The 110858-nt window shown below is 42.0% G+C and overlaps 2 protein-coding genes across 2 annotated transcripts; both read left to right on the forward strand.

The window, feature by feature from the left end:
* The first annotated feature begins 4536 nt into the window (after nt 1-4536).
* Nucleotides 4537-5805, forward strand: LOC144526539 (gastrotropin-like). The gene is given in 6 exon segments (XM_078264077.1): nt 4537-4575; nt 4577-4651; nt 4654-4738; nt 4837-5012; nt 5188-5277; nt 5755-5805. Coding segments are annotated over 6 exon segments (516 nt in total).
* A 35739-nt stretch (nt 5806-41544) lies between these two features.
* zswim5 (zinc finger, SWIM-type containing 5) lies at nt 41545-106552 on the forward strand. Its single transcript, XM_078264794.1, has 16 exons — nt 41545-42157; nt 86011-86198; nt 86389-86557; nt 88198-88346; nt 89871-90021; nt 92476-92652; nt 92809-92985; nt 93677-93823; nt 94006-94143; nt 97420-97571; nt 98260-98362; nt 98491-98626; nt 99079-99236; nt 99338-99501; nt 100172-100253; nt 101036-106552. Exons 1-16 carry the CDS (start codon nt 41632-41634, stop codon nt 101896-101898), a joined length of 3480 nt encoding a protein of 1159 aa, XP_078120920.1. The 5' UTR covers nt 41545-41631; the 3' UTR covers nt 101899-106552.
* The last annotated feature ends 4306 nt before the right edge of the window (nt 106553-110858 follow it).

The raw sequence follows: 110858 nt of genomic DNA on the forward strand, positions 1-110858 counted from the left end.
AGGTGCTGGTCATATAATTAGAATATCATGAAAAAGTTGATTTATTTCAGTAATTCCATTCAAAAAGTGAAACTTGTATAATGTGTACATTCATTCCACACAGACTGATATATTTCAAGTGTTTATTCCTTTTAATTTTGATGATTATAACTGACAACTAATGAAAACCCCAAATTCAGTATCTCAAAAAATTACAATATTACTTAAGACCAATACAAAAAAAGGATTTTTAGAAATGTTGGCCAACTAAACAGTATGAACATGAAAAGTATGAGCATGTACAGCACTCAATACTTAGTTGGGGCTCCTTTTGCCTGAATTACTGCAGCAATGCGGCGTGGCATGGAGTCGATCAGTCTGTGGCACTGCTCAGGTGTTATGAGAGCCCAGGTTGCTCTGATAGTGGCCTTCAGCTCTTCTGCATTGTTGGGTCTGGCGTATCGCATCATCCTCTTCACAATACCCCATAGATTTTCTAAAGGGTTAAGGTCAGGCAAGTTTGCTGGCCAATTAAGAACAGGGATACCATGGTCCTTAAACCAGGTACTGGTAGCTTTGGCACTGTGTGCAGGTGCCAAGTCCTATTGGAAAATGAAATCTGCATCTCCATAAAGTTGGTCAGCAGCAGGAAGCATGAAGTGCTCTAAAACTTCCTGGTAGACGGCTGCGTTGACCCTGGACCTCAGAAAACACAGTGGACCAACACCAGCAGATGACATGGCACCCCAAACCATCACTGACTGTGGAAACTTTACACTGGACTTCAAGCAACGTGGATTCTGTGCCTCTCCTCTCTTCCTCCAGACTCTGGGACAATGCAAAATTTACTTTCATCAGAGAACATAACTTTGGACCACTCAGCAGCAGTCCAGTCCTTTTTGTCTTTAGCCCAGGCGAGACACTTCTGATGCTGTGTCTTGTTCAGAAATGGCTTGACACAAGGAATGCGACAGCTGAAACCCATGTCTTGCATACGTCTGTGCGTGGTGGTTTTTGAAGCACTGACTCCAGCTGCAGTCCACTCTTTGTGAATCCCCCCCACATTTTTTAATGGGTTTTGTTTCAGCATCCTCTCCAGGGTGCGGTTATCCCTATTGCTTGTACACTTTTTTCTACCACATCTTTTCCTTCCCTTCGCCTCTCTATTAATGTGCTTGGACACAGAGCTCTGTGAACAGCCAGCCTCTTTAGCAATGACCTTTTGTGTCTTGTCCTCCTTGTGCAAGGTGTCAATGGCCGTCTTTTGGACAGCTGTCCAGTCAGCAGTCTTCCCCATGATTGTGTAGCCTACAGAACTAGACTGAGAGACCATTTAAAGGCCTTTGCATGTGTTTTGAGTTAATTAGCTGATTAGAGTGTGGCACCATGTGTCTTCAATATTGAACCTTGTCACAATGTTCTAATTTTCTGAGATACTGAATTTGGGGTTTTCATTAGTTGTCAGTTATGATCATCAAAAGTAAAAGAAATAAACACTGGAAATATATCAGTCTGTGTGGAATGAATGTATACATTATACAAGTTTCACTTTTTGAATGGAATTACTGAAATAAATCAACTTTTTCATGATATTCTAATTATATGACCAGCACCTGTACATTCTTGCCTCCAAAGTGTAGTGGAATAGAAGTACAAAGAAGCAGAAAAGTAAAATACAAGTAAGTCAAGATTTTACTTAAGTACAGTACTTGATTAACTGTACTTAGTTCACATTCCACCACTTCACTTCAGAGTCTGTAGATGCTGTGTTTATTGTTATGAAAACTATTATTTTTCAACCAGGGACAAGACAAAGGAAAATGTAATAGAACATCAACCGTGGAAGTGCCAAGAAAGAAAAAATGTGCCTTACAAATTCATACAGTAGCTTGAAAAATGAATTATGCTGTAAATGTTGCATCATGAAGAATATTCTGGAAGGTCAAATGCAAGCATGTTAAAGGCCAACCTGAGCCCAATGTCATGTCATGTCATGTCATGTTGCAGAACACAATTCAGCTTTAAAAAAAATATAACGATGCTGCAGTTGGGGGGGATAGCATATTTAATGTGATGAGAAGTGGGGGTTTTAAACTGCACTTGTGCACTTCAGCACACTGACCTCTTGTGTAAGTGAGAATGAGACAGTAAAAAGAGAGCTAGTGGTTTGTCTTTTATAGGATGTTGGCCAGTATGATGTTTTATGTATCTATAAAGAGCTCCAAGGCCATGCTGACTTTTCATGGTTTAGAAACACTGTTGACAGAAATACAGGATAATGTTGCTTGAACACAATAGCAGCAGAAATTTGTCCATTAAGGTGTCTACTTGACTGAAGCACGTCTGGCTTTCAATTCTGTGTGACAAAGTGTAAATAGGTAAAAGCTATTGATGCTGCACTTAACTTCGATCTCACACAAAACAGCTATTTTCACAGACTACCATGTGCTGTGTTTTTCCTTAAAGGTAGATTAAAAAAGTGCTTGTTTTTTGTCTCTAGTTTGCTTCAACTCTCTAGTTTTTATTCAACTAGTACAGTGCCTGTTCAAAAACATGCCTGTTCTGAACAGGCAGATTGCTTGGCCCATGGTATTGTTGCTTGCAGCTTTCTCCAGAACCGCTTATGAAAGCATCTTTATTTTCAACACTGCACTTCCTTGGGTCCTGAGTAATACACCTGTTATGACATTTTGTATTGTTCACACAGAATGGCAGAACATTGAATGTAAATGAAAACTATGGCTACTAGATAAAAGGAATCAAAATATGAAATCAAAAACATAGATATCAGTTTAATTTCATAAAATTAACTAATGTAGTATATAAACACATTCACTAATCATGAGTGGAATACCATATTTGGGGGCTCTGGGGCAAAAATATTCTGTTGAGCCCCACACACCCACAGACATAATGTTAGTTACGGCAGAGCACTGAGGCTGCACTTGCATTAGTTGATCGGCATTAGCTGCTTCATTCAAGCATTAAACAAAAAAAATCATTCAATCTTATTTTCATTTGTCACACTATGGCAGTAAAATATGTTACGTGAGCCTTCAGAGACTTCTGTAGGTTGAACTGGACTAACTAAACACTTTTAGGAGCTGACTAACTCTAAAAGACTAATTAAACACAGACTTGAAGATACTCGCTAGCCTAGCAACTTCACAGGCTACAAACAACCCATAATGCAACACTCTGTAGGAGACACAATTCAGAACAAATGCGTGATGTTGTAAATGAAACATAGTTGTCAAGTCTTCAACAACTTCCTTTTTTAAATGTCATTTCCAGAATAAAATGTTGTCTTATATTTGGGCAATGTGCTATCTAACACAGTGCACTATAAAAGGCAGCTTCATTGTACGTGTTAATAAATCCCATAAGAAGACCAAAACCAACAATAAATGGATCCTATGACACATATTGACTGTATAGCCAAAGCCTGATTTATCTTATTCCTCTGTGCCCTAGAGCTAAAAACACAGTTATAGGCCACATCGTTGCACTAGGAGACATGTTCCTTTACCGTGATGAACGTGGGCACTGTAGTTCAGTCTATTCCACATACAGCGTCTTGGTGCCCTAAATACTTATAAGTGAGCCGAATGTGCTACAAATAGTCCTCAACAAATGCACTACTTATTCCCGTTTGAGAAACATTGGCTAAAAGCTGCAATGCCCAGCTGTTTTGGGACAACAAAATGAAAGTATATATTTAAAGATTTATGTCTTCGGTAGGAACAAATGGGCAAGGGGCTGAGTGCCACAGACAGGGTAAGTCAGAAAGAATTTAGAGTGAGGCATTGGTGGTTTGGACTTTTTTGTGGTATTTGATATCAAATTAAAATATAGAATATAACCACGATTGTCTTTAGGATTACATACCATCTGAGCACAACACACTTAAATAATTAAGTTTTTGAAACTAGATTGTGTCAGCAGGCCCCTCTGACAGACAGGGCAACAAGATTCAATTATAATGCAGAACTTGATAATGTGCTTTAATGGTGCAAATTTGGACTTGAGATTTGCAATTGATAAAAGTAAAAAAAAAAAGAAAAAAAAAGAAGAAAAAAAACAGCCTTGGATTCACTCTTTATAGCAACAAAATAATTATTTGTTTCTCATTAACAAAAGTGCATTATAAAGTACTGAAATGACTCATATCACGTTTCATTATATTCTGGAGTTTTATCAATGCCAGCCTATGAATAAAGACCTTGAACGAGTACATGATGATCTTTTTACAGATCAGACCATCCACAATGTAAGATAATAAACTACTTAAAATAAAGGGATTATATTTTCAAACAAAGATTTTTATTTGATTTTAGACTGTCTGCAGCAGTAAAAGTGGAGGAGGGGGGGGGCGATCATAAAGCCATTGCACGAGAGTTCATTGACCTGGAGGTGAGCTCACGCTGATGAGCAGTCAGCATTTTACTCACTGCTTGGAAACTCCATAAACGCCCGTTTTATGCAGGTTATTGCCCTCTCCCTTGTAGCCTATTGTAGTCATCATATTCAGCCATAACTGCACTCCTGTGTCATCACATGCAGATGAGGGAGGTGGCGAGAGGTGTACAGTATATAAAACAGGGAACAGACTTGGTCTCAGTACCTTGCTTTTCCCTCAGCTTGCCTCAGTATCTCTGTTCTCACACCTCCACACACACCAACACCACCAATATGGCCTTCACTGGAAAATGGCAAACTGAGGCCCAGGAGGGATATGACGCTTTCTGCAAGCTGCTTGGTGAGATAGACCGAAATCTAAAACTCCTCGGCCAAACACCACATTCACTTTACTAACTTGGGCTATAACCTCACACTCCTCTTGTTTCCCCACTCTAGGTATCCCGGATGAGGTCATTGAGAAGGGCCGCGACTACAAGCTGATCACAGAAGTCACCCAGGACGGCGATAACTTCTCCTGGACCCAGATCTACCCCACAAACGCCAAGGTCACCAACACGTTCACCATTGGCAAGGAGTGCGACATGGAGACCATCGGAGGAAAGAAATTCAAGGTAAGAGGCAAAGAATCCAAGAGCTTTTTCTTTCATCTTATTCAGTCTATTATTCAGTTCCAGCTGTGCAGGGAAGACGCGTGCAAGCATGGAGGTGTTTCTAAGCCCAGCAGAAAGGGAAGGGAGGATGAATGTACGCTTGTCCCCTGACTGATTATAACCTGTGTGTTTCCAGGCCACAGTGCACATGGAGGGAGGCAAGCTGAGCGTCACCTTCCCCAACTACCACCACACCTCTGAGATCAGTGGAGGCAAGCTCATCGAGGTAAACACATTCGCTGAGGCTTTTAGTGCTGAGAACCTAGCGTGGTGACAGCAGTTATTATACTCAACACCCCGCAGGGATCATTAGAGTCATTAATGTTATATTGCTGTAGCCATCGTGTAGCTGTGTCGTGCAAATGACTGCATCTTAACAAGCGATTCTGTCCCACATTTAACATTTAAAACCTGAGTCAGCGGGAGATAACTCTCCAATTTGTTTCCAAAAGCTACCTATTTGCAGCTCCATGCGTTTCCATTCCAATTTCTGCTTTTCCAAGAACTTGGAAAATGAGAAAAATAAGACGCAAACTAAAATGCATATAGTTATTACCAGTGAAATTGTTCTGGGAACTATCACAGTCACCAATCCCATTTGAAGCATCAATCTAAAAAAATGACATATTTCGAAGTATAACGACACACTGCAATAACAAACCCCTTGTTATAATAATTTTCCACTTTTTCTGTCTCTCTCTAGATCTCCAAAGCCGGCTCTGTAGTGCTGAAGAGAACCAGCGCGAAGATCTAACTGCTGACTGGCCTTTGACCTCTTAAACAGTTACAATGGAGACCTCAGCTACTACTGTGAATAATAAATCAAAAATATGACACTTACATAAACCTGTGTTTCCGTCTATACTTTCTAGAGTGTGTGTATTCTATCGTATAGTACCATACTTTTAAAAGATAACGTGTGATTTTATAGAAATAGAAATATAAGAGTTTATGCAAGAGTCAGTGAAAAGCTTTTGATTAATGCTCCAGCTTAAAGGGAGTCAATCGATCGAGCTTTGCAGGGATTGGCTACGGAAGTAGCAACATTAGACTTAAAATGGTTTTGACTTTTGGGAATATGCTTAACTCAAATGAGTTAGCATGTGAGCCCAATGAATAGGGTTGCAACGGTTCCCTGGACATTTATTTATGTGTCTCTGTTCACAAATTAGAAATAGCAATGGCCGTTTAGTGACGATTGGGCTGTGCTGTAATCAGCTGTCCTAACGCTACAAATACGGCCCTATCGGTGGTCACGCAACCTGCACTGGACACATTCATATGAGACACTGTTTGTCGCTGTTAACAAAGACTCCAGCCTGCAGTTTAGTTCATACACTTTTAAACCAGAAAATTCTAAAGTTACATCCGGCTTCATGATCACAGAAAGTCTCTCTCTCTCTCTCTCTCTCTCTCTCTCTCTCTCTCTCTCTCTCTCTCAAAAATCACATATCGTATTGTACAAATGGCCAAGTGTCACTTCTCAGTAGCAGTAACATATTGTACAGTAGCTGACTGGGTTGAACTCTCTTCAGGGGCCTGTCTGACAGGGTGATCGGTGCTCAGACGTCATTCATTACTTTGATTCAGTACGGACACTCTACAAACTCTAAAACCTTCTAAAAACACCTCATTGTGTTCACGCGCAATAGAAAAACTCCGACCTGCTGCAAGTCACATAACATTTGCACGAAGTATAACAGTGTGTTAGAAGAGCAGCAGCAGCTTCAGTGCTCTGTCTGTGTCGACACAGGATGCGTTTAGCTATACTGTGAACCTGCGTTTGGACTCATACATTTTGATAATTAACAGATAAAAACCAAAGTAAAACCTCTTCCCCCGCCACACTCTCAGTTCTACACACAGAGATCCCAGTAAAAAAAGAGGGAAGACATTATATTTTTAAAGCTTTTTAATCAACTGATGGTTTTTAAAATATCGGATTTTAGGGGGTGCTGCAGCCTTCTCAACACCTCTACTATCTGCGTTAATGCCATCTCAAAGACCCCGGACAATTCAGAGACTATGGGATTTTATTTAATACTGTTAGGGAAGGAAGAAAGTTGAAAATACAAACTCGTTCTTCTTAGCAACTTTACAGGTGGGGAAAGTGTTGTCATGTGGGTGATTTACTCATGATTTACTTCCATCAAAACATGCACATGATGTATTCCTCAATCAGAGTGCTGCTCTGCTGCAGTGCACTCAGTGCTGCCACTGGTGGATGGAAGCTATATTACACCAATACCAGAGCTTACTGAGACATGTTGATTCCTGATCTTTGCCAAGTCGTTCTAACTAATCTTCTACTCTTGACAGTCACGTAACTTCTCTATTTTCACTCATCTCTTCTCCTTCTCTTCCCAACTGTCCTCTTTCTGTTATCCTTTCTTTTCATGTCCTCATCCTTCTCTCCCCTGTCTCTCATCTGCTTTTCTTTTCCCTACCCAATGTTCCTCATCTATGGTCTATTTACCTTTTCTTGCTTCTGTTCTCAAATTCTCTTCTGTCCTCTCCCCTCATGTCCTCTCCTTCTTGTCTCTCTCCACGTCTACCCTATTTCTCTGTGGCTTCCAGCCAAGCAAATAATCAGTTAATTAACCAGCTCGGTCCCAGGATCTTTGTAGCAGCTCTCAGAGGAGCACTGCAAAGGCTCTCATGTCTCTAAATTTACAGCTTCATTGAGTGGACTGGAGTAAGGTACAAATCTTTGTAATAAAATTGCCAGACTAGAGCCTCAGTGCATGCGTGTGTATGTGTGTGTGCTGGCCTTGACTGAAGAGCCGGTGACTCAATAGCTCCCTAATGAAAACAAAATCTCAGTTTTTTGCCTCTGAGGTGGCGATTGTTTTGGTGTTATAATGAGAAGGCCCCTCTTGCCAGCACCGATGTAATCAAGATCTTACACGTCTCGAAAATTAGGGTTGGAAGGCAACAAGCAAGGTGTCATGTGAGTATGTTTGTGTAGCTCGTCGCTGGTGCAATCACTCTGCAATATCACTTCCTTTGTCCTCACAGACAAACAGGCCTAATTGGCTATTTTCAAGGCTACTGTTTCTGATTGGCCATTCTGCCTCTTTCTGATTGGCCTCCATCTAGGCTACCAGAAGTGGAGGAAATTGGCTTGTTTACATCTCCATGTTTCGTTTCTCTTTCGTTTTTTGTTTTTGTACCTTCAAGCACGCTTGGAGCTAAGCCACAATATGAACTTGAATTCCCCAGAAACAAGTTCAGTTACACTATGTTTTTATAGTCCACCTACTTTGGCAACTTAGTGTACAAAAGCACCAGCATATTTGTCTCTGTTAGTAATTTCACCTGAGTAAATCCGCCAGTTGTCAAACACTACTCTTTAATTTAAGGGTGTAGTAGTTAGCTCTGTCACTCACAGCACCTAGCCTGGGTCAAGACTCAAATCCATCGAGTGTCTGTCTGTGCCTGTTGGGTTTCCTCAAGATGTCCGCTTCCCTCCCGACAGTCCAAAGACATGCAGCTGAGGTTAATTGGAGACTAAATTGCCCACAGGTGGGATTGCAACAGTAAATGGTTATGTCTGTTTTCTGTTCTGCAGTTTTTTTTGGTATCACCTCGGTCAAGGTTCCAAGGGAGCTGAGCTGATACTAAAACGTGGAGTTAAAACACTCAGAGAGAATGGTAACTTCAATCATCACCTGCTCGTCAAAGGAATTTGCACAAACCTCATTTCAAGTATACCCACATCGGAGAGCATTTAAAAAAAAGATCCATTTCAGCTGGTGTAGAAAGAAGGCCAAAGTGGGAAAAAATATGCTTTTTTTTTTTTTAAGTTTTGACTTTATGATGAACATGGTTCAGTACAAGCCCCCCAACCTCCCCACCCAACCTATACACCACTGCATTTAACTCCAAGGCTTCTCCACATGTCTGAGGTGATCTGACCCTAAACTAAGCCCCCCCCCTAAGGAGACCCCCCCCCACACACACACACACACACACACACGCACACACACACACACACACACACACACACACACACACACACACACACACACACACACACACAGACTAATAATGCCTACTCAAAGTCATTTTGTTTTTTTAAATCTTAGCTTTTGGAGCTCTACAATTTCCTTATATATGTCCCATTGTGTCTTCTATATCTTTACTTCTCTCTGCTTTTAATTGCATTTTATTTTATTTATTTTTTAAGAAATAATTCGCACATCCAAAATTTCTTCTGTGCAGGTGTGTTGGATGATAACATCAATTTAGAAACACAGGAACAAATCCCGCACTCTGCTCCTGCTAGAGCATCACCTCTATTTAGAAAAACTTAAGTTTCAGTCTCTCCGGACCTTCATCAAGAGTATTTCAAATAACAAACACAACCGGGCTTAAATACATTTTGCCCCTCCCATTCTGTGTCCCCCAGATGTGGGACAATAGATAGTCACTTATCAATTCAACACGTGTCACTGGACTTATTTGAAATACTCTTGATGACGGTCCAGAGGGACTGAAACGTTACTTTTCCTAAATAAAAGGTGATGCTATAGCAAGACCAGAGTGTGGGATTTGTTCCTTTGTTTCTAAATTGCATTTTCAATAAAATGGCTTTATGTGACTTAGTCTAATGTTGGATTTGATGACCTGTGTAGACTGTAGCCCACCTTTAACCCAGTGCATTAGATAAGATCCACCTACCCACTGCAACCCTGAACAGTTTAAGCATTTTAGTAAATGGACAAATGGATTACGACCTGGTGAAACACAGGGGTGTCATTTCTTGTACTTTCTCACCCTAGTGCAGCAGTGTGGTAAAGAACATTGGGTTGGCAGGAGACGTGGAGGGTGCTTCTGGAATAAAGAAGTACACTGTCAAAGATGACTGGCACAATTCAGTCCTTCATTCAGTTCTACATCCACTCAGGCTTTCAGTCCTACATTCACTCCTACAGTCAGCCCTTGCTTACAGTCCTGCATTCAGTCCGTCACACAGCGTTGACAGAGGGGAGTTAGAGACAAGGAGGGAGTAGTTGCAGTGTTGGAACTTCGACACAGAGAATTACATTTCTGTGTAGTTGGGTATGCACAATACATTTCTTTATTGCATGTTATAAAATGCATTTGACAGTTCTTTTGAAACAGTAGTCTCGTAGAGTATCGATAAAAAAAACAACAGTAACAGTTCATCTTTGGCCATGACAATGACTTTAACAGTAGGTAACTTATGTAATTAACGCTAATGAAATCAAAAACACCATTGATTTATGGGGACATTTGGGTACAGAGAGGTCACAGAGACAGAACATTTTTGGTTTTTAAAGAGGTCACTGTTGCAATGACGACTCTGGATCAAACCCTGTTTCTGATTTGAGCACATGTATCCTTCTGTGCAGATTCATTAAAAATATGGATTCATTTATGCAAGATTTGAGTAGAAGAGACCCTGGTGTGCACATGGTATTCCCTCAAACTACTGGTCTTATTTCTTGTCAGCCAGCAAGCTAGCCAGTCATCTATTCATTCATCTGTCCGTCCATCCAGAGAGTCTGACTCCTTGTGCCCTGTAGCCCAGGAAAGGGCCTCTCTCCGGGGGACAGTAGCCGGCTTTGTTCCCCTATCAGGCCTCACATTCCCCAGACCTGCCCTGGTTCCCTTACATGCCTGCTCTGTGGGCAAGCAGGCCAGTCAGCCTGCCAGCCGGGGAACCAGCATCCATCCAGACAGCCGGTCAGCCATCCAGCCATTCATACATTTGAGCAGCTGACTTCTTGTACCCCCCTGGCCCAGAACAAGGCCTCTCTCTGGGGGACAGTAGTCGGCTTTGTTGCCCCCCTCATGCCTCACATTCCCCAGACCTACCCTGGGTCCCCCCTCAAGGCACAGGGCACTGGGAGGGCCACGGGCCTCTCTACGCCCCCATTTCCCTTTCTCTATCTGATATTATCGCTCTTGGAGACGACCCCCCCCTTTCCCCCCACATCCCTTTACACAACCACCACGACCACATCTCTCTTTTTCTGAAGGCTTTCTCTCTCCAGCCCTAAGCTTTTACTGATGCCCTTTCTTGCTCGCCTTTTTTTCACTAAGCCATAAAACTGACAGTTAACAACCTTGTCGCTCCTCTGTGAATCCCTTCTCTCTCTTCCACTCCCACACACTCTGTATCACTCTTCTTTTCTCAAAATCCTCTTCTCCCTAATTCAGTTTTTTTGGTTTGGTACAAAAATATACATAGATATCATACCTATAGTTATAAATATATAGATCCCCTAATTCTCTCTGACCCGTTTTAAACTTTTTCTCTTGCTCTAAAACATTCTAATACCCAAGTTTTCAACCTGAAGTAAGCTTTCCAAACGGTACTGTAATGCAACCTCAGCACCATCCAGCTCACCTTATTTTCCTCACTCGCTCAACACAAAACAAAAAAAACCTGATCCAGCGCCAGTGGCTGTCTGTACCTACAGCCCACTTCTATTCAGTGAGGAGACGGGTGGAGGCGTAGGCCATAATTAAAGATGGCGTCCTTGTCGTCACACAATGGTTCTGCACAGTGAAGGCTTTTATTGCATGTATTTTTCTCAACAGGAGAGTGGGCAGTCTACCCTCTGTGAACATTTAATTGGTTTAACAGCTGGAGAGGAGGGGGGGGGGGGGTGTCCAATGGAGGAGAGGAAACAAAGACATAGAAGAAAAGTGTGAGTCACCGGGATTTTAAATTTGTTGTGTCTGATGTTGATAAATTGAAAGATATTGTGCATCACAGTAGAAATTAATGATTTGCAAGCCTGTCACCTCCCAACGGCGCACTGGGTTGGTAATCATCCAAATTGTTGGCAGGTAACATTCTCCCTGTGGCATCATTGATATTATTATTATTTTAGTGAAAGGCTGTGCCTTTTTTGTTTCAGTGTTTTTAAAAACATACAGTACGTGGCCGGGTTGGTTCAGTGGTAGAGCAGGCGCACATATACTGAGAGGCTTATGCCTCCCCGCAGAGGTCCAGGGTTCGAATCCGACCTGTGACGATTTCAATTCAAAACACAGCATGCGTGTTTTGAATGGCTCTGTAACGTGTGTGTGCTTGGGTGAATGTGGATGCTGACAAGTGTCTTTGTCTGTCCTCTGCCAATAAATGAAAACTGGAGCAAAGCCTTGGGGCAAGGTGAGGCCATGACGTTCCTCTGGAGGTTTTAACTAATGGAGATCCACTGTTGGGTTGGAGGGCCGGGCCTCGGGGGCACGGTTGGGGATTAAAATGTAATCCACTGCACACATTACCACGTGCAGCCTGCGAATTGCAATCTGGGGTGTAAGTGGCCCGTCTACTCACTCACTCCAGCACCGGAGACCACATCGCTCCAGTCCTCCTAGACCTCCACTGGCTCCCCATCCAACACAGAATCCAGTTCAAAATATTTACTCCTTATCATCTACAAAGCTCTCAATAACCTCGCCCCCTCCTACCTCACTGAGTCTCCTGCTCCGTCGTAGCCCCATCAAACCTGGGGGGACAGGGCCATCTCCGTTGCTGCCGCCTCCCTCTGGAACTGTCTCCCCTAACACCTCAGACTTTTCACATCACTTGCTCACTTCGAAACCGCACTCAAAACCCATCTCTTTAAAGCTGCTTTCAATTTGTAACCACATTTTTATCCTGATTCTATGCTGTTTTACTGCACCTTTTTAATATTTATCTCTAGTTGTTATTGTTGCTGTTATACTGATCCTGTTATTGTCGATTGACCGGCCGGTGACCGGAATTGGCCGATTTTCACGTCATCGGCCATGACCGGCGACCTGCCGGTCAGTCTGACATATGCCGATGTTATGCCGGTCAAATGCACTCGTGCGCTGCATGATTTACATCGCGCAACATCACACGTGCACATGCAGGGTTTCCGCTATACGCATGTAGCAGCGGCGCACTGCCGCTCAATCAGCTGTTTATGAAATGTCATACAGTCGTAATTATACACGGCGCGAACAGTCAGCCGCTCTCTCTCTCTCCTCTCTGAGGCTGAAAAACTGGAACATGAAAATCGCACTCACGCGGGTCCCGTGAAATATGACAACTACAGTTTATCGGAAAATAGCGTTGGGCACACTGACCTGAGACGCTGTAAACAAACAAAAAAAGAAGAAAAAAAAGACGCTGTAGTCCTCCGACATGCTGTATTAACGTTACTGTTTACGCTTTCCAGGTTAGTGGGAATGCATACCGCTCAAAACCAACATTAAAAACGTAGTGATATTTAAAGAGTTTAGTTTTGTTGTTAAACTGTAAAATGAGCGTTGAAGTTAAATCATCTGTTTCAGGCCGTCTATTTGCTGGATTGTACCGAGGTAACCGCCGGTAGCTAACGTTAGCAGATAAGCCCGTTGACATTAATGGCATTGTTCATATTTATGCACAATGACACATAAAGCAAACTTGCTAAAAAAGGAACTACACACTGTTTTCAGGTAACGTTACTGTTGACGTTCAAACAGGGCTGTGTGTGTGTGTTTTGAGAAATATCTTTATACTGCATTAAGGCTATATTTATTTTATTTTTATTTGTTATTTATATATTATTTTATTGCCATTACCTGTTGTCCCTGTTTTCATACATACAGAAGTTTAGTTTGCTAAATTTATCACATTTTTTTAGTTGGATATTGGATGTGAAAAGAAGGAATCGGAATCGGCTAAAATCGGTATCGGCTGGCTTAACTCAAAGAAAATCGGAATCGGCCTAGAAAGTTGTAATCGGTGCATCTCTATCTATCTCTATATATATATATATAACATACTATGACAGCCTGGGAAGAAATTGTTGCATCCATGTTTAACGCCAAATAAAAAGACACTGGTAATGCTAAAATAAAAAGTCTATACATGCCTTTGCTGAAATCCAGTCACCATGGGGTCTTATTCTCCATCTCATCTACTTTCATTGGAGTTCCACATTTTAGTATATTTTTACATCTCTGGTGTAACTAAACAGAGGAACAGGCACTAAACCCCTAAGTATCACAACAGGCTCTTTAGCTACTTGAAAATAAATCAGAGTTACAGCAGATCTTATTCAGCCCAAGTGGCAAATGCAAAGCAAGCAATAGACAGTCAGCTCAATTTGGCATTACAGGCAGAGTTTAAAGTGCTCATATTGTGCTATTGTGTTATATATCTTTTTGTGCACATTATAGGTTTACAAAGGGAAAAAACCCAAAGTCCACCCCAAAGGCACTTACCATCTTCCAGAGAAAACACTGTTCACAAACTGCTCCAAACAGCTCTATTGTAGTCCAGCCTTTACTTCCGTGACGAACGTGCGTCACTTTGTAACACACGTTATAATGCTATAATAGCGTGGCACTCCCTCATGCTCTGCAACTGACTAGCTAGCAGTACTTACTCCGCATGTGTGACTCCCAACAAAGATGGAACAGAAGTGCGATGCCTCACTCTGTAGCTAAAACAGAGAGCTCAACACACAGGGTGAAAAGAGGAGCTGCAGCAATGTGCAGTACAACAAAAATATGATGTTTTTTGAAAATTAAACCACATAAACCTATTCTGGTACAACCTCTAAATACACCGTATATGAACCTGAAAATGAGCATAATATGAGCACTTTAATGATTTTTCCAGGTTACTCATGCTATAGACAAAACCTACAATCTCCTCTAAAACGTTAACGGAAATACTTTATATGGAAATATTGTGGGTTTGTCACTAATTTAGGGAAATGTAGGGAGCGTAGTCAGTGTTCACTTCTGTTTCACACAACTCACAATAAAGAAAATAAATGACAATAACAACTCAAAGGAATGCTCATCTTTTTTTTTAACCACTTGAACCATGTTTCCACTACAAGACTTTCAAAGTCGTCAGATAGCTGTACAGTTCACACTACACAACTTGCTGTCTTGTAATTGAGTCTTTAGTTGTTGTGGATTTCACACGACATGACTGGCCGGCGACAGGGGTTCACACTACAAGAGGAATTGTGGAGGAATCCCTGCATATGTCTGGCCTCCAAACTATACGTTTTGTCGCGAAATCACACGCGAGAAGTGACACTTGACATGACTTAATACCGTGCGCCAGACGGAATTTTGTTTTTCCAAAAATGGATGTCCACCCAGAAACAATTGCTCCAAGCTGTTTGTGTGCCGATTTGCAACGGTAAAACAAAGAGAAAAAAAAAAGTATGCTTGTTGAATGTTGATGCACACATGTTCACAAAATAGCCTGTTTCCACACACACTTTTACAATTTTTTTCTTTAGGTGCAACAACTTCGGTCCCTGTTGCAAATGCAACACATACAGTAAAGTTCCTATTGTTACAGGTGAACCCTTCCCCAGGTCTCTCCTTAGTCTGTGTCTTGCGCTCTCATTGGCTCTAGGAGTCCCCTACAGGTCCAGATATTTAGTCTGCTAGATACCTGGAATCTGTCTTGCATCTTGCGTTTTTGAATGGTTCACAAATTGCGCTTGAACGCCGATTTCCCTCCGATTTTCCTCTGATTTTCCTCCGATCTGGGGCTTTTGTCAAAGAGATCCGCGGTTGGAAAAACCTGGGCTAAAGTCCTGCAGTGGGAACTAGGGATTTGGGGCAGAACTTTACAACAAGCTGGACCTTATAAAATGATGGATGTCACAAAGTCTGCTTCAGTCCTTAGTCCCTCCCTTCAGCCACACACTCTGATGCCGAGCCCCCTGCATTATCTCTCTGTCCCTCCTCTCCATTTTCACATTCCCTACTCCCCAGGCACCATCAATAGGCCGTTCGAGATAAACTGCGCCTTGCCTGTAAAGTGGACAAGAGCAGACGGGAGCGGTGACAAAAAGCTGTGGTCAAGTCTGAGAGTTTCCAGCCGTTTCCAGCACCTTTCAGGCTGAACAGGAAGTCACAGAAACAGTCACATCCTGTTAGGTTTGATTCCAATTTAATAAAATGTTATCAGACCCATATATCAGCTTGTACACAGTCTCCAGTTTTTATTATGACAGAGTAGCTGTCAAAATGCTCTACATGCGATGTGTTGCTGCTCTTAATAAACAACAAGTCTCGCTTTGCCAGACCATCCACACGCTGCGGAGCAGAGGAGGGTCTGGCTAGTCCACATAGCATTACGGGACGGGAGGAAAACGTGCTCTGGTTTATTTGCATTTCTTTAAACCAATCACAATCGTCATGGGTGGCACTAAACTCCGCACGGAGCCGCTGCAAAATAGTTGTGCGAGAGAAAACTCAGATTGGACAGATAGTCTAGCTAGCTGTCTGGATTTACCCTGCAGAGATCTGAGGAGCAGTTAACCATAGTCCTCAGAAATCGACCGGAGTTTAAAATTCCAACACAAAGAAAGCGGAAGGAAAACGGACATCGGCGAAAATACATGGCTCATCTCGAACAAGCCTATTGCCATTGTCCATCCATCCACCCGATGCCCTCGGACTTTCCTTCCTTTCCCCAGCAACTGATTGCCCTGGCCATCTACACACCTGTTCCCACTTCCCTCATCAGCCCTGCAGTTACCTGGCCTTGCTTGCCCACCTGCATCTCATTCTGTCATCAGCCCTGCAGCACTTCAGTATACCAGGAGTCCACATCCACATTGCTTTTTTTCTGAAAAACAATCTTGAGTATTCAACCTAAGTAGGTCCTCCTACTGTTTTGCCTTAAGAGCGGATTACCATCAAAAACAAGAGGGGTTATGAACTCTATAATACCCCCACGTTCACTTTAGTGTGCCTGTTTATCAGCAGTTTGTCCACCTTGTCACCATCACATGTTAGCTTTAGTGGAGGCCTAATGGGCAAGGTGGGAGGGTGTCCAGATGGAGGGATGGGTGGAGGGATAGGTGGTAAACGTGTGATGTGATGAGGGGGAGACTACCCACAGCTACACTCCAGAGACAGAAAAGCTTATTTCACACTTCATTTCATTCTAATACCTTGAACAGCACGGGAAATCACACACAAACACAAAAACACACACACACACACACACACACACACAGTATCTGTAATATTCCAAAGTGGGCAAACACTTGAACATGAACCTATAAACACTATACATTTCCACGTATGAACATGGATCTATACACACATCTGTCTGTCACCCACACACTTAATGTAGAGGGAAAAGGGAATGGGAAATACTACTGAAAACCAGTAGCATGATCGTGTTCTATTAAGAGTGTGTGTATCAGAGATTTCCAAATAAAAGTGTTGTTTGTGTGGGCTGACAACTGAGTCAATAGAGTCAGTAAATGCATTCTTATGAAATGGATAGTCACCGTCCTTGATTTTGATTGGCTGAGACTCTTTCAAAGCTGTTGTAAAATACTATAAACACATAGCTGTGAACGCATCACAATTTCAGTAAAACAGCGGCCATTGGTCATCTTGCCATCCTGCCATTCTCTCCTCAGGCATGCTCGCTTACTATTTCTTTGCCGTCCTTTTTGGGGCTGTCTTTCATGATAGCAGCTGTTCTCATCAGCTGGGCCCTATTTCAGGTAGAAGTTTCAGAACAGCTGATATGAGTTGGTTCAATCAACTCAGAGTAGGTTCACGCGTGTGCACCACCACAATAAAAAGGCAGCATGAATGGAGCCATGATTCTACGATTCAACATGGTAACAACCACAAACAAACGGGTCGGCGGAAACACTCATGCGCACATACAGCGAGTTAAAAAAAAAGCAACACAGGGGCTGCTGCAAAAGAGAGAATTTGCGTGGGAGAAAATTGCTGCTAGAGTAAATGCGTAGCCTATATTCCAATATAATGTATATCATATTTAATCATAAGGTGCAATCCTGCGGGCGAAAAAGTCCTAGGCCTACTAATCCTATTCTGAGGCTGCAGCACCATCATTAACAGAATTATAATTCATAATCTTTTATTTCAAAGGGTTTACATCATTCACCTGCAATACTGTGGAACTCCTTTTAAAAACGTTTAAAACACGTTTCAGAGCGAGTCACACTCTTCTGACTGTGCTTTGCTACAGCGGCTTTACTAAAATGCTCCGCATCACCAGTGTTGTAAAGACAAATGCCGATGGCAAAAAAAACGTAATGCGACACAAATAATCTGCTGGGATGTAAGAGCATAGATGGGTGACGTTAGTGATATGAGGACGGATAAGGTTATGTAAGCTACATAACTGACCGACTGGGAAGAAAAACCATACCGCTCAAATAGGAAGTTATCTGACAATTAAAATGTCGGGGCTTCAGTAGCCTATCATCTCCCGACGTAGGCCTATGTTTAACTCTCTGTGAAGTAAAGCAGCTTCTTCATCAATGGGATCGTAGACAAAAGGACATGCCATGTTTTAAGAAATAAAATGTTTTATAGTCTGCCTAACATGGTTAATAAACCAACAATTTTTTTTTTTTATTCATGCCGATAACAAATTGCGCTAAAATGCGCCTGATACAGACTGAATGAGGAAATGAAAGAGCGCTGTGTCAGAGGGAGGAGACTGAGAGAAACTCGAGGTTTCTTGAAGAAAACCTGCCCCCGATCAGGTTAGGTTCACGGACTCAGTTACCATAGTAACTGACTCTGAGGTTAAGTTACCTCTCTTTCTGAAACGGAAAACCCAGAGTTTCCCTCATCTCAGGGTTAACAAACTCAGAGTTTTCATTAAACCTGCTTTCTGAAACGGACCCGTGCTTTCTGAAATACCACCCTGGTCACATCAGCTGATCTCATTTATCCAATAGCACAGCAACACACCTACATTGTTTGCCTATCATCCTGCTGTTTTTCTTCTTTTTAGTGTTGAACTTGCCGTGGCTCTGTAATTATCCTATCTGACTTGTCGACTTACCTCAGTTGTCCAAATAATAATAAATACCTGCACAGGTCCTGATTAAGTCCTGTTAAAAGAGCCAAGTGGAGGAGGATATGAGAAGTTACACTCAAGCGGAGACAACACAACACAATCAACAAATATTTGCTACTGGGTCAGTGGACACCAGCTCTGGCCTTTGAAGGTGCAACCTGTGTACAATAGATCACAAATACCTCATTAAAAAGTTCCTTTAGATATGACATTTTCAATATATAGTCAGAAATACAAAGATGCGCACACACACACACACACACACACACTCAAGGAAAAAGTCAGACTAAATCGCCTCGTCATTGCTTAAATATTTGTTAAACCGACAGATGTAAAGGGTGACCTATACCATTAATTCATGAAAAAAAATTAAAATGGCGAAATATGGTGATACAAGGTTTCTGGCGACAGCGACAATAATATAAAACATGACACTGTATATGTGCAGTTACACATGTACATACATATTGATGTGATCATATGTCAGTACTATCAATGCACATGCACACGTCTGTGCGTGTGTGTGTGACACCTTGCACTTTTTTCAGTTATCAGTCAGTGAGAGTATAGAGCATTATGAGTTGCACAAATACACACTCACACACACACACACACACACACACACAAAATCCATTCATGCCTGTCACATTTAATTAATTCATCCATTGTTGACAAGAGAAAGGGTCACATTTAAACCCAATTTCACAGCTGGGCCTGATTGGATATTGTTTGTTTATTAGTTTGGTTTTGCATATCATGGCTGTAAACACAGAGCCAAGCTTAAACTAAAGTGTATCTGCACATACACATAAACGGTAGTTATATATATGTGTATATATATATATATATATATATATCCCTAGTTCCTTCCTTTTTTGGAGCAATCTGCCTATTAAGCCCCTTTCCCACTGGACAAAAACCCACTCACACCTACTAACATCTGGCTTTTGTCTTTAGTGGGAAAGGTTACAATTAGCATTCATTCCGGGGACAAAGGACTCTGCAGTAGTCACAGGTATGTATCGGCTCCAGCTGATAATCACACAGGTGGGAACGCAAATGTTCTCCCGTTTGTGATGTTGAACGTGCTTTTGCTGCGTTTACTTTGTGCTGAGATGGAAAAGTTGGCTTCTTGAAAATCTGAACTTGAAATAAAGGCTTATGGAATAATTTGCGATGCTTTGTACATGAGGCTCGGATTGCATGTCACTATCCTTTCTATCACCATTGTATCTGTTAAAATCAGTGATCAAAAGGGACAAATTCATTCATTCAAAAACATGCTATCTTGGGTGGGAAGCAACAATTCAAATGGCATGATGTATCAGACTTGTGTAATCTCCATCCCCTTTTCGAATATATAAAGGTACAGTGGTTGATGGAAAAATGCTCTGATTCACAATTTACGTAGCTGAAATTTTTGAGATTTGCTTAAAATTTGAATCACAACTTGTGAGGCTGTGAGTTGATAGGCTATTAAAAACACACACTACAAAGAAAATGTGTAATTATAATGTATTGGAGAACCATTATTTGGGCATAATTTGACTTTATATTAGTGTAAAAGAGGTACATCTATCAGGTTACAGCAAAACACCTTTTCTTCTTCTAATATGCTCTTTGAGCACCAAAACACAGAGATACACTTTGAAAATACAAAATGTCTCTCACTATGGTCCAATGAGTGTGCTGGAGAACAATATGTAATGAAGACCAATCGTTAAGGTGGTAGAGGGTGACAGATCATACACTCCACATAGGATGGAATTAATCACCACAGACAACCCCTATCTACCCCTCAACTCCACCTACCCAGAGCCACCATAAAGGCATGTAAGACCTTTAGGTAGTTTCCCCCCCACCAGCCGCTTTCTCACAGCATCACACATGATCTCCATAGTGCAGGAAAGAGTTGGCACAGCATTTTCAGTTTTTTTCTATTGCTAACATGCGATGGTAGAACTAGAGTCACATTGTCAAAACTCTTCCCACAGTCAGCAGAACATAAATCTACGTGGACCAAACTGTGAATGACTTTTCATTGCTTTCACACAAAATGCATTCAATGACCACATTCACCAAAATCCATGATCCAACTGTTTTTCTCATTCATACTCCACCACCTGCTAAACACTATATAATTTATATATTTGCAGCACACTGTTCATATGCTAACACACTGTTCAGTGTTGTAGTCGAGACCACCTAAACCGAGACCAAGTCATCACCAACACCAGAGTGTATCGAGACCGAGACAAGACCGAGACTTTGAGGGTTTGAGATCGAGACAAAACCAAGACCAAGGCAGGGCGAGACCGAGTCAAGACCAAGACCAGACTTGTGTTAGACAGCCAGAGCTTCTCCTCCTGTCTCCCGCATTCACTTTTCTTGGGAGTGCATTTAAAGGGGGCAGGGAGTCAAATTATTGGTTGCATTTGCATGTTTTAACACATAGACATAAATCAGACAATGCACAGGCAATTTAGCGAAATCCCTGCAGTTGTGGTCTTGACCGGTCTTGAAATAAAATCCTGAGTCCTCTTTATCCGATCAGGAACCACTGCTGATGTTGGATTGAAAATTACAAGACTGTATTTTATATTGAACTGTACAAATAAATTGATGATCTTTTGACGGTAAGAAACATCCTGCTGAAAAGAGGGACATCTGGTGGAATTTCCAGCGGCACCGGAGCAATACCGGAAGTGGAACATCGTGGATATAGACTTGCAAAATGTAAAAGCCATGATATTATAAGCAGAACAGGTATTATAAGATCAAGTGTCCCTCAGAGCATTCCAACTGGTATAACATGTCACAATTAAAACTTTCAATGAAAGCCAAGTCTGGGGAAAAATAAACAGACAGATGATAAATGATCAGATGGTCATCCTACATCTAATTTCCTCAATTGGAACATATACTGTAATACAGTATTGTAATGTAAAAAAAATAACATTAATGGAGATCGTGACATCAGTGTGTTTATACAATCAGACATGATTTTCTTGTTATGAACATAACAATGGAAGAAAGGGTACATAAGATAAGATAACATTTATTTTCCGTAATTTTAGCTCTTCAAATTAGTTTTGGAAATTAAATTTGAGTTCATGAAAAAATAGGAGAACGAGAGCAATTTCAGAATAAATGACATTTAAAAATACCCATCCCTGAACTCGACTTGAGCCCTGAGCTGTACACAACAACAAAACAGCTCCGAACCAACCAGTCTGGAGCCGAGCTCATGTGGCAGAACACCAGTGTGGGCAGAGGATATAGAGCCATTGATTGAATAACATGCAATGCTATCTTTACCATTACATAGAGAATATAATATTTGGATTATTTACATTGAAAATAACTTGACATAAATGCCATGAAATACCCTGATGTACAAGAATTACTGGCACTCTGAATGACCAGCCCAGTCTCACGGCAGTTCGTGAAATGTTCACGTAATTGAATCTATTGATTCGTGTACACGGACACATTTATCTCGTTTTTTTGTGATGGTCAGCACGTTTTGTGAACTAATGTATTTCAGTGGGAAGCATCTTTCGTGATCACAGCACGAGTCTTTCTGCCAGATGACGTAGCACTAAGAGCAACTTCGGTAGCGAGTAGTATGAAAGCCGAAAATCCGCATAGGGAGGTTGGTTGGGGTGGTGGATGGGTCAAACAACACAGGACTTTCACCCGGGAGACCGGGAATTGTGTCCCGCTTCCTAAACCCAATCGTCTCTTTCTTCTTTTACTAAACCCAACCGTCCCGTTATTGTTTTCCTGAACCCAACCGTCCGTTCTTCTTTTCCTAAACCCAACCGTCCTGTTCTTCCCACGTGTCATGGAAACGTAAGCCCACCCACGACCTTGCTGTGATTACGAAAGATGCTTCCCATCGAAATACATTAGTTTTTAAAAACGTGCTGACCATCCCGAAAAAAAACGAGATAAACGTGTCTGTGTACACGAATCAATAGATTCAATTACGTGAACCTTTCACAAACTGCCGTGAGACTGGATTGGAACGATCATGCCATGTTCTGGAGTGCCTGTTATTTTGTCAGCTATTTTTAGATTTAGTTTTAGTTTGAAATCAGAAGTTAACGTGAGTTTCAGTCATCCGTCTTAACACTGGATATTTAGTCTCATCTTAGTCAAAAAGAACTATGAACATTTCAGTCTAATTTTTGTTCATTAAGGAGGCTTTCACATCAGAGACCCAGGCCCCAATTCAAAGAAACATCCAACATTTCTTTGTGTGTTCCAACCATTCCCAGCTTACACAGTAACACACAAAAGCTGTGCTTTGCTGCACACCACTCATTTTTTAATGATCCACGATGGGTGGAGATGATAGAGTGAAGTGGTGAGATGGAGCAGGGAGAGGAGAGTGACTAAGGGTAAAATGATGGCTCAGTGCAATAAAGAAGAAAGTGGTGGCTGAGTCGAAGAGTACGACGAGGCGACGATACAGAGTTAAAAGCTGGATTTTCTTCAGTGCACCCCAAAACGTGAGCTGCGTTCCACCAGCTAAAATCATTTCATGTTATGCTTCCTGTTGACTTACTCATTGAAAAACTCCTAAACGTGGGCACACTGAAAGTAGTAAGAGACCGTTCGGTATTTATGGAATGGACCACCGGAGGAAAATAGGGGAGGGTCATGTCTTTTTATTCTTTGTTGAGGGGAGGGTCACCCAACATTTTTTAGTCTAGGAGGTGGGGGTCACACAACTTTTGTATTCATGAAACAGCAAAATTTCAAAGTGGCTTGTTTGGTGCATATTTTTTTCCATGTAGCTCCATGTAGCTCTTAGTCTCGGCCCTCCTTCGCTACCAGATGGGTCTGACCCATGAGTTTGCTGGGGGGCAGAGGGAGCACTGCTCCCCTGGTGGCTGAAACGGGTAATTGCATTGTTTGGGAATTTGTGTGGAATAATTATGTTTGGCATGACCAGACATTTTATAAATATTTTAAATAACACAAAACAACTAAATGGTGGTAGATAATGCATCTGATTTCATATACTGCTTTAGTAAAACAAATATTACCTGGCTGACGATGGGAGCAGCAGGACGCAAAAAGGAAAATTACTGTTGCACTATGTCTGGACATCTTGCCGTGCCAACGGTTTCCTAAATGCCATGTATATACATTTGATGTCAGCTTACTAATTGATTGCGGGTTTTGTTTAGATTTGGACTTTTTTTACGTTCATTCCACGTTGTTTAAACGGCGAAGTTCACCTCGTTGACCTGTTTGGAGCTGGAGTAGATCCATTTACCTTTTTGTGGATCTACTGACCGCTGTGGATTATTTTTTTCCGTGTCATTGGATTACGGCAAATTACGGATTTTTTTTCTTAACGTGTCTTAACGTTTTATGGTGTGACTGCGCTTGGTTTCTGCGTTTGGAGAGGCATCTCAACAGACCGTAGGTCGAACACTGATTGTTCACTGTTACATTTTAGTTGAATATAAGTGTCGGGGCAGTTTGCCACCGTCTGTCTATTGCGTTCCAAGACAGCCGTGCCGCGATTGGATTTCATAAGGGCGAATTGTTAAATTGTTACAATGTAATTTAAAATCTGCTTTAAAAATAAACATATATGTTTTGGATAATGTTCCGCTTCGGCAACTTTACCTATATAGCTAAAATATACAATGACTAAGGAAGCCTAGTGACGAGTCCATAGCAACCAGTTTGTGTGTTGAATTAATTACCCAGTGTGCTTTGCTGAATGGTCTCAATGTTTTATTGTTTTATTTCAGGTGAATACTAGTTAATTAGAGGAGTGACTTAGTATTTGAAGTAATGCAGGAAGTGTGCATTTAGTTTCCATGCTTATTGTGTTTCCACAACAATGTTAGTGAGTAAATCTACTGAAATGGCCCCCACACCATAACAGAGGAGTGTGATGTATAAGATGAGAAGGCAGAGGTTAAATCATTGCCAAGTGCTAACTAGTACAGAAGGCATCCATAAATTGATGGGGAGGGTCATGCCTCTTTTCACAATCATTTTGGAGGGTCATTGAAAAATTTTTTACTGCAAAGGGAGGGTAAAGTCTAATTTTACTAAAGATCCCAAAACTCCTTTGGTGGCACTTTATATAAATAATGAACAGTCCCTAAACAGATTTGTTAATGTAGTGTTACAGTTTGTTTCTTTATTATTTTTATTTTTAGAGGACATTTTAGGCTTCAAATCCTTAAACTTATAATAGTCTACTTTCAGGGTACGCAAGTGGACCCATGTACTGTATGTGAAAAGAGAAAATAAAAATCAATCTGAAAAATCCTGTAAGTGACAGCTGTGGACACAAACAACCTACCCCAGGGATATTTCCAATGGTGTATTAAAAGCGGCACTAATCAATATGTTTTTTTGTTGTTTTTTTTTATCAACGATGGATCAAATGACTACGTGGAATGTGAATGGTGTCTCTTGTTGTCATGAACCCACAGACAATTGTCATTAATGGACTTTGTTGGTCTCCTCAGATCTACAATGCTTTGTATTATCTTGCAGTTCATTCTTTTGGTTTTCCAGCTCGCAAATTCCACTCTCAACTCTCAACCTTGTTTCCAGCTGCACTGGGCAGCTGTTGTTCGGTGAAAAAACTCTTATACGCCTGTACAGTAGAGTGCGGATCGGGCCGCATTTTTCTGTCTCTGGTGTCCTCCCCTAAAAAAATTGAACAGAATAGATGTAATTTCCTGTATGCTGGAGCCTATTAACAGGTGGTTCAACACTTTCAAGACCTCTTGATGTCAATTTTACGTGCCAAACTATGAAGCTTCACTGCGGTCGCAGTTTTGTGAACATAAACTTAAGTTTAGGCAACAAAACTAGGTAAGTTAAGTTTAGGAAAAACATTGTACTTTGGGTTAACGTAAGGATGTTAGTTACGTAAATTAACTTACGTAAGTAACGTAATCAACATAAAAAAAATTAAACTCAACGGCTCAACTTTTGATAACAACTGTTTGTTGGTCCCACCCACTGCCAACCCGTTGTCACGCCCAACTCGTAAAATACGAACGCTTGCGCAGTCAGGTTCTCAGCGTCAGATACAACGCTAAAGGCACCCTTGCACAGTTTGTGTCCCGAGCACACTATAGATCCGCATCCGCGCTGGAAGCAATCCCATTCGAGTAGTGAACAACATCCTTCCGTTTCTGTGGGAATCACAACAAGCTTGATTGGTTCTCGCCTGCTTACCGCTCGCTTTACATCAGAGGAATTTTGCATAAAGTTGAGCTTTATTTTTCCCCCTGAGTGCCTTATAATTCTCTGTAGCTCACTCGGTCCCATTCCCAGTTTTTGAGTCTGTATGTGTGAACGCCCCGTCATGGATCGTTATTGAAAATGCTTAGTTTGAATTTGATGAGATAAATGTTACATCCATGCAAAAGGTTACACAATTGAAAACCAAATGTGTACAAATGGTTTTATATTAAAACTGGTTTGGCTTTTTTTCTATTTAGAGTGTGGATTACAGACATTTCAACTTCTTGTGTTGCTTTAAAATGCTATACAGGCCATGCTTTAACCATTATGAAGAAAACATGTCTGCATTTTGGCTGTAGGTTTAATGGAATTATTATCTAACTGGTTTTAATAGGGATGATTTGGTTAATGTTACAATGAAGTCATGGAGAGGAAGTGTTTAGCATTTAAATGAGTTTAAACACTATTGTTCTGTCAACCATTCAATGTTGAAACTTATTTTTTTTGTAAGAACATGGAGGGTGGGGGTGTATTAAAGCAAGTAAAGAGAGAGTTATAAGGTGTATGAGCCTCAGTTTCATATCAAATGTATTATCCCACACATTATTACACCAGCTCAGGTGGACCTGAGAGAACTCCCAAATGTAACCACTCAAACACTGAGACATTTGCATATACACACATGTGGATGTCCTCTCATGCAAGCAGAGGCAACTAGCCATGTATCCGTGTATATACAGTACACACGGAAATTCACTGCTTGTCAGATTTAATTTTCCAGATGAGCAAACGGAGAAAATTCTTTCACAGCTCAGATTGGTTAATTACTCTTTGTTTGTATGTGGTCATTTGTCTGTCTTGAGAAAGCCCACATTATCTTGTGGCAGAGTGGTTTATAGACTGACCAGCAATAAGATGCCACAATGCCTGTCTTCTGCTACTTTCATAGTCATGGCTAGAAATGATTTTAAAAAGGCACTCAACCAATTTTACGTGTCATGTAGGAGTGCTACTCAGCTTGTGAAAACAGTTGTGCAGTGTGTTCTGTGGCTCTGGAGGAAGTCTGACAAAATAGCCCTGATGATGTCATCCTTGTTAAGTTAGATTGGGTTTGAGACGAGAGAAATGTATGGATGAGATGTTGTGATACTATTTTTTCTTACGTATAGTCCGATACCGAGTTCCGATCAGATACTTGTGCGTTACCGGTCAAAAGTTTGGTTGTCACTTAGAAATTTCCATTCCACTCCATTATTTACAGAATACCAGCTGAGATCAGTTGCATTGTTTTTTCAACCAGGGCAGCAGTTTTCAGATTACATTATGTGCTTACATAATTGCAAAAGGGTTCTCCAATGTTTTCTCAGTTAGCCTTTTAAAATGGAATCAGATTAGTAAACAGAATGTGCCTTTGGAACATTGGATGAATGGTTGCTGATAATGGGCAATGTAGATATAGAGCTGCCACTTCTTTCTACAACAGTCGAGAACCATTTTGCAATTATGTAAGCACATAATGTAATCTGAAAACTGCTGCCCTGATTAAAAAAAACAATGCAACTGATCTCAGCTGGTATTCTGTCTGTAATGGAGTGGAATGGAAATTTCTAAGTGACCGCAATATATATATATATATATATATATATATATATATATATATATATATATGTAACAGCTGCATACTACTTACCCTTGGATGTGATATGATTGCTATGTTGTATGGCCTGGCTCAGGTCAAGGGCTCCCCCAGAACATTTTGAGCATTGATTTTTCTGCACCTATTTCTACATTTTTCTGCATTAATTTATGCTGGAATATCTTTATTTATGGTAAGGGAAACATAGGTGACAATTCAACCATTATGAAACATAATGCAGTAAGGCTCTCAGGCATTCTGTAATTATTTTTTTCAAATAGTTATTCTCCTGTAGATCAACTTTTCTCATTTAATGTTACATCTGCTGAGTCAACACACATGTAGGCATGACTTACTCCTCCCTCCTCTTTTAACGTCTTTTGTTGATGAAGTAACCTATTTCAATGTGCATGTGGCACTTATTCATGTGAATGATACATGAATTCATTTAAATTAATTAATAAATCCCTGGACTGTAATATTTTAGACGTGTTTCAGCAAGATTTCAGCTCATGTTCAAAACATTGTGCCCATTCAAAATATAATGCATCCCATCTGTGTTCTCTGGCTTTGGAGGAGTTGTGATATTTTGTAAGTAGTAGTCTCAAGTGCATTACGTTATTGCTCTGCTGATATGGTAGAGCTCAGACCTTCTGACAGGCACAGAGCCCCGTTTGGGTCTCTGGTCTCTGAATTCCATTCCCACTGCGATACATTTACCAATGTGTCCCTGAGCAAGACACTTAACCCCAAATTGCTCCAGAGGCGTGCGACCTCTGATATATAGCAATTATAAGTCGCTTTGGATAAAAGTGTCAGCTAAATGACATGTAATGTAATGTAAAAAGTTTAGGGAAGCGGCTGAACACTGCTGCACAGACCACGGAAGCCGCGCTGCTCATTTCTATATTTACAGAGAGAGTGGACACAAAGCGGCGCACTGGTCTGCTTCAGAGCTCTGTGTGTTTGAGCCTGAACCATAGACTGTAAACGTCACGGGAACTTTGAACAAAATGTAGCAATATCATTGTGCATCTAAACTTTGTGTCGCCTCCATTTAAAATGACATTCGGGGCTACCGTCAAAACATTCGGGGCTGAAGCCCTGGAAAAATGACCTGGCGACGGCAATGGTTAAACCCGTTGTAAAACATGAACAAATACAGAATGAATGCCATAGCACTTTCTTTCATTATCTAGTTTGACAGTCAGTCATAAAGGAAAAGGAACATAAATAAACTACGTACTTAAAAATATATTTTAAAGGCTAATCCACCGATACCAGCATTTTAGGCAGTATTCGATCAAATGAGATGAAGATGAAAAATTCGAATAGCCTTCAGTGTGTGCCCTCTCGAATTTGGTTTGCTTGCTTTCCTCACTACCGATTATCTTCTTGTGCACTGATTTGCTTAAGCTGAATAGCCAATCAGAAGGATTCCTTTCACCGATGTCTCCGACGCCGATTCAAAGAGTCTGCCGGAAAGAAGCCGACGAGTAGCGACGGTGCATGACACACCGCAAAGACAACTTGGACTTGCCGGTAATCTCCTTGGTGTGTCAGCACCTTAAAACTATAGTGCATAGTTTCTGCCGCCCCCATGAGGAATTTCCAAGTAATGACGCGCGTCCACATGATACAAGCCTCCCCCACCCCTCCTCCACACAGTTGCTAGTAGCCAAGGAGGACACGGAGGATTAAAAAAAACATGATGGACTCTTCAGAAGAGGTAATTATCTTCACTCGAGTTTCTGCGCGGGAAAGTCACCGGACGCCACGATCTTCTGAACAAAGAAATACAAAGGTCCTACACAAAAGAATTGTGTGGAGCTGATAGTCTTAATTAGCTTCGTATCAACTCATTTGGCAATGGCTTGAATGTTACAGACGTTTATTAACATCAAAAAGTTACGCGCTAAAGCTTTAAGCATCTCTTCAACTTTCTCATTGTTGTCTTCACTATCAACAATCACCACTATCATCAAAATCAGTGAAAACTGTAGAAGCTCCTGCTGGTCAATCACAGTTCAGGTGGTCTCTGGTACTTCAGTTGCAAACTGTTGCCACATGTTGGAGGTGATTCATCTCCGGGCTCTTCATAGCCCCACACACACAGACACACACAACAAAGACATCAACAGAGTGAGAGCTAGCTTCCCCTATTGGCGTTATCTGATCTGCAATGCTAATCTGCCGTATTTGTCTCCTGTCAAAGAACTGTTTATTGCTGATTCTCTCAATACACTTAATCCTGTTTGAACATGCAAATGAGGGACTGAGGAACACACACACATTTACAAACAATCACAAACACAAACAGAAGGATGCATTCAAGCAAGTACCGCATCACCTAATGTAAGCACCATAGTACACACACATACACATACACACACGCACACACAAACACACACACACACACACACACACACACACACACACACACACACCAGGCGAGCAATTTCTCTGACTCACACAAGCCATTTGGCTGATGTGGTGGCTGATGAGACCGTAAAACACACACACACACACACACACACACACACACACACACACACACACACACACTTTAATTCATTCCCTATCACCATTAGAGACATCACAGAAACATACACACACACACACACACTCCAATCAGGGCGCAGTGAGCCCATACAGAGAGAGAAATGGCCAGAAAAGAGAGAATTGGGGGGTTGGGAGAAAGGAAGACAGGATATAAGACACACTGATTTCTTTGGCTTTGAAGTAATGGCCGCAATTTTAAATATTACTCATTTGATGGGAGTCCATTCAGTTGGAGTGAAAGGAGCCAAGTGGAGGGCTGAAATCAGAGGTAAAAACATGCTTGGCGTTTTATTTCATATTCTGTTTTGGAACGTTAGTCTCCAATCATTAAATAATTACCTACCGCTTTCTGTTTTCTCATCATCTTAGCAACAGGCATTTTACCCCTTCTATCTATAATATCACTTGATTAGTCACTACTGGAAAGAAAGAAATTGCTGTTACAGGCGTAAAAACCAAACCAATTGTGTTCACACTTGGCACATTTTCTCGTAACATGTTGGACCCTATAAGGGGTAAATGAGGCTAGGAACGGGCTTAAACTGGATTCACAGTGTGGTGGCCATATGGGTCCAATAGGTCCCACATGGCATATAGATGTAGGCTGACTATATGGGCCTCTAATGGGTTTCTTGTGGGCAAAGGAAAATTCAGCCAAAGGGTCCACTGCATTAAATTGGGCTAATCACCAATAGCTTATTGGAAACTAATCAAGTTTATAAATGAAGCCAATTGTCAAGCAAATAATCAGGCAAAATGCAATAAGGGGGTACTGAAACTAAATGATGCCCTCAAACTCAAAAAGAGTTTACAGTTTTTTTTCGATTGCTTAAGCACCATTTTAAAAACAGGGACCGGTTTTTCAAAACACTACACACAATCAGCACAGCCACACACTCAATTAGCAGAACACCTCAGACCCTTTGCAAAATGAAACACACAAACTATACACTAATTTATAAAAAAAAACATATTTTGTTACCATATGAAACACACACGTTCCATATGAATTAATTCAGTTACACACTGCTGTTGCTAACCTAAAACACTTTTAGCAATTCTACTTCTCAGTGATTAGAGTACTGTAAATGAAGTACACAGAGAAAGTGCAAATATACATTCAGGTCACCAAACACTACACAAGACCAATGCTGCAGACTGAGGAAAATATAATTTATTTCTCTCCATATACCCAAACCAGTCAACATGTCAACATGGAGAATCACAACAAAACATGTCCCAGTTTCCATGCTACTACGGCAGTGTAGTGGGGAAGCGTTGTCGGGAAGGATGGACGTAGTGACAAAGACGTACAAGCAAGAACAGGGAAGGCAAGAACAGCCTGTCTAATACTGAAGCCAATATGGAATGCAAAATACATCTCCACAAATACGAAACTCTGCATCTTCAACTCCAATGTTAAATCAGTTTTATTATATGGGGCAGAAACTTGGAGAACTACAAAAGCATCATCAAACAAGCTCCAAACGTTCATTAACAGATGCTTACGACACATCCTGGAAATGTACTGGCCTAACACAATTACAAATGAAGAGCTCTGGCAAACCACACAACAAGAACAAATTGAAACTCAAATCAAACGCAGGAAATGGGGCTGGAACGGGCGGCTGTGGCTCAGTGGTAGAGCGGTCGCCTGCCAATTTGAAGGTCGATCCCTGGCCCTGTATTTCCATGTCGAAGTGTTCTTGGGAAAGACACTGAACCCCAAGTTGCCCCCGATGCTGCGCCATCGGAGTGTCAATGTGTGTGAATGTTTATCTGATGAGCAGGTGGCACCTTGTACGGCAGCCTCGGCCACAGCGTGTGAATGTGTGTGAATGGTGAATGGTTCCTGTACTATGTTAAAGCGCTTTGAGTAGTCGTTAAGACTAGAAAAGGGCTATATAAGAACAGTCCATTTACATTTACATTTACACCTTAAGAAAACCACCCTCCAACACAACCAGACAGGCCTTAACCTGGAACCCACAAGGAAAAAGAAAGCCAGGAAGAGCAAGAAACAGCTGGGAAAGGTCTGTTGAGGCAGAACTCAAGAAAGCAGAAACATCTTGGAAGGAAGCAGAGAAACTCGCCCGACACCGAACCAGCTGGAAGAAGTTCATGAATGACCTATGCTCCCCAAAGAGCAAAAGGGTTTAAGTCAAGTAAGTCAACAGTAGTGTGCATAACACTGTTATCTCAGCAAACAACAGACAACCATAACATACTATATCCAGCACAGGTTACAATTACGGTAGAAAACAACAACAAACAAACAGAAAAACTGAAAACAACAATACTAGACTTACCTGCTGCATTTTTATAGTGCTTAAACCTGATTGGTGTGTCTACAATTAAGCAATCATGTGTTTGCGCACCTGATGGCTGTGTTCCACAGATTGGCTCATAGGTGTGGTCATTTGACAGTCAGTGCTTCATAATAATAATAATAATAATGATATACTTCTGTGTCTAATGTATACAAGTGTGTTTAGTGTTTTGCAAATCACTGTTTTGTTTTGCAAACAGTGTGAGGCTGACATTGTGCTTATGGTGGTGCACATCTGGGCCAATGTTTTGCTCCTTGAGTGTAAGGTTTTGATAATTGTGTAATACTTTTGATTTCAGTGTCTAAGCAATTGGCAAGAACTGTAAGTAGGAGCCCAGCAAAAGCCTGCGGGGGGTCACTTTATTGCTTAACATGAGAACACAGCCATTTGATCTATCTCCTTCACATAGCTCTCCCATCCGTCCTTTCTTCCACCATCCTCCTTCCCTTCTTCTCCCCTCCCATGCCCCACAGTTTGCTTTTCAGCTCTTTCTCCCGCTGGATGTCCCACTGGGGGCTGAGAGCCTCCACAAAGCCCCGACACCCAGAGTGAAGGAGAAAAGGGCAGCGAAAGGAGAAAAGGGGAGTGAGAAAGGCGAGGGGTAAAATAGAGGGTGAGAGGTCGTAGAGGAAAAGAGAAGACGAAAAAGAAGAAGAGAGCGAGCACAGAAGAGAGCTGTAAAGAGAGCAGAGAACAGAGGACAGAGAAAGAGCAAGGAGAAGACTTAAGGAGAAGGATAGCGAGAAAAGAAGGCAAATGAAAGCAGGAGAGGAAGATAGACAGTGGGGAAAGAGGTAGAACAAGAGGAGGAGAAAAGAGGCAGGAGAGAGGATAATGGAAAGAAGACAAAGATGCAAATAGGAGCAGAGAGAGAGATAGAGGCCGGGAGGGACGGAGGGATTGGATTTGACACAAACAAGAGTATCCAACAGAGTAGAAAGGTGGAGATGAGAAAAGGGAAAGAGACAGAGTTGATGAAAGAAATCAAGCTTTGAATAAAGAGGGAGGGAAGAGTCGGTTGCCTGGAGCCTGTGTGTGAGTGTGTATTGTAGGAGATGGAGGGTCATAAGTAGCTGCTAAAAGGCTTGTGCCACCTCTGCTGAGGAGCCCTTTAGAAAACATCTCATCAGCTTAATGTGTGTGTGTGTGTGTGTGTGTGTGTGTGTGTGTGTGTGTGTGTGTGTGTGTGTGTGTCAGTGTGCAATTTGGAGAGGAAGTGTCTTCAGGTGCAAACAGTGCACTCATGAGTTCGCCATAGGTTAGGTGATTGCACACTTCCCCTCCCCCCTGGCACATGCACGCACACACACACACACACACACACACACACACACACACACACACACACACACACACACACACACACACACACACACAGAGTCTGGCCAATCCACAGCCTGACACCTCAGACTTAATCATCACCTCTGTGTCAGGCTGACAAAATGTTCTGCTCTGATCTGTGTCTGTCACACACTCGCTGTGTTTACATGCACTTAGGAGATCAGATTCTTCTCAGGTTTCGTCAGTCACCTCATTTCTGAGATGTGTAAATTAGAAACCTGGTTTCCTTAACAAGGTTAAGGGATTAAGAAAACCCTGATTAACAGATGTTGGTTTCTGCTGGAGAAACCTGGTTATTTGCCCATGTTATCTACTCAAATCTACTTAAATCACGTTAAACCCCTATTAACACATCATCATATCCTTTGATCCATTGTTAATATAAGAACGTGGATTTTGGTCACTTTCTATCAAATAGAAACTGCAACATTCGTTCCCAAATTGTCTCATGTGAGCTTTTTACAGCTTTGAATCCCTTCAGTTCAGACAAAACAAGAAACTGGAAGATTATATCTTGGGCTCTGGGAACTTAGTTGTTTTGTTTTGATTTTAGACTGAGGTATGAGGAAATAGTTTGGATTTTGGCTGTAAGGAACAACTTTTGTGTTATCCTTTAGATATCCTTTATACTATATGTACATATATCACAGATTGATTCTGTTATGGTTCTTGCATATAAGGTGCAATGGAACAATTTAAGTAATTTTACAGTAAGAATTGGTCTTTTTTGCTTTATAGGTTAGTTATAGGTTTGAGGACAAGAGAATTCCAAAGGTTTACCTGTGATGGCTGTCAGGCTCCGTTACAAGGATTCACCTGAGGGAATGTGGCAGCAGTGCAGGAAGACAGGAATGAACAGTTGTTGGCCCTATCCTTGTGTCCAAAATAACAAAATCCCAGAGTTTTCCAGTAATCTGGTTTCTTGTGTGCATGTAAACACAGTCACGGTCTTGTCAGCATATTGACAAACCCAAGGTCAGTTTGGCTCCAATTCAAGTGTCTTGAAGCAGAATTAATTTCCTATAAGAGGGACGAAAAAAGGATTTTAATGGAATGCATAATTTGCTACTTTTATGAGCTGGGCTTATACCTACCTACCTACCTACCTACCTACCTACCTACCTGTAAGAAATGTCTACTCTTGGAAACTTGACTACATTTTCTGCACTGCCGTCAAGGATCTCTCTCACCTGAACCTAAATATAAGCCGTTTTGTCATATGAACTCCAAACAAACAACATGAAGATGTCTCCGACAGGTTCTCACTTACTGGAAATACTGTGTTTGGTTTAGGCAATGGGTGGCGCTGGGTAGAGTGTGCAGGACGCAGGACATGGCGTGGATTACACCGCGCCACTGAGCCAGTTTGTAATTTTGTCATAAACAACAGATTCTCTTGCCGTTCCTTGAATTTGTCTGACAATTTCGGCGTCAGTGCCTTTTTGCCATTTGTAGTTACATACATCGAAAAAGAGATATGTCCTCTGCATTTAACCCATCCTATACATAGGAGCAGTGGGCAGCGGAAGCGTCCTGGGGCCCAACTCTAGTTCTTTTGCCAGTGCCTTTTTGATTTGTTTGTTTTCTTCCGGTTTTGCGTGAGTCGATAGAAACATCATCAACATGCCCATTCGCTTGCTGTCAATTCTCCCACGTTAGGCCCAATCAGAGATTACACAGACTTTGTACTATAGGGAGCTGGCAGGATAAAGACTGTTTGCAGTGCATGTGGTAATTGGGCTATACAGTGTGCATAATGTGCTTCATACTAAAAAAAAGAGTAATAATGGCATTGTTCTCTGGTAATTGTTTTGATGCAGGTCTAAATCCAGCCTTCAATAGTGTGGTCTACCATTCACTAAGCTCTAATTTAAAATGAGGTAAATAGTTTGAGACCTTGTGACCAAACACAGTAACATGCAGACACAGATCCATTCTCCCTCCTGCCTCTTCATTCGCAGCCTCTATATCAGTGTACAATAAAGTGGTGGAGTGCAGAAGGACAGTAGAAAATACATTGAAATGACCAGAGCCATCAATGCAGAGAGAAAAAGAAAGAGAAAAGAGGGACAGAGGGAGAGAGAGAAAGGTGGATATTTTTGCTCTATTGTCCACCAGTGATGAAGTGCTCAAGTGGAGTGTTTATGGTGAGGAAAACGTGTGTTCCATAGCTGTCAGCCCATTGGTTAGCAAGATTCTGGGAGACAAACGATTTGTGCACATGGGGTTGTGTATCAAGGCCAACGAACACATAAAAACAAGTGTGTGTGTGTGTGTGTGTGTGTGTGTGTGTGGATATTTGTGCGTTTGGTCTTGTAGTAAGCTACGTTGGCCTCAGAGCAGCAGACAACTGTTGGAATTGTGTATCAACAGCATGCCTGCGTGCTATTTGAGACTATGATATAATTGAGAACATGTCTGCATATCTGTGTGGGTGGTTGGATTGCTGAATGTGTGTGTGCATGGAATGTGGGTGGAAATGTGTGTGTGAGTGGTGCTTGGATATGTACTTTCTTTTTTTAACATCTGTTTAACACACTGTCAAATCAATCAAAAGCAAATAAAAATAGAATTTTGGTACCGAAACTCATGTATGGTATCAGCTGTAGTGTCGGAGAATCTCACACCCAGCTCTGGTCACACACAGTAGACTGTGTTTGCAGAGACTCTGCCCTCTGCCTGTATTTTCTCTTTTCTGCTTATTTTTCAGTGTGCGCCATGTTACATTTATGGGCGTCAGCAAAGAGGCGTTGGGCCCCACGTGGGTGTGTAACCCCTCCCAGCCAATAACAGTGTGCAGGTTGTGCAGCCCGTTCTCAGTCCCAAGTCCCCCCATTGTCACTCCCCTCGGCATCTCATACCGATGCACAAGTTTTACCGACACACACACACACACACACACACACACACACACACACACACACACACACACACACACACAGACAAGATTAAGCTTTGCATTCAAACAAAACCAGACAAGGTGGCACCTTCCCACAAATGGGTGGGTGTTTATTTGTGCTTTGGAACGTAACCACCATGAATCAATAAGAAAATAAAGTTGTATTCCTCTGATTCACTGCATTGTTCGGCGCTCCCTCTCTTCATTCACTCTCTAGCTCGCTCGGCCACCGCTGCTATCTCTGTGTCTCTGGGTCTTTGAGCCAGGAAGGACGAGCCAACTCTGAATGCTGTGTGTTAAGAAAACAGTAAACGATACACCCTACATATTATACTCTTAACAATATACTAATCAAAGATACCACTGACTTGGCCGGGCGGAGGTCTCTAGTGCGCCTGCTCTATCATGCCGATCATTTGGGTAATTTTAGGCTACATGACGGCTTCATGCGCCACTGAGCAACTCTCATAGGAATGAACGGGGCTCTGCCTCAAACGCTGCAAATCATTCAGAAGATAATACATTCCCCTGTTTACTAAAATACTGTTCGCTGTCTGAGCTTGGCTTGAGAGGAGAACATGACAATACAGACACCACACATGTTTACATCCCCTGGACACTGGCTGCATGCGTAAATGTATGTGTGCTTCACACGGGGGTCTCTCTACCCTTTACCCTCCCTGCACTGAGTGATAATGAGAGGAAATATACACAATGGAACCACTTTTCTCTTTGGAGACAGGAGAGAGAAAGGGAGACAGGGAGAAAACAGGATATGGGGAACAAGAAGGTCTAATACAGGGGTAGGAAAGGGAGAAGAGGGTGGGACTGTAAGAGCCAGAAAGAGTGATTGCCTATTGACTTGATGAGAGAGATTGTAATTGTAAATCCCAGAAAGATAGGGTGTAATAGGGCTTTCGCTCCTCCCACAGCTGCTTTGGTAATTTATCCCTCTCTCTTTCCATCCTTTGCTATCTCTCTCTTTCGCCCTGTCACCCATCAATCTTTTTCCAATTACCTTCTGTGTCTATCCACAAATCCATCATAATCATTTCCATGGTAACAGGTTGCGTCCTCCATTGGCTTTGGCCTATTGTTCAATATAATTGCATGCCAAAAAGCAGTCTTTAGAAGAGGGAAGGCGATACACAGAGACACCGAACTGGACCGTGTCTGTGTGTTCAGGTACTAAATGTCTCTCCCACGTCTCCAAAGAGTTCACTTCAGAGGAGATAGTCTGCTTAATTCCAACCATGCCGTCCATTCATTAGACATTGTATTAGCCATAATGTGAAGATTGGCTGCATCCCAGGCTGATGAAACATCTTCCTCGCTCACACAGCTGTCAATTATTGTGAAAATAAGAAACTATAGCTGCCCATAAAAGGTCAGTGAAGAACAAAATGATATGCATTTGTTATGAATTTGAATGGGAACCAATGCTCTTCAAACGTCTAAATTATTAAGGTGGTTTTATTTTATTTGGTTAGTCATAATTGCAAGTTAATAAACACACAGAGTGCCTCGGGTCTCTCTGTTGTTTCACATAATTACCAAAGGACCCTTTTTTTTTAGCTCAAAAGGTAATATGATTAGTATTCCCCAGTAGATTATTGATTCTTCTTTTTTTTTTTCTCTCAATGCGAACACTTGATCATATGCTTTTGGTATCAAAATTAAAGAATAGGTTCACAATTTCTCAAGTCTGTAAAAACTATAATCAGGTGCCCGTACGGACACTGAAACACTCTGCAGTCTTAGAGGCAAAGAAGCACCAAAGTCTCTTTTAGATACCGATTATGTGTTTGAGTTTTAGTACCGTATGTCTGTATACAAATATTCTTTTCTTTAACGACTTAGACATTTGTATTTAGTTGAGCAAACGTAGGCTAATTTACAGTGAGGGTTTGTAAAGAAGAATCTGGTCTGTATAAACACACGCACCAACAGGGACACGCTGGCAGGTGTTGTCTGCTTCACAGCCGTTTGTCAGCCCGTCACTGTTCTTTCTATTATCACCAGCGGACAGCCACATTCACATACATACACAGGCAAACCCACAAACACAACTTTGAGCCCCATAAAGGAACTTAGTTAGCCCTATACGGCTAAACATTCTCACAAAACACATGCAAATTGACCAAACAAATTATAATAAAATTAGGTCACTTTTGAGTATGCACAACCCTTTGCCATATTTTCACAATATTGTGGTAGTTACAAAAAAATAGCATAAAGATCGTTAACGTTACTGTTGACTGTGCAAATAACACTGTATTGTATGGCTTTTTGGTTTTTATGTGTGCTTTTTTGCCCCACAATATTGCCTCATTACTTTGAAAGTCTTAAAGATGGCAAACCCAAACCCTCTGTGTCCTGCTGTGGGGAAACAGCCACAGAACTGCGTGCTGCACCATTCAGATGAATGTGTATCCGCTGGCCTGAGGTCATTGATATGTAATTTTAATTTGCAAAACAGTGACTTTGTCATTCATGAGGAGAAGTTGGGATCGTTATCTGCTTCCATGTAAAATACGCCCATGTCAGGCACTTGACTGTCATTTCAGCGGAAGAGTGCAGGTGTGATAAGTGAAATTAGTGATCATTAAAAAAAATATATATATATATATATATCTATTTGGATATGGTATGTATGTGTACGTTATTTATTTTGAATTGATTATTTATTTGGTTAACTGGTGTATGGTTTAAGTATGTTCTTTGCATTGTGTCAGATGATTGCTTTTGCATAAATGGCTTACACCCATTCATATAATAATAAAGTACATTTGAATATAAGAGAGTAGGTCTGTGAGCTGTAACTCGCATGCAACATAGGAAACTGGAGTGTTTTGTTATTGTGTTGGTTAGTGGCATGTAACATCCTCCAACCCCCATCATCCACTTACATCTCTCTCTCTCTCTCTGCCTGCTCAACTGCATCAAGTCACACAAACATATAGCTTAAGAGACAGGAAATTAAGAGATTGGGTTTTTAAAATAAAAGACTCAATATTATCAAAGAACTTACTGTATATTCAACAAAGTAATTGCATGACATAATGGCAGCTATACTGTAGTGTCTGCAGCTGTGGGGACGCAAGAAGATGAAGCCAGAAGATCATGAGCCAGCGCACCGTACATCCACACTATATGGGATGATGAAATAGCTGCACCAGTGGTGAGCTTACAGGCCTCGGTAGAACAACTTTTAGCCTTTAAGGCCCAAAGTAGCCATAAAAGCTGAAGAGGATCAAAAGAGGCACCTGAGTCAGACCTTGTTGTTGGCTTTTCACCCCACGTCATTTCCAAAACCTGATTTTCTAATTCTTTAGCATTCAGAACACTTGTCCACATTTCTGCAACAGAAGGATAGAGAAAACCCAAAGGGAAAGGCAACCAGTTGACTTAAAGTTAAAAATGAATGATAGGAAAAATACTATATATATATATATATATTATATATTTGTTGACTTCACAACCTGGAAAATCACAGGATAAACACAGTAAGCCTGTCATGGATGAATAAAGGTTAAAAAAAGAAAAAAAATAATAATAATAATTAATTATTATTATTATTATTATTATTATTATTATTATATAGGTCTGAACAACTGTTGTTCTCCTTTAATCACTTGCTGACATGGTAATCATCTAATGAGTGGATGTTGAGATAGGGTCAGATAAGAGGGTATAACAAATTGAAAATATAGAGAATAGTCAAATTTCTATAGTTGTAAATATCCTATAAAGAAGCAGGGACGTGTTCCATGCCATTTATATACTTGTTTTGCAGACTTTTTGATATTTCTGTTCTACTCATTTAAGCAATTGTGGCTTGAATTAATTTCCAGCATCATCACCTACATTTATATTTAAGGAAATGTTGTCATTTAATAAAGTGGTCTTACCACGTATGTTTATATTAGGCTAGAAAGGGAACAGGTAGAAGTGGTAAACTTCAGGAAGATCTCTGTTTGCAGCTGGACAACTCCCCTCTGCTCCAGCCTATTCTGATTAGGATCCTATAAAAAAAAAAAAAAAACATAGGTGGACTAGTCAAAGCCAACAATGTAACAGCTGCTAAATGCATGCAATAAGATTACTAAGTAACAATATTCACTTGCTTTATGTTGGAATACTAATTTGATCTATGGGCCAATTACATTCTAAAATATAGAGGGGGTGATAGAGTGAATGGGGTCAAAAGATTTAAAAAATGGATCACAAATCAGATATTTAGAAGTGCAATAAAAGTGAGGGTAAAGGTGTATTGATTGGTCCCAGTGAGATTGAAAAAAAATATTAAGAATATACCTTATAGCAAAGTAAGTTGATATCTGAAGTAACATTAAAGCAACATAACCAACATTTTGAATGCATCAGTCGCAGATATCCTAGGTGTATTGTGTAAAAGGGTGTAGAACAATATAATCTAGAGCAGTGTGTGTGCAATGAAACAATAAACTACACCATACAAACGACCCTCGCTAGAAGTGTGAACCTGATTTATCCCTTTCACAACTAGCACACTTTTCTGTTAAATGCCCATTTGTAAATAGATTATTTTATTTTGAAAGTTGTGATCGGAAGTGTTGTCTGAGATCCTGTCTGGTTTGACACGCTGCTCAGTGTGTGTGTGTGTGTGTGTTTGAGAGTTTGTGTGGACTCGGCTTCCTGCTGCTGCTCGGTGTCCACACACCCTCCGTCTCGTCAGTGTTGATCGGCTCGCCATGGCGGAACGACGTAGAGAACAGCCGCCCCATCCTCTCCTCTCCTTACCACCGGCCAGCAAGCGACCCTGCCTGCGCCCTGCTCCCCGAGGTCCCGGCCCGGGGCCCGGCCACGGCAGCGGGTTGCCCAGCTCCCGGTATCGTTCCCCGGAGTCCCTTCTGGACTGCGCCGCGAAGGCAGTAGCGGAAAAGTGGGCCTTCGAGAGAGTAGAGGAGCGCTTCGAGCGGATCCCGGAGCCCGTCCAGCGCCGCATCGTCTACTGGTCTTTTCCTCGCAACGAAAAGGAAATATGCATGTACTCTTCGTTTCAGTGCCGAGTCGCCGGCGAGGAGGGTCCGTCGGCGGCAACCGGCGGGGCTGGGGGTTCTGGGTCCGGAGCTACCACCGCCGGTGGCGGCGGAGGATCTACCGGTACGACGGCTACCGTGGGGGCAGCCGGATCAGTGGGAACGGGAGACGGACTGCCTTTCCGCCGGGGTATCAGGCTGCTAGAGACCGGCTGTGTGGAAAACGTTTTACAAGTTGGTAAGTGGAATATTTCAGTATAACCGAGGCGAAGCTTTTTGGCACAAACATTGTGGACCGTTTCCAAGTCTCTGCTGCTGGATCCTTACTGGAGATGATTGATGGAAGTTTTCCCCTGCTATCGTGGAAAGTATGAGTGTCTCTTTTCCTCGCATTTATAACCCCACATTGGTCTCGATGTGTTTAGTGTAGTAGGCTTACAAGAAAACATTTGTTAAATTTCGAGCTTTCATCAGCCTCTCCGTGAAAAGGGAAGCGAAGGTACGGTCGCTTGCTAGCTTAGCCGACCAGAGCTGTTAAAAAATTAAAGGGCTTCCTATTGTGGCTTTTCACTACTCTGTAGCTCTACCGCTGGCTACTGTGGCTTTGCCTTCGCGTTGAAGCAATGTCTCGCTGTATATACGGGTTTTCAAACAAGAGAAGCCGTGTTTCGGCAACTATCAGCACTTTTCTTCCTCTCTGGGGCTCCTCGTCGACAGTCGGAGCTGGCTGGAGCCGAAACCCCTGCAGGGAGGCAGGGGGAGGCGCGGAGGAGGAGGGCTGACAGTCGCGGATACAAAAACGTTATAGCGTCGGGGCTTTATTTTTGTTTGTGCGATTTCTTCGTTGCAAAAGTCGTTTTCTCAACTCACCATCGGTTGAGGGGGGCTTAGGCAAGGAACAAAGGCGCTTATTGGGTTTCTTATTATGATTAATCCAACGGTAATCCGAAAAAATCCCCCCATAGCTTTTTGTTTATTTGCCGCTGCTGGTCGGACCGGACAAAGACCGAAGTCGCCACCAACGTGGAAAATACATGCTGGGAGTGTTTGTGTTGTTTCTTATTATTAAAGTTAACCCCTTAGTAGCAGTGTATAACATTAAACTGCCTTTATTAGTGCGTTTGCCCGAAGCCTCAGTCGCTTGCAACACAAAAGGCTTCCAGTTGAAATGATCGATAAGCGTCTCGCATTTCCAGCGCTGCAGAGAGGCTGATTCCAAACAAAGGGCCATTCCGCAAAGCTGCATCTCCACTCATTAGCTTCATACCCCCGGCTCTATACAGACACGAAATGAGCTCAGACATAAGGGAAATTGATGAGATGAAGCCGATACATTTAAAAAAACAAAACCAAAAAAAAAAAAAACAGCGTTTTATGGTTACCGCTAGGATTTTTCTAAGGCCATATGGCATGAGAGCCACTGGAGCTTGTCTGGGGTTTCATGTTGCTCCAAGGTATCTGGGGGGGAAGCTGCAAACGGTGCCTGCTGCGTTTCTCTGTGACTGGTGTATCTAATTGCATCTTATAAATGCTCATCGATTCCAACCTATAATTAAATGAAATTTGAGACATGAATATGAAAGTAAGATTTGTTGCCGTCTGGCTTGATAAGTTTTGCAAGCCTGAGTCTGTCTGAGAAAGTTCATATATTAGTTATTGAAGTCAGATTTGTTCTGGCTGTAGTTCTGTTGAAAGCACCAAGGCCTGTACTATATGCATGTCTTGTTTGTAAATCCCAACTTTAGTGAAGGGTGCTTGAGCAAGTTAGAAGTGTTGACCTACTTTTAACACTTCCTGTCATTACAGACATCAACCTGGTACAACCACACAGGTGAAGCCATGTGTGTGTGAGCAGAACTAGGTGCTTCACCAGATAATTCTGGCGTGTGTGTGTGTACAGAATTCCATTTAAAATATTTATAAAGTTTGTAGCACTTAAGGCCCAAATGTAAAATGTTATCCCATTGGTTATGAACTTCAGTTGGAATTTAAACGATCAAAACAAAGCATACAGCCGTAAGCAAACACTTCCAGTCTTACCGGCTTAAACGGCAAATCTTTTCCAATCCACTCCAAGGTCAGTCATAGCAGGTAGGCACATGGTTTAGTCAACAAAACACAAGACGGGCTAAATATCATCAAGATAAGATTTGGCTTGTTCTTCACTTCGCAGACCATGGGAACCAGTCAATGTGGAAGGTTTACTGACTGACTTAACAGGAGAACAATTGTTTTGTTCACAGCTGGATTAAGATAGGTTGGGCAACCAAGCACGCTTACACACACACACACACACACACACACACACACACACACACACACACACACACAATGCACTCATTAAGGATCATGTAACACACCTGTAAATGACAGTCTTAAGATTGCTTTCACCTGACATGGCATAATATAATCGCCACTTAAAACAGTGGCAGTACTTGTTTTTGAGAAAGTGAGATGGACGTGCCATGCACTTTGTAATAGGAACAGCGGGGAGTGATTAGAAAGGAGACATGGCTGCATGCTGACACATGCACGTTGGGCCATGGTTTAAAAAATGGCATCTCCGGGAGTTGCAGCATGGAAAAGTGGTATTAAACTTTGGAATCGCAGGTTATGCATATTAATTGTTTAGATTGGGCTGCAAGCTACATTTATACACCAAAACGATATACTTTTTGGCTGTATTTACACCTTTTTATTGAGTTTAGTGCAGAGCTGGGCAATATATCGATATTATATCGATATCGTGATATGAGACTAGATATCGTCTTAGATTTTGGATATCGTAATATGGCTTAAGTGTGGTCTTTTCCTGGTTTTAAAGGCTGCATTACAGTAAAGTGATGTCATTTTCTGAACTTACCAGACTGTTGTAACTGTTCTATTATTTGCCTTTACCCACTTAGTCATTGTATCCACATTACTGATGATTATCAAAAATCTCATTGTGTAAATATTTTGTGAAAGCACCAATAGTCAACACAACAATATCGTTGCGGTATCGACATCGAGGTATTTGGTCAAACATATCGTGATATTTGATTTTCTCCATATCGCCCAGCCCTAGATTAGTATGCTTTAAATCAAGACAAAGTCATAAGATAAAATAAGATATACTTTATTAATCCCACACTGGGGAAATTCCTGTGCCGTCTGCAACAATCCCAAAGGTGGATGATGCTGTGTTTGTGACTTAAGGGGAGCTGTTTACCACTGGCGTCTTAAAGGTTTTAAGACATCCACCAAGTAGTACACAACCAGGAACACTGAAGTGATAAGCTCACAAGCTAGGCTATCATGAGATTTATTCATTTTTTTGGTTATTCCTCACAGCTATCACAAGCACAGCAAGAGCTCCTGCTCCTATAAACTCATTCTCATCTTTAGAACTGTTTTTCTCCCGGTTTCTCAGAATCGGTGTGCCTAAAGCCAGATCTGGAATTGGTCTTGTTTTTTCAGTTAATTACTAATGGGTTCTGGGAGCTAGGGGAGGGGGGAATTCTGTGATCTGCTTTTCTACTGTCCGAGTCACGGAAAGTTTAAGACCAGACTAGGAATGTGAAAAGAAGACAACTGTTGCTTGCTGTTACCACAATAAAAAAAATAATTGAAAGCAACACCAAATCTCATTTTCGTAATGAGACGGGATGCTGCATGAGTGGTATCGTATTATTTTTCACAATTTTAATTTTTATATCCATGGCGTCTTACTGCTTGTGTGTATCTGGCTGCTGATCTTTTTCCCCTAAAAGTTTGCATAACAGCTTCTCCAGCGAGCTGAGTAATAATGGCATGGTTTTGGAAAATTGTAATTTCAGCAGGAATTGTTTACCATTAAAAAATGAGACGACTGGTATGTCCCTTCGGATGCCCTCCACCCCCATACATTACGTGTACAGGTCTTTGTCTGTCAGCCTCTTTTAACCGTAATACCAACTGATTGAAGAGACGTGAGCTCATCAACAACTCATCGGCCCATGTGTTCATAATAATCTACTCCTTGCTCCAAGTCATAATTAGAATAATCAAAGCTAAGCGTGCTTGTATTTGTAAAACCCCCATCATTCACGGCACAAACGCACACATGCGCGCCCAGAAGCCCCCTTTACCAGAGCCTTATAAAGTCCTCAGAGAGCGGGAGGAAGGGATATAAAAGGAGGGAGGGAAGGGGGGGTTCTTAAGCTTTGAGTCAAGCTTTGGGATTATTGGGTCATGCTTTGTTACCCAGCTGTAGAAAAGCCCCTTGTTCACAGAAAGGGGGAGATGTGTGCACCTCCCTGTCTCTGCAACGTTACATAAAGCTGTAATGGGTCCCCGACGCCTTTTGAAGCACCGGTGACTCTGACAAGGCGAGGCTGCAAAATTGAACAGGATTAAACTGTATGGGAGAGTCAGTCAGTGGGCTAAAAAACAGCGTGGGGCTTCTTAACTCCAAACGTTTCAGGTCCTGAAATGTCTAAAAGCTCCTAAAACCGGTCCCTTTGAATTAGGACTGGGTATCAAAACAGCAGCATTACTTTGGTACCGACAGAGTATCAAACGGTCAGGTACCAAAAGTTGAAATATCAGTTTCACACTTTGATAGGATAGCAAATTGCCTCCTGGAGTCCAAGATGACGTCTCTAAATTGCTGGTTTGACCAAACAACACTTTTCAAAACGGAAAAGCAGCACATCCTCAAATTATAGAGGCTGGAAACGGTGAATGTTTGGCAATGTGCTTGACATATCAATTAAATGATTAATCAAGTAGCAAAAATTGTTAGCAGTGATTGATGTTAGCACTACTACATGCCACATATTAGACATTTTGAGGAATGCGATTGAATTAAGTGATTGTTAATGTGAGCAGTGGAGATAGCCTGGGAAAACCCCATTATGATAAACTCCACATTGAAGTACGTAAAAGAGCAGCTATTGTTTTTTTATTCCACATCACTTAGAAAGTACGTTACTTTTTAGTGTGCAGTTCCTGCTTGTTATCACTGTATTTAGTTGCCGTCAGTTCATGTATGATTTTTAGATTTCAGTTTGCTGAATGTGTGTGTGTGGAATGAGGTGTCGGGGGTTGGTTCGTGCCAGTATTTCCTCAGATGTAACTCCCTTGCAAAACGGCCGCGGGGCTCCTTGTTGTGGGAGAGCTTGTGAGCCTCTGGTGTAAATCCGCTCATTGGTTGCTCAAGAGTGTTGCGATTAAAGACAGAAGGAGGCGTGAGCTCATCCTCGCTTACCTCATCTCCAATCTTTCTTCCTGACTCGACTCTCAGGACCGAGTCCACCGACACAGCTCAGTTTTTCATCTTTCCGTTTTCCTTTCTAATTTCTTGATCTGCTTTTCACTCAGTGAAACTGTATGCAGCTCTTGTCTTTCGTGCTCTTTTATGTTCTTTACACACCCTCCCTCTTCGTTTCTGTAACTTGCATCAGGAAAAGATGACTCGCGCTTTAATCATATTGTCTGTAGGCTCCTGCATAGTAAAGGGCTGTTAGTCGGCCAGATCTTAAAGGTTTCTTTTTCTTTGCTTTATTCCTTCCGTCTCCTCAACTGTTTTGGCTGCTGCTGCTGCTTGAGGAAGTGTTGGTGGTTTTGACAGGACGACTGGGGGAAGCTGGAAAGAGTCAGTCATGACTCTGTTGAGTGAGAAAGAGGTCAGAGAGTTGACAAGAACAGTCTGGGCATGCGCCTTTGCAGTGTTTCCACACTGTCGGGATGTTGGCTCATGTTCTTCTGAGAAACCATGAGTACCTCAGCAGAGGTCAGACCCCCATATGACTTGTGCCTACAATACACTAGAAGACTTTGAACAGACTTTAAAAAGACTCAAGTCTGACACCATCTCATGTCTAAAGACAATCATCTCACATCTAACGTTAAAGACTAATACATCTCCATAACAGCAGGTGGCGCTAATCTGTATTGTCGCCCAAAAAAATGAAAACCGGCAGCTGATTGGACGAACGCGTCACATGGGTCTGGCTTCTCCGGAATTTCAAAGCCAGACCATAATGGCGGCTCGTTCGCAACGCGATCTCATATTTTACGAAAATAGTTTACCGAAACGTGTTTCAGAAAACATTTTAAGCGAGAAATAGGCCGTGCAGTTGCTGAATCTGTCTTCGTTTCAGATCGACAAAGGTCAGCTTGAATGATTTTCGTCAGATTTTGAGAGACTCTAGTCACGCTCATCCCGCTCGTCATTTCCGGGTTAGCGCTCCACCAATCAGATCGGTCATTGAGTCCGACTGCCCGCCTTCCGATTCAACATGTCAGATCGGCCCAAATGAAGGCCGGCGGCCCCTTTGATTGACGACGGCACGGAACACACCGAACAGACTCGAGTCACTGACCTCGCCAGACTGTCCGACGGCCGATAATTGGGTTGGTGTGTCAGCGCCTTAAAACTCCCGTTGGTTGAAAATCAGCAACTTTAGCGTTCAGCTTAGCGCCATAGCATACATAAACAACAGTGGCTCTAGCCGTTTGCTGCTTCCTGTTTGGTGCTGGAGGGAGCGCACCCATTGGTTGTTGGCAATGTTCACATGATTTAACTTCACTACAAAGACTTAAAACTTACGATAATATCAAACACGTTTGATTTTGTCGGAACGTCAAGACGGGAAAAAGACTGAATTGGACTGAGTTTTATGACCACCTTACACCAAACGATTGAGGCGACGGGAGCGCGCCTCAACTCTAGCAGGACTCTCATGATTTCATTCAGATTTTGGAAATGAGTCTGCGACAAAGTCCTTTGGTGTAAGGTCGGCATTAGCTGATGGTGTATACAGTATGTGTATACAGGAGGAGGTAATATACGTATGTGTCGATCGGTTTGATTGGTCCTGTTTACTGTTTGCTCTTTGGTCTAGTCTATAGACTGGAAACATAATGTGTAGGCTACTTTTCTATATCGGGCATTTTCATTCAAATTAAGGAGTGCTCGTGTTCATATTTAATTCTAAAGCAGTTGTCATCAATATTTTTATATAAAAATGGATGATCTTGAAAATGACGTCAAATTAAACCGCAGCAATTTTGATAATCGATTAAAGCTTTTGAGTCATTTATCAAGCGAAATTGCCCAACAAAAAAAAAATGTCTGTATGCTTTACATTGTCTATGGTCCCGTTGATGTATTTCAGCGTAATTTAATACTTGTGTCTTGCTGTTTTTGTTGTAAAGCCCTTTGTAACTAGGAAAGTACTTTATATTATTTAAACGCTCATCATCACTTTGATTTTAAGAAATGGTACATTTTCAACTTGTAAGTGCTTTAACCTTCAGTGCAGTGGTAAGTGCATTTCTTTTTGTATCTATTTATCCATGTATATTCACAGCAGAGCCACGTCTGAGCCACAACTTAAGCCACTTAGCACGTGCACACACACACACACACGCAGTCGGTCTTCAACCCTTTCCCAGTGCACAACCCAGACAGACAATATTTAATCAGTGTAATTAATTCCATGCCCGCCGCACTCGAAAAGAGAAAATCGGTAAAACAAATTGTCCCTGCACTCTTTTTAGCTCTTGGAGAGGCTCGTGGAAGATGAGGCTATTAGGAAGATGCTCTGTTGTTGTATTCATCAAAGGAAAGAGGCACCTGTACGCACGCGTGTGTGAGAGGGCATGAGGGCTGATTATCTATAATCATTAATCAGAGGTGGTTGTTTGAGGGCTTCCTCCACCAGACAGCAAGGCGACTGTTTGTACGTTACATATGAGACACAAAAAGAGGAATCGTAAAGCGCCCAATCCGTAGACTTTTCATTGTCTCGGTCTTGATGCTCTAGCCTCGTTAATTAAACCAGAGCTGTGATCTTTGGATGTGTTTCGAGTGTCCACACGCTCATGCTGTTCACACGTGATCTGTCGTCGAGGCAGCACATCAAAACCACCAAGTTATAACAGAAATGACTGTATGAAGCAGCATGGCCTGTGCGGCATCTCCAAGTAGCTGTAATAGTAGTAGTAGTAGTAGTAGTCAGCAAACCATTAACGTGTACATAGTTCACTTCTGACAATTTCTTGGAAATGTAGTCATTAGCCAGGTGTGTGGATGTGAGAAATAAAGCAGGTTTTAAACCTCTCAAGTTCCCTCTTTTCATTCTTCTACTTGTATCACTTTTTGTGCACGCGTTCAGACGGGTGCAACACCATGATTGCCTTGGAGGAAAAGTGTCCGAAAGTGTTCACATTCACATTGAAGGATTATTTTGTCTCGTTCGTGACGCCAGGCTTCTCCCATTGCCTTTGAATGTGGCCATTCCGAGCAGCTATGACAGACTTTTTGCAGTTAGACATGGCTAGACAACACCTCATCCAAACTAGTATGTTTCAAGCATACCTGGGCTGTTAGTCTTTCTTCATCCACGTTTTTTTTGGAGGCTTATGCTGTGCTCTTGAACTTTGGTTGATTCTAGAATGGATGGTCCGGAAGGATTGGCTTGGGTCATGCCTTTGCCCTTCTCTCCGGATCGTTTATTCTAACATCAACCTTAAACTTTTGAGGTAAATTCCAATTATTTATTTGTCATATGAACTCCATTTAAAAATACAATTCCAGTGATTTGTAATGGCATCCCTTCCTTGCAAAAGACATTTATTTTAAACCATTTGCAGAACAGCAAATGGGAATGGTTTCATTAACTGGGTATAGATATGACCAGCACTGTGTTATTCAAACCAATACAAAGTACTGTTGAATTCATAAAAACCTACCTAGATTGTTATTTTAAAGCCAAAGAAGCTCTAAAATGGAAGTATTGCCCTAACAGCACTCACTCCTGTAAAATGAATCCTAGCTCTTTTCTTGCTGTGACCTTCCAGCATTGTTGCCCTTTTCTCCATGTGTGTATTTCCCTTATGTGCTTTCTGTTTAAACCTGGCCTCAGGTGTTTCAGCCACATTTTTGCAGCGATTTCCAGCGGTGCCGTTTGCAGTAGCAAGCAAAAAATGGCATTATTTGCTGTTGGTACTGTTTGCTCAGCCCCGTCCCTCAACAACAGCTCCTTTCTTAGAGTTGTCAGCACAACATGTGTGTATGGAGGTTGTGTTCACTTGCACACGTGATGAGATAAAAACACAGAGCAAACACGTTTTTACTCCTCCTGTCCACCTGAAGTCCTTTTACCTTGGGTGGTGGGTGTGCAATTATCAGCCAAGATCAACGGTGGCCTTGTCCTTTTTAGCTTTTGAAGCTGACTGCCTGCTGTATTCAGTTATTGCACTGTTCCACACCTGTCTTTTATTGGCTTTCTGTGTGTGTTCAAGTGTGTGTTGACCATGGTTGTTGTACACATCTGGCCCCTGTCCATGTCTCCGAGAGAGGCTGGACTTGAAAGGGAAGGCTGAGGCTTGCAGACTGGACTATTATGTCCTTGTTTGGTTGTAATTGCCTAACAAATGTTGGGGAGAAAGGAGAGAAATGGACAGACGTAGAGGCAAATTTGAAATGCAAAACGGACCCAAATCAAACTCTGCCTTGTGATCAGGTCGTTAGCCTCATATGCAGCAGAATTTGATGAATGAGGGGGTAATACTATATTCTCTGCACTACTTTGTCATGCAATATAATCTCATAACTCATCCCACATGAGATTAAGTGACATATTTCCATAGAAATAAAGGCAATGCCTGTGGCACACACAACAGGAGGGGAAATCCAGGATGATTGAAGTGTGTGTGTGTGTGTGTGTGTGTGTGTGTGTGTGTGTGTGTGTAAACTAAAAACTAAAAAGTAAATCTCTAGGGGAGACCTATTTGTAGAGGATGTGAATATTCATGGGGACTTTGTCCTTTTATTTGACACCTTCACCAATCACATGGAAGACAAATACGTTGTCTTGCACTTGAAGAAGTTCAGGACTCAACAGTCTTGGCAATATTTTCACCCCAAATTAAAACGTAAAACTTGCTTTCATTTTATTTGCCCCAAATCTCTTTTCCTTCCTCCTTGTTTAACTCGAGAATGGGGGAAATCAGCCTTACTCTCTTCATCTCTGTGCTGCTATTAGGATTACTTGATGGTTGGATACAACTCAGTCAAGCAGAACTCTTGTTCAAGGTGTGTCTAGATGCGTGTGTCTTTTTTTTTTTTTTTCCTTCCTTCCTTTTTTTTTTTCGCTGCAGGCAATCTTATAAGAGCATCGGAATCTTAGAGGGATAGTTAAAGTTTTTTTGAATAAGGTGGTATGCCTGTGGATCAAGTGTGCAGCTTTTCAGACAGAAATGAACAGCAGCATATGGGGACTAGCCTCGTGAGACCGTCCTGATCTCGCGAGCTCCAGTTTTCCACTCGCAGATCAGTCTGGCATCTTGAGACGGAGACAATTTGGAGACAAGAGAGTGGTATCCATCTTCCCATCTAACTTTTAACAAGAAAGAAAATACGCATATTTCCCAAAACTATCCCTGTGTAGGACATTCTTTCTTTCTTTCTGCCTTGCCCTTGCACGCTTTCTGTCTGTCTTTCTCTGTATGCTAAAAGAGTAGTCAAAGAGCAGATACAGAGACTAAACCATAACATTGAAAAGATCAGGTATTCTCCGAGCCAATTAGATTAGATTTGACCTTTTATACAGTGCACGTTATCATCTGCTGTGGGTTTCTGTGTGGCAGAGCGAATACTAGTGGAAGCAGTGTTGGAGATACGGCACTGTGACTACTGCGGCCCTGTACACACTACAGGCACACACAGCACAAATACAAAACCCGCTAGTATGCATGGCAACAAGTGGAAAGAATCTTAAATTAATGTGATTTATCTTTTTTTCCAGTTCCACAGCAGTCCAGTGCTGTTCCCATAATGCCCTGCTTTGTGTTAGCCTGTCCATGTGCTGATTCTTTTCATCTTTGCTTTGAGCGCAGTGAATTTGGTGCTTTATTGTGTGGCCCATCTCCACTTGCAATGGGCAGCTGTAGATCATAGATATCAGGCACAGATAGTCAGCGCTCCCTTTTTTTCACTCTTCTTTCAAATGCATGCAATACACAGTTGTGTATTGCAGCGAGTGCCTGTATCTTGTGCTTTTACAATCTCCGCAGCACTCAAAGACCCTCACAACAGTGCTATTACTATACTGCCAACAAGACAGACGAGGGCCCATAGGAGTCCATTGTGGTGAGACATCCATTATAGTTGGATTAGAAACTATTTCCATACATTTGGTTAACTTTGATCTGAGGAAATGGGAGTCAACAGCCATACCGCGTGTCTTCTCTTTCCCTTTTGCATGTGCAGCTCAGTATTGTGGCTTACTGATGTGCTATTTCTCTTCATAGCTCTGTCATGTTCCTCTCAGATAAAAACATTTTCTTTTCTGCTGTATTTAACAGGTAATATGCACTGACCTCTTCAATTGATTTGATATTTTCTGATTGCCAAGGCTGTCTCTCCCTGGTCACCTTGTGCTTTTCATCGCGCTCCTTCTCCCCCCAAATGTGTGGATAAGGTTTTAAAGGAAGCACTTAGTGCTAAAACTACGAATAATTATATCACTTGGAGACCAAGTCCCCTATTATGGTGATTCAGACTGTCAGTGTGCATTAGCAAATGGGCCAGGGCCTCCTGTGTGGCTGAATCATTTTCAGTCGTGCGCTGTGTGAATCTGAAATGTGACCAGCACACCACTCTGTAACCCCCTAAAGTTCCTAAGAAGTCTCAGCCACTCCCATTCAGTGTTGGGGAGTAACGGAATACATGTACCGGCGTTACGTATTCAGAATACAAATTATGAGTAACTGTATTCAGTTACAGTTACAATTTAAATAGTTGGTACTTAGAATACAGTTACATTGTTGAAATCAATGGATTACATGACGATACTTCTCTGTTTCACGGGTTTATTCACTCTCGCAACTCCATGCATTTCCCAGAAGCCCCAATATGAAAAGGAAAAAATTAGCTATTTGCGTGATCACTGATAGAGGGGAAAAAAAGAAAACAGAGCCAGGGCAGGAATGCGTTTCTATCTTGGAAATTCAAACAGCATTTCACATTAAAGAAAGAGAAGGGAGAACGAAATATAACTGTGCACTGCAGTACAACTTCTGCTTGCCAGCAACCAACTTCCTTTCAGCGTCCAAATGACTCCACCTCCAACCTGAAGAAGCATCTTAAAGTAAGGTATTTTTAGCCAAGGGTAGTCGTCTGCTGTAGTTTTACTGGTCACCTTGCTATTTTATAGTTGACGTGCGACTTTACATTCTCCTACGTGCTGATTTACTATCCCCAGAGCTGTTGAAAGACTGACAGCCCCGTTTGACATGTTAGCTAACGTTAGCTAAAATTAGCTCATGGTAGCTTAGACTGAGGTTAGATTTTTGTAGTATGCAGTTTGGGACTACAAATACAAAACTCTATCTGCTTGTTTAGGTACACATTCAGATCACACATGTGATGGCCGCATTCCTACTTATAAAATGCAATTCAATGTGGAAGTAATCCAAGTATTCAGAATACGTAACGGAATACGTTACAAATTACATTTTTGGGCATGTATTCTGTACTCTGTAATAGAATACGTTTTGAAAGTATCCTTCCCAACACTGCTCCCATTTCCCTTTGTGCGAGTAGTCAGTCCCACCTTATCTGACACTATAGCTTTGTGTACATACAGCTGCAAGTGCTCAACAAACCTTTGAGATTAAAATATGATGATAATACAATAAAAATTACATTGGATCAGCAGCATTTCTGTGCTTTCTGGAGAGTCCGACAGATAAACCAAATAATATCAAAGGGCTTACGCGACCACCGAAATTCTAGCTAAATATTGCAACCTGCTAACTCATACACAGGTTTTTAATACAGACAAATCAGACAAGCACCAAACAGCAGCTACCTGAGGCAGTGGAAGAAGCTATAAACACAGGCCTTAAAAAGTTATGGCGGGCATGTTGGCAAACACGTACTTACACTTTGCTTCAGCTGCTGAATGCACTAGCTTGTTCAAATCGAACAGTTTTTGTGTGAAATGAGGCAGTATTACTTACATTTTGGGTATGCTAATGTTTATTATTCCTCCAAATAAAGTGGTTTAGATGATCCCGTTGGCTTTTATACAACCTGTCTGGCCATTTAATGCTCACATTTCTTGCCCTGTCTGACTTTTTCGCACTGTGTAAGTGAAATTCAATCACATATATGGGGACATATTTCACATTTTGTGGTTAAGGTGCAGATTGGGGCTTTAACGAAAACATTATAGAAATATCAACCTCTTTATTACAATTGTGACAAAGTGTTCTGATACATGTATCTCTGCAGCCTTTCCCTCACAGTGACTCACCTATCTGTTCTGTAATAGGCTGTTGGGTCATGCTGCTCTGTTGATGGCCTCTTCCTTTATGAACAAGCCAGTCTACTGGTAGGAAGGATACATAATCGTATCAAACTGGAGTGTGGAAGATACCTTCTCAGGACTTGTTAATTGAACGCTGCGTTAATGTGAATCACCCCATTTTACCTTTGTACATTATTCTGCTGCATTTTCCACAGTTTTCCTCCTCCTTTCTCTGCCTGTCCGCCTGACTCCCTCTTCTCTTTATCTCCCTGCCTGCTAATAACAGCACTCTGTGTGGGTTGCTCTAGTGGAAGGCCTGCCATGCCCCATTAGGCTGCAGTCTCACCGACAAATGAATGGTAAGACTGACTGCAGAGAGAAGAGGAGGAGGAGGAGGAGGAGGACAGGAGGCGAGGATGAAAAAGGGCCGGCGCAGGGATGCAATGGGTGAGAAAAGAGATAAAGGCGGGGCAGCGGGAAGGAGACAGAAGAGAGGACGAAGAGGGTGTGAAGGAAAGACAAAATAAGGGAAAGAGGGGAGAGTGAGGGGAGCTGTGAAGCAAGCAAGGAAGGAGGGAGAGGAGGGAGGGAGGGAGAGGAGAGCTAAATGGCAAATGTAGAAGTACATAACCAACCTGTCACCTCTGGCTCTCCCTTCCCCCTTCACACACCCACACCCGATCTCTCTCTCTCTTTGCAGTCACAAAAAAAATCCAAAGGGGAGGGAGGGACCTCATTAGGCTCTCAGCAGTCCATCACATAGAGAGAGAGAGAGAGAGAGCGAGAGAGAGAGAGACTACTGAGCTCTATGGTGGGGGATGGGGATGCCCTGAGAAAAGAACGGAGCAGAGGGAGGAATGAAATTGAATTGATAGGAGCAGTCAAGTGCAGCAACACACACACACACACACACACACACACACACACACACACACACACTCACCCCACTCCTCTCTATGCAACATGATTAATGTGGTCAACAGCCGTGAGGATCAGTCTGGTCGAGACCTCTCACCCTTTAACGCACACACACACGCACACATACACACACACACACACACACACACACACACACACAGAGCACACAATTGTTGCCCTTGTCCTCTTTAAGTGCCACCCACCCTCCTCACCCCAACCAGCGTCGTCCTCCCTCCTCGCACCCAAACAAAGATGGAGGAGACAGGCACAGTGAATGTTTTTTCTTCTTCCGCAAGCACACCGCAGACATTTTGAAATACCATTGTAGGAAAAGCACAGGTATATTTAATAACATTGATGATGGCTCCATTCCACTCATTCCTGGTATTGTGCATGCTGGCTCACTGGAATCCCTTACTGGGACACGTAATCATACTGAGCCATCGTTAATGTCATCAATTTCACCTGTGCCTTTTCTACTATGGCAAAATGTCTGCTGTGAAAAAGGTATATTTGAAAAAAAATATTATTAACAAGATTTACCTTTTGTTGGCTCATGTTATCCACCCGCTGGTCAGAGTGCATTTCAAATACCAACATGTTGAATTTTAGTCAATAAAGGTCTTTAATAAAAAAATAAAAAAAGACTGGAATATTAAAATGTAAAATTGGTAGAAACTCCAAAGAAAGTAGGGCGACTGACCTAAAAATGCATTAATGTAACGTAAGAGAATTGTCTTCAAAGAACTTCCTGTAATTGACAATGCCCTCGCCAAAAATCAGTTCCTGGACTCTACTATAATCTGAGCAGACTGGCACACGCATTAGGAGACAGACAGAATCAAATCTGTGTACAGCTGTAAATAAATGTCTACAGATAACATCATGAACAAATGGATCCTGGATATAAACCCTCTTGCTAATGCAGCTGTTTGAAACCTTACCTTTGTAAGATGGCCTCAAGACGTTTGAACCCAAACCACTTAAACTGTCAGTACAGATGAGGCTAGTAAACTGTCCATCACTGGAAGCACATAATAGGTTACTAAATGTCCACTTTAAGGCTGTGAATTATTTCCTGTTCCTTTACTGTGTGTGTGTGTGTGTGTGTGTGTGTGTGTGTGTGTGTGTGTGCCTGTGTCTGCCTGTCCAGGGTGGGCATATATAAGTGAATACAGGGTTTAGTAGTTGTCATGCTGTAACAGGATTAAGTGGCTTCTCTCCTGCCTAAAGGCTCTGACACACCAACCCGACAGCCGACCGAGTTGGTCAAAAAAAGTGCCTCGGAACACACCAAATCGACGCCGACTTGAGCGTACGTTCTGCGCGTGCGCGAGACGTAATGCGTCTCCATAACAGCAGGCGGCGCTAATCTGTATTGTCGCCCCAAAAAAATGAAAACCGGCAGCTGATTGGACGAACGTGTCACATGGGTCTGGCTTCTCCCGGATATCAAAGCCAGACCATAATGGCGGCTCGTTCGGAATATGATCTCGTATTTTACGAAAATAGTTCACTGAAACGTGTTCCTGAAAACATTCTAAGCGAGAAATAGGCCGTGCAGTTGCTGAATCGGTCTTCATTTCAGATCAACAAAGGTCAGCTTGAATGATTTTCGTCAGATTTTGAGAGACTCTAGTCACGCTCATCCCGCTCGTCATTTCCGGGTTAGCGCTCCACCAATCAGATCGGTCATTGAGTCCGACTGCCCGCCTTCCGATTCAACATGTCAAATCGGCCCAAATGAAGGCCGACGGCCCCTTTGATTGACGACGGCACGGAACACACCGAACAGACTCGAGTCACTGACCTCGCCAGACTGTCCGACGGCCGATAATGGGGTTGGTGTGTCAGCGCTTTTACACCATCTGTGTGTGTGTGTGTGTGTGTGTGTGTGTGTATTTACTGGAAGAGAATGTGTATAGTTCATGGCGTCACATTTCTTTTCTTAATATTCCTTTTTATGATTTGCTTTTAGTTTTCCTTACTGTCTTGACCTTGACGGAGATGGCGTTGAATGCAGAAAAAGATCCAACATCTCGTCTAAAACTTCTCCTCCTCTTTGCCTTCCCCCTTTTTAACTCTCTGTTCTTCTTTCAAACACACTCAACACAGACACACACCACGCGTGATCTCTATATGCACTTCTATTTTTATTTTAAAGTCAAATTTTCACCTAGTTACATTTTGCCTAAAAAAAGGGAGCATTTGGCACGCTAAGCACTTTTTCTGCCATGGCAGCAGAAAGGAAGTCTGTGTGTGTGTGTATATATATATATATATATATATATATATATATATATATATATATATATATATATATATATATATATATATATATATACTTACTGTGTGTCTATGTGTGTGAAAATCAGTGTTCAAAGTGTTGTGAGTTATCAGTGGGATGAAACACCACTGCTGTAACAATGGGATTAAAGCTGTGCTTATGAAAGAAGCAATTAAATGGTATCTTATCTCATCTGCTTCTAACACCAAAAAGCACTTTCATATTTTCAAGTTTTTCCTCTTCCTCTTCTCTGGAGGCATCAGCAAGTTCCCAGCAGACACTGCTGATTGGTGGACTGCCAAAGTGTCCTTTCATCTGATTGGTTAGTTGGATTTGTTAAACATGGCTCTGCTACACAACTTTTGACTCCTTTTAATCCCTTTGCTGTGAGTATTAGGACATTTTCTTATAAGTAAATGTGTATTTGGCAGCACTTGCATTGCTGTAATATAAGACAGTTTTTGGTCATGGCTCATGGTGTTTGCTCCTGGAGTTGCCCAATAGGAACAACATCAAACATAAGGGGGGCCTGAACATGTAATGCATTGTAATGTATGTCAAACATAGTTTAAAAAAAGGGACTCCAATTTATCAAACAAAATTGATTGACAGGTGATGCTGGGAAATGTAGTGAACAAAAACCACAGACATACTGTAAGTACGTAACACCGAAGATTAAGACTCAAAGCCTAAACGATTAAAACTTGATTATGACTGGTTTTTCTCTTAATGTTACTTGTTTTGTTGCATGGTTTAAAAAAATAAATTAAAAAATAAAAAGTTTAAAAATAGTCTCAGCTGTTTGGTGCACCTGCAGTGTGGTCGTAGGGAGAAGAAAGACGCATGAGAGACAAGCAGAGAGACGTAGTCGTGTGTGTGTGTGTGTGGGGGGTTGGCTGTGTGATTGAAGAGGGTTTGTCAGGATAATTCTCTTTGATTGGGGTCTCTGTCTCCTCTCTCTGTCGTGGTGAGCGTCAGGGCTTCTACGTACCCTTGACTTGGCCTCGGTGTCCTCTGTATCATCTCTCCTTGACTCCTTTCCTGCTTCTGTCCATCAGGGCTAAACATAAAAGAGCCAGCAGGACGTTAGCCTTCTCAGGATGATGGTGTCTTTGACTGAGCGAGAAAGGTTGCATCATCCCACATTTTTGCTTCTTATGATTTGAGTTAAAGATTATAATTAGATCTAGGAATAAGTTCATGTAAGGTAGTAAATCATTTATAATCGGGGAAACTGCTCATAGATGTATTAAAAGACGTTTTTGGAGAGAATTTTCCATCCGACTGAATGTGATGACTGATCTAACTCGAGGCTCAGAGGCTGGCTGCATCAAGCAGCTGATTGCAGTCTGTTTTCAGCGTGAGCCCTTTTTGCACTTGGAGCGTCTCCCAGGGCCGTGCAGATTGTGTTTCATTGACCTGACCTGGCTGCTCTACAGCTGATGGGCTTTTGGTGAAAGAAGATATTAAATCCAATTTGAGTCCAACTGTTTTGCCTTTTTAAATCTTTTGAGAAAAGGAGGCTGTTTTGACTACGGCAGTATTTGAGTACTGTTTTTGTTGCGTACAAATGTGGCAAGTTTTATCTGAATATTTATTCATACCTCACTCGGTGTCTCACATCACATCATTATTCATTGGTCATCATGAACTGTTTTTTGAATGCCAATCAGAACAGCTAACTATAATTTGAAATGAGAAATTTAGATGTTTTTAATAATTTTGAATAAAAGTATATGGTTGGTTTAATCGTTCATAAACAGGATCCCATTACCATGCGCAGTGGCTGTTCTGGGTGCAGTGAGCAGGCGTTCCCATGGGTTGTTTCTTTTTTGGGGCCATGAGACAGAAAACAGCAGAGGCCCCACAGTAACAGATGCCTGTTCACATTCATGACTATTAGCTGCTTCCCCTGTGGCTGCCATGCCATCCAGATATCACACAACATGCTCTCACACACTACTATATGGATTTGATACAGACTCAATACTGTTCCCATACACACCGAACTTACGGTATTTATCTACACACACACACACACACACACACACACACACACTGCATATACTGTTTGACCCTGGCCTACATCCCTAGGGGGGTTCCCATGCTATTTAACCACTGCTTTTGTTGCAGGGGTCTATAGCTGAGCCTGGCACACCTTTTAACTTACAAAGCCCATTTCAGTTGGAAGCCAGTGGTTACTGAAGCCTGGGGTCAGTGTGTGTGTGTGTGTGTGTGTGTGTGTGTGTGTTTGTGTGTCTCATGGTGGGAAAACCAAAAGACTATGATTCTCCTCAATTGTCCAGTTCCTGCTCTTTCTTTCTTTATCTCCTCCCTCTCGCCACCTTCTAAACTAATTCCAGTTAAAGTGTCCTTTAGCTTCGCCTATTGCAGTGTGCAGCTTGTCTCCCTTAAAGCTGAGGTTTTACTGTTGCCTGAATTTATGTGATTCAACAAATAGAAATAAATGCAACCCACTGTGGTGTTTTGAAATGGGGTTGCTATGCGTGCCACTTAGGAGAACCTTTGGTAGTCTGACTCGGTGTATTGAATCTCCGAGGCGATACCGGGCATTAGTTTTAGTGTGTTGCCAGGTGACTGATTCAGCCGGCTCAATAGACGGCAGCACAACGGTGGCTGGCTGGTGAGGAGAAGGCTCAAGAATGCTTTTGATATTAAATACCACAAAGCCAGGAAAGAGTCAGTTTTTCCAAAAGCCAAGAAAGGCCACGCAGAGCTTGCCAGGACCAACTCTAAATGCAGCTGACAGTGAAAACCTGTTACTTTATTATTATGGGAAGCTACATTTCCAATAGCAACAAGATACAGAGATGAATCCTGTAAATTATGTAAAAAGGGTAATTCATCTTGTATCTGATTGCTTGTTTATTTGACTGTTCCAACTTTTTGTAGACTCTTTTGTAAAAAAAACAAAGTGCTACACAAAAGAAAGTATACATTCAGTACATTAACATTTACTTTAATAACTTGACTGTAATCAGATTAAGGCAACACTGTGACAGCGGGACTTGTTATGTAAAGGCCTTTGTTGGATTAATTTCTCAATGTCACAATCTGCATTAACATAACCCGATTAGCACACCTCAATTTTTGCTTACTAATTACCAATCGCTAACTTTGTTTTTTTAGGGGCGTGATGAAATCAGTCGATCAATCGGTAAAAGTAAAAATTAAACAAGAATTTTGATCACTGATGGAAGCACTTAGCACTTATCAATATTATTAACGATGGATCTAAAGTCTACATGTAATGTGAACGATGTTGCTTGTAATGATGAAATCCACAGAAAACCATCAACCATTCATTCAGCTCTTCTCAGCTCTACGGAGATTTTAGCTTCCTGCAGCTTATTGTTTGGTTTATGGCCAACAACTTTACTGTTTGGTTTTCTTTCCCCATTATCACCAACCTTGTTTTACAGCAGCAGGCAGTTGATTTCAGCAAAGGTTGAGATAAATCATCACAGTACACTTCCTGTTCAGCACCAAATAGCAGATGGACACAATAAGCAACTAGCTGGTGAACTTAGTGGAGCAGTTAGCAGCTAAAGAGCCAGATGTTTTACTTGGACGTTTGCCTTCGTTGTCTGTGTTTTGGTAGTACATCAGGGACTTAAGCCCAATGAGTTTGTGTTTATGTCCACAAGTAGCATCATAGCTAGCAGAAATTGTGGAAAAATGCACAATGTTTGAGGCAACCTGTGAAATGGACTTAATGTGGCTCATATATATATATATATATATATATATATATATATATATATATATATATATATATATATATATATATATATATATATATATATATATATATTCATATTCATATTATTGAACAGTCAAGTTTTTAGATGCAAAATCAACAAATCTGGTTTCTGTAAAGACTATAAAAACTTAAATCAAACTTAATGTTGATCAGAGTATTTAGGTGTAGTTTGCATGCAAACATGGCAAAAGTGTATATGTAAAAGTCGTCCAGAATGATAAATGCCATGCAGTACATATTCATATTTTCTTTCCTCATTTTGGCCTCTTTTTGTCTTTGTATCTCCCTCTCTGCTCGCTGCAGTATTGTGTCATGGCTGTCTGCTAACTTCAGGGGGAGTTCGTCTGTCTCTGCTCCCTCAGGTCCTCACACTGAAAGGACCTCTTTTTTTAGTCATAAATACTGTAGTGTGTGTGTGTGTGTGTGTGTGTGTGTGTGTGTGTGTGTGTGTGTGTAAGGACAGGCTGCTGTGACATTTCTATTGAGTTCAAAGCAGAGCGAGAGGGAGTGTTTATGACACTAGAAAGCAACTGTAAGATCTCGGTGTCTGAATCTGTCACCCTTTCACACACACACACACACACACACACACACACACACACACACACACACACACACACACACACACACTCTGTGAACCTGCCTCACCCCCGAGCTTGAAAACTTAGATCCTCCCTTTGTGGTCCATCTTGCTGTTCCATCATTGAATGGTATTTCATTCCTAAATAATGATCACTGCATTGAATTCCTATTATAGAAACACAGTCAATGAGCCTTTTTCTATAAGAAATACAACAGAAGATATTTGAGCTGCATATTAACACACACACACACACACACACACACACACACACACACACACACACACACACACACTCTCAAACAACACTGAGTGTATTCTCAGCACTGATCAGACGTTTGTTCCCTGTGGGTTTAAAGCGAGACCAGGCTATTTTTGTGTCAAAGGAAAGGTGTTTTCAGGAGTTTTGTATGAACACACACTGAAGTCAGACACGTGTGTATGTGTGTGTGGGTTTACTAGTCTCCATCCATCAGCGTGTATGTGCGCTGTTGTATCCAGTATCCTTTTGCATTACAATATTGGTAATTGGATGTAAATCTGCACATGTCTGTCTTTTCTATATCTGCTTTGAATTAAAACCTTACCCAGTCCTCCCTCTCCCAACTTAAATGGACAAAGCACACAAATAAGGCCTTGAGGTGCCAACAAAAGGCCCACGGCATTAGTGTGTTGAAACAAAGTACTGGTGAGAAAATGAAATATGCACCAGGAATACCAGTTCGAAGGCTTATCAGACACAAAGACGCCACTCAGCGGTTTGATAAAATGCTTGGAGTTAGGTTTTTTCCACAATAGAAAGCATGGCGAAAGTAGTTGTACAGTTAGCTACAAGGTATTGTACCTGGTACATGTGCTTGCATGTATTTTATTGGCAAGCTACATAGTTTGTTGCACTGTAGTATGACAAAAGTTGAGTCAACTAAGATTGCAGCAGTACTATCTCATTGAACGTTGAGGAGTCTGCGTTTTTTGACAGTGCTAATGTTGACCTAAGACACATTGCTATATTAGCTTGATCTGATCAAATTCTTTTGGAATGAGGGAAGTGGTCACTCCATAGAACCAGTAGGTTTATTTTCAAACAAAATCAAGATGATAAAAGTATTAAACTAAAACAGTATTTTGACCTGCACAAAATCCATATTAAATATGTTTTGCTCTGCAAGACTAGTTCTCTGTGGACTTTTGCCTTTCTACATTCTCTCCCTAATTTCCAGAGGGAGTCTGAAAGGATTAAACGTTAATGGGCCCTGTGGGGAAAGTGCGTGTGATCACAGATTTACCCTATGCATCACCATACATTACATTACAGCATTTAGTTGAGGCTCTTATCCAGGGAGATCCATAACAGTGTTTCTAGTTTGTCACTGTCTTTTTTTCAGTTTAAAAAAAGCACAGCGTTCACATGGTATCCTTTTAAGATGAGGAGAGAAAACTACATATGTACGTATGGAGAATCCTCCCAGTGTTTTCTACTTATTTAAGCAAGAGCAGGCAGAGCCTGTGAGCTCACTGGCCTCCATGTAAGGCTGTCGCCGAGCACTCTGCACTGTCTTCCCAAGCTCTATTCATTAATTCATTTCTTATTGGGACGGAGATAACAGGATTAGTGCTCCAAGCATCCAGGAGTCAGCAGGGAGGGGGGACCCTTTAACCCTCTTCCCTCCTGCAGACAATGGCTGTATGGGTGCCTGTGTGTGTGATTGTGTGACTTTGTGATTGTGTGGGTGTGTTTGTGTCCTTGCCAGATGGGACCAGTGCTTCTTCCAACTAAGAAAGTCAGCAACACTCACATGCATATAAACACACACACACACACACACACACACACACACACACACACACACACACACACACACACCACATTCTCCAGCTCTCATCCTCCTCCTTCTGGTTTGTGTCCAATCATCCACTGCTCTTTAGGGCCCCGTTGCCAAAGCCAAATATCAAGTAAGTATAATGGCGGTGAGCTACCATGCTAGGCATTGGTGTAACCATTGTGAGCAATTTGGGGTTAGGTGTCTTGTCCAAGGACACATTGAAACGACAACCCTGCGATTAGTGAATGGCCCGCTCTACCTGCTGAGCCACATCTCCGTCCTCTTCCTATTATCTGCTGTAAAGCTGGTTTCATGCAAAATACGGCACAGTGGTACATAATGAAGTGAGTGTAGAGGATGGTGGATAGTTCATCGCACTACAGCACTACGCTGTCTCCCTTTTTGATCTTCGTTTTGCTCTCCCTTATTCCTCTTCTACAGCAGCGCCTCCTCCCTTTCGTACTCGTCCTAAGTTCCCTCCCACCCTCCCTCTGTTGAGACAGAGTCTATTGCCTCCTCTCACTGTTACTGTGGAGAAACCGGCAGCATGCGTCCCAGGAATGCAAGCATACACACATTCCTACGCACCCACCCACCCACACACGCATACATACACACACACACACACACACACACACACACACACACACACACACACACACACAAACAACCACCCGGTGCCCTGCCAGCTTTGCGGGTCATTGTATTTGGCACGTGGCCACTATCTCCCCTACGTTGCACACACACACACACACACACACACACACAAAACACACTCGCCCCTTGCCTGACTCCTGGCTTGGCAGACAGCTCCTGCTGAGTAAGGAGGCCCTTGCACTCTTTCTTTCTTTCTCACTTGCTCTCTCTTTTTGTAGCTCCAGTTTCTTTTCAGACCAGCCTCTCTCTCTCTCTCTCGCTCTCCGTCTGTGTTCCTTTTATGTCCTCACAGTAGTCTCATTTCATCTCTTCCCACAGTTTAACACGTCCTCAACCTGCAGGGAAAAAGTAAACCCAAGGCACTCCCATTTTCCTGACGCCAGCCCCACGTCCTAATCAAATCCTTCAAAAGGTTTTACTGTCAGCCGTATTGCAGCATCGCTAAGCCGCACCGCATGCTTTTGAATATACACGTTGTAACTGGATGTGAAGATTTAACTTTGGCCATTAGTCATGCCTTTATTCTCCTGTTGGCAGTAATGTCTCAACAGTGAAGAATTAGAGGTGGGGCATCTGGGATTCAGGCAGCTACATTTAGCCTTAAGATATAGACAATGTTTCACAATGGCGGGTAGTGTATGAAAAGGCTTGCCCAATCCCCTTCACAGTGACTCATGGTAATTACAGATGTAGGTTGCTGCAAAAATGAGTATAGCTTTAGATAAACCTGGGTGAAACCTGAATATACAGAGACTGCTTAAGCACAGATTTAGCAACACCTTGGTTACTGTGTAAGTGTCACTACTTTGACCATTGCTCCAGCTCACACAAGCATGCCGGCTATTGATTAAAGGATATGTACATTGAATGACGCCTGAGTCATTGGGACAAGTGTTAAGCTGTTTGCTTACTGAAACCATACAATGACTACTGCTCTGCAAGCCATATAGATAATAACAGTATTTAGGGCCGAGTGAAAAACGGGGCAGGCATTGTCTTCTTTACTCCCACATTGTCTTGTATGAGAGGTTTGCACCTGGTATGAGGAATATGGTCAAACTCCCTCCGGCTCGTTTTTTAACAATGGAATGAAGGAGAAGAAAGTTTTTCATATTTTGGAGGTTCATTAACACTTTGATTACCTTGCTGTGTGGTTTGCCTTTATGTGCATAGTTCTTCATGCTTTTGGGTGTATTTCTGTTCAGCAAAGCCAACTTCCAGCATCTTTTAAATGTAGATGTAGTTCTACATTGCCTAAATAAAGGTGCTTTGGACATAGACATTAGCTGGAACCAATCCTCTTCCTTCCCTTATCAACCCAGGATGGAATCTAGACATCTAGACATCTAGACATGCAGGCAAACCCAGTTGCAAAATGCCTAACACCCAATTGTGGTTTTGGTCTTATTCCTAACATCTCTTATCATTTCCTTTTTCAGTTGCCAGTGCCTCAATGATCCCTGCCTGCTTTTTTTGGTTCTGTGCACAAAGCCACACACATCTGCAATTACAGCTGGTATTGCTGAGACCTTACAGTCTGCAGTCGCACTGATTGTCCTTGTCTTCTTGTCTTCTGATCTGTGTGGCCAATAGTTTGAATCAGCTGTTGATCACACAGAACAATGTGCTTTTGTTCAGGAACAATGTCCTTGATAATGCTTTATCGGCTTCTCAATGGGTGGCAGTTTGGAGTTCCGCTGCAGGAAATATGTATGTCGAGATGTACAGTATGCTGGTTAAGTCGTGGCAGCCGTGTCTCGTTGATCCGCCTCTTGGAATGCCATGCTGTATGAATTCAGTTCATAGTGTCAAATCATAACAGAAGTTTTCTTTGGACACTTTACAGATAGAGTAGGTCTAAACCACACACAGGAAGTGATGACAGCAAGTGAAATTGACATGCGTCCGTATAGTTAACACTACCTGGGATACTCCTCTCATTTGTATGCATGTTTGGATGTTTGTTTTATTGAGTGGTGTTTATCCTTAATGAAGCTAGAACTTGTCAGGACTCAAAAGTTCAATTCATTGTTCTGAACACACACACTTACTACCTGGTACTACACTTTAGCTTTAAGCCTGTCCCAAATATTTGTCCAGCTCCCTCCGAAGCCGCCAGCTGAGGTCTCGTTCAGGTTCCTCTGTTTCTTTTCCCACTCTTGTTTACAAGATGAAAAGAGGTTCCTGTTGTGTTTCTGTGGTGTAGCCCGCAACTGCCTCTTTTCACTGGGATATGATGAAAACAACTTGTTTTAAGTGTTGAGCCTCTCTGTAGCTTTTCGCATTTCTTTATACCTGAGAAGAGACGGCGAAATTGTGTGTGGGTTAGGGTTAGTAACTGTGTGTGTCTTCACGTCTGCGTGTGTATGTGTGTGTGTGTTTTCATTGTCATGCCAAGGACAAGCAGGCTTGTCCCGTGCCAAGTGGTGCCAAGCCAGCTGGCTGTCGCTCATGCTTTTGTGCTATTCTCTGTATTCAGCCCACGACACACATTGTTGTGAAGAGCCTTTTACTCCCTCTCAGTCCGTCATGCTTGTGTGTGTGTGTGTGTGTGTGTGTGTGTGTGTGTTTGTGGCAGTGACCTTGATGTGGGGAGAAAACTAGAAACACGAGTGGGCCAATAGAGAGCAATAGAGAAAATTAGAAATTAAATGCTGTTGCATGTAATTACCTACTTAATATTCACTGGTGTTTGACTTTGGGCGTACTGCAACTGTGTTTTTAATCTGTTGTTACACCAAAGAGGTGAGGGGACACTGCTTGGCTTTATGGTCAGATCCTTTTCATGACTACTGTTGCTTGGCATCCCATATGTGACTCTCCCCCTGTGTGCTGTGTAGGGATACAGAAAGGAGGACATATTCACAGAATGATCAGTTAGCAGATTAATAGTGCACTCTTTATTTTCTAAATAAGTTGATGCTACTTACAGTATGCTTCAAATAAATTGCAGAACAGTGTTCGAAACAATATTCCAATGTCAGAATTGAGGGGGCTGCATCCAACAATTTTTGTTGTTTTCTGAAACTCACCATTCCACAAGCAATTTTCGTGGACAGGTGCGTGGCAGAGAGAGAGTATGCAGGATTTGAACTTCTCTCTGAAACGCCCTTGTATTGATCTTTCACACAACTACTTTAACTTTTTGTTAGTACAACTGAGTGCAACACCATAAATGCCTTCAAGGAGAGACTGTCCAACTGATGTTGACGATATCCCCAATTGTACAATTTATTGCTTCTTGCCCCTCTCTATGACAGCAGTCTTTTTGCCCTGCCTTAAAGTTAGGTATGGTAGTATGGAAAATGTTTCTAAATTGTTCGAAGCACACTGAACCCTTAATGCCCGTTCACACCAAAACATGACACAGCGCAGGTCTTCCTTCGCGAAGTATGTGGTTGTAGAACCTTGGTGACGTAAGGGCTACTCGCAGGGCTAGTTAGTGAACTGCTGATGCTGGCGAGTTAACACCTTACTAACTGAGCTTCTTTCTATTTTGTTTGTACTGGACCATTTGCTTCCCAATGACATTTTGTCCTCAGCGCTATATATCATTTCATTAAAAAAATAGAAAAAGCTCTCTGTGTTAGCTAGCTTGCTAATACCCATTTTCCACTGAAATTAGCAAGTATATGTAGTTTTTTTTTTTTGTTTTTTTTAAATGCAACTCTTTTCCCATTGCCATTAGACAAGTGTGTCTTTCTGGGGTTTCTGGGCGTGTCACATTAGCATGAACGCACCGGAAAACAGGGTTAGTGAACACTAGAAAGCAGCATGGAGGCCAGTGACATTTTTTTTTTGATGGTTACTTTTTTTGACATCTGTTACTTATTCAGTCTCTCTTTCAAAATGTTCAAACAGCGCTGACTAATTTAAAACAATGTTCGAGCGCTACTTGGGCTGAGACAGACTGAAGTTGTGGCCAAGATGACAAAGAGTCGCAGAACTTACTGACGTGTATCATTCTACACAGGAAAAGGGGCAAAAATTAGGATGTCCACCCGGGTTGCTGCAAAATTGGAGCTGGAGCCAATAAATACTAGTGACTACCGCTTTATCATTTGTCCCGGGAATGGATGCCTGTTGTAACCTTTCCCACTAAAGACAAAAGCCAGATGTTAGTGAGTGTTAGTGGGTTTTTTTGTTCAGTGGGAAATGGGCTTACCTGAGAGCAAGCTCAGCCGCTAACAGGACAAGTTCATACGTTGTACTCAAAAGAGATATTTGTACCATTGGCTCCTGTCTCATAACTATTTCAAATCATTTCCTCTATTATAACAGAGGATGTTATATAATAGTGGAAGGTTACGCACATTTAATAAGCAACCATTCTTCCATTTCTCTGGCTCTGTTTCATTAAAGGTTGTCACTGTCACAATGGCTTGCTATTGTTTAACAGCGCAAATTTGCACTACAAAGTTTAGCCATGTTAAACTTGATGCGAAAAATGTTTGGATTTATTATTTCCCCACAAGTAAATCCACTGATTGTGGCGACTCCATTGGAATTGATTGACTTTGCCTAAAAATGTGCCATTTGAATGCTGGTATGTCGAGACCCTTTTTGAAGTCAGGAGTGAGTATTATGCAGATAAGTTGTGTATCAATTTTTGTTGCACATAACAAGGGGTATTTATTGAAAAGAAAATGGTTCTATGTTAATGTGATAGACAGGCAGATCTTAACTGTCATGTCATATTTTGAAATCCTTTCCATTCAACTGTATTTAAATGCTTTGGTAGCACTGTTTGTGCCAATAACACAGACCGACTTGACTGACTTGAAGTGCAGTGGCAGAAAGAGAATGTCTCAAAAGGAGTTGATTGGCTGGTTCTCCTCCTGTGGTGACCCATGAGAGGATATGTTTAAAGTGTCTCTTCATGAATATTCATAAACAAAGTCCAACCCCTCAGCCCCCCTTCACCCTCACACCTCCTGCTGCCTCATGTGTCCAAAGCTGTTTTTAAATCTACATAATTTGGGTTGAAGTGCCTTTCACATGGCCTTCCCTGTTCTGACACTTTCTGGAAACAAGGGAGAGACACACTTATTAATCAGGCTCATTGTGTGTAGGGCAGTGTGTGTGATGGAGACAGACAAACCGAGATAGATGGCTGCAGAGGAAAACCCAATGTATAAAAGAGACAGGAGATGGATTAAAGAGAGACTTGGTGAGGAAGAGAAGGAAAGTACCAGAGGGAGTATGTGAGTGAGAGAGAACCAAACAAAATTGGATGAGGGAGAGTCATGCTGCATTCATTGTGGCTTATAAAAGCAAAACCAGTTTGCATAGTGAGATGTTGGTCAACCGCAAAACTAAACTGCCACAGTGGTTTTGAAAAACAAGATGTTCAACTACTTCATTTACATCCAATAAAAGCATTCTCAATCATGCCTAACTGTTGCCAGAGGGACAGTTTAAGTGCTTTACCTGCACTGGAATAGGCGACAACGATAGCAGGATATATAGTGCCATAGAATGTATCTTCTATCACATGCCCTTTTTGCCATTCAACCTTGCCAGAGTGCGATCAGAGTTGCCTGAGCCAGTTACAAACCACTAACATTGCCATTGCCAAGTACTCAACACTGGCATAATGTGAATGTACCATCTGGCATTAAATGAGTCTCCACTATGCACTATGTCTGCTTCTTTTGCAGCCCAATCAATAGAAACATGTTAATGCCAGAAACAAAAAGATCTCGATGATGGTCATCCAACAGCTCCACTGGAAGCCTCCAGAGGATCTGAATTTACCCCCATCAGACTCCATTCACCAACAGTAACAAATTAAATGAGGTGCATGAAAGTCAGATAGAAATCATGTCCAAATCAAACTCTGTTATCATGGCGCATTTGAATGTGGAGACCCAGGGGCGAAACACGATAATCGCTCAAACAGGGATAGCAGTGCACACTTTTAAAAAATCTTTCCTTAAAGGCATTTATAGAGTCACACTTGTTTACACATACTTGTACTAAAAGTGGCTGAAGTACTTGTATAAATAATGAAAAAAGAGACCTTGAGAGAGAAGTTCAAATCTTACATATTTTCTCACCTTCACACACCAGGCTTATCCCTGCGTGTTGGCATGATTGTCGAATTATGGGTTCCGAAAAGTTCCAAAAAATGGTGGACGCAGCCCACCCCCAGTCCTCATGTCGAAAAAGTGTGAGGGGATGGGGTTTTAGATGCTGTTAGACGATCCAACAATCAATGACCACTTAAACAATGAAGGACCCAGAATAGAGCCCTGAGGGACCCCACATTACAGGTTATCAAAGGAAAAGTCACCAAGGTTGAAAACTTAAAAGGATGGCAGAGAGGCACATAGTCTTTTATGTTCATGTTTTTAAAGTCTTTTAGGAGATGTCTCGCACCAACTACGTCAATGAGACTACTTTTTTTAAAGTACTTAAATTCAAGTTTTGTTATCATTCATGTTTACTCTCAGGAAATTTACTGTACAGCTTTACTGTCCTGTTGTTGTGGTGAACATTCAATGGTAGATCAAATTTGTAGGGCACAATTTAGTTTCATGACACATTAAAATATTGATTTGTGCAACTTTAATTATCTTCTGTAAAAACGTTTTTAGAGACCACAAGTCATATAATCATTAGATCTTTGGCTTTGGAGGTTAAACCTGATCCTGAATCACAAATAAAAGGCTATTTTAAAAGCCACACACTTAATCTAGGGAGAGACTTCCCGTTCTGAGTAACTGGCTTTATTACTCACATTTTTAACTAAATGTAATGATCATTGACAAGCAGCTCAAGACTCCCAAAAAGAAACAAACCTCCTTGAGCAGTAATGGATAAAGAAAATGGTCTTTTGAATGGCAAGTTCAGTTTCAAAGCTCTTTCAGATTGCTCTCTCAACAAGACCAAAGTTATTTATATACTGTCAATATGAATTTCCACCAGAGTACGTTGAGTCTGAAATACCACTTGAGCATTAAAAACTTAAAAAATATCCCTTTTTAAAGTACATTTAGTACAGATAAAAAATGTGTGATTAATTTGCGATTAATCACGAAGAGTTCACTGTGGACAATCATGCGATTAATCATGGTTAAATATATTAATTGAGTGAAAGCCCTTTTTTTTTTACACACACATCCAACTGTAGCCCTAGGGTTGTAGTTACTAGCCCTTTATTGTCCACACAGATGGGATTGTGAGGCTTGCATCACTGTTTGTTTAATCTCAAGCCGTCCCTGCACTGTGTGAATCCAGGCTATTGTGATGGGATGTGATGTGTGTGTGAGTTTGTGTGTGGTGCCGTACTGAGCCAGGGCAACGAGTGCAGCCCAATCCCTCCTATCTGTCCTATATTACCAACTCGGTGATAAATGACTGAGATCCTCATAATGAAGAAAGCAGAGGACAGTAAGGAAAATACAACCAGAAAAAAATGGTTTATTTTAAAGTGCATTAAAGATGAGCGGAGAGGGAGAACGAGGAAAAAGAGCAATTGAATGACTGAATAGAGTAAGAGAATGGTCTGCTTGGCATTGTGCGTCCCCTAGTGCATGTCGTAAAGGTCCATCTCCCTCTCTCTCACCCCAGCCGTGTGTGTGAGACTGAATGAATGTCTAGCGATTGGAAACCTTTTCTTTTGTAAACTCAAGTCTCTGCCAGAGAGCATTGTGGTGCATTGTTTACCAGCCTCTCGTCCTTTGTTCTGCCTCTGTGTGTGTGTGTGCATGTGCACGCATCATGTGTGTCCTTGTGTGACAGTTGACATTATCAGATGATTGCTCCCACGACTCGTCACTGTGTGTGTGCATGCATACGCATGCCCATGTGTGGTTTTGTACATGACAGCTGACATTATTGGATTGCTACTATTGTGTGTGTGTGTCCATGTGCGGCTGCTTGTGTGTGTGTGTGTGTGTTTGTGTGTGTGACAGTTGACATTATTGGATGATTGTGTGTGTGCCCGCACTTGATTATTTTCCATTCAAACGTGGGCTGTGGTTTGACAATAAGATGCTCTAATGTGTTTAAATCAGAATTGCAGTGTTGTCTGTGAGAGTTGCCCAAAACCTAACCTTGTGTGTCACTTTTTCATACAACATTTTGTTGATTGAGCTAAAACTTTTGTCGACGTTTTGTCATACTGCAGATCAATGCGTTTTAGCTTTGCAGTTGACATTTTTGTTGATGTGGTTAATGTGGTTGTTTCGCCCCATTTCAAAACGAAGGTGGCTGTCCTGAAAACAGTGTATTTCTACTCAACTAATCACCAGAGTCAATCTGTGAATCAACCAGGGTTGGGGATGGAAAATCGATTCTTAAATGCATTGCGATTCTCTCTTTGGAGATTATGTCTCGATGCAGAAAAGTCTAAAATCTTTCCTTTAACATGCTGCCACCACCACCACCGCTGTTGAGCTCTCATTGCGTTATGATGTGGAGCTTTTAAGATGGCTTCTAATGAACCTGAGATTGCAGATCCCCCGCGCACATTCAAGGCAGTGATACACTTCAAATAAAACATTCCATTTACGATGGCATCACCCAAATTTGTCGATTAGCTGAATGAGACAAAAACGGACTGGAAGGCGAGTCCTCTCCACAGTGTCAGGCAGCTTCCCACACTGCCGTCAATTAACCGCCACTCGCCTCTCCGTGTTAAAACCAGCAGCTTCTTAAGTTGGAGACACAGGCAGAGCAGATGGAATAATGTCGCTCGCAAAGTAGTTTGGAAAATCTGGAAAGTTTTTTCAAATTCATTCGTGCAGCCAAACTCAGCTCATATGCAAACTTTAATTGTAGTAGAGATCCCCAAGTTTCCAAAAGTACCAAATCTGGCATGTATTATTTTTCCAGTTGATGGAATGGTCAATGAGTTTAAAGCCTTATCAGACGCTAAAACACTGTACAGGATTCGGATCAGTCATGGATCATTTTATGTCCCATCATGACAATTGTAGGATAAAGATAGAACACAGCATTCACGTTACAAAGTAATCTGTCAGAAATGTGCGCTTGTAGGGAGAGTTGAGCTAGTTTCAACTTTTTTTCCCTGCGCAACCCTGAAATTCTAGTTTGAACACGGCCTTACAGTAAATCAAGCTTGTGTTACCGTCTGCCTGCAGTGACAGATTCTCTCATTTGACATAAATAAATGAACCTCCATTGGAGAATAAAGCTCACTTTGTTGAGCTTGATCCCAGCTTTAGACGGCCGATTCAATGGAGTAGACAGCAGTCCAGTATTATGCTATAGGGTGTTTGTGAACAGAGCTTGCGTCACTCGCAGCCTTTTTGAGATTGTTGATCTTTTCCCCTTCTACTCAGTTTTATTGCATTTTCCTGATATGGTGAGATGAGTTTATGATACTATAATCTCTTTTGTCTTTTCATGTTCATTTCAACTAATTGGTTTATCATGTGTGTTTGCCTATGCAGGGAAACCACACCCCCTTTATCTGTCCTCCCCCTCCAGTAGTTGCTCTCCTTCGTCTCCCCTGGCTTCCTCCACAAGGCCTCCTGGCTGCTGCCTGCCTGCCAGCCGCCTCTCACCCATTGTGGGCTAACAATGGCAGGCGAGGCCCCAGCCTCAAGGCCTACAGCCTGGGTCTTAGATGGGGTATCGGGGTGGGTGGTGCTTGGTGAGGAGGGGTGTGCTTGCCCGTGAAAGGCTGACTCTATGGGGGCAGCCAGTAGGGGAGGGAAGCTGAAGTGGAAGCCAAGAAAAACCAGGTCACGCCCAGATTAAAATGCAATGTATGCCCCACGTACGACCTACGTCAGCAAGCTGGCCTTGTTACACAGTGTGTTGTGTTGTGTTGTGTGTGTGTGTGTGTGTGTTGTGTGTGTGTGTGTGTGTGTGTGTGTGTGTGTACACACAGGGGGTGCCGGCAGTGGGGATTCTTGGTATTTCCAGGTTGCCTTTCTGGCTTGCCAGTTAACATGGTGAAGGAGAGGAAGGCAAAGCTAGAAATTAGGGAGACAGGACTAAAGACTATATGAGGGAGAGAGGAGAAATGTGTGTGTGTGTATTGGAAAAAAGAGGAGGTAGTAATCAGAGTGTCTGGCCCTCTTCATTGCTTTACTTCAGCTGCTTTGAGCTTAGCACACCTTCAGGGTGTGTGTTTGGGGGGTAGTCTTCTTAATGGGGCAGCAGTAGCGTCATAATGCATGCAAGACAAAGCTGATTTGGTGATGCATGCCTTCTTTGTGTTGGTGTTGCATTTGGTGTAATACACACACACACACACACACACACACACACACACACACAATTCAATCACCTCTGTTTTGGGCCCCATCCCCATATGGTGGCTTGGCTGGATGAGAGCTTGATGAAGTCAACCAGAAGCCCCCCACCCCTCTGTGATTGTGAGTGTGTGCACGCAAATCTGTGATTGGTTTTCAGCATGCATGTGTGTGTGCGTGCACGCGAGGGAGAAGGGGCATGTGTGGATCGTCAGCTTGTATTGTATTGGCTTGCAAGCTGTTTTCATTATTCATGTTTCATGCATGATTGTGCAAGGCGAGCAGTGATCATCTCTGTAGGGGTGGAGGCTAATCAGGGGGTGGAAAGGTTTCTAAACTCAGACATGCAGACGGTCCAACGAAACCACAAATGTCTTGACCTTTGCATTAGACAAAATATTTCCCAGAAAGAAGAAAATATCTTGTGGAAGCGAAACCAAAACATCACATGAATCCTACAGACAGTATTTATTTCCAGATTTGCAGAGTGTGCCAGCAGGGATTGAGTCCATGTCGGAAATCTCTGCTTCTTGTGTTTGATATCAGGAATCTTCATGTCCCTGGGTACGCTGAGAATCCAAACTGAGATCTAAAATGAACTGAGGTTATTGTCTTTTAAATGAGTTGCAAATCAGAAAGTATTTTTGCAGCTTTGATTGTCAGAAATAAGGCTGAAGCACACCAACTTACGCCATGAAATATTGTTGACATACTGTACTTCGGCCACTTTCAGTCACTGCGAAACATCAAAAAGTAGCTTAATTATTCATACTGTGTATTTTTTGCTAATTTGATGTGCCCCTGCAGCATATCTGTCTTCAGGTGCTCCATGAGAGTGTGTCATCTGCTTGACAAGCCTAGGTCAATATTCACTTGTGAAAATTTCTGTGAAGTTACTTTTGTTCAGTCATTGATTTTGCAGCTTTCATCAGATGCTTTGCTTTCAGCTGTACAGTAAACAAACCACTGATTAATAAAGCTGGATTTGTATTTCAAATGTTCAGCTTTGTGCTCAATTGTGTATGTGCACAAACTACAAATGCTCGGCTTTGTGCCTCCTTCCTCTGTGTGAGTTAGGAATGTGTGTGTGTGTGTGTGTGTGTGTGTGTGTGTGTGTGTGTGTGTGTATACACAAACGGCGTCGAAACAAGCCTTTTCTTTCCTTTATGTTTTTCTTGCTACCTCGCCATTCCTAGTGTTGTGTCCGCCAACTCAGAATGGAGCCATTTTGTCTCCTTCAGTTCCTGAAATGAAATATAAGCCTCTTAAATGCATACTTATCTTGCCCTGCAGACTGCGCTTGAAGAACAAACACACATGTCTGCATGCACACGCACGCACACACACACACGCACACACACGCACACACACACACACACACCCACACACTAACTAACTAAAGAGGCATTGTGATGCCAGGCCGTTGTTGTTCTTAAGACGGCGGCTGCATGCATGTGGCAGATGGTTGTTCTTTTGCTTTGCATGCCGCCATATTAAACAAAAACCATGGCTAAGGCCACGGCTGGTTTAGGAAAAGGGCAAAGTGCGAGAGAGACAGAGAAAGAAGAGACAAAAGAGCAGCAGAGGGAGAGACAGAGACAACAGACTTGGCAAACATAGTCACAAGCAGGAAATCCATGTGTGTAAATGTGCATATGTGTGTGCATAACTACATTAACATTGCATGCATTGCTTACACAGATGCATACACACACATCCTGCTAAATTGAGACACAAAGGTAACCAGAATAGACACATACATTCCAGATGAATGGTTTGCTGCAGGGAAGGATCTATACATGAAGCAGATACCATGTGTTGTGTGTGTATATGGATGGTTACTAAGTGAAAAATAAACCATGTTGCATGTGTAAATGTGTGTGCATGTCTTTGGTAAGCTTGTGTATTGGTAATTGGAGGGTAAATCCAGACCGGTAACCTTTTTACAGCTGCCGTCTCCTTTTATATACTTACGTGTTGGTGTGTGACTTGTTAGTGTTTGTGTGTGTGTCTGTGTGTCATATTATGGTTGTCTCTTCAACAGCTAGGAAAAGTAGTGATACGCTGACATTTGAGGGTCATTTTCCTTTTATCATCTGCACTCTTCCCACTTTTAGTCCCAGTTAAGCTTCTAGCTCTGACAGTAGCAATGAAGTTCATCTCCATTAAAGTCTGACAAAAATATATTAAAATATTTAGTGTTGAAGTGGAAATGACGGAATACAGCTGCCAACAACAGTTTAAGATGATACACATACAAAGTCTTGCAGTGTTTAGCTTAGTTGTAAGGTTTTATGCCTGTGCTATGGTAGCATCAAGCTTATGAAAACTGCTAAGGTAACCAATTCTCATGACACGTCCAATGTAAAGGCATTTAAACACTTCAGCTATTTGCATATATTGATTATTGTTAATGATACAGGTGCATGCATTTGTCGATGATAAAAAAGTGCACGGCAACTGTAATTTCTTGCTAATTAGCTTCCCTAACAGTGAAACCTAGTCTGTTGGCTACAATCAAGCATGTATTTGTAAAATGAAACTTTGTTCCCCCAATATTTCTAATGTCATTAAACCATTTCAAAAGCTAAAAGAAAGTGAATTCCCCCCCTCAATATTCAGTGTTAAACCGACTCCAAAATACGTATTTGAAATCACCATTACATGACTTGTGCATACAAGATAATGCCAAGTCTTAACAACAATAAAGAAAAGTCAGAACTGGATGTCCAAGTTTTCTAGCAGGCAGTAAAAGTAGGCGTTATTACCTGCAGGGGATTGACATGAGTATGTCTCCGAGTGTTTGCAGCTTGATAAATTGCTTCTGTTCATCTCTCAGACAAGGCCACGGCACAATAATTCCTCTAGATTGCAAACAACGGGCCGGAACAAAAAACACGGCCTTCTTATCTCTAATTTAGCCTTGGGTGAACAGACATTACAAACAGTGGAGAAACAGCTTCTGTGTATGACACACACACACACACACACACACACACACACACTCTCTTACACATATATACCAAGGGCCTTTAACTCTACTTCACCCCAACCCAGCTTCAGCTTTGTATTCCACATAGCGTATTTCTTCGTGTTTGTATGCTAGCATTTCTGCTCTTGGGTTTTTGGTCCTGTATTCTCCTGCCGAGCCGAAAGCTTTTCTCATCACCAAGTAACCTTAATTCTAGTGTTCGCACACGCTCACACATCGACTTAAGTGACTCTCTATTAACAGCTGAATGTAGGCTTATGCAAGTCTTGAATTGGACCACTTTTGCTTTCAGGTTGTACAGCTTGCTTTCAGATTAGACGGATGAAGTTCTTGATTAAATTTCAGCAGGCATTATGCAAATGATGCCATCCATCCGTCCATCCGTCCATTCATCCATGTCAAAGTCAAAGTAAACTTTATTATTACTCAAGGGGAAACTCATGGTCTCACACGTCTCCAAAAAAGGTGTGTGTGTGTGTGTGTGTGTGTGTGTGTGTGTGTAAAACAGGACTCACAAAGCCCTTATATGTTCTTCCTCATTCTGATGATTTTGATTGATCTTTGTTCGCCTCTTTAACGAGCATTTAGCTGAACACGATCTTCCTTTCAGAGTAATCTGGTTTACGTCAAGCGTTACCTTCCCTCCCTCTGAATTTCTTCTCTCCTCTTCCTCCCTTTCTCTTTTTTTTATGTTGCCAGTTGCTCAATCAGGTTGGGAACTTGGGGCCAACACGTCAGCATTTTGATGATTTCCACCCGTGTCAGCTCTATTAGATCTGCAGTTTCTCCCTTTCCCCGTGGTTTTTGCAGTGACACATCAGCTGAAAGGGACTTGATTAAACCCGTCTCTCCCATCTTTTTCTCTTTCTCTCCCCTCTTACTTGTCTTCCCAGTCTCTCCTCCCCTGTCGCAACAGAATGGAGCAAATCAGGGAATCAATTCAATGTAATCATGACAAATGAGTCCCGACGGTTAGCAAGTATTCTTTTTTGTGCGTGTGTTTGGGACAGGGCTGCTGGGAAATCACAAATGAATCAATCAGCTGTTATCGCATCAGCAAACACTGTAGAAGGGAGGGATGGAAGGATGGATGGATGATGGATGGAAATATGGATGGATAGGCAGAGGGGAGGAGAAGATTCAGTGTTGTATGTGTGTGTCTGCATGTGCGCATATACACGTCTGTTGTGCAGAGATAGATGGCTGATTAAATACAGGGCCATGTGTGCATGAATGAGAGCAAGCAGGGGGGTGCTGTAAACCTTGGAGCTGTCAGAACAGATGGGAGATGGGAAGGGCTGCAGGCTGGGAGGCATGTGTTGGCTGCTGGACGAGGATGAATCCTGCAATAGGCCACTTTTGGAAAGGGGCAGTGAGATTAGAGGAGAAAAAAGGTGGTAGTGGGCTTTGTTCCACTGGATGTTTTTCTGCTAAAGACGCAGTAAATTGAAATGTGTCATCGACGTAGAGACGCATTCAGAGACAGAGTCAGTCTATGGGGGGCTGAGGAAGATGAGCCAGTGCATTTGACAAGGGAAGTGTGTGTTTAGGTTTGTTGTTGCTGTGTAATGGCGACCTCAAACTTACGTTAAACATGAATTGCTTAAAACATATCTTGGGTATTTCTGCACTGCAATTTCTTGTTACTTACCGGCCGACATGTGCCGATATATCTGTTATTAAGCTATTATTACATTTTACTGGGCAGCGCTGGTAAAAACTACATAAAAGGGAAAGCAATCACTGTGTTTTGCTCTTTTTCTTGTCAGTTCTGGTCAACACAGACTAATCACCACCACACACTGTATCTGACATCACTGACTGTGTCTTGGTTAATAGACTTATTTTATGAGATTTAACTTAAAAACAAATGCAGCCCTCTTTTCTGTTGCAGCCCCACTTAATGATTTAGTTAGACAAGTTAGCCTGCCATTGTAGGTTCATGGTTGTGTCGACACCCCCACTGTAGTGTTTGGGTAGTACAGGTCAAGAAGGTGAGTGTTTGTAGCTGGCAAATTAACATGGATGGAGATTGAGAGCAATGAAATGCAAAGCTTTAATAAATGAGTGGAGAAACATAATGAATGCACAGGATTCCTTGCGGGGCACGAGGGGTCAGTGAGTTCAGTGAGTGTTAGACTGATGTAAATCATATGCTTTGGTTGTCACAGTAACCAGATCTCTAGACACTTGAACACCTGGGAGATTTTTGGAGCAACTTCCATTCTACTATCATCATCAAAACACCAAATGAGGGAACATCTTTTGGAGAAAAAAAACGTGCTCTAAAGGCTTGTGGTGGACCAACATCTAGATACTTGATGTTTTTTTCTTTGATTTGCTACCCATATATATTGCTTTACCAAACTGGGAATGCAGTGATCCCATGTGGGCGGTAGTATGAAAGAGTGGCTTTTGGCGTATCTGTCTGTCTGTCTGTGTGTGTGTGTCTGTCTGTCTGTCTGTCTGTCTGTCTGTCTGTCTGTCGGGGCAGTGGGATAAGTAGATGAATTGGAATCAAAGATCTCTTCCTCAACTGTGTTTGTCTGTCTGTCTGTGGGGCCTGTGGTGAGGATTTGGTTGAATAAGATTATGGTTTATATGTGTGTGTGTGTGTGTATGTATATGTGTGTATGTGTATATACATGCACACTTTGGCTCATTGCCCGACTCCATATCCCCAGCTGATTAGGGGTTAATGGCCTATGAGCGTGGGGAGCTCTCTGCCTTCTGATTGGCTGCCAGGATAGTGTGGGCGGAGTTGCGATCGAGTGACAGATGGCGTACAACAGGGAGGGAGGGAAGCAGGGAGGAGTGTGTATCTGTGTGTGTGTGTGTGTGTGTATATACATCGGAGCAGAGGAGGGGGGTCCTCTAATTACAATAGCGAGATGTACAATGGTGGTCGTCTTTTCTCCTCTTTTTATTGTCTCTTCACGCTTTTGTGGTTCTCTCACACATCGATACAACTGATTTCACTTGCTTACGCATCCATAGATAGACATTATACATTGTCAAGTTCTACCCACATGCATTCTCATAGATTTAGATTGAAATGAAAATAATCCAAATGAACAAGAAATCCTTTTGTAAAATCTAAATTCTCTCATTTGACTAGAGAGTTGGGGAAGAGGATTATAGCTGAGGTGTGAATGCACACAGCCCTATATGTCGCTCTTAATGATGTGCATCACGCACAATGAAAGTGCCGTTGTTAATAACCACAAATGACAAACACATACTCTCTTCAGCATGAAATATAGGTTTTTAGGGCAAGTGTGCATACCTGAACCAAAACAGACTTAAAGACATGACATACACAGGGCCATGTGATTTTCCCCCAAGGATTAGACCATATCATTGTACTTACCAACAACAGCACTACCAGTTTACACACATCACACAAATTCACCTTCGTTAGAAATTCATCGGTTTGGCCGAACCAGTCCAACAGCACAAAGTGTGTGTGTGTGTGTGTGTGTGTGTGTGTGTGTGTGTGTGTGTGGACTGTCTGATGCAGGGACATGTGACATTGCATCCCCATCTGCTGAAGACACACTGTCTCCATCAGCCTTTACGCACACACACACACACACACACACACACACACACACACACACACACACACAGAAGCACTCAGAAGTATGTGAGAGCTGCAGGAGTAAAATAACAGGTACAGTTTTACCCAGAGCATTTGAGTATTGAATCCCCAAGCTTTGGGACTAGATACAAGTTTGATGAAAGGGAGAATGAAATAGTTCCTCAATGTTCTGTCTTTGGTCCCCTAGACGCACACATGGTGTTGGTGTAATGTCAAGTATCCTTTTGGCTTTCAAATTATCAGTCAATACACATTAATCCTGTCAGTTTTAATACTGATTGTTTGCTGTAGCTTTATATTCATCAGCCAGATATAAGAGTGGTATCGATCTTCTCATCTTTTTATCCGGAAAGCAAAAAAGTCTATTTCCCAAAATGTCAAACTATTCCATTAACGTTGAACAAACGAGCAAATCACAAGAGACCTAAAAGGTGTTGTTATGAAGCCGGACATCAAGTCTTTTAACTTTAAGTCTTTCTTTTACCTAATATGTTAGGAACGGCCATGTTGTGTGGGCAAATACTTGACCGAGGAGGTATAAATGCCAACAAAATGCTAACTTACGGATAATTAAACCCAGCTTTGTCGCAGGTTTTATGTGTGAAACTGGAAAGCATTAGAGCGGAGGGTTGCCAGACAGACGGACTGTGAACTGTGCCATTTTAGACTTGATTGAAAGTGAAAAGAGCAGTGGTGTCACCATCACATTCATCCCTGTGGTCTGAGCAACAATAGACTTTACCCTAACAGGCACAGACGGACAGGAAAGGGGAGCGGGGGGGTCTAGGTCTGAAGCCAAGACAGAAAGAGAAAGCCGCACACTAATCTGTGGGAATGTCTTTATACCTAATATCATCTGCCATCAAAACTTTTACACTCATCTGAGATGCTAGACTGGATTTTTGGAGAGTAGTGTAGCGATGACTGACAATACATTATTTAGACAGCTTGGAGGAAAGATAGCTCTCAAATGTTCCGCTGATGCTTTTAAGAAATGCTCTCCATGCTGGGAGGATTTCAGCAGGAAGATCAAATTTGGACTCCCTTGCACTAAGCTGTGGTTAGTGCAAATTGGCTCTACGGGTATATCCATTATAAAGCCTTTCTTTTTTGGTTGGCATTTCTGATATTACCAATGCGCTGCGAGACACAAAGATTGGTTTGACAGGCGGACTCAGTAGGATGGAGAGATTACAATTTAGGGGGACTCTTTATGTCTATCACTGGCAGATGCATCAGCCTCTCTCATTCTCTGTCCTTCTTCAGTCTGTTCTCTCTGTGTTACTCATCCTTCCTGTCATAGTTTGTGTTGGTCAGTCATGTCCTTTTGGAAATCGGTTAGTTGTCTGTGTGGTGCTCGATATGTTGATGCGCAGGTATGTGAGCAGGTCTTTGGGCTGCTCAGTATGTTAGTGAATTGATGTGTTGGTGGGCATAAAGCCAGCTGTGCCAGTTTTTGTAAGTGTGTCGGTCAGTAGCTCACTTGGTGGTATACATTTGGCTTTGATGGTTACTGGGTCAGATGGTGTGTGGGCTATGCTAGTCTGTTGATTGGTAGTTCAGATGGTTTAGCTACGTGCAAACCAAAAATAACACTGCATTACAAAAAGCGCAGGGGGCTACTTTGGCAAGTATGTGTTTCACAGGTACCAGTGAGAAAATAAAGGATGAGATGTCGATCTGAACAGCGGGCGGCTATTATGCTGGGGTGAAGTGTAGAGCTGACAAGTTCGGTCTTGGCTCAGAACATACTTTGGTCAGCAACCAGTTGGTGTGACAACGCCGCGCATCAATCCCTCATGTGGTCGCATGTGGTTTCCTCCCTTATTCTTCTGGTGCTCTGCATCTTCCTTTGTCATAGTGAAAGCAGTTTTCCGTTGATAGGATCTCAGCGTGTGTGTGTGTTTATGTGTGTATCTATCTGCGTCCGCATTTGTGTGCTCACAACATTTGGTTTGGAAAGCCTATTGTGGGATTTTGCCAGGAAGATAGCTTAACACTTGCTTATTAAGCTGCTCTACCATGTTGGCCCATACCCCAGAATTACATTTTTGTGTGTGTGTGTGTGTGTGTGTGTGTGTGTGTGTGTGTGTGTGTGTTTGCATTGGAGCTTTAGACCTGTACCTTTTTTCTAGCCCATGCCCAGAATAGCCATATCATTGCTTTCTTGTTAGCTTGCCCTGCCTCCTACCCCCCCCCCGCTCCTGTTTTTTGTAACTTGAAAGCAGCAGTGGGGTTGCTATGGTTTGGCGAGATACAGTAATCCAATGTGTACACACACACCTCACCTCATAAATAATTGACCTGTCACAGTGAGATGACAGGACAGACCAGATACACTCTCCCCTCCTCTTTTCTCTGTTCTCCTCTCACATTTCTCCTCCTATCTCGTCCCCTTTATCCTCTGTTTCCTGACTTGCCATTCTTTTACTCATAGTATTATTTTTGTTCCACCTCTACCTTTCCGTCTTTTCAGTTCTTCTCTCGTCACATTATTTCTTTCAGTGTCTGGGCTATGCAGGATCCCTGCAGTTGATGGCATTGCAATTAGTTGCATTAGTTTTTTATGCTTTCATTTATTTAGTAAAGGTTTAAGTGAATTGAATCAAGATGTGCATAAACAAACATTATACAACTAGGACTGCACTACTTTATTAATATGGCAATCAAGTAAGAATAGAATTGTATGTATAAACAAATGTGTCCAATTGTGATGAGTTTAGCACAAACTTATTGCTTGTCAATTTTTTTTTCATTAAGCTTGAAGTTATTAGACATCTTTTATTTGATGTCAGTCTGACAGTTTTTAAAACACATCAGAGTGCTACTGGTTCCTGACTTTACAATTACATTACATTGTGTGTCATCAGCATAGCAGTGGGGCCCTAGGATACAGCCTTGAGGTACTCCACAGTTGAATATTTTTTTTCTTCTCTTGCATTCATCATATTTGTATCTAGACCAAAATTTGATGTTGCCTGGTGTTAGACCTTATTTTTTATTTTTTTTAAAAGGCCACAATGGCTTTTCTGACTGCAAAGACTACAGCTGTTGGACTGCTGATGCGTTAGAGGAAATAACAAGCCAGTGGTCAATGTTCAAAATCCATCCAGCCAATTCAACATGCCAAATCAGCCAAACAGCTGCTTGTTGGCCAGTGAGAGCCAATGATGCCTGACATACCGCTAAAAGGGCAAGCAATGGTTTCCCTCAGATGCTCAACACCTAAGCTTAGCTTAGTTTGTGAAGGCCCTAAAGAAAGCGGAGTTCACAGAGTTCACTTCTACAGGCTAATACCCTTACTATCCTCTGTGTGTGTGTGTGTGTGTGTGTGTGTGTGTGTGTGTGTGTGTGTGTGTGTGTGTGTGTGTGTGTGTGTGTGTGTGTGTGTGTGTGCGCAGAGAATGATCACACCCTAGCAACCCTCTTTTCACTGCACACACACAAATGCATAGAGACATAAGAAGAGAGAGGCAGCCAGAGTATCAGATGGCACAGTGTCCTGCTGGAGACGTCTCATTAAGATGTGTGTTTTGTACAGAAGGTTCATTCTGTATGTTTGTAGAGGCTTAGATTACCACAAATGCTTCTTTTCTCCTTGCAGTCGGGCACACCAGACCCAGATAGAATCCAACACAAAGGAAATGGGACACATTGTGATGATGTCAAACAACTTTAACTTTAGGGAACCTGGGAAAACGATGTGCAACGTGTGTGCTGCTGTGTCTCTGATTTTGCAAATGTACTGTAGTTTTAAAAACCATGTAAACCTCTGATGTTTCCATTAATGTGGCAGTTACCTTTCACTGTTCTCATCATACACGCATTAAAATGTCAGTCCGGATAGTTAAACGTGCTTTTAACAGAACATGTGTTTTTTTTCCGTCACTGAATGCTCACTCATCCTCCCTTCTTCCCCGTGTCGTTGCAGGGTTTCACCTCAGTGGCACAGTAACTGAGCCCGCCACATCATCAGAGCCGGAGGTCACCCACAAAGTGGCCATCAGCTTCGACCGATGCAAGATCACCTCCGTCACCTGTGGTTGCGGGAACAGAGACATTTTCTATTGCGCCCACGTGGTGGCGCTCTCTCTTTACCGCATTCGCAAGCCTGAGCAGGTAATCACCACAGCGTACAAAATACATCTATGTCAATGAGAAGTCTCACAGATGTCATTCACATACTGCTGGAATCAGTGACACTGAAATGTCCCAGACCAACTCACAATGACTCACTTGTGTGTGTGTGTGTGTGTGTGTGTGTGTGTGTGTGTGTGTGTGTGTGTATGTATGTATGTGTGTGTTAAAGGTGAAGCTGCGGTTGCCCATCTCAGAGACGTTGTTCCAGATGAACAGAGATCAGCTGCAGAAGCTGGTCCAGTACCTGATCACAGCCCACCACACTGAGGTGCTGCCCACCGCTCAGAAACTTGCCGACGAGATCCTCTCCTCCAACTCTGAGATCAACCAGGTCCATGGTGAGAGGGGCAATCTTTGTGGCAAACCTTTAGCTCACGTTTGATTAACGTAGAAATGCAGGGTATTGTTATATTTAGAGCAACATTCACATCTCACTTATCCACCAAATCCATCTAGAACCGATGTTTAATGTCATAAATGCATTGCAGTCAGTAGGAGAGCACAGCTTGTCTCTTAATCGTTGAAAAGTTAGCTCTGTTGAGGTGCAGTCCCTTCCTCCTGCAGTGATATCTTCACAGCAACAGGACAGACTTAAAAGCTTACAGACTTAAAACATGCCGCATGCTAGCCTACAGGCTGTCATACGTCAGAGCCCTGATTACTCGTGCGAAGCAGCAAGGCAGGCTTCAAATATGTCGTTTGATTCCTTAGTTCCCTCTCTCCAGTGACTACCTCCTTCCGGTGGCAGGAGTATATTGAAGAAGGCATAATGATGAAATGAATGCAGGAGAAGGTAGAGAGAAATGTGTGCAAAGGAAAAGGGACACTAAGAGGAGAAGCACTCACATGGTACTCTGGGAGACGGAAAAGAGAGGAAAGATGAAAGCACCGGAGAACGTAGTGAGATGAAAAAGAAGAGGAGAACCACAACAGACCTGCATCAGGGAAACGGAAAACTAGACACATCCTTTCACCAAACAAAACTCTCTTTCTGTTGCTTTATTTCATCCTGCTCGCTAAATGTTGACATTCTCCAGCTCTCCTGTCCAGGAAGACCCGCGCTGTGTTTCCTGTCTGTGTTTGACAAGGGGGATCATGGGGGTTGAAGTTCAGTTGATCCAGCAGCGAGGCGTTCTTTGATGGGGGGAATGTTGCTGTTTGCTGTTGCGTACTCCGAGCCAGTTGGAAACACATCTCTGGGCTTTCCTCAGCTCGCTTCCTGCTAGATCAAAGCAGCATTCCCCTTTCTGAGCATATTCACATTTCCCCGTAGTGTTACTCAGACACGCGCACACGCTCACACACACACACACACACACACACACACACACACACACACACACACACACACACACACACACACACACACACACACACACACACACACACACACACACTGTGCCGAACAGAAGAAAAATAAAGTTGGCCTTATATTCCCTCTGTGCACTATTAGCATAAAGCAAGCCGTTTTTCTCAAGTGTGACGTAGGTGCACTGTAAGTTAAATGTAAAACAATTAGGAGTGAGAGCAGTATCAGTGTAACAGTTCAGCAGATATTTACATTCATTTAAAATGACTTTTTGCTTTTAGGATTGGATTGCTAACTATCCATAAGTTCTGAGGACATCTTGAATGACATGTTAGGATGGAGATAAGGGAAAAAGTGTTTGTGTGGCTGTCTGAAAGTAAACTCCATTTACCATGGTCACCGTATGTTTATTTTTTTTGTTCGAGTGCAAATTGAGAACAGGAAGGAATGGAGTGACTGAGTGACTACACAGACTTTACTCTGTTTACACCAGCTTTGATGTGGAGAGAAGGATGTTAATGTTTGGTTGAAAGTGTGCTTCTCTGTACAGTTTTGTTCAGTTTTACATGCGATTGTGTTCTTTTCTGTCTGGATATGTTTCTGTCATTGTAGCGCTGTGGGTGCCTGTCATTTAATGTGTGCATATGTGCAATGTGTTTGTATTCCCAGGTGCTCCGGACCCGACTGCAGGCGCCAGCATCGACGATGACAACTGCTGGCATCTGGACGAGGATCAAGTCCGGGAGCAAGTGAAACAGTTTCTGTCACAGGGAGGATACTATGGTTCTGGGAAGCAACTCAACTCCATGTTCGCCAAGGTATACATCACCACTTCCTTCTGCTCCATTATGTGGCTGGGACTTAATGTATTGATTCATGCTATCATAACCATCATTAAGACATCAATAAGTAACATCTGTGTTTATTTGTCATCCCTACATACATGTTTTGCTCAGCAGCAGCCTATCCCAAAGCACCAGTGACCAATTAGAAACTGCACTAAAATATATATGTATTATACTTTGTTTATATGATAAGCATGAATCTCCACTAGTGAAAACAATCAAAGTTAAATAATTCTCCAACTCAATAGGATATTGTTTTGAGGATATTCTTTTTTACATTTCTTGTTACACACTTAAATTGGAACAAGAAATGTGGTATGCTCCAACGAGGTTTGAACATTTCTTAAAGGGGTACTCCAGTGATTTAGTATTGCACCTCCATACAGTTGGGAAAAAGAATGGTCAAAATGGATACAGCACTGACATATCCTGACTTATAGTGCCTGGTATGGGTCAAGCTCAGTCCTACATTTCCCATAATGCAACTCAGTGTCTGTTGTCTTTCACGAGACTATATACCAGCCTGATAAATTCAAGCCCTACACCTCCAGTTCGTAACCAGTAAATAAATATAAATGGATATCTCATATATATCTGTATATCATTTAGTCAGAATGTTTTACTTACTCGGTTCTGCCAAAGAATGCAGTGATTCACAGACATTTCAATTGAAACGCGCTTTCCCCCAGCGTCCATTCAACTTCTTGTCTCCGTGTAAAAGTATGGTTTCCCACTGGGAAAACGGCACAAAGAAACAGGGCACCCACAGGTCCTGAGAACACCTTGAGATTTTATTAACGGTATTATTCAAACTCAATGCCAGGTCTTGAATATGGTTGAATGTAGTTTTGCAAATCCTCTAAGTCAATGTAGAGGATTCATAAAAGTAAAAAAAACCCTTAACACAGACCTATATGCTGAGAACTCTGAACTGTGAACGCTCTCTTTTATGTAGTGAGTTTGACGATTTTTTTTTAACATCTTGACTGTGACCTCACGTTGAACCTTAAGTTTACTCAGTGATGTGTGTTGCCAGAAATCATGCTTTATCTTTTCCATTCACTCTGATTTCAAATATGATTTTCACATCATTAATGTAGCTGTTTCCACCGTTAACCGTCTTTGCGCTAAGCTAAGCTAAGCCACCCGCCCCCTTGACTCCACTAAACAGACATAAATGAGAGTGGTATCTTTCTTCTCATTTAACTTCCGGCAACAAAGCAAGTAAGCATATTTTCCAAAATGTCACACTATTGCTTAAACATCAGTTGTAGTCTCAGTCTGTGCTTGTCAAGTATATTAACCCAAGCTGCATTTTTAATCTCTAGAGGTTGGGTCTTGAGTGCATTTTGGATACAATTACACATCCATTCAAAGTGTTTCTTTCTCTCCTGAAATACATTCTGATGAGCAAGGATGCGCATCAATACCAGATGGAAGAAGGTCAAAGTCTTATGCATTACAGTGAGTAAGCCTGCTTTCTCCGGGTCTTTCCAGGTGAGGGAGATGCTAAGAATGCGAGACTCCAACGGTGCCCGAATGCTGACGCTCATAACGGAACAGTTCATGGCAGACCCCCGGCTGTCGCTATGGAGACAGCAGGGCACGGGCATGACGGACAAGTGTCGGCAGCTCTGGGATGAGCTAGGTAAGAACCGTCGGAGACATACAATCAAATATGACTTATTTGTTTATGAGTTGGCCAATCAGTTTGCTCACATCTCTGCAGGGTAAATCCAGACAGCTAGCTAGACTATCTGTCCAATCTGAGTTGTCCGTTGCACGACTAAAACAACCTTTGATTGTACACATGTTCACCAAAACAAGTTCCTTGCCGAGGCTATTTTGCAGAGGCACCGTGGCTCCGCTTGGCGCTTAGCACCGCCCAAGAAGATTGTGATGGGTTTAAAGTGCTCATATTTAGCTTTTTGGCTTTTTCCCCTTTCCTTTATTGTGTTATATATCTTTTTTGTGCACGTTTAGGTTTACAAAGTGAAAAAGGCCAAAGTCCACCCCAAAAGGACTTACCATCTCCAACAGAAAACACTGTTCACAAACTGCTCCAAACAGCTCTATTGTAGTCCAGCCTTTACTTCAGAGACAAACGTGCGTGACACACTGTTATAATGCTCGCCTAGCTGCTAGCGTGGCATGCCCTCATACTTTGCTTCTGACTGGGTAGTAGTAGGGCTGCTCGATTATGGGAAAAAATATAATCACAATTATTTCGGTCAATATTGAAATCACGATAATTTAACACGATTACTTGTTGACTTCTGGAAAGATGTTGCAATTATTGAACTTAAAAAACAGTGGAAACAGTTAAATAAATCAACAGTAAAAACAAAACACCTACAACTGTGAACTTTGCCTTAATTCTTTTTCTATTGAAACTTAAATAAGAGTTTACTTGCAAAACGTAATGAGCTAAATCATTGTTTTTCTCAATTATTCTGTTTTTGTGATCATTGGGAGCTGAAATCATAATCACGACAAAATTTCAATTCATTGCACAGTCCTAGCTAGTAGTCCTTACCTAGCAACTGCGCATGTGCGACTCCCAACAAAGATGGGATAGAAGTGTGATGTCTCACTCTGTAGCTAAAACAGAGAGATCAACACACAGGGTGAAAAGAGGAGCTGCAGCAATGTGCAGTACAACAAATATATGGTGTTTTTTGAAAATTAAACCATGTAAACCTATTCTGGTACAACCTCTAAATACAATTATGTACCTGAAAATGAGCATAATATGAGCACTTTAAAGAAATGCCCAGTTCAGACCAAGGATTTGCGACGAGACGAAACCGTTTTAGAACGTTTTTTGCTGCGACTCAGCTGTTCAAGTCGCAGAGCCTGGTTTTAGAACGTAAGGGACGTCACCTGTTTTAACAGATAGAGAAGTCAGCTTGTAAAGTCAGCTATAAACTATAGCAATAAAATTATCCATAATCCATTTTATTTTTATGTTACAAACAGCTGGTCGAAATGGCAGAGTTTTAGACGGAGCCTCAACGCTCAAAGCCTCAAAGCACGGTAACGTTATATGGTGGAGAGAGAGAGGGAGTGACTGAAGAGAGGGAGCGCCCAGCGGCGTTAGAACAGAGCAGTGAATCCGAGAAATAAAACGTGTTTTCGCCGATTCATCACTAGAAATGCAACTGTAGCAAGCATCTCACTATCACTAACGTTATCCACATTCATATTAAGACGAAACAAATGATATATCCAGCTACAAAAAAAGCCTAAAAGTCGGAAGTTAGAACGGAAGTTCAAAGAGGCGTTGTTATGGAGATGATACACCGTCTCGTCTCGTCGCATTGGTGTGAGCTGGCAGGTTTTAGAACGCTGCAGAGAAGTTGCAAGTTTCAACTCGTCTCGTTGCGAATTTTTCGTCTGAATGGGCTTAAACGAGAGCACGTTTTTCTCTCATCCCGGAATGCTGTGTGGACTAGCCAGACCCTCCTCCGCAGCGCTGTGGAGGAAGGTCTGGCAATGCGAGACTACTGTAGGTCAGACAGATGCGTCCATCCTGTCATTTGCTCAGACAAATTAGCAGTCAACTTGTCAGGTAAACGTTCAACCAGTCAGTAAGCTATTAGGTCATCCAGTCAGCAGCTTCTCCTCCTGCTCGAGCCTCTCCCTTTCTCTCGCTCCCCACACACAGTGAATGATAAAGGCTGCCGATCAATACGGCTGCTCAGTTTCTCTGCAATCAATCTTAGCATTTAGGAGGTCAATGAGAACACTTCCTGGGTGAGCGAGGGCGATCGCAACACAGACAGAAATAACAGCCAGACGGCCGGGGTTTGCTGCCTGATCATTTTCTTCAGAGAAGCAGACATCTGACAGTTGATCCCGTTCGAGGTCTGTGTATGTAGAACTGGTGTTTTTAGTGCAGTGAGTCCCTTGAGGTGCCTGTTGGTGCAACCAATATTATTTGGATTCACATAATATGGATGTTTTTGTTCCCCTATTTTCACAAAGAAAAACAAAAGTATCTTAGAAAGCACTTTCCAGGGCCAGTTCTGTTCTCTTAAACAGTACTCCAGAACTTCTGTTTCCTTTGTATCCTGACCTCTGATCGCCATTCTTTCCCCAGGTGCATTGTGGGTGTGCGTGGTGCTAAATCCCCACTGTAAGAGCGAGGAGAAGAGCAGCTGGCTGAAGCAGCTAAAGAAATGGGGCGACATGGACGTCTGCCCGCTGGAGGATGGCAACTACGGCAGCGAGCTTCCAAACATCACCAACGCTCTGCCGCAGAGCAACCTGGCACAGGGTCAGCGCAAACACACACACACACACACACACACACACACACATACTGTGTAATCAAAATATGAATACACGCCGACATTGATCTTAGACGCTGTGACCTCGGAGAGATGACAACATGACGATTTCACTGACTGTGTGTGTGTGGTGTTTTTCTCAGATTCTCTGTCCAGGCCGAGGAGGTCGGTGTTTAGCCGGGCTGTCGAGGCCTGCGACCTCCACTGGCAGGACAGCCACCTCCAGAGGATCATCAGCAGCGACTACTACATGTCTCCATCCTACCAGAGAGAGGGGGAGAGCCTGCTGTTCAACCCACAGGGCCTGCCGCTTTGGCTAGGTGAGCAAATGCACGTACACACACATACACACACACACACACACACACACACACACACACTTTTTTGGACTTGTTATGTGTGGGAACACTTCAATAAAGCGGTAATGCATTACTCATTTTCAGGAAATTGTATTGCATTTACCTATTGCATCATATTTAGTCGAATAAAATAGTTTCTGTATATAATACATAATACGTTGCTACAAAAATGCAATGAGCGACGCACACACTTTCTGGATAACGACAGTGTAGAAAAACTTTATTTTCAGTGGCATTCCATATACACACAATCTCTAATTCCACTGAAAGCCCCACACACACACAGACTTATTCTGCTGATATTGAGGCCAGTATCTGCAGTAAGCAGCTTCCAGCTAAGATCTGTCAGATTCTGCAACTTAATCCAGCTATCAGACACACACTGGTGTTTTGCTGAGACTGCACTGTGTGTGTGTGTGTGTGTGTGTGTGTGTGTGTGTGTGTGTGTGTGTGTGTGTGTGTGTGTGTGTGTGTGTGTGTGTGTGCCATTACTGACTACATCTTATGTCCCACAGTGTGTTTGTAAGAAAGGAACCACATCTGTGACTGTGAACAGCGAAGCGTTTCTGTGCGTGTGTGTGCATGTTTATCTCATTTAGCTCAGTTCATGCGTGTGCTAAGCTGTCCTGACTCCACCTTATCTCACACTCAGACCACGTCCCGACTGCATGCGCTCGCGTCGACGCTCTGCGTTCCCACGGTTATTCCAGGGAAGCATTGCGATTGGCCGTCGCCATCATCAACACGCTCCGCCTCCAACAGCAGAGACAGATGGACATCTACAAGCACCAAAAGAAAGGTAAACACACACACACACACACACACACACACACACACACACACACACACACATATATATATATATATATATATATACATATATATATATATATATATATATATATAGTGCTGTTCAATTTCTAAAGCCAGTGTGGGATAATTTTAACATTTGTCTTTCTTCCCGCTTTCTTCTTCTCTCAGACCTTCGCCAGAGGGGCGTGACTTCTACCACCAACCTGGAAGGCTGGGTGGGCCATCCCTTAGACCCGATTGGCTGTCTGTTCACCACGCTCACCGAAACCTGCCGCGTGGACGACGACAACACCATGGATACCGGAGGTACAAAAACAGAGATGTGCTTCTGTTTCTCCTTTTTTAAAAGAGTTCTCTGGAAATCATCATGAAAGAAAAATCACAGAACTTCACAACAGACTTGTTTTGAGGCTCTATTCACTTTATTAAAAGGCAACAAGACCGACATGCTTGATTATTTGCCATTACAAACGTGAATACAGTCCCCATGACTACTCTTGTTTTGGTGCATCATTTAGCACTGAAGTAGTCTGACTCTGAAGATGTAGACATTCTCCTCCCCTTACGCTATCTGCATGTTACCGTTTTCAAAATCCCTCTCGCTACGTGAAACAACAACAAAAACCTACGAGCTTGCAACCTAAACACTAAGTTCAGTGAGCTCCTCTGGAGCTCAAGTATAGGCAGGCTTCACCTCTAGGGCACCGATGATTAAATACGTTTGTCTTTTTTAGCAGTGAAAGACGTATCACATAGTCGACATACGTCTCTTAATGTTTTTATGAGGCATTTTCTTTTGTGGGGATTTAGCCATCGTAATGCCAGGGCTCACCTCCCTAAGTGCAAATGGTCCACCAAAACAAGTTTACTTTCGACACTATTTTGTAAGGGCACCGTCGCTGCATCCTGGGCTTTACGTCACCCAAGACGATTGTGAGTGGTTTAAAGAAATACAAACAACACAGAGCATTTTTATTTATTTTTTGTACTTAGTGCTGAATTATGATGGGTTTAAGCAGACCTTCAGGGTTCATACTTTTTACAAAAACCTGGAAAAGTTATGGAATTTGAAAAATGCAAATTCCAGGCCTGGAAAGGTTTTGGAAAAATAAAAAGATGCAGAAAGTTTTGGAAAAGTCATGGAATTTTTAACACAGCATAATAATATGAGTTTAATTTACGAATCCCACTATGAACCACATCAATTGTTAATTGTTAAACCTCTGAGGGTAAACTTTAACACAGATTTCTATTCTTATTGTATAATGTCGACTGACATTTTCAGGAATACATAGTCATGGAAATTTGCCGAAACGTTATGAAAAAGTCATGGAAAGGTATTGGTTAAAATACGTATGAACCCTGATCTTTCTCCAGCTCTGGCACAGCGCTAAAACAAAGTGTGGAGATAGGTCTGGTTAGGCGAGACTAGACTAGTCTTTTACTTGCTGATTTTCTGCAGAGGTAATCCTGTCAAATATAAATAGGATATAAATAAATAGAAGGCTGGCCATGAGGTTCTGGCATGGAAAATATTCTGTGTTGTAGGTTCACATTGTCTGTACAAGCTCAAGAACTGAGTCACTTAAATGTATACTGTAGCTTTCAATACAATATTTGGGTTTATAATAATATATTTTTACATTGAAATGACATTGGCATTTTGACAGAGCTCTTCACCATGGTGAGCAAATCTCAGAATAGGCTTTACTTCCATTATGAGCAGCCATTAGTAATGAGTGCTGGTCAGAACTGCATCAACCTAACCATTTATAGAGACAGAAAATAAGAGGTAGAGGTAGCAAGATTGAAAGAATTCTTTGATGTTCAGTGAAATATATTATTCAGACATATCCAATGATTTATAATGTCACAAGTATATCCACCCTTTAGCATATATTAAGATCAAAATCATTTTCCCTCTGTGTGTCCACTGCTGCACTGCCATCGGCGGGGTTCTAAGGTAACTTACCGTTCACTGAACCTATAACAAGTAAGCCAAAGCCTTAGCATGTACTTCAGCCAAATACATACTCAACCACGGACATCATGGGTCAACGAGCTTGTTTGCCAAACACTGGGTATAATTCCTCGCACACTTCACCAGCTGATGCAGTGTAACCCTGAGCAGAGGTGATCGGGCACACCAGCAGTGACTCATTAGACAACAGACTCCATGTTCTTATATCAGGACCGGGCTCTATTGTGCTGTAGAGAGCCATAAACTAGCAAAGCCTGAATGGATTGTGCTGGAACACCCCGTTCATTTAGACCACACTCCTGTTGTGTGTGTGTGTGTGTGTGTGTGTGTGTGTGTGTGTGTGTGTGTGTGTGGTATGTATAGAATCCATCACCATTTGCATTTCTCACCCTGCTCAGAGCCTTTTTTTTTCACCAGTGGCCATTGCGACAGAGCAGAATAGGGTCTGGGTTTTCCTATTGTTACCCAGCTACAGGGAACTATTGTCAATCCAAACAATGCTGACCCCTGGCACACTCATCGGTGCGAGTGTGTGTTGGCGATACAGTGAATGATTGTCTTATGCTGTTTGGGGAATTTGAGAAGAGTGGTATGACTATTTTGCGTGTGTGTGTATGTGTGTGTGTGTGTGTGTGGGGCCTGGTCACTGTGCTTTATTCCCCTCTGGAAGATAGCTGGGAACATCTGTTAAAAGGAGGGGTGGAGCCAGACTATGTGTCGACCAATCCAAATGCAGTTTTATCTCTGATCATTTCAAATCAACCAATCAATCAACAGCCAATGGACAAAAAAAACAAAAATGAGTTTGCACTGGGGTTAAGCCTATAAAATCAGTTTTCCCTTTTTCCTGGATTTCCACACACACATACACACATGCACACACACACACACACACACACACACACACACACACACACACACACACACACCACTTTACTCCGTGGAATAAACAGGATTGAGGGGATCTGTTGCTCAGAGGGGATTTAAACAGAATGATGGGGTGGGGGAGCAGAGAGAGAACAAATGGGCACCAATCAACAGCTGATACTCTCAACGCATCTGTTCTCACTTACTGCTGTCGAGCATTGGTGTAGGGTGTAGCAGCCATTTTAGATTAGTGATCAGTCTATGGATGCTGTATTTATATAATGTTACACAAGCTATATAGCTATATATACACAGGCCATACCAAGTTTAATTTGCGCAGGTTTTTTTTCAAGTCGCTCTTAATACAATATACACATGCCTATATGTACTAGCAATGCCTCCCTAATTCAGCTGCACCGTAAGAAACGGAGGGGAAAAACTCTCAGTCCTTGTTTATTGCCAAAATGCAACAACGGTAATATGATGCTTTAGCAGTCTTGAGTTAGCCAAATCAGCGGACATTGTAGTCTTGCTGAGCCGTGGTGGAAAGATGGATACGTCCATGTACTGTAGATTTGACTACCAGGATGAAGATACCTACTTGACTTGACTAACGTACACCTCATATTACCTTCAGTTATCAAGGTCTGTAAAATGGGCGTTTGTTCCTATTCAGATTTCTATGCATCTTTGCTTGATTCACTAAATAGTTTTCTTTCCTTCCTTTCTCTCAGAAGGTGACCCCCGGCCTCCGGTCTACCACCACGTACCAGTGTGGGGCAGTCCTGATGGAGGGGAGTCCTACCTGACTTTGGCCTTAGAGGTGGCTCTGATGGGAATGGGCCAGCAGAGGATAATGCCCGAGGGCCTATACGCTCAGGATAAGGTACGGTAGTCCTAAAAAAAACAACCAATGAAGTGATTTTACCCCCTCATAGAGAAAACAGTAATGCTAGGCTTTTTTTTTTTGCATATTAAAACAAGCGGTATGAATTTGCCTGGTGTAGACAATGTCGCCATGATAGAAAATCACTATAATTAAACGTCTGTGACGGTAATTGCCATGCACAAATAGAGAAAAGGTCACAGCATTTAGTTTTTCTGAAAACGACAGTCACAGCACTTAAGTTTACTTTGAATTGGAATAAACCAAAGGAACATTTCTTTATTTGAATGGTTTAGAGTGCTTAACATGTCTGCCATAGACTTTTCTGAATGTCATGTGAATCAACAAAACTATTTATGTTTTAGGCAAGGTGAGTTTATTTTCACCTTTCAACAACAAGGCAATTCAAAGTGCTTTACATATGCAATATAAGAAGGCACACAGGATTCTCAAAGGAATTTAAGTTTTAAGCAAGAATTGCATTTAAAACCAATTAAGTTTCCAAAAGGACCTCTTAATGGTGAAATAAAATCAGTCTCTGTCGTAACGGTAACTACACACGGATGCCAGAGTTTGAGGTATTAAAGCTCGCCGCTGGTCCTTTAATACCTAAAACTCCAAATCCCCTTCTTAAAAAGGTATTTAAACTTCACTAAAGAGTAAAATTTGCTTTGTGAAAATGTTCAAGGTGTGTCGTAATGAGGAGCAGATTGTTGCAAAACTTCAAGAACTGGAGCTGGATGACCTCCTGGTTCAGACTCTTCGGAAACAGGCCATACAGCTGCTAGAAGGTACAACAACAACAACAACAACAACGACGACGACATCTTCATGTGCTGTGTCCCAGTACTTGATGGTCTTTCACATTGTTGAGAAGAAAAATAAACAAAAACATCATTTTGTCTTTCTCTTGGTCCAGCTGGGCCGTTCAGTGGTCTAGGTGAGGTCATCCACAGGGAGAGTGTTCCCATGCACACCTTCGCCAAGTACCTCTTCTCTGCCCTGCTGCCACATGACGCAGACCTGGCATATAAGCTGGCTCTCCGCGCCATGAGGTCAGTTTCCCAATTTGGTGCTATTGAATTGTATCGCATTGTACTTTGAGGTGTTTCTAATATTTTGTCCATCCTCAATGATATACCACAAAACAGTCTTTATAATACAGATATGTAGTTATAGCTTGGTGGACTTAATAAACTGGTGGACAGGCTTGCAGAAGCTGTCAATCATTTGTGGTGATGGGTTCATTTGTTTTAGGTATTTACACTAATGTGTCGTAAGTAGTATGATCTATTATGGTATGTTAAAATGCCACCTTTAAATTGGAATAAATTCACTGTAGTATCTATAAAGTTTTAGAGTAAATACTAGCATGGATGTTCTTTTTTCCCTGATGCAAATTTCAATAATGAAATTCATCCTAGATTTAATATGAACTGGCCTTAAACTTTGATGAAGACTAAAGACACGGTGAACAAATACGGCGTTGTTTGTATGTTTCTGTCAGGCTGCCAGTGCTGGAGTCCTCAGCAGGCTCCGGGGACGTGGGCCACCCTCATCACGGCATCTCCATAGTCCCAAGTAGATACCCGCGCTGGTTCACACTGGGACACCTGGAGTCCCAGCAGTGTGAGCTGGCCTCCACCATGCTCACTGCTGCTAAAGGTACCGCTAACGCATCCTCCTACCCATAGCTGTAGTCACAGTAGAGAAATGTCCCCTTCAGATCTTTCTAACAGTGCATGTATGTTTTATTTTGCCTGCAGGTGACATGTTGAGGTTACGGACGGTGCTGGAGGCCATCCAGAAAAATATCCACTCCTCTTCCTTAATCTTCAAGCTGGCCCAGGACGCCTTTAAGATAGCCACACCCGCAGACAACCCGCCTGATATAACTCTGCTCAACGTGGCACTGGAGCTAGGGCTGCAGGTAGAGAGAGTGTGTGTGTGTGTGTGTGTGTGTGTGTGTGTGTGTGTGTGTGTGAAGAAAGCAGGCGAGGTATGAGGGCGAGTCAGCAATTTTCATAAATCATTTCACCACAAAAAAAAAAACGAGCAATGGTCACCAGTCAAAACATGCAACAGTTTCCTTGAACTTGTAATTTGTGCAAGCATCCACAGCCTCACTACAAATTAACAGAGAAAACATCACACAGCGTCTTGCCGTTGTTGATGAGCAGAAACCACATAATTAAGCCTTTTGGGTTCCACAGTAAACACAAGAAAAAAAACACTTGAGATTGTCAAGGCAGCAGTGTCGCTGTGGCTTCACACGCCTCTTCCTCCTGGTATTTAGAGTATTGGCTGAATTCCTTTCAGCAAAACTGCTAATAAAATGCTCAAAATGGAAGGGTCACAATTAGTCATGTGTGTAATTATGAACACATTTTTGGATACATCTGTCATCACTGGAGACGCGCCGTGTTGGGCAAACTGTTCCCACACATATCATGTTCACTTGTTTTCTGAATGTACGGCTATGTTAGAATTAGTTCATCAAAAACTGACCGACTGTCGAGAAAAAAAACTGGATGTTCTTATTCCCATTGTACAAAGTAGCAGGATCCGTAAACATCATGTTTTGCATGCGTGCTTTGCAGGTGATGAGGATGACTCTGTCGACACTGAACTGGAGAAGGAGAGAGATGGTTCGGTGGCTGGTAACCTGTGCCACAGAAGTCGGTATGTGATTCCTTTTAACAAGCACCAGTAAAACAGGATTCATAGTTCTGACCATTACAATTTGTGGCTGTCCAAACAGTTTTTAGTTAAGTAAGAGGAGACATTTATTTATGTTGAGTCTTTCGAGAGCAGAGCCTCAAATTGCCTCTTTGCCTCGTATGTAATGTAAGATTAAATAAAAACCCAAATGACGTTGGAAGGAAACAGCTTAAGACAAAGTAGCGTAGAAGCCAAGGTGGGTGTATTACTGGACCTAGTAAAAAAGCAACTGAGCAACAGTGTTCTGAAGAACTTGTGGAAAGTACAGAGATGACTTGGTGTAGAAGTTGTGTAAACCTGATGAAATGAATGCGTGGAGGATCTTAAGTTGAGACACACAAGGCCTTAGTTTCAAAGTGTTCCTTAACTTCATAAAACAGGAACAAAATGTTCAAAGTTCTCACTCTGGGAAAGGAACCACTACTGTTTAGTAATGATGATAATAATAGAGAACTTGAGTTTTGTCTGCATTTACCCACAGATAATTGTAGAGATCATTCTGAAGGATTTTAAATGCTATTAAAGTCTGTCAAAGTAAAAGTTCCGATTTCAGAATAAAGCACACTATCTTCCCGTTTATCCTCTCATTCCTTGTCAGATTCTTTCTTTTAACGGCGAAATAAACTTCATAAACAATCATCAAAGCACTTTGCATTTTTTTTTAGAATCATACCAGTATTCACGTGATTCACATTCTGACCACAGCACATTTTAATCTAGTCTTTCTCTCTGCTCCTCCTCAGGTCTGCGGGCGTTGGTGAGCATCTTACAGAGCTGGTACACCCTCTTCACACCGACCGAGGCCACCAGCATCGTGGCGGCCACCGTCATGTCCCATAACACCATCCTGCGCCTCAGCCTTGACTACCCCCAGCGCGAGGAGCTGGCCAGCTGTGCCAGGACCCTGGCCCTGCAGTGCGCCATGAAGGATCCCCAGAACTGCGCTCTGTCAGCTCTGACGCTCTGCGAGAAGGACCACATCGCCTTCGAGACAGCCTACCAGATTGTCATCGACGCAGCGTCTACGGGTATGACCTACTCCCAGCTGTTCACCATCGCGAGGTACATGGAACACAGAGGATACCCGCTGCGGTCCTTCAAGTTGGCCTCCCTCGCCATGACCCACCTTAACCTGGCTTACAACCAGGACACACACCCAGCTATTAACGACGTGCTCTGGGCCTGCGCGCTCAGCCACTCCCTGGGTAAAAATGAGCTCGCAGCCATTATCCCGCTGGTGGTGAAGAGTGTGCACTGCGCCACGGTGCTGTCTGACATCCTGCGGCGGTGCACCATGACGGCGCCGGGTCTCGCCGGCATTCCCGGGAGAAGGAACTCTGGGAAGCTAATGTCGACTGACAAAGCGCCGTTGCGGCAGCTCCTAGACGCCACGATCTCGGCGTACATCAACACCACGCACTCTCGACTGACACACATCAGTCCGCGGCACTACGGAGAGTTCATAGAGTTCTTGAGCAAAGCACGGGAGACTTTCCTGCTGGCACAGGACGGCCACATTCAGTTCGCCCAGTTCATAGACAACCTGAAACAGATCTACAAGGGCAAGAAGAAACTGATGATGTTGGTCAGGGAGAGATTCGGCTGACCTCAGCCCTTCCTCACAGGGACCCTCTTCTTGGGAAGTAGTTACATTTATTTGTTTCTATTTAATTTTTTTTTTTTTCCCCGATTCCTTGTATTTTAACTTCTTATGTTGAGCCATTTGTTGACTAAGTCTTAAGTTTTTGTCCTGTTTTGTTGTTTTGTTTCTTGAATGTGAACCAGGAAGTGTTCGCAGTACATTGCTCTACTTCATTGAGACAGCAAAAGAGGGAAACGGCTTGAAATGTTAAAGAAACAACAACAAAAACAAAGCTTTTTTTTTTCTCCCTCCAACTAATGTTAAATCTAGTATGAAAAAGTCAAAGATTGTGATTTTTTTCCTTCGGTTTTTCAGTGGCACATGACGATTTGAAAACCAAAAGATTTTGTTGGATGGGGTATTTTGAGCCAGGAGACGCTTTCAGCTGGGGTTTAGAAGAAGAAGAAGAAGAGCAAGTGGTTTTCAAAGTGGAAGGAAAATGTTGTTCCAAAAGAGAAAAAAAACAAAAACCACTGTGGTCAAAAACGCATAGTGTTACTGTCATACCTCGACTGTATTATTTGTCAGCTTTAACTTCTCTATCAGAAATGGCCTCTTGTTTCATTCAGGACATGTTATAGTAGAGGGGGCAGAAAACAGAACGACACATGCGGTCTCTCTGTAGAAGACATCAGTACCAACAGCTTTATAAACCTGACTAAAGCCACTCTAGACTCGCTCCTACCCTCTACACCTGCTGGTCAGTACTTTTCCTTAAGAATATCTTCAGAGGAAGAACCATGTTGCTTCACAGAGTGCATGTTTTCAAATCCAGAAGCCTGAGAGTAACCTTACTCAGGCTGTTCTAGCTAAGGTAGAGTAGTTGAGGCTCCACATGCACATATGCAGTATATACAGTTTATCTCGTATGTCCTCCTATAAGCTTATTAACAGTGACAATACACAACTGTGATGAATGATGGGGCCACAGTATTCCCATCTTTAGAGCTAGCTACCACTGCACTGCTGTACAGCTATTTATGGCCAAAACCTTCTAAAATCTATAGGACTCCAATGGTCACCTTTCACTCGCTAGATCAAGATTTAGTCAATAAGCATTATAAGTCTGCGCTTTATTTTTTTATCACCTAGCGGCGTTTATTTCACCTTCTTGTATTCTGTTTGGAAGCTTGAGAACATATTGGGACCTTGTTGATTTCAGTGATTGTTAGTTGTTAACTCTGCCTGTAGCTTAAGTCCCTTTTCCATCTCAATAACTTTTGCCAGAACTCTGGTAAGAGTTTCTTTCCTGGAACTTTTTCATGAACCAAGAGCATTACCCAATTCTAAGATCAGAAATCTGGTTGGAATGTTGGTTCTTTTGGTCATAGTTCCTACCCCTAAAGCCCCGGCAACCCACGTAGTACTTTTTTTTTACCAATTGCTATGAGTTCTTGGGGTGACCTGTGCAGTACCTACCATTGCTGGTTGATCAAATAAGCACTATTTAAGTAAAACAGCCAGAATTGTATACCATTAATGTAGCAACAAGAGGTAATATGTGCTAAACAATTAAATAATATTGGACTACTAACAAGGTAGACGCTCTGCCTTGTATATCTAGAATTGAGAAGCCTACCAAGATATATTTTTAATGAATTTATAGTAGAACTAGGCTTTTACCACTCTGCACTAATTCAAATTGTTATGTTAACAAAAGATCAATTCATACTGTGTAATGTGAGAAGGTTGTTTAAAGTAACAACCCCACAGAGACTTATCACCCAACTCCGCTGTTCCCCTCAACGCTACGAAGCTTTTTAGCGTAATTTAGCTAATTGTTTAGATTTGCCCGGCCTACAAATACAGCAAAGAAGCTAACACCGGCTGCCTCGAGCTAAACAGTAGACAAAGTTAGCAGCTAGCTGGTGGACATAGCATAGCATTTAGCTGCTACAAAGTCAGTGGAGACCAAAATAGAGCTAAAATAGTAGACTTACATTTGTTAGGCGGCCAGAACCACGACAGCAAAATAATGCTAATGTTGCTCCATCTCTGCTATATGTGTAAACTGTTTGCTAACACTTTAGCCATAGCAACTTTGTACGTTGGTTTGATTATTGTTTGGATAAACTAAAACAAGAAAGAAAGAGGCTGATATCTAAAAAAATATTTAAATACAGTAATTGCAGTAATCACACTAGTCCCCAATTATGGCTAAAGCACAGAACATGCTTAGTTGATGCGAATTTTTAGATTCCTCCAGTTCCCTGGTCTCTTGTGATGGAAAAGGGTCTATAGTTACTAAAGCCACTTACCTGTGAATGTTATTGGTTGTGATCATTCTGGACTGTGAAGACGAGCGGCCTTGTCTTTCTCAAAGGGTTATAGATTCACAGTGCAAACACAACAAATACTGTACGTTTTATGACTTGATGACTTAAGCTTGCATATTTGAGACCACATGCCTCGGCACAGGAAGTTATTTGTTCTGTATGAGGGATGATCATGCTTCATTTTCCTTCCCAGTGGCTAAGTGTTGTTGTTAATGGCAGTATACAGTACAGCAAGAGCTTGAATATTTACCGGTCGGACTAAACGTCATCGTACAAGCACTTCACACAAATACCTCTTCAGTACGTTCCTGCCTGCTTCAGCATTTATTTATTGATTGTTTAGTAACTGTATGACTTGTGTAGAAAAATCGCAGACACACAAACAGAACGCAACGAGCGAGTTGGCCTGTCGATGGCAGGATAATAAAAGAAAAAAGGGTTTTTGAATGGTGGAACATTTTCTTGTCTGCTTTTACATTCCATGAGAGCTACCTTCACCCACTACCCGGGTAGTCAGTCACAACTCTGGGCCTTTTCGATCTGAAGAAACACAGATAGAAGAATGAAACAAGGAAAACTGAGCAAAAGAAAGAAAAGAGAGGCTAAACTCAGTTCTCAGGGACATCATTTAAAGAAACAAAACAAAAAGTAGTAGCATTAAGCATTTAAGATATTGTAAATATGAAAGTGTCAATTCAGAAAATTGTAAAGTTATAATTATTTATGATAAGTATGTTTATGTGTTTGTTTTTATGTTATTTTTATGTTGTTTTCTTTTGCCGGGGGTGTACTTGAATTGTTTTGGACGGGGAATTTGACAGCGTTTTTTGTAAGGGCAAAGACTTCAAGGCATTTCTCAGGTGCTCCTGTGTACATTTCTTTCCGTTTGTTTTTGCTATAATAACTATTATTATTTGTATTTTTTTGATTTACAAAGACAAAAAAAGTCTGTTTTCCAAAAGGAAGCATGCTATTCGGAGTTGAGGAAAATGAGGAAGGCGTTCATTTGTAAACGGATACGTACTAAACCTGACTATGCAGAACCACTTAGATGGTCTTGTCACCTCTTTAAGATGGGCCCCCCAAAAACGTTGTGAAAGAAGAGACTCGGTGAACTGAACCACTATTAATGAGACGGGGGGACGGACAAAGACAAGACCCAGCATGCTTGTATTTGGACAATGTGCAGTAGCCAGCCTGCATACGCTGCAACATTTAGAGGGGAGAAGGAAAAAAAAAAAAATGAAAATGGTGGAAAATGCCTTTGTGACCGATCAATGTACAAAGTTTATTTTTGCTTTACTTCTTTGTTGATTTTATTTAATCAGGACTCAAGCCTTCAGTGTCTTCTCAGAGGTGTCGTGTGGCAGCACCGCAGTGAGACAGAACCATACACAAAATGTCAGAGAGTCGGAAACGGCAACCGTGTGAACAAAAGGAGGCTTTCCTAACTCCCTTCAGAGTTCTCCCTCTTCTATCTCATTATCATACTTTCTTTATCTAATCTTCAGTTGTTCACCGCCTCACCCCCCTCTCACACAGGTAGGAGCAGTGCATCCATGGGTCAGTGACCAGCTTTCAGCGCAGCCACTTCCCCTCTGTTGTCCTACCTTAAAACGCTCGAGGCAGCAGTGCACTGCAGCATCTTGTATCTGCTCAAAGTCAACGTTTGACAAAAACAACTAGTGGGTTTTTACTATTTTTTTTTTTTTTTTGCTGCAAAGGTTCTACATAATGAGGATTAAAAAAATCTCTTTTTTTTTTTGGCTCCCACGTTAGCATGATGATGCTGTTTTCCTAAATCAAAAATGAAAGCGGGATATCGTTTTACCACTTTCTTAACTTGGAAGCTCCAGTTAGCTGCCTTTTATGCGATGCATTAACTGACAGCATTACAACAAAGAGGTTCCTCCCTCTAACTTGATCTCTGTTTTTCTGTCTGCTAACTGCCAGTTCTTATTGTTTCCCTTTCTTCCTTTCTTTCTTTCTTTCTTTCTTAGGAGAGTACTATTTGCTGGTAGAGATCTAGATCACCTACTGTTTCCCAGTTTGTTTTGTTTTGGATTCTTTCTAACTTTAAGGGAAAATTTAAAGTGTTTGTTGCCTCTTTGTGCTACTGATTATGAAAAGGTATTTCCAGTATTTGTTGCCACAGAAGTATGATAGCTTATCATCGACACTTGTTTTTTTTGTTTTCAAATTTTTTTTTTTGTGCAACTTCTTGAGCTACTGTCTATAAAGCGAGAATTTATTACTATTTATGTAACGCTACTACCATTTTATATTGATTTGTGTTGGAATCTCAGTGCTTTTCTATGAATAAAGTGTGAAACACGTTAGAAGGACTTCTTTCTTTTTATATTTGTGTTGAACCAAGATGAATGACTTGAGATGGTATTCACTGAGTGAGGAACAGTGACGGAAAGTTACCATGGACATTTGTACTGTATTTAACCATAATTGTGTGGTGCTTAAGTAGAGTATTTCAATTTTATGTGCGAGGACATTTGAGGGGGAGTACCTTTTACTCAAATATATACATATAAGGCTTTCACTTTAAAAAAAAAAATATATAAAATATAAACAAATACAAACGCTGCTCTGTTTTTTAATTCATTCGACCACAACACAGCCTTGACTAAAACTATAAAACTGATGTGGTTCCGTTAATTTTTGTTGCCTCATTTGATTGACAAGCTAACATTTGATGCATTTTACAGTCAGCAAACAGCCTTTTTCCATCTGTGGTGTGAAATGAAAATTATAATAATAAAATAATGTTTTACCTAATTTAAACCATAATTGAAGGTTTGAATAATTACTGACAGCCCTACTACATTTATAGTACCTTTTCTAAATGTAGGTTTACATACATGATCTTCTCATGAAGTACGATGCAACTACCCAACACTAAAGTACATACAGTACAGTAAGCTCCATCTTGACAAGCTACAGTATTAAAATGCTTACATATAAAAGATAGTTCTGGTATATAGCAGCTTGGGTATCTTTTGTTTGTAGTATTGTCTGTTTTTCCTACTGTTACTGTAATGACAACATTGTACTCACCATGTCAAGTGCTGACATCCTGGGAACGCTACAACATCGCTAAAAAGGAGTTAAATGAGGATATATACAAGAGAATAGAGGATATAAACAATGGTTCAACTTTGACTCACCTTACTTTACACAGCTGTGTGCAGACACAGTTTTCCTATCCAGTTAGGGATTATTACTTTAGTTTTGGTTGCAAAATGACTTCCTATCACCGTACTTTCAGTGCCCTTTATCGGACCACGCTCATCTTTGAACTCGGCCTTCATTTTGATCTCAACTACACGCCTGTAACGTTTCGTGACTGCATCCTCCACGGTTGCAACGCTATTGTGGTGACAAAATCTGGTTACAGACATACACCTGGCAATGGTGGCTGTGGTAGTTCCTACTACAGTAGGTATCTCCAGGACCACATTTCGCCATGATATCACACACACACACACACACACACACACACACACACACACACACACAGGGTGAAAATGATTTTTAAATGTAAGGTAGTATATTTACAGTTGCTACTTCATCCTCCTGAGAGCATGTGGAAACATTTAATGACGTGGTCCATGTTCAGCTGTATATGTGCTAGATGTGTAATATCTCAGCAGTGCTTTGATGCCCTAAACTCTAAAACTGGAAGTGACCATCTCTTTAACAACGATTCATGGTTAAAAGATTTTGCAAAAATCCCAGCTGCTGTGGCACAATCCTGCATTTTCACCCAGCATTAGTGATAAATGAAGCACACGGAGGCTGATATAGTTCCATCAATCTTCAATCTTCAATCGCTCATTTGTCTCTAATCAGAATATTTTTCTTCTATATCCCTCCTTCGCTGCTTCATTCTCATTCATTAGAGATTTCTGCAGAGCCATATAAGCGGACAATCAGGCCATCAAGAAGTGCTAAGTGTGCTTGTGACACTGTGTGCGTGTGTGTGTGTGTGTGTGTGTGAATCTAGATTGATTGGTTTATGGTAAATGAGCAGATTTATATTAATTATCTAGACAGAAAGATGGTGAAGTGATTGCTATGTGCTCAATCTTTATCTCCTCAATTTGCACTGCGTCCACCAATCTCTCTCTCTTGCTCTCTCTCTCTCTCTCTCTCTCTCTCTCTCTCTCCTAATCAATCCAGCTGTCTACACAGGCCACGTGACGGGTATATGCATGTGAACCTGATCCAAAGAATATTTTTATACTTGAAGTCTATTTCTTTCTTCTACAGTATCTATGCGTGCGCACTGCACCGTGGGCTCTGCGCACTGCTAAAACGTAGATGTACTGTACCTAATAGCGTTCTGTGTAGACACGGTGTAAGCGCCAGTATACTCTCAGAACTCCTTGGTGGATGGTGGAAAAGCTTTGGAACGCCCCAGGAACATTTGGAGGATGTGGCCGGGGAGAGATGCATCCAGTTTACCATGCTTAGCCTGCTGCCACTGCAATTTGCACCCTGGTATCAGAAAATGAATGGATGTATCAGTAAGTTTTGAGGTACAAATTGAGAAAGTCTTTGAAGACACCTATGTACAAGGACACCCAGTTACTGTGATGTTTAGATATTACCATCTTACAGCCACTAGGGGCAGGCAGGCTAACAGTGAGTAAGCAAATAAACAAACAAAATAATTCATTAGTATTGGAGTGGGGAACTTTCCAGATCTTTACATTTACAGACTTATTAAAAGCAGCCTCCAACGAGTGTATGAATATTTTAACACAAAGCAACATTTTGGCAACATTCCAAGGTGATGAAATGAGCGAGCCATTGGGTGCAGGATTTTGCAGGCATCTGGGTCACAATCGGGGTCCAAAACGGGCTGAACATGGTGGGATAGGAAGTTATCAACAGCAAACAGGGACAGCCACAGCTGTTAGCATCTGCATTAGTGTGAAGCATCTCAAGGTCTTCAGAGTGAAGCGAGCGTTTCAGTTCCTCTCTCTTTCACCACTATGGTAATATTATTATCAGTCTCTGTCACAGCAGGCTGTGTGTGGATGAGTGTGCTCATTCATGCATGTGGTCATTGAAAGATAAAGTTTGTGTGTGTGTGTGTGTGTGTGTGTGTGTGTGTGTGTATTTGGGGGGGGCGGTCACTGATAAAAGGCTGATAGTGTCCATCCATGGCAGATGATGTACAGCCTGCTGTCTCTCCAGGCAGATTGGATTTTCAGGCCTGCTGATTTGCTGAGAAATGGAGCCTGGACCTCCTTCAAAACACACACACACACACACACACACACACACACACACACACACACACACACACACACACACACACACACACACACACACATACACATCCACCTGTTCAATCTCTGTGTACAAAATAAGCACATAAAAACCCGAACGCACACACAGGTACAAATACACACAAGTAAACACAATGAATCGACTCAAGTAGGTACACACACATGTACAAAGGTAGACAAACACATACACGCATACACACACACACAGTTACATATTAGTCTTCTGCCAAGGACTTTAAAGGCGTCCATGTGGAAATTGATCTCCATTTCCAAAAAGCATAGATTTATTGTTACAACCTCTCTCTCTCTCTCTCTCTCTCTCTCACACACACACACACACACACACACACACACACACACACACACACACACAGCTTGTCACTTTGTTCGTAGTCTCACACTGCCAGACCTTTGTTCCCAGATGGCCCACTGACACACAGCCCCAGCCTCTTACCTGTCGACAATCAGCGGTGATTTTTGTTCATTTGTCTCCGCTATTTACGCAATAGGGGGCCACAACAAAGCCTTTGTGTGTGTGTGTGTGTGTGTGTGTGTGTGTGTGTGTGTGTGTGCGTGCGTGCGTGCGTGCGTGTGTGTGTGTGTGGCTGTTGTGTTTATGGTACTACAACAGCACAAAGGACAGAGATGAATGAAAGCCCGCTTTTATTTGAGGAAGAATTGCTCTTCATCATCAACATTAATTCAGCTGCTTTGAGCTTTGTGTATTTTTGTATTTATTAATACCACCAAGGCCCACTTGCTTTTGCTCTGAATTATTTGGAGGTTGAATTTAACATTTAATTTCTTCCTTCGTCTGAAGTGTTCGGCAAGCAATTCAATAAAGGATCTGCAACATTCAGCTGTTGTGGAATTGTTCAGCTAACCTTAACACTGTACTTTTTCAGTGTGTAGGGTTAAGGCTGGCAATATTCTAATTGTTTGTTATTATGGTATGGTCTTTTTTTTTAGGTTTACGTTTTGCTGCTGCCCCTGTCTACAGCAGCTTCCTCGTTGGGATGCCTGCCTGCTTCTCCAAGCTGGGCGGCGTGCTAACTGTCATCTACTGTAGGTTACAACCCCACTTCAAAAAAAGCCGAACTATCCCTTTAAATAGCAAACAAATGGGATAAGTGCCACAGACAGGGATGGGAAATCAGACATTATTGAAAGACATTGTGGGTTATGGTCTTTTCATGGGATTTGTTGTTTGAAAATCTATCAAATAAGAGCTTTCAAAATTGGCACTTTGGCTTAAAAACTCTCTAATTCTACAAGAATGATATTATGTTGAACAATTATTGAAGCCAACACTGTCTATTTCTCACTTTACAAACAT

The sequence above is a fragment of the Sander vitreus genome, chromosome 12 (genome assembly GCF_031162955.1).
Source record: "Sander vitreus isolate 19-12246 chromosome 12, sanVit1, whole genome shotgun sequence".
In the NCBI taxonomy this organism is placed as follows: Eukaryota; Metazoa; Chordata; class Actinopteri; order Perciformes; family Percidae; genus Sander; species Sander vitreus.

Bases quoted from the DNA above. Each gene is read 5' to 3' on its own strand.
- zswim5 (XM_078264794.1), top strand. From the start codon at position 41,632: ATGGCGGAACGACGTAGAGAACAGCCGCCCCATCCTCTCCTCTCCTTA. The intron at 88,347-89,870 runs GTATACATCACC...GGGTCTTTCCAG, and splicing joins TCAACTCCATGTTCGCCAAG to GTGAGGGAGATGCTAAGAAT. The intron at 99,237-99,337 runs GTACCGCTAACG...TTTTGCCTGCAG, and splicing joins CATGCTCACTGCTGCTAAAG to GTGACATGTTGAGGTTACGG.